At 56.8% G+C, this 121,896-nt stretch overlaps 2 protein-coding genes and 1 long non-coding RNA gene across 4 annotated transcripts; 2 read left to right on the top strand and 1 right to left on the bottom strand.

The window, feature by feature from the left end:
• Positions 1-15,200: 15,200 nt before the first annotated feature.
• PHOX2A (paired like homeobox 2A) lies at positions 15,201-25,181 on the top strand. The gene is made up of 3 exons (XM_073333669.1): positions 15,201-15,423; positions 18,598-18,785; positions 24,750-25,181. The coding sequence occupies exons 1-3, from the start codon at positions 15,201-15,203 to the stop codon at positions 25,179-25,181; spliced, it is 843 nt and encodes a 280-aa protein (XP_073189770.1).
• A 9,026-nt stretch (positions 25,182-34,207) lies between these two features.
• INPPL1 (inositol polyphosphate phosphatase like 1) lies at positions 34,208-108,705 on the bottom strand. Of its 2 annotated transcripts, XR_012157509.2 has the most exons (29): positions 108,519-108,705; positions 81,364-81,427; positions 71,245-71,395; positions 69,944-70,043; positions 69,033-69,173; positions 68,579-68,669; positions 67,401-67,490; positions 66,718-66,816; positions 64,179-64,329; positions 63,652-63,758; positions 62,727-62,829; positions 59,513-59,709; positions 57,249-57,366; positions 54,681-54,777; positions 53,399-53,537; positions 53,106-53,205; positions 52,654-52,742; positions 52,365-52,446; positions 51,188-51,277; positions 48,938-49,051; positions 48,465-48,553; positions 47,966-48,053; positions 43,855-44,010; positions 43,220-43,304; positions 42,561-42,710; positions 41,384-42,143; positions 40,659-40,792; positions 38,723-38,911; positions 34,208-34,942 (listed from the first exon to the last, which is right to left on the bottom strand). XR_012157509.2 is itself a non-coding variant. In XM_073333644.2 (28 exons), exons 1-28 carry the CDS (start codon positions 108,695-108,697, stop codon positions 38,818-38,820), a joined length of 3,858 nt encoding a protein of 1,285 aa, XP_073189745.1. In that variant the 5' UTR covers positions 108,698-108,705; the 3' UTR covers positions 34,208-38,817. The 2 variants fall into 2 exon arrangements, 1 of the variants encoding a protein (XP_073189745.1); XM_073333644.2 differs by having other exon boundaries at positions 34,208-38,911.
• An 8,720-nt stretch (positions 108,706-117,425) lies between these two features.
• Positions 117,426-118,498, top strand: LOC140907516 (uncharacterized). The gene is made up of 3 exons (XR_012157513.1): positions 117,426-117,740; positions 117,910-117,959; positions 118,388-118,498. It is a non-coding gene; the product is annotated as an uncharacterized LOC140907516 (long non-coding RNA).
• Positions 118,499-121,896: the final 3,398 nt, after the last annotated feature.

Raw genomic sequence — 121,896 nt, 5'->3', positions numbered from 1 at the left:
GAAGACCAATTGAGGGAAGTGATCACTCCCCTCTATTCGGCACTGGTGAGGCCACACCTGGAGTATTGCGTCCAGTTTTGGTCCCCCCATGACAGAAGGGATGCGGACAAATTGGAGAGAGTCCAGTGGAGGGCAATGAAAATGATCAGGGGCTGGGGCACATGACTTACAAGGAGAGGCTGAGGGAACTGGGCTTATTTAGTCTGCAGAAGAGAAGAGTGAGGGGGGATTTGATAGCAGCCTTCAGCTACTTGAAGGGGGGTTCCAGAAAGGATGGAGCTCGGCTGGTCTCAATGGTAGCAGATGACAGAACAAGGAGAAATGGTCTCAAGTTGCAGTGGGGGAGGTCTAGGTTGGATATTAGGAAACACTATTTCACTAGGAGGGTGGTGAAGCACAGGAATGGGTTACCTAGGGAGGTGGTGGAATCTCCTTCCTGAGAGGTTTTTAAGGTCAGGCTTGACAAAGCCCTGGCTGGGATGATTTAGCTGGGGATTGATCCTGCTTTGAGCAGGGGGTTGGACTAGGTGACCTCCTGAGGTCCCTTCCGACCCTAATTTTCTGTGATTCTATGATTCTAGTGTTCACCGTGGTTTCCTTCTCTCACTCTTGCTCGCAGAAATCTTGGGTCTGATTTTTTAAAATACCCCATTTTACACTGGTGGAAATAACACGAGAATCAGGCCCATTATTTCATTCAAAAAGCCTGCTTGGCTCAAGCTGGAGCTCTGGGAATGCTGCATTACAGGTTGCAGTTTTAGGTGCTTGCAATGACATGCCAACTGTGTGAGGTATGGTGTTCCAGGCATGGGTGGCCCTTGGTAAACAGGTCAGACAAAGCTGGGACATGAGCTGTGTGGGAGCCTGTCTATGTCTAGTACATTGATGTTTTGTTTCTTAAATGCCTCCAGTTTAAGAGGGTCCCATGAATTCCCATAGCATGACTCATGTGAAGGTTGGGGCCAGCTGCTTCAGGGTGTCTCTGGAAAATTGTCCTTACAACCCGAGGTTGGGCAGACTTTGGGCCCCTGTTATAAGAAATTGATGGCTTATGTAATGGAGCTGGCTGTTATGCAGAGAGAGACACTTGGTCTGCGTTCTCCTGTCTTTGTCTAGGAGGGGTAAGGATTTGGGGAGGGGAGAGGTAACGTTCCCCACAGCAGATGAGGGGAGGGGAGCTGTGCCCCTGCACACAGACGTGTGCCACGCTGAAAGCTGCAGCGACAATTGTTTAAGAGCAAGACACACGTTCCTAACAGGAGAGGCCTGCGGGCCCCTTGCCATTCTGCCTGTGGCCAGCACAGTCTGTGCATGCAGCTCCTAAAACATTGTCTCTCGGCAGGCAGAGTCCGCTGTCATTTATGGGCTAGATCAGTGCATTCAGTTCAGTTTTACTGGCATTGAACTTGAGGTGCCGGGGTCAGCACACGCGCACACACGCTGAATAGCTGCAACACCATTAGGCCAGGTGCGGTTACGAGGCTTCTGCGCCTCAGTTTCCCCAACCAACCGTTTGGCTCATCTGTGCAGCGTGTAAGCTCTGTAGGGCAGAGGCTGTCTCTGTGCAGCACTGTAACCACCCCTCCCACATCCTTCTAGGCAGTACAGTAATACCAGTCAAGAACCAGAGAAACTTGTGTCATGGCTAGGAAGCTTGAGGGAGCTCCCTCTGCCAGGAAAACAACAGGACACTGAGCAGCGGCTCCACACTAACGGCATCTGACCTTAGTAGATCTCTGATGCGGGATGGCAAAGGGCGGGCACAAGACACACCCCAGCGTTTATGGAGAGGCAGGATAGAGGAGTCACTTCCAGGTACTTAAATCGCAACAGGGGTAATTAAAACAATTCTGAGCATAAGCTTTTGTGAGCTACAGCTCACTTCCTCAGATGCATATCGTGGAAGGAAGTGAGCTGTAGCTCACGAAAGCTTATGCTCTAATAAATTGGTTAGTCTCTAAGGTGCCACAAGTCCTCCTTTTCTTTTTGCGAATACAGACTAACACGGCTGTTACTCTAAAACAATTCTGTGGCTTTATCTAAAGGACAAAGAGCAGAAGCGAAGGGAAGCGGGGAGAGAGATTCCAGGAGGTGGGAGAGGACGGGTGGGAGCAAGGATGGTGTGTGACTAATTTCTCTGCTAAACGAGTGCTAAGCTGGGGCACTGGCCATTCGTGGAGATTTCAGCCATCCGTGGCCAGCAGTCGGTGTGGCTGCATTGCCAGAAGCTGGGAATGGGTGACAGGGGACGGATCATTTGGGGATGTCCTGTTCTGTTCATTCCCTCTGGGGCACCTGGCATCGGCCACTGTCGGAAGACAGGACCCTGGATTGGATGGACCGTGGGTCTGACCCAGGGTGGCCGTTCTAATGTTCTGTTCTTCTTATGCTACCACAGCTGCTCTGAGCTGTGATGCGGACCAGCACAGCTCGTCGTACCAGGGCCAGCCCCGCATCCGTGTTTGAACCAGGGGCAGCCGCGGCCGATGGCTGACAAGGCCTGAGAATCCCTGGGAAAAACCCAGCCGCCTCTGGCATCCGGCGGTGTCCAGCTGTGGCCCGTCAGGGATGGCCGGGCAGGGCTGAAAGCCCGGCCCCACACGATAGGGAAGTGTTGGGGGGGCACTAGTGGAACCGGGCGGCCGGGCTCACGGAGCAGAGCCTCACAGTGCAAGAGAGGGGTCCTGCTGCGTGGGGCTGCGGGAGCTGGGACGAGCCAGCCCGGAGCGTGGCGATCACCATCAGGGTTTGCACGGCACCAGAACCATGCCTGGTACCTCCCGAGGCAGGCCCGGCCCTGCAGACCTCACACTCGGGCCTATCCCCAAACAGCGGAGATCCCAGTCGCAGCCATGAGCAAACCCTGGCACCATAGTTCCTTGGCCAGTGCACACTTAGGGCCTGATGCCCCATTGCCTGGCACCTTGTGCCACCAGGGCAAAGTGGGGGCAGCACCAGTCCCATGCTGAGTCAAGATTCCCCCAATCCCCGACCAGCTGCCTGATATGTTAGCGGCCTGCAGCTGTACCCCAGCGTCCTTTCCGCTCACTTGTTTTAGCTGCCTTGTTCCTGTCATTTGAGTAGCCCTGACACAAGGCCTTTCATCACAGGCAAGCAGGGCCTCGGCTAGGTACAGATTTGCCTCTGTAGAGCAATAAAGCAGAGGGGTGCTCCCTCCATCCCCCGATGGTGGGGGGTAACAGCATGCCCCCACAGCGCCCTCGCCTTAGTGCCCCCGGGAGTTTCAATGTATTTTAACCCCTTGTGGTAGATGACCTGGATCCTCATAATGTGACTTTCCTTCTCTGGTCTTGTGTGCTTTGATCAGCAGTGAAATAGTTGAAAATATTGAGATTTGACACATTTCATTAGGTTTCAGAGTTAACGAGTCGTTGAGATGACTACAAGCAGTTCACACCTCTCTTAGTGCAGTTGTTGTGGGCTGGCTGCAGACTCAGACAGGCATCACTGTGTCGGTCACGCTCCATTTTGCTTTGCAGCCATGTGGGCTAGAGCCTTGATGCCTTTTTTAAACGGAAGCTGAGACTCTCATGCCCATGCTGGCACCGTTGCCACAAGTTGGCCCATATGGCCCCCGGCGGGGATTGATGGCCCAAACCACATTAGCCAATCGGGTTGCAGCACTAGATGGTGCACAGCTGGAGGGGAAACTGAGGTACATGCGAGCGATATGGCCACAAGTTTCAAACCTGGCTGCCTAAAGTTAGGCACTTAAATGCACCTAAAAAAATGGGCTGATTTCAGAGGTGCCAAGTGCCGACAATGTCCATTCACTTCAGGAGTGAGTGACTCCAGTGAGTCAGTGGCAGAGTCAGGTATAGACCCCAGGGCTCCAGTTCTCCCCCCTCACCCAATGCAATGGGCGTTACCTCCTGCCCAGGTGTGTCTATTTCTCTGGGTATTTCTCGAGTGCGCATTTCTGGGAGTGCCCACTCCAGGGAGCACGCGAGAAAGGCCTGACCACAGGAACAAGCTCCCCCACCCCGCAGCTCGTCCTCTACCAAGCTGAGGTTTCCCACCCCTTGCTCTCTGGCTGCCGCTACATAGCCCATCTCCACTGCACACTAAGCCCAGACTCTGACTCAGGTTTGAGCCCAAGCCCCTCTTCTGTCCACACACAAATCGGTCCGGCTCAGGTCAGCGGGCCCTGAGATCCTGTTAGGAGGGTGGGGCAGAGCCCGAGTCCCGCTGAGACTCAGGTCCGAGCCCTGCCATTGTGCAGTGTGGACGCAGCTCAAGCCGAGACAGAGGCTGGGTAGCGCAGTTCTGAGACCTCGGCCCAGCCGCCGTAAGCCCGGGTTTGCACTGCAGCCTGGATGTTCACATGCAGGCTTGGAAACTCCGAGTCCACAAGGCCGGATCCCGCAGATCCAGCTTTACAAGGCAGTGTAGACAGACCCTGTGTGTCCGATTTCTGCCTGGCTATTGCCTAGATAGTGCTTCAGCTAGTCTCTAACTGCTACTGTGAGGTTCTTACTCCTTCCTCAGCAGCATCTGGTGCTGGCCCTGGTCAGAGACAGCACCTGGGCTAGCCGGACTGTGTAGCTGAGCCAGGGTGCCTCTTCCCAGGGTCTGGGCACTCACTGATCTGCCTATGCCCCTGGCTTTCTCTCTGGCCTGGGTGGGTGTCTCTTGCCATCATTTTTCTCCCCTCCCCCCCGCCTCCCGCCCTTTGTCCTTCCATTTTTCTCTCCGTCCATCTTTTGCTTTGTCCATTTTTCTTTCTTCCAGCCCCCCACCCCCTTCGTCCTCCCTCCTTTCCCCCGCCTCTATTCTGCCCCTGGCTCTGGGTAGCAGTAGCCGCAGCTCCTCGCGTGGCAGATTGCTGCCTAATTAGTTTAGCGGGAAAACTTAATTGAATTAACTTTTTCACAACTCCGCCAGCCTGACAGTTGGGGCTCTCTTTCACCAGCCAGCTTCCATCTCCTTGATCTAATTAACTTGTTTAGCAACCTGCCTGGGTCCAGAGACAGCAGTTCCAGGCCAGCACCCAGCCACAGCAGCTGGGGGTGGGGTGGGGAGGGGAAGGGGAGAAGGTTACTTAAAAAAAAAAACCAATCTGTGCGCTGCCCTGATGGGTCACACAGGTCTTTAGCAGCCAGCTCAGCCCCCAGATGCACAAAGGAGCTTGTTGGGCTTTGCACAGCTCCCTTCTCTGAGCCTGGGCCTACGAGCCAGCTTCAGCCACAGATGCGCTGGTGTCCTTGGCAAAGGGTAGCTGAGGATGGGATCCCCTGGCAGAGTAGCTCTGGGATCCAGGAGGGAATCACTCTCCCCTTCTAGGGCAGAGATCCCATGGAGAGTAGCCTGCCCCCCACAGAGTGGATCTAGGGCAGAGATCTAGTGGAGAGTAGCCTGCCCCCAGCAGAGTGGATCTAAGGAAGAGATCCAGTGGAGAATAGCCTGCCCCCTGCAGAGTGGATCTAAGGCAGAGATCCAGTGGAGAATAGCCTCCCCCTGCAGAGTGGATCTAGGGCAGAGATCCCATGGAGAATAGCCTGCCCCCTCTAGAGTGGATCTAGGACAGAGATCCAGTGGAGAGTAACCTGCCCCAGCAGAGTGGATCTATGGCAGAGAGCCAATGGAGAATAGCCTGCCCCCCGCAGAGTGGATCTAGGGCAGAGATCCAGGCGGAGGAGCAGAGGAGATGTAAGGCAAAGCCATGTTTCCTGGCCAAGTGGACTGTGGATCTTCGGGCCAGCAGGTTCCCATCTCCTCCCACCCTGAAGGGGTCCTGTGAGAGAGCAGCTGTCTCCGGACAGGATCCCGAGGTGAGGCAGGGCAGGGCAGGGCAGACTCCCCCCCCCCCCCCGCCCAAGCTGATTCTAGGCAGGGTGGATCCTGAGGCTGATCAAGGATCTTCGCCCATGTGTGACACCAGAGGAGCCTAGTGAGGTCACTGTCTGCGGCCATTCCCCATGTCCCAACACCTTCTAGCCCAGAGCGTCCTGAGGGGTTCGTCCTGCCTCGCAGCCCTGCCTCTGGGCCCAGCGTTCGCTTGCTAGAGCCTCCCGGCAGAGGGTCTCCTCGCTGCCGGAAGCCGGGGCAGATCCCTAGTTCCCCCCCCCCCCGCCCGTGGCTGCATCCCAGGGAGCAATTGGACTATTGAAAGCGCCCAGCCCAGGCGGTGACAAAGCCGTTCGCCCGGCCTGTAATTAGACTTTTAAATCCTCTTTAGTGAAAGTGGTTGTCTTGAAAGTGGCCCTAATCCTCCCTAATGCCTCCTCTGATGTCTCTGAAAGGGGGCCAAGCCTTTAACTTGGACTTTACCATTCATCGGTGCCCAGCAGGGTATTAACGAGCCAACTTTTAACATTCCTGGGGAGCTGGCGAAAGAAAGGTAGGGACAAAAGTCAGATCAGTCTGCAGGGGACAGAGAGAGACCGGTGTGGGGGACGGGGGGGGACGGGGGCTGGAGGGGGGTCTGCACAGTCCCGATGCATAGCTGGTAGGGCCAAGAGGAGCCATTAGGTGGGCCACTTGACGTTCCAGCAGAGCACAGGCTGGAGAATTCCCCCAGCCCTAGGCCTTCCGGCCGCAGATGGGATTATTATTCCCTCCTGTGTAAGGAAAGTGGCCTGTCGCACAGAGGGTTCGCATCCTGCTTTGGTATTACACCAAAGCCCGGTGTGAAAAACTTGGGAAGGCTGCAAAGGCCAGGAGCCAGCGGCGATCAGGCCCCCATTGTGTCACATACACTGAGTGACAGATGCCTAGGGTGACCAGTGTCTGGTTTTCAACCCGGTGAAATGGGATCCTGGCGGCTCCGGTCGGCACTGCTGACCGGGCCGTTGATTGTCCAGTTGGTGGCGCAGCGCGGATCCCGGGAGCAGCGGCATGTCCCCCCTCCGGCTCCTATGCATAGGGGCACTCTGGGGGCTCTGCACGCTGCCCCCGCCCCAAGTGCCACCCCCGCAGCTCCCATGATGGAGCAGCACTCAGAGCCACCTGGCTGCCCTTACACATAGCAGCCGGAGGGGGGCGACATGCCGCTGCTTCTGGGAGATGCTTGAGGTAGGTGCCGCCCAGATCCTGCACCCCTGACCCCCTCCCAGGCTCCAACCCCCTGACCCAGCCTCAGCCCTGACCTCCCTCCCATCCTCCAAACCTCTCATCCTCAGCCCCACCCCAGAGCCCACACCCCCAGCTGGAACCCTCACCCCCACCCCGCATGCCCCAACCCCCAGCCCCAGCTGATCCCCCTTCCGCCCTCCGAACCCCTCAGTCCCACCCTGGAGCCCCCTCCTGCACCCCAAACCCCTCATCCCCAGCCCCCCCCTGAGCCCACATGTCCAGCCAGAGCCCTCCCCCTCCCCTCCCCTGCACCTCAACCCTCTGCCCCAGCCCAGAGCCCCCTCCTGCCCTCCAAACCCCTTGATCCCAGCTTGGAGCACCCTCCTAAACCCCTCAACCCCAGCCCTACCCCAGAGCCCGCACCCCCAGCCCAGAGACCTCTCCCCATCCCTCCGCACTTCTGCCCTGATCCCCCTCCCACCCTCCAAACCCCTTAGTCCCAGCCCGGAGCCCCCTCCCACACCCTGAGCCATTCATTTCTGGCCCCACCCCAGAGCCTGTACCCCCCAGCCCAGAGCCCTCACCCACTCCCGCACCGGTGTGAATGCCAGCCCAGTGAAAATGCACAAGTGAGTGAGGGTGGGGAGAGCAAGTGACAGAGGGATGGGGGGTGGAGCAAGCAGGGGCGTGGCCTCAAAGAAGGGGCGGGGCATGGCCAGGGCCTCAGAGGAGGGGCGGGTCAGGGGGCGGGGCAAGGGTGTTCGGTTTTGTGCCAGTCACCCCGACAGCCACCCCTGCAAAGAGCTCAGAGTCTGACAGCTGGAGACCCAGGTTCTGACAGGTCAGGCCAGACAGAAAGTGCTTCGTTCTCCTTTTCATGTGTTACTTAGTCGAAGGCTGGTCTTGGCATTATAGTGCTGGGCTGCCCTGGCGAGGGGCTGGGTCCGTTCCCAGCTCTTCCATCAATGCCTTTTGCCTCAATTCCCCATGGCTACACTGGGGCTAACCCTCCCTTCTTTTGCACTGAGTGTGTCCGGTCTTTGGGCAGGGTCTGGCCTTTGCTATGTACATACCGTGCCTCGCAGGAGAGGACCCTGAGCTCAGCTAGGGGCCACCGTAATACAGTGGGACACAACAGTAACGGCACCAGAAGGCCTGACACATCCCAGAGACAGTGACAGCAATCCCACCTCCGTACGGCAGCCTCTGAAGCCACCGCACAGTTAGCAAGTGGGTGTTTCCCGTATAGGCCAAGAGAGTATAAGAGAGAAGGGGACATCGCTCCAAATCTCTTTAACCCTCATGCTCCAGGGCATGAGCCAACCTCTAACTTAATGGGGGTCAGGCCAGAACTTTCCCTGGTGGATGATTATCGAACTTCCCGCTGCAGGGTTTTGTCTGCCATCCTCCGATGCCTTGCGTTGCTGGCCACCGTCAGAGCCGGGGCACTGCCTAGATGGGCCGGCGGGCTGAGCCAGTCTGGCAGTCCCTATGTTCCTGCCAAGCCTCAGGGAACATAATAATGGTTCTGATCAACTCCTTGTGCTGTTCTGCCGTTGATCAGCAAAGCTGAGGCAAGCTGGAGCAAGGGGGCAGGGACACTGAAGGGAGGGGAGACACGGCCAAGAGGGAGACTGAGATGCAGATGTCTTTGCTGACATGAACCAAGACAGATTTGCCATGGATGCAAGAGAGGCCGTGAATAGACATGGGGCCGCTGGAAGATGGATTGATGGATGGATGGATGGGGGGATGGGAGGGGGACGAGTGATTGGAAAAGGAGGCTGAATGAAACAATCTGCTCCCTGCCTGGAGTTTTGTGCCTGGACCAGGGAACACTTTGTTCATTTGCTTCTAGGAGACAATTAAGACGTTGGGGAGGAGCCGAGTTTGTGGTTTATTCACTTAAACTCTCCAATCTGCCCTTCCCTCCCACCCAAAAGTGCCTTCATGGATGGAAGTGGCCCCCAGGTGTGTCCCAGTATTAAAGAGGAAGCAGAAGACGAGGCTGGTAAACAGCCTCGTCCCCAGACTGCAGGGCACTGATTGCAAAGGAAGCGAAAAGGTCTGGTGAACGTGCACGAGCTCATCCATCCACACTGCATGTGCCCAGACAGCCGTACCCCAGAGCCCGCACCCCCAGCTGGAGCCATGACTACGTGCACTGACTACACGCAGCCCATGTGCGCCCTGTGTGTTCTCTCTCACATGCACACACATCCAGCCCAGACAGCCACAGATCTTCCCCCCTGGATTTTCCTGCTCTGTGTTGATTAATCAGAGGAAGCCCCCAGAATTTACCATTCTGTCAGTTGCACGTTGTTTGTTTCTTTCCAGACACTGGAGTTTCAAGCCCACCCTGCACTGCCTGACCCCCCCCCCCCCCAGCAATCTGCTCCAGGCTGTGGGCCTGTGCCTGACTGACAGGGATGACAGAGAAATTTCCCCCATGGTCAGCCCATAGCTGTTTAGTGCAGGGCTTCTTGTCCCAACCTCCAAAGCAGCTGGGACTGGCCAATGGGGAGCAGATACTGGATTAGCTTGACGCCGCCTCTGATCCGATCTGTACTGCCTATGTTCCCAAAAGAGAACCCAGGCCGGCTTTGTCAAAGGGGGAGAGTGGGTGCGTCAGGTCCTCGTCATTTTCTTTATTTCTAACAATTTGAGGGGACGTGGGCCCTGCCAGGCTGGCTCAGCCAGGAGCTCCAGCTAGCCCGGGGCCCTGTGTCTGACAGCAGTCAGCATCAGCCAGCTCTGAGGAAGGAAGGAGAACCTGGCAGTAGCAGCTGGGGCATAATCTAGTTTCATCCTCGCCTCTAAGGGCACGTCTACACTGCAATGAAACCCCCACGACTGGCCCGTGGTGGCTGACTTGGGACCTCAGTGTAGACATACCTTAACAGTGAAAGATTGGCTTAAATCCTGAAGTCTGAGGTTTAATCTCCCTTTCACAGTTTCTGTTGTCTCTTCTTATAACTCTGGATGTTCTTGTTACCCATAGAAATGTCCAGCACGTTTTTGGATCTTGCTGAGTTCTTGGCCTCAACAACCTCATGTGGCCATGAGTTCCACAGTCTAACTGTGCTATGCATGAAAAAGCATTTCCTTTTATGACTTTGAATTTGCCACCCTTTAACGTCATTGACTGGCCCCTGGTTCACAAGACAGGGAACATGGAAGCTCCGGATCTGCCCAAAGCGCTCTTGACAGGACACTAAACTCATGTTTGCTACCTCCTCTCTGCAGCTGAGCTGGCCCCCAGAGAGCTGAAGTCAGTGATGCAGCAGCTGACCGAGTGAGGGGGTGTGTGTGATTGTTATGGTGATGGAGTGTCCATAATCCTGGGTCAGAAATGTGCACATCTGGTGGTTTGGTCTGATGGCATTGTGGGCTGGGCGCGGTGGGCACAATGAGTCGTTTGAAGGGGGTGGTGGCCACACTGGGTCTGCCAGATGGGCACAGGGGTAGGGGGGCCATGCTGGGTGCAATGGGCGTGGGGCGGTCAGGCTGGGTACAGTGGGCAGAGGGTGGTCATGCTGGGTGTGATGGGCATGGGGTGGCATCTCTGGGTGCAGAGGGCGCAGGGCGGCCAGATTGGTTGCAGTGGGCACAGGGTGGTCATTCTGGTTCAATGGGCATGGGGTGGCCATGCTGGGTGCAATGAGCATGGGGTTCCCAGGCTGGGTGCAATGGGCACAGGGTGGCCAGGCTGGGTGCAGTGGGTGCCCAATGGCCGGGCTGGGTGCAGGGGGCACGGTGTGGCCAGATTGGTTGCAGTGGGTGTGGGGTGGCCAGGCAGGGTGCAGCGGGTGCAGAGTGGCAATGCTGGGTGCAGGGCGCATGGGGTGGCCAGGGTGGTTACAGTGGGTGCCTAATGGCCAGGTTGGGTGCAGGGGGTGCAGGGTGGCCAGGTTGGTTGCAGTGGGTGCCCAATGACCGGCTGGGTGCCGGGTGCATGGGGTGGCCGGGCTGGGTGCAGGGGGGTGCGGGGTGGCCAGGCTGGGTGCAGTGGGTGCCCGGTGGCCGGGCTGGGTGCAGGGGGGTGCGGGGTGGCCAGGCTGGGTGCAGTGGGTGCCCGGTGGCCGGGCTGGGTGCAGGGGGGTGCGGGGTGGCCAGGCTGGGTGCAGTGGGTGCCCGGTGGCCGGGCTGGGTGCAGGGGGGTGCGGGGTGGCCAGGCTGGGTGCAGTGGGTGCCCGGTGGCCGGGCTGGGTGCAGGGGGGTGCGGGGTGGCCAGGCTGGGTGCAGTGGGTGCCCGGTGGCCGGGCTGGGTGCAGGGGGGTGCGGGGTGGCCAGGCTGGGTGCAGTGGGTGCCCGGTGGCCGGGCTGGGTGCAGGGGGGTGCGGGGTGGCCAGGCTGGGTGCAGTGGGTGCCCGGTGGCCGGGCTGGGTGCAGGGGGGTGCGGGGTGGCCAGGCTGGGTGCAGTGGGTGCCCGGTGGCCGGGCTGGGTGCAGGGGGGTGCGGGGTGGCCAGGCTGGGTGCAGTGGGTGCCCGGTGGCCGGGCTGGGTGCAGGGGGGTGCGGGGTGGCCAGGCTGGGTGCAGTGGTTGCCCGGTGGCCGGGCTGGGTGCAGGGGGGTGCGGGGTGGCCAGGCTGGGTGCAGTGGTTGCCCGGTGGCCGGGCTGGGTGCAGGGGGGTGCGGGGTGGCCAGGCTGGGTGCAGTGGTTGCCCGGTGGCCGGGCTGGGTGCAGGGGGTGCGCGGTGGCCAGGCTGGGTGCAGGGGGTGTGCGGTGGCCAGGCTGGGTGCAGTGGGTGCCCGGTGGCCGGGCTGGGTGCAGGGGGGTGCGGGGTGGCCAGGTTGGGTGCAGTGGGTGCCCGGTGGCCGGGCTGGGTGCAGGGGGTGAGGGTGGCCAGGCTGGGTGCAGTGGGTGCCCGGTGGCCGGGCTGGGTGCAGGGGGTGAGGGTGGCCAGGCTGGGTGCAGTGGGTGCCCGGTGGTCGGGCTGGGTGCAGGGTTGAGGGTGGCCAGGCTGGGTGCAGTGGGTGCCCAGTGGCCGGGCTGGGTGCAGGGGGTGGCTTTGCGGTATCTGTCAAGTCCTCTCCTGCAGCAGAGCCGCCAGCCGGCTCCGCCTTGGTCCCGGGTCAGGTGCCGACTCCTGGCCGCGTCTCCTCTCGCTCCAGCTCGGCTCGTTCCCTGGCGCTGGAGCCAGACCGACCCCGCCTCCCGCAGGGCGCCCGGGGCACCGCAGCCTGGGCGCGGGGCTGCGGGGCGGGGGGTTCTCGGCCTTCTGCGGCGCCAGGCCCCCGGTCGCCCCTCGCCCCGCCCGGCGCCACCGCCACGCGTGACATGGGACCCGCGGGGAGACGGGGGCTGCTGAAACGGACAAGAGGGCAAGGCGCCGCCTCCGCCCTCTGCACTGGGGGTGGGGTGGGGGCCCTTCCTTCAGCTCCCCGGGCCTTCACCCCCCACCCCGTCCGGGGCCAGGCCTGGAGGCGCCCCCGACCCCCCCCCCGGGAGGTGGACCTCCCTCCCTCCCCCCACCCGCACGTGGTCCCCTCTCCCTTCGATAGGGGGGTGTAAATGGAGACCGGGAAGGCGCTCACGGTAACCAAACAGCCCCACTGATGGGGAAGAGGGGGCTGCTCGCACTGGGGCAGGGCTGTTTGGCAGGGCAGGGCAGGGCTGCTTAGCGGGAAGACTGAGTGACGGGAGAGATTTGTCTCTGAAAGGGATTCATGGCCACAGGAACCGGCTCATGGCCGCAGGGGCAAAATAGCCACCCCCGCGCTACCCCCGGAATAACCAAAGATACCCCCCCACCTCGATATCAGCCAGCCAGACCCCTCCCCCACGGATCTATCCCCCTCCCCCAATGCTCCATGTAAACAGCCTCTAGTCCAGTTCCCAGCGCCCCCCAGGGCCCCCACCCAAGCCCCAAAGGCCCTTTCCTGCCGCCGGGATCCGAATTGCGCCCCCGCTCCAGGCCCGTGTGTCTGCAGCGAGATCCGAACCCCCCTGAGTCCGCTCCCCCCCGTACTCCGCTGGTCCAGTGCCCAAACTCTAACCCCCGGCCAGGACGGGTCCCCCCCTGCCCAGCCCGCCCGCCCGAGTTTGTACAACAGCCCCTCGGGGCTCCCCCGACAGCCCCGCTTCTCGCTTTCACTCCCCCAAAGGAAAGCGCGAGGGTCTCTCCCAGCGCGGGTGGGGAGGGGGGACGCTCCCTGCCAGGCCGGCTGGTAGATTTGCCGCCCCCGGGGCAGGGGTTCGTTGGGGGAACGTGTCTAGGACGGGTCCGCCCCCAAACCCGCTCCCTCGGCTACTGGGCTGGCCAGATTTTGTTTTCATCGCAATTTCCCTGCCCCGTTTAGCCCCTGATCTCCGCCCGGCGGGAACAGCTCCGGTGTCTCCCGAGTCAGACCCGCTCGGTTCGATCCAGGGAATAAAACACAAGCATAAGGGCCCCCGCTTCCCCCCCCCGCAATAATCAGGAGTCTTGAGGGGGCGGGATTGGGGGGAAAGAGTCTGAATATCGGGAACAGCACAAACGAAACCAAGCGCTGGGAAGCCAGAGAAGGGAAATAAACCAAACATGGGGTGAGGGGTGGGGGCTCTCCTTTTCTAGACATCTCGGATTGGGGGGAGGGAGCCGAGGGGCCAGGTGGGAAGAGACGCCTGAGAAAGAAAGAAAGAAAGAAAGAAAGAAAGAAAGAAAAGTGCTATAAAGGAAGGAAGGAAGAAAAGAAAAGAAAAGAAAAGAAAAGAAAAGGAAAGGAAAGGAAAGGAAAGGAAAGGAAAGGACTGAAGCGCTAGCCAGCATCTTTCCCCGCCGCGCCCGGCAGGAGCCCCCAGCCCCAGGGATCACACCTGGGACGGGTGCATTTTGCTTCTAATACTGCCTGGGGTGCGAGGGGCCCCGCGGGTGGCTTCGCCCAGCAGAGGGGCGGGAGGGGGCTCCGGGGCTCCCCACCCGGCTGGAGCAGCGGAGAGTGGGGTTAACTTCGAGCTGGCCGGGGGAGAAGGGCTTCCAGCGGAAGGCCCCGATCCTGAATGCCCGAGGTCCTCCAGTCCGAAATCTCCCATTGCCCTGGGAGGATCGGGCCTTGAGCTCTCTGCGTGGGGTGGGTGGGGGGATAACAGGCTTGTCCCAGGCCTGGGTGCGGCTGGAGGGGGACGATCCGCGGGGGCCTCACTCTCTCTCTCCCTCACACTCTCCAACCCCGCCACGTCTCTCCTGGGTTTTCATGGGTTGGACCCGGGTTCGGGGCAGCGGTTGGGTCCAAGAGGGGAGAGAGACCCCCGGGACTGGCCTTTGGTACCCGCAAGGGGAGTCCCGCGGGTGCTATCTCCGGGGCTTGGGCAGGAAATAACGGGCTGTAGATTGTGTTAAACCCGACGGGTGGGGGGGTGACCCCTCTGTGGCATTTGAAAGCCTCCGTGTGAGCCCTTGGCTCAGCTCTCAGAGGGATCTGGGCAAGTCGGGGCTCTCCCCGATCCTTCCGCCTGTCCCCCAAGACCCGTGCCCTGGGCGAGCCATGGAAACCCCAGTCCGAGCGGCTCTGTGGCTCTAAAAACCCGGGCTCATGCGGCCCGAGCCCCACACCGCTGGCCCGGCTCGCTTAGCCAGGTCCTTTCGCTGGGTCCATCCCCGCAGCCAGGGCGCAGTGGGGTGGGGGCTGCGGGGTGGGGAGGGGTTTTTGTAAAAATCCGATCTGCTGCTTGGGCCGGAGACGTCCCAACTCAAGCTGGGGTTTCTGGGCTCCAGCAGCAGGACACCTCCCCCTCTCCCGCCCCCCCCCCCCGCCACCCACAAAGGGTTAAGGGCTGAATCAATGATGCACCGGGGTGGGAGGCGCTTCCCCCCGTTCCTACTGCCCCCGATAGACTCCGGAGATATTGTCATGCAAAAGCAACCGACGCCTTGCCCATTGTCTCCCCGGCCCAGCCAAGTATATCACAGGGCGGCGAGTCGGCAGGAGCGAGCTCCGAGCCAAGGGGGGCAGGCAGCCGGGGGTGCACGGAGAGGCACCGTCTCAAGGCATCCAGGAAAGGCCGAGGGAAAACTTTCCGAGCCAGGAGGACCAAGCGCTGGGAAGAGGGGTGCAGCGGCTCGAGTGGCAGCCGGAGCCCGGGGCGCTGAGGCTGGAGCCCCGGCTCGGACTCCAGAGACCAACCCCTCCCTCGCTTCTCTCCCTCCTCCGAGCTCCCCGGCCATCCACCTGTGCCCTCCTCTATGTACAAAATGGATTACTCCTACCTCAACTCCTACGACTCCTGCATGGCCGCGATGGAAGCCTCCGCCTACGCCGACTTCAGCTCCTGCAGCCAGCCGAACGCTTTCCAGTACAGCCCCATCCGGACCAGCTTTGGGACCAACCCTGGGTGCCCGCCGCTCAGCACGGCCAACTGCACCCTGGGGGCCCTGAGGGACCACCAGCCTTCGCCTTACTCCACAGGTAAAGACCCGAGCCCGGTGACACTGAAGCCAGAGAGGGACAGGGTGTGACTGGAGCTGGACACGGTGCAGTGGAAGTTCTCGAGATGTCCAGGTGCTAGCAAGCCAGAGAAGGGTCTACAGGGGACCCGGAGGATCTTGAGATGCGAGGCAAATTTGAGCCGATAGAAGTGTGGCGAGGGTCTGAGGGCTTTTTGCGCAGCAATCTGCCGCGAGATCTCTTTATATCGGGTTGGCTCTTCCCCCCCCACCCCACCCCCGGTTTTTTGTTTGTGTTTTTTTTTTTAAACAAAAAGGTATAAACCAATTTTGCAAAATGCAGTTATAAAGATATAAGATTTGGCGACTAATCGAGTTAAGGAGCCGTATCCCTGTGTTCACAGCCAAACAAATTAATGGGTGATCAGGTTACAGCAACTGGAGGATTAGATCAAGAAATCTAATTTAATATTTGCAGAAATGGCTTCTAGAAATTTTTTTATGAAATTATTAATTTTGAGACTTGAGGGGTTGGGTTTGGTTTGGGGAAGGGATCGCACCCGCCTGAGACCAGCTGTAACAAACCGGCGCTCACTGCAAAGCCAACGCTGTTCCAGTCCACGCCTTACAACTCTTTCTCTCAGTTTCCTGACAGTTTGTCACTGATCGGACCGTGTTAGTAATTCACAAAAGTATTGAAATCTCCTGACAGCGGCAGGGTCTCTCGCCACCCGATTTTCTCATGCTACGTCCGTCCGAGAGACAAACCCACCCCTCGGCGCCCTCCTGTAGAAATAGGTCCGACCCTCGTTTTAGGTACAATTCCTAATACACATGGTCACAGAATCCGCCCGGGGTTCGAAGCGAGCTGGCTGTGCAGACTTAGAGATTAGGGAGACACGTATCTACATCGATAGCGAGAGTAACATGTCAATATCCAGCTATACAGTGACCTATATTTAGATATAGCTACGTATATATTTTATCAGTAGAAACAAAGATATTTATCGTTATAAATATAGATAAATCTCTCTCCCCATACAATCGAATCGAATCGAATCTATTCATCCCCATCCACCTCATCTATCTATCTATCTATCCCCAAACACCTCATCTATATCTATCTATCTCCAAACACCTCATCTATCTATCTATCTATCTATCTATCTATCCCCATACACCTCATCTATCTATCTATCTATCTATCTATCCCCATACACCTCATCTATCTATCTATCTATCTATCTATCCCCATACACCTCATCTATCTATCTATCTATCTATCTATCCCCATACACCTCATCTATCTATCTATCTATCTATCTATCCCCATACACCTCATCTATCTATCTATCTATCTATCCCCATACACCTCATCTATATCTATCTATCTATCTATCTATCTATCCCCATACACCTCATCTATATCTATCTATCTATCTATCTATCTATCCCCATACACCTCATCTATATCTATCTATCTATCTATCTATCTATCCCCATACACCTCATCTATCTATCTATCTATCTATCCCCATACACCTCATCTATATCTATCTATCTATCTATCTATCTATCTATCTATCCCCATACACCTCATCTATCTATCTATCTATCTATCTATCTATCCCCATACACCTCATCTATCTATCTATCTATCTATCTATCTATCTATCCCCAAACACCTCATCTATCTATCTATCTATCTATCTATCCCCAAACACCTCATCTATCTATCTATCTATCTATCTATCTATCCCCATACACCTCATCTATCTATCTATCTATCTATCTATCTATCCCCATACACCTCATCTATCTATCTATCTATCTATCTATCCCCATACACCTCATCTATCTATCTATCTATCTATCTATCTATCCCCAAACACCTCATCTATCTATCTATCTATCTATCTATCCCCATACACCTCATCTATATCTATCTATCTATCTATCTATCTATCTATCTACCTAATCATCTCTTTATTTAACAAGCTATTTGCCTAGTAAGCGAACTTGTATTAAACATTTTTTCTCTCTCTGGGCCAAGTTGCTGGTGATTGTAATTAGTTTCCCACCTTTCCCCCCCTATTTCATTGTATTTCTCTGTGCTCCCTCTTTTGCCCCGTGACTAGCAGTGACTTGGCAGGGCCGGTCCCGGGGCACGCTCCCCGGGTTCCCACAAGGTGGACACAGGTCGCAGCTGTCACTGGTGTCGCTTTCGCGAGGCGGACACTCAACCAGACTATTTTGACATTTAAACCATTCGCCCCTGTCTCAGTCTGGTGCGGGGCTTTCGGAGTATTTCCGAGAGACGCAGGCGAATTGAACGCCGACGGCTCCTTCTGAGTCTTTCCCAAGGGCGACAAAGCAAAGACATTTGTCTTCCCTTATGCAAATGCTGCAGTCATGATCCAAACTATCACGGGAGTATGTTTCCCATACAGAGAAAGCCTCTGGGATAGTTATGCAGCATCAGACGGTGTAGCGACAGGGAAATCTTTGGAAAGGCAAAAATACAATAGACTAGTAATGAACGAAGAATAAACCAAATAACTGTTCCATACGCCCCTAGAGAGCAATCAAACAAGAATAATAACGGAATATTTAGGTCTTAAAGTAATTCACAAATTAAAAATGGATCCACCATAAAAATCGTAGCGAGGTAACCATTAATCGCATATTTACTATTTATAAACCAATAGTTGGCAAAGCAATCACTGATCAAACCCAAATAGTACTTATCCGCGCCATAATCAAACAATAGTCGACAGTAAAATACTTCTTAGTCCAACAGTAACACTTGAACAGAAACCCCTAACTGCAATATTATTAAAATAGAAAGCACAGCATCATAGACAATATGAAGTAGATTAATAGTCAAATGCATAATAACTAAACAATAGTCAACAGTGTAAGAGTTGTTAGCTAATGCACTATTGATAGGGTTACAATTAGCAAGGCTGGGTGTGTCCTAATAGCCTAAGTGAGTTAGGAACCCAAGCCAGTGGGAGTTGGATACAGTCCTTTGTAAATGCCCTTGTGACTTGCTATTCCTGTCCCATAGCTATAACCTAGAGATAGCTCTAGACATATTCCCCCTTTAACTGCACTCTCTGCTCTCAGACCCGCTAATGTTTTTCTGCTAAGTAAAGCTCCCCCCCCCCACTGTCTTCCCCTCTCTCCCCTTCAGTTCCCTACAAGTTCTTCTCGGACCCCTCCGGCATCAATGAGAAGAGAAAGCAGAGAAGGATCAGGACCACGTTCACCAGCTCCCAGCTGAAGGAGCTGGAGAGGGTCTTTGCTGAGACTCACTATCCAGACATCTACACCCGGGAGGAGCTGGCCCTGAAGATCGACCTCACTGAAGCCAGGGTCCAGGTAAGCCCAGCCCAGCCCAGTTAGACACGATGTGGCTTGATATTCATTACACAGCTCTTCCCTGAAATGCACTAACCCTTTTATCTAGCACCTTCCATGCAAGGATCTCAAAGTGCCTTACAGACATTAGTGAGTCAAGCTTCACACCATCCCTGGGAGGTAGGACAGTGTCATCACCCCATTGTGCAAATGGGGAAACCGAGGCAAGGAGCAAGACTGTGACTTGTCCGGCTCACACAGTGAGTTAGTGGCAATGCCAGGAATAGAATCGAGGAGGCCTAGCGCTCAGTTGCGTGTGCTAACCATTGTTTCACCCTTCCCTTGTTTCGGGCCCCTATTCAACAAAGCTCTTAAGCAGCTTCTTAATTTTAAGCCGGTACCTCTGTCCTATTCACTTTGTTGGGACTTAAAATCTACTTGAAGTTAAGCACCTGCCGCATTGCTTTCCTCAACTGGGGGGTCTCTGTGCCCCAGTTCCCCACCTGTAAAATGATAATATTTCCCTACCTCCCAAGGTGGGTTTATAATCATAGAACCACAGACGTGTCAGGTTGGAAGGGATCCTGAGAAGTCATCTAATCTATCCCCCTGCGCTGAGGCAGGGCCAAGTAAACCTAGACCGGCCCTAACGGAGTTTGTCCAGCCTGGTCTTACCAACCTCCAGTGACGGGGATTCCACAGCCTCCCGTGGAAGCCTATTGCAGAGCTTCACTCCTCTCAAGAGTTACAAAGTTATTCCTAATATCTGACCTAAATCTCCCTGGTTGAAGATTAAAGTCCATTATTTCTTGTCTGACCTTCAGTGGACATGTGTCTTACGTACGACACTTCTGTTAACACGCCCCAAAATGGTATCCGCCTTTTTGTACCTGCATCACATCGTTGGCTCATATTCAGTTTGTGATCTCCAATAACCCTCCGCTCTTTTTCTGCACTAGTACTGTCTAGCGAGTCATTTCCCATTTTGCAGTCGTGCATTTGATTTTTCCTTCCTAAGTGTAGTACTTTGCACTTGTCTTTATAGAATTTCATCTGGTTGCTTGCAGATCAATGTGTTGAGGTCAGTTTGAATTCTAACCCGGTCCTCCAAAGCACTTACAACCCCTCCCAGCTTGGTGTCATCCACAGATCTCATAAGCATCCTCTCCACTCCATTATCCAAGTCATTAATGAAAATATTGAATAGCCCCTGACCCAGGACAGACCCCCTAGTAGATACGTCCTCCCAGTTTGACAGGAAACCATTGATAACTACGCCTTGGATATGGTTTTTAACCATGTGTGCACCCACCGAATAATTCCATCTAAACCACATTTCCCTACTTTGCTCACCAGACTGCCTCGTGGGACTGTGTCAAAAGCCTTGCTAAAATCAAACTCTGTTCCATCTATTGCTTGCCCCCATTCAGGAGGCCAGTAACCCCGTCAAAATAATGACGCCAAATACAAGGATATGAGAATAAATACTAAGCAGCTGCTCGGATTGAGGCTGTATGTGTCACTAGATGGAGCATTATGCAGCACAGGGACTGGTGATCAGGACGCCTGGGTTTAGCTCTGCCAGATAGCTGGCCAGATCTGGGCCCCATTGGGTCGGGCGCTGCATAAGCACATGTGAAGACCCGGTCCCAGATTCCAGAAGAGAATCATCCCTAGTTAGTAGCCTGCAGGTCAAGGCCCCAGTTCAGGAGCATATCCCTGTTTAGGAGAGCACGTTTAACCTTAAGCAAGTGCTTTCCTGAGCAACATGCAATAGGTGCACCGTTTTTCCACTGGGAGGGTAATTAACCGTTAGAGCAACTTGCCTAGTGATGTGATGGATTCGCCATCCCCTGACGTCTTTAAATCAAGACTGGCTGTTTGTCTAAAAGCGACGCTCTGACTCCATCAGAAGTTGTGGGCCTGGTGCCAGAATCCCTGGGTTGGTTCTCTGGTCTGGGACCTATGCGGGAGCAGACAACAGGATCACAGGGGTCCCATCCGGCCTTAGACGCCATGAATTTCTGAAGGCGGAGCCTTTCCTGAATCAGGCCCAAAGTCACGGCTCAGCTCCTGCCCCGTGAACACTCGGGGTATCAATCCAATGTGACCTCAGCCCACGTACGAATTATCCCGTACTGAGCCATCCCAGGGCAGCAGACATTCGTCAGAGCCTGGCGCAGACGAGGGCTCTGCGTTTTGATACAACAGCAGGTCCCTGCCCTGTTCAGACCCGTTCAGCAGGTGGCCTCCTCCCTCATAGGTGAGCAGGGCTTGAAAGAACTGCTTGTCACCGGCTGGAAGGCAGGGACCGTGGGGACTGGGTCTGTCTCGCTTGGTGCTTCTGACAGGCAGGCAGGATAATCTGGAGCTCGTCTCTGGAAGTGGTCGCTCCTGGGGCAAAGGAGCTGCCTTTTATGTTTTCTGGGAACGAAGCACTGGGGAAAGGAGCTGGCCCAACAGTGCAGGGGCCTGGTGTCTGGGCAGCAGCCCCTGGCTTTGTGCCGAAGGGGCCACCCCCACTACGTGCCCTCGAAGTACTAGCCAGAAGACACCCAGACTAGGGTTAGCACTCCTCGTCCACTGAACTCAAAGCCCTTTACCCAGGTGACAAGGCCCATTATCCATGTTGGACAGATGGGGAAACTGAGGCAGTAGCCGGGCAAGGGACATAGCCAGGGTCAGCTGGGAAAAGACCCCATGACTCCTGACTCTCATGCTTATTCCCTAAGGATCCTCATTTAGCGTTACCTTTAATTAGGCGTCAGGAGCTGGTTACACAGTCCCAGCAGGTCCCTGTGCCCATCCAGTCCTTGTCCTAGCTCTCTCCGCTGAGTGATGCCAATTAGGACCAGAAGGGCGGGTGTGTGTGTGTATGTGAGGGGGTTAAACCCTCCCCCTTGCAAATTCCCTCTCATAAAACACCCAGCATCGATGGCTGTCCTGGCACAATGGCATCACAGTGGGTCTCAGCAGCAGGCCTGGCCTGGCCTGGCTGATCACTGCCTGCCCTCGTCTCCCATCCTAGGGCCAGCAGACCCGCAGATGCCATGCGGCTGATCCGCCTGGAGGAGCAATGCCGGCTTAGCGCCATTCAGCCCCACCCAGCCCATTTCCCCGGGGGTTAGCTGCCGAGAAAAGGCCATGCCAGCTGTGGGCCCCGTGAGCTCTGACTGGGCTGCTCACTAGCGGCTCCGCTTCGCCTCGTGTGGCGGGGAACCTCTGCACCAAGCACCAGCTCCTCTTAGAAAACAGGCTCTTCTCACTCGGCCCAAACCAGTCTGGCTCCAGAGCTGGGGGCTGGCTCAGCCACAGCCCTCTCTAGTCCCTACCCAAAGCCATCGCAGGCTGCGTGCGAGCTCGTAACTCCGCTGTGAGATGGCTGCACCATTACCGAGCCCGGCGGCTGCAGTGTAAGCAGCAGGAGCAGACAAACGGCTGAGGAAGCAAAGCTTCTGTCTCTGTGCAAACATCCCTGTGTCACAAACTACGGCCAGGTGGGCTGCAGCGCTCAGACCCAGGGCCTTTAGCACCAGCCTTTGCACTTGATCTGGAGGGGCCGCTGGTTGTGTGTAGCAGCCCCTGGGTCGATCTCCTATCTGCCCCTGGGTCGACCACGAGAGGGAGCCACAGCCACACAGAGGCAGCTAAGCCCAGCCACGGAAAAAAGCCACGGCGAAATATAGGAAGTAGGAGCAGATGCTAGTAAATTGAGATTTTGTTTTTCAGTGGTGGGCATCAAAATGGGCCTTGGGAAGAGAGACAGGCAGGGACAGAGACAGGAGACAAAGGGCTTGATTCTCCCCTCACACTCAGGGTTACTCCAGATTTACACAGGGTGAGAGTGAGTGGAACTAGGTGCTTCAGAACACGGACTCGGCGTGGGGCTGTACACAAGGGAGCCTGACCTCGGCTGAGCCCTCCAGGTGCTACTGGAACGTACTAATACATAAGAATAAAGGCAGGGGAAGGAAAGGCCTTTTCGTTGATGTAACCGTAACAATCATTTCTCGGAGCCCAGTTCTGCTCTCAGCAACGCCGGCAAAAATCCAGGAAATTCCATGGAGAATCCGGTGCTCATGCTGAAAGGGCCAATAACTACATTCCAGTACAATCCGTCAGTGCGTGGGCGGGCACAGCGAAAACTCACCAGCCCCCTGTGCCACAAGAGTGCACAGAGCATACGCTTTTCGGGCCAGAGACCGTCCGTTTGTTATCGGTGCACCCAGCACCTGGCTCATGCTGGGGGGCGGGGGGTGTCTCCTGGCACTATTGCAATACAAATGTTCACAAATCAGACCTCAGGCCCCCAAATCATTAGATTTTTTTTTTTTAAATTGGGATCTTATTTGCCTTGGAGCTTTCCAAGCCTTTATTTATTTATTTATTTACTTATTACAAAGAAAGTTGAGATTCACAATCTCTTGACTCCAGGAACTGGAGCTTTAAGAAAAAACAACAGCAATTGTGAGACTGGGACAAGTCATTTCCCCTCCCAGGAGAAAATACGTTACCGGCTGTTATGAAGAAGACGATGGTCAATTGTTCTTTATGCCCACTGACTGTACAATCAGACGCAACCAGCTTAACCTGCAGCCAGGGAGATTTAGGTTAGCTAATAACAACCGTTAGAGCCAGACAGGTTGTCCTATCTCTGGAGCAGGCTTCCAAGGGAGGTTGCGGAATCCCCGTCATTGGAGGTTTGTAAGACCAGGTTGGGCAAACCCCTGTCAGGGATAGTCTAGACCAGTGGTTCTCAATCTACGTGCCATTGTGGGCCACATATGCAGCTCGCTCTGAGTTACGTGGGCCCACAATATATATACTACCTATATGGCCCTGAGGATGTCACATGGCCGCAGCTGTGGGCTGACTGGGCTGCAGGTTGAGAACCAGTGGTCTAGATTTACTTGGCGCAGGGGGCTGGACTTGATGACCTCGCCAGGTCCCTTCCTGTCTGACATTTCTGTGATTCTGTGAACATCATGAGAGTTGGCAACACTGCCAATAATAATAATAAAAGAAACAACAGCCTGTCCATGAAATGAACGGCTGGTAAATTTCCAACACTAAAGAAAAAGGACTAGAATTTTACAGTGACTACAATCACCTGGTGTAGCCAACAACCACCCAATCTCCACTCAAACCCCTCCTTTAAACTCAACCCGCAATGCATAGCCCACCCCAGAGAAGACAGCATTGAATGAAATGCCCATCAGCACCATCAATGACCATCTATCCCTATTGTGTCACATGGTGCTTTCGAGACCAAAAGTGGCCGGTCCCTTCCTGAGATGCACTGAACACCTCCGTTAACCTAGCCCCCAGATCCTGAAAGGCATTTGTTGTGTTCACGGCACGCACACAGAGCAGTTAGAGAAAAACCTAAATCCTTGGCTGGAAGGTTGCAACGTAACACTGCTTTATGGATTAGAATTCACAAGGATAACACACAAGAACCAAAGAGAAAGAGAGAGAGAGAAAGCAGGCTGCTTACTGAGGCAGAGGTGCAACTCACCCCACCTTATTCTGGATGGATTGCTGCTAGCTAGGCCTGCTTGAACACTTCCCTGCAGAGCCCCCTAGCCTGCAAGCAGGATCAGGAAAACTTCCTGAGCATTTAAAATACCAGCTTACAATTTTAATACAGTTTTCAATATACTGCAGTATTTGGTCACCTAACTCCAAGTGATGTTAATGGGAGTTAGGTGCTTAAATACCTTTGAGGATCCGGGCCCTGCTGTCTTTGGGAAATCTGATCAAGAAGCGGGGATTTGTATAGGCGGTTGGATGGAGATCCTCAGATGGAAGGTGCCATAGAGGTGCAAGTGAAATCATTATTAAGCCTTCCATTCCATTAAGCATTCCATCGTTCAAGAGACAGCCGACTAGGTTGTGGGTGGATCCCTCTTTCCTTGCTTGACTTGGTTTTTCTCTCCCCACCCTCCCACTTCTGGTCACCATCCCACCCCTCACCCCATCCAGGTTTGGTTCCAGAACCGACGTGCCAAGTTCCGCAAGCAAGAACGGGCGGCAAACGCCAAGGGGGTGAATGGCGGCTCCTCGGCCAACAAGAAATCTGACCCGCGCTCCTCTTCGGAAGATGACGAGTCCAAGGAGTCCAACTGCAGCCCCACCCCGGACAGCACCGCTTCGCTGCCCACCACGGGCAGCCTCAACAGCCCCGGGAGCAGCCTGAGCCCCAGCCCCGGCACGGGGCAGGGCCTCGGACCCAGCCACGCCGCCCAGTCCTTAAAGGCTCCCATCTGGCCAGGGGTCAGCACCAGCAACGGTGCCACCAACACGGCGGAGCTCCTGAAGGCGTGGCAGCCGGCCGAGGCCATGCCAGGACCTTTCTCCGGCGTCCTCTCCTCCTTCCACAGGAAGCCCAACGCCCTCAAGACAAACCTGTTCTAATGACCGGGAACGGACCGCGCCAAACAAACATTGCCAACTCCTTCGTGTGCCATTGTGTGCGACATCAAATATCTCCCCCCCTCCGCCCCCTTCCCTAGCTAGTAGTCTCCAAGGTTCCTCTCTCTGTCCGCAGCGCCGGGTAGACCCCCCCCCAGGCCTCCAGGAAGGCCCCGATTCTCCCAGGCTGGAGGGAAGCACTGAAACAGACACCCAGCTGAGCCACGCCTGCAGCCCACCATTGCTTCTAGCACCACCCAAGAGGACAAATGATGCACCCGCCGCAGCAAACTGCCCCTCACCCCACACATCCCTAGGGAGGTCGACCTCACCCAGCCATGAGGTTGGCTTAGCAAGTACCGAGCAGCTTCCCACGGAGCGGGGACCAGTGCGGCTGGCCAGGCACTCACCTCCGGTAGAACAGCTGTCCGGTGGATCAGTTACGGGGGGAGCTGCCCCCCCCCATACCCCCACAACGTGCACTGGCCTCTGTCTAAGAAACATCACCTTTTGCTGCCACCGCGGTTCTCCTGGGGTGCTTAGATCGCACTGGAAGAGTGGTCTCCTTTTTAAGCTCCTGGGATGCCAGGGTCCCCTAGGTGTGCAGTGGTCTCCGGACCAGGCCAGGCTTTACCTCCTTTTAAATGTCTGTACGTAGGTCGCTATACCTAGGGACGGGGGGTACCCCAACGGCCAGCAGCCCAGGGAAGTGGGGGCGTGGAGGGCAGTTAATCCTTCTGCTGAGAAGCGGGGAGCCTTCCCTAGTGTGCCACTGAGCCGTTAGCCACGGGTGGGGCAGGCGTGGGAGGGCGTTTCGTGGCCCTGTTTGGCTGGAGGCCGACGCTAGCCATCTCTTGGGTCAGATGCAGTCAGGGACAAAGCAGAGAGAGCGTTTCTCCAGCTTCCCATGAGCCCTTAAGGAACCAAGGAAGGGGTGTAACAGCCCTGCGTAGTCCTAGGGATGCAGGTGGGTGTAGTGGAAAGCTGTGATCGGACAGTCCCTGGTCAGAAACAGCCAGCTTCTCTCCCCCACGTCGTCCATTCACCTTGATCCCCATCCTGAGAGGTAGCAGGGCTCCTCTGTCCGCTCCAGCTGGAAACCTGGTGTAAGTTCAGCACCAACTCCGCCTCACCATGGGGAGATGTGGATGGGCACCATGTGTAGCCCCTTCTGAACCCAGCCGACTGTTTTTGGGGACCCCCAGGCCTGGCTCTTTGGGGCCCACTAGTGGAAGGCCCTAGCACCCTCGCGCTTAGCCCCAGACTGGAGGGGGCGGCCATTTTGAAAAACTATCCGAGGCGATGCTCTTCCCCACTGACTCCTAGGACGTAACACTGTGATTGAAAATACCGCAGCGGGCAGCCAGCGCCCCATGGCACTGGACTGCTTTCTCCGTCAAGCCAAACGAACACGCATTAGCTGGATCCTTGCGACTCCTTCTCCATCCAGTAGAGGGCAGGTTTGAGGCCACGAGGCACTTTCTTTCGGCTGTGGCCAACGCTCATCGTTTCTTTTATTGCTCAGTGTTGAATTTCAGTCGAGACATTGCCCAGCAGTGGAAGGAGGGAAGAAAGCACTTTATGGTGGGGCTGGGCAGGCCGGCCGACCCTGTGTCGGCATGTAGCTCGCTGGGTGAGCGAGGAGCAGAACGACACAGGCATGGCGGGGGGCTGACTTCAGACCGTTGCTAGCAGTGCCTGGATCCACTGTCCTGGACTCTGCTGCCACAAGGACCCCAGAGAGCCAGCAGGGACAGCTGGACCGTGCTCCCCAGGTGCAGAAAGGAAACCAGGCCAATATGTTTGTTTAGGACCCCTCATCCCACCGGATCGCAAAGCATTTCACAGACTGTGCACAGAGGCACCCTGGCGCCCGCCACTCAGACACCGTCCCCCTGTTGTCACTGCTCCTGGACGTGGAGACGAATGCGGCGTGGAAGTGGAGCCGCGGGGGCATTTGAGGGAGGTGGGATGATGTCACGCTCGAGGTGGGCAAGGACCCCAGGATTGGTGACTTTCTGGCAGAGATAAGGGCCATGGGCCATGCATGGTTTTGCCTCTTCCCTGGATGACGACAGCTCCAGCTGCCAGCACTGCTCACTAGCATGCAGGGTCACGGGGAGCCCCTTGCCTCGGACACCGTGTCGGGGCGTTGACTGACCCCCCCAACCCCGCAGCACAGCATCTCGCCCAGCCACCAGGCTGAGGCATGGTTTGGCCCTGACTCCACCAGAAGGACTCCCCCAGCCCACGCACCTGCACCACCGGGGTGTCTCTTGAAGGTCTCTGACCGGGCCCAGCCCTGTTGACCTGGGACGATCGAAAGAGGAATGGCTGCAAAGCGCAGACACCTCAGACACTGACGTTAACGCCCAGACGGCTTCTGTGCTGCCGGGCTCGGGCCTCTGGTTTTCAAAGACGCCTGTAGAGAGAGACGTGACTCGTGCCCCTCGTTCGTTGGGTGAGGGCAGAGGGAGCCGCGTGGTCTTGCCAGCTGCAGACTGTTCCGGAAGCAGACCATGGGCAATATTAACAAGATTGAACATCTAGGAGCTTGGGAAGGCCTAAGAGCTGCCGAGGGAGGCGCAGAGTTGGGGTCTAACCAGAGCTCAAAAGGGACCAATCCCTGAATGTCTATTGCAGGCCCAGAACTCACAGTCGCAGCACGCCCAGCCACCGTAGCTGGGAGTTCCAAAGATGCCTCATGCAGTGAGGTGCCCAACCCCCACTGGAATACTGTAGGACTCGGTGCCCGTGCTGGGCATCCCAGCCCATGCTGTAGTCGGCACCCGTTGTCACAGAGCAGACGCCTGCGGAGGGAGGAAATGGGTCAGAGGGGACGCTAGAGACTGCCCAGGTCTTGTCACAAAGCCTCTGGCTTCAGGCAGGTGTTGGCAGAGGATTGGTCCGGTGTGGCCCTGCTGAGGTTAGAATAGCTGCGTGAGCTAGGGGGTGTGTCTGTGTGTTTGTGTGTGCTCTTCACAGAGATGGCGGGTGCCGGATCAGTTCCATTTGTGGTTACAGCCGGAGCCTGTCCCCATGGACACCCCCACAAATCTACCTTCCATTGCCCGGCAAACTCCTGAGCATCACGCACGGCCCGTGGCCATTGGCACCGATGCCCACCGCAGGGGTTCCTAGCACCGGGGGGGGGGGGGGAGTAATGCCAGTTGTGGGTTCGGCAGCAGGGCACGTCCCTGCCTCGGGTGCAGGAGCGGCAGACCAAGACGAGGTATTCAGCCACTCTCCAGTTACGTGCTGTTGCTGTGCGTTCTGCCGGCACTAGGGGTGAAGGAGCTATGGGATTCCCTCCCCGCAGAATGTATCTCAGAGAGGAACCTACCCGTAATGAACCTCATCGCCAGGGAGGTGCCTGCGTATGGGGAAAGTAAAAGGGTCGTTAATGTGGAAGAAGCAAAGTCATTAAGGTCCCCTGCAGATCTTCGCAAAGGTCTCTGCTGACTTCGGGCACCTCCTCTGCTGGGAGGAACCAATCACTTTCTGTCCTTAATGACCAGAACATCCCAAAGCGCAGCTGGTAGGGTCAAGATCATGAATTCAATGAGCCATCTAATCGGGGTGGTGAAGGGTCACCGGCCAACCCCCTGCTATTGAGCACTAGCTACACAGACATTGCTCACTCACGCTTTTGTGCCTCTCGTGGGTTCTTCCATTGTCCTCTGCTGGGTTTGGAAGTTCTGCCACATCGGTGAGGCCAGGCAAACAGGATGCAGCAGGGGCCAGGGGAGAAGGCATAGCCCTAATGCCACAGGGGCCAGGATCATGCCCTTTATTCAGAGGAGGGGGATGCTTGAGACCTTAAAAGTGGCATGGGGTATCTTGCTGGCTGAGCCATCCCCATCAGGATCAGCTCCGCAGCCCCTTTGGGCGCTGAGGTCCCCTCTCATTGGATGCTGTACGACTGTTTTTTTTTTTTTTAAACTGTTCTGTAATTTATTGAACCCATTTGCAAATTATACTAATCCAAATAAAACTTAATTTATTGAAGAAGCCATTGGCTGTCTCTGCTCTTGAGGAAGGGGGCCGTGGGAGGCAGTAATGTGGAGGGGAAACCCCAGCTTGGCCTCGAGAGCTGCGGGAATGCGGGATGGGGAATGTTAATTGCCACAACTCATAACCCCAGGGATAGCAAGGACAGTTGGTGCCCTGCCCAAGGATCTCTGCAGACACCCTTCCCTGCAAATGGCGACAGAAGAAGGTTAAGCCATTCTTTTATTTTGGGATTCAGACTATATCTAGCATCAAGTCCTGGCTCTGGCACAGGGCTAGTCCAGGCCTAGGCATGTGAAGCAGGCTGTTCTGAGTTCCAATCCCAGCTCTGACGTGGTCTCCCTCTGTGGAGCTGGGCAAGTCCTGGCCCCGGTCTGTGCCTCAGTTTCCCCAATAGTACAATGGGGATAAGTGCCCTGACCTGCCTTCCAGGAGTGGGACGGTCCCTAAATGCCTGGAGCCCATTGTGCTGAGTGCTGTGTGTGGGCGGTCTCTGTCCATACTCAGCCTTCACGCAGCCATGATAAAGAAGGGTTCTTCCTCTCGAGGGGAGAAATCAGTTCCCAATCTGGGGCGCAGACACCAAGAGAGCACTCCAAAAATGGGCAGAGGTGGGCTTGAAAGATCGAGGGGTTTTTTGCAGCTTTTTAGCGCTGATCACTTCACTCACCACTGAAATAGATAATGGAGTGGCTGAAACAGGACTCCATTACCAAAGAATGAAAGGAGGGTAATGTCATTAATGCCAATCAGCAGGGGGTTATGGTAAATAGAGCCCCTCAGACTAACTGGATATGTCTTTTTGATCCAAGTTTGGCTGATAAAGGTAATAGTGTTGCCATAATATACTTAGACGGCTGTTGGACTTGGTCCCCCACAACACTGGCTGTTTTAGATTCATAGATACTAAGGTCAGAAGGGACCATTATGATCATCTAGTCTGACCTCCTTGCTAAACGATCTGCTCTAGGGATTATTTGGGGGAAGTTCTCCGGCCTGTTTTATACAGGAGGTCAGGTTAGATGACCACAGTGGGCCCTATGAAATGCAGCCACCTCTGGGGAGGAACGGGGCAGCTATTTACCAGCCACGCAGCAACACAACACAGTGGTTTCGGACAAGAAGTGGTGAAGAATACTGAACTGAAGGGAGAATTTTAGGGAGGCCACATGGAATTTTACACATTGGAATTTTGCCAGGAAGGTGGGACACCTCTACTCACCTCCTGAGAAAATGCCCTTGGCTCTGTAGCACAGGGTGGCTGTTTAAGGCCCAGCTCCCAGCTCAGCCCAGAACCAAGGCATTCTGGGGCTGGTAGTTCCCAGGACTGATGGGAGTTGTATTAGACAGCAATGCATGCTGGGAAAAGGGGTCATATATAAAAGAGCTCCTTTTGCCCTCATCAGAGATGGACTGGGGAGGAGACATGGCTTGTTGGGAGCTGATCTCAGTCTCCTGTCCCCCTCCTGGTTGTGGGAGGAGCTGCATGAGGAATGGGAGGATGGAGACGAAAAGCCTGGACCCAAGTTTGTTTCTAATCTGGAACTAGTGGAGGGGTCACTAGAGAGGGTGAACCCTGGGAACAAATGGGGCCTGAGGGGGAGATGTGACTTGGAGAACTGGGCCAGGCACTTGCTTCTCTTTCTTCGGGGCCCAGGGCAGGAGCTGCTGACAGAGGGTGGTGGGAGACCTGCCCCCAGAGTGTTGGCTTGACCCCGTTGAGAGGGGAGATGTGGACTCTCCTCCAATTGGAAGGGGTGGAGGTTGGTTTGGTTTAGTCAGAGAGTTCAACGGCCCAGGCAGTGAGGGGGAAACTGAGGCAGTGGCCTACCCCATGGGCTGGGTGGAAACCCCTCGCTTGCATGATGCCGGCCCCCAGAAGCATTTGCTTGAGCGGCTCCTTTCGGCAGAGCAGCCCCATCCGGGTTAAAGGAAGAGCGGCAGAGCCTGGGGCGGGCAGAGCCGTTACAAAGCTGGGTCCGTCTGTGCCCTGACTGCTCTGGAGAGCGACTAAGCGGGGCTTGTCCCTGAGCGGCCTGGCCGGGTGAGCCTGAGGTGCTTGGCCTGGGGATGAATGAGGCTGTTTCCAGCTCCTCGGGGTTGGGGGTCAGGATGTCCTTGTCTCCAATAGGCTGTGGAGCCTTTGGCTATGGGGGAGCAGCCTGGGGAGACTCCAGCACTGGGGCCTATCACACATTCACGCCCAACCGTCCCTGGGTAACGTGAACCTTGGGCTGACCCTCCCACTGGCCTATCCCTACCCAGCACCCCCCATAGATCCCTGTGCTCTAGTGACCCCCTAGGACTTTCTTCACTGACTTGGGTTGGGTGCTTTCCAGCCATCATGTTCTGAGACGTGGGCCCTGCTCAACTCAGGCCAAGTCAAGGCCATCTTGACCTATTCCAAGAAGCAAGCAAAGGCCCCTCTCTGGGGGGGGCTCCCCGGCCTGTACGCCAGATCTCTAAGGGATGTGGAACCCTCCACGCTGGGATCCTTCAGCACCTCCAAACTGAAGCTAGGAAGGGCTGAAGTTCCTCTGTTTACATGGCCCACAGTCTGGCAAGAAATAGATGGGGGTGCCCCAGGGACCTCCTCTCCGCACTCCACAGGAAGGCGACTCAGGCCAAGGCCCTGCCAGTACCCTAGTCTCGTGGGAAATTGCTCTGACTCCAAAGGGGCTCTTCAAGTCAGCCCTGCGTACATGAGTGCGAGATTAGGGCATTTAATGGCGACTGGACCTCCCGGCTACTGCTGGCTCCGAGTACAGTGAGTAAATAACCCAGGCAGAGCTGACCAGGGAGGAGATCGAGGAGAAGAAAGTCTGATGTTTCCACCGCACCTTCTGTGCTCTAGGGTCCCAAATGCTTGATAAACCCTCTATTAACAGATCGCTTTTGTCTGGGATTAGGTGGAGGAAAAGGTCGATCCAGGTGTGATCAGTGGGACTCCTTGCAGAAGGATCTCTTGTGACTAAGGGCTGCAGAGTCAGGCTTTACATCAGCCAGCAGAGATGGGAAAGATCCATTCGGTCAGCTAGCTCCCAGCCCCAGCGCACGGTGGCTTCTGACTGCACAGTTACCAGCACCTTGTCAAATCTAGTCTTCGATGCCCCAAAGCATGGGGCTTCCATCTCTCCTGGGAGAGATTCCCCAGCCTCGAGCAGCTTTCCTCTTCCTAGGCCTTGTCTACTCTGGGGATTTCTGACCATGGGTGGGCCAGCCAGGGGTGCAACTCCACCAGTGCAAACCCCCCAGGTCAACCTTCACTCAGGGTACGTCTACATGGCAATTACCCACGGCTGGCTCGGGTCAGCTGACATGGGCCAGCCACGGGTGTTTAATCACCGTATAGACGTACCTAAGACAGTGGGTTTCAAACTTCTTTTCTGGCGACCCAGATGAAGAAAATTCTTGATGCCCGTGACCTAATGGAGCTGGAGATGAGGGGTGTGGGAGGGCCTCAGGGCTGGGGCAGAGGGATGGAGTGTGGGGGTGAGGGCTGCGGGGTGGGGCCAGGAATGAGGGGTTCAAGGTGGGGGGGAGCTCTGGGCTGGGGTAGGGGGTTGGGGTGTGGGAGGGGGCTTCAGGCTGGGGGTTGGCATCCAGGATGGGGTCAGGGCTCTGGGCTGGGGGTGCAGGCTGTGGGGTCGGGCCAGGGATGAGGGGTTTGGGGTGCAGGAAGGGGCTCCAGGTTTGGGGGGGGCTCAGGGCTGGGGTAGGGGGTTGGGGCACGGGCTTACCTCAGGTGGCTTCCAGTCAGCAGTGCAGCAGAGGTGCTAAGGCAGGTCCAGCTCCTAGGTGGAGGTGCGCAAGCGGCTCTGCACGGCTCTTGCTTGCGGGCACTGCCTCACCAGCTCCGATTGGCTGGGAACTGGCCAATGGGAGTGCAGAGCTGGTGCTCAGGGTGGGGGCAATGCGTGGAGCCCCGTGGCCTCCTCGCCCAGGAGCCGGACCCTCTGCTGGCCGCTTCTGGGGCGCAGCGTGGTGTCGTAACAAGTAGGGACTAGCCTGCCTTAGCCAGGCAGCACTGCTGATGGGACTTCTAATGTCTCGGTCGGCGGTGCTGGCCAGAGCCGCTGCGACCCAGTGCCTTACATTCTGTACTGGGTCGCGACCCGCAGTTTGAAAACCACTGGTCTAAGAAACTATTTGCTTTGACCTGGTACAGATGGCCTCTGCATGAAACCAGGTAAGAAGAACTAATGCAAATCCTGGCTCAACCTGTCTACATCAGGCCTGGCCACGATGGCTGAAACCGGAGCAAATGGTGAGTGTAGACAAGGCCTTGCCTGTCACCCCTTCTCCTATCTATCCCCCCTTGTCCCTGTCTGTGTGCAGAGGTGTGAATTTAAAACCATGTGGTTGGAATACGGCCATTCTAGAGCATCCCTGGATCCCAGGACACGGGGCATTAAAAGCTCCAAGCCCAACCTGACCCAACGGCCCCTATTCCCTGACCAGCTGGTGGACGTAGTCGCAGCAGGTGTTAACATCTCCTTTTGAGGAAGTTAGAGAGGGCAGGGTTCAAAACTGGGCTTATAAAAAGCCGACTTGCCGAGTCACTACCTTGGCACTGATAGATCCCAAACTGCAATGCAGCCGTCTCTGGGGCAGAACACGGCAGCTGTTCAACAGCGCCCAGCGACATGGCTTGCCGGTTTAGGGCAGGAAACGAAGGCGAATAGGGTATCCACTTGAGGCTGCAGGGGGAGCTAAGGGAGGCGGGATCGATGTTACCGAGATGGAATTTGAGCAGGACGTGAGCACTATCGTGTTGTGGGAGCTTTAGAGAGCAGAAGTAGTGAGGCCTTTGGTTTTGCCCACCACCTGCATGCTGGCACTCCCCTCCTACACAGCGCCACGGAAGGGAATTGGGTCAGTACAGCATCAAAGGGAAGAGCACCACGTACTGACTCACCAGCGTGACTTCTGCTGCAGCTGGGTGGGTCTGACATGGGTCTCCCATCCCAGCAGAGACCCAGCCTGAGACTGAGGCAGGGAGAAAACGCAGGTAGCCGTTTCTAAGCAAACAAGCCCTTTTATTGCTTCAGAACATGAGGCTCCTGGACATAAAAAGTGAACATCTCGCAAAGTCTTCAGATCCTAACACGTAAAATTCTCGTCTCCCGCCTCCCCCGAGAAATAATACTAAGCATGAGAAGAGAGTTTCAAATAACAATTAAATTAAACATTTTTTAAAAAAAAAGCTCGTGATTTCAACCACAACAAAAAACACAACACGACGGTAGTTTAGTAGGATTAAAGTCACACCAAATGCCTCGCAAACTAACAAAGAGACAAGGTGGGGCGCAGAGAGCATGCCAGGCCACGCGGGCACCGGCTCCTCCCCGCACCTGATAGCTAAACCGCACTGGAAACCAAACACGTCCTTCATTTCTGTGTGAGAGCCACTTCATCAGCATCGGAGATTCTCCTTGGGATGGGCAAAGGCCCCAGTGATCTAGCAGAGTCCTCCAAGGGTTGGATACGCTGCCCAGTCTCCTGGGGCATGCGTGCTCGCCTGTGTACGGCTCCGGAAAAGCGGATGAGCATCACTGCCTCCATTTTACAGATGGGGAAACTGAGGCACAAAGCAGTGAAATGAGTGGGCCAAAGCGCCGAGGAAGCAAGTCAGCATCAGAGCTGGGAACAGAAACCAGGGCTCCCGACTCCTAGCCCCACGTCCACAAACCAGTCACTCAGAACAGCCTCCGAACAAGGTTCCAGTCCATCCTAGCCCAGAGACAGATGTGCTAACACAGGGACAGAAGCAAGCCATGTTTCACTGACACCGAAAGGGGGGTCTACACTGGACCAAATCACAGTGACAATCCCTTTGGTCGGAAAGGGAAATCGGTGAGCAGGGACCTGCCCTCAGCACCAGCCTAAGGGGCTGGCACAGCCAGGGCTGCTCCCCTTGGCAGCTGGTGTCTTTAAATGAGAACTGTGCTTAAAACTGAACTGTGAACCCAGTCACGCTAGCCCTGGATGTGCTCTGGCCTTTCGCCCATCCTTGAGGCTTGATCTCTCCCTGTTCCACTTAGCACATCCCCTGGAATATTCCTGATGGCTAACAGGGAAAGGGGCCTAGAGAAAGTCAAGGAGGGAGGCCACGGCTTTCCCTCATCTAGCGACTTAACCTCATCTAGCAACAGCTCCTGGCTGCCACCGCTGCCTCAAGCGGGATTCAAACTCGCCACAAAGAGGGGGGGGTTGTATCGATCCCCTGCGCCACCCCTGGGCAGCGGGCCTTAGACTGCAGGATCGACCCCATGAGCAGCTGGCTCCAGGGGGGTTAGAGGAGACAGGTGTTAATGTCACATGCTTGCTCAATGCCTTTGGGTCCCCGCTGGGTGGCTGGTCCTGAGATTAGCAGCTTGCCATTGCTACGAGCTAACGGAGACGGGGTTAGCTCCAGTGAGCGAGGGTGGGGCTGGAGGGGCATAGGTTCTCGCCTCACGTGGCCCACGCTGGGGGGTCAATAGAGTTGCCCAGGCCTGACAAAGAGCAGGGGCGAGTGCCCCACTGACTGCATTCCTGCTTGGAACAAGTTAGCCAAGCAGCCGCTGATGCGCTGCGTGTCCAGCAACCAGGCTGACGTGCCCAGCCGCGCGGCGGGCTCCAGTGGCCGGTGAAGGAGGGGAGAAGAATGATGCTCCTCTTCGGGTCCTCGGTAGCAAAGGGATCAGGGTAGGGTCTGCCCTAACTCCATCCACCCCAGGGCCTTGCAGACCAACCTCTTCACGGCCACAAGGGGCAGCCCAAGAGCCCAGGTTACTTCTAAAGCAGCAGGCGACGCATAGCAGGGAGGAGGCTGCTGAGAAATGTGGTTACGTCCCAGCAGCCTGTGTGGGCGGTGGTGGGGGTGAGCTAAGCTAACAAGGGAACAATTTCTACCCATGGCGGTGGAAAGACCCACCCTGGCTCTCTGGTTAACGGGGGCCTATAAACGCTCGGGTGCTGGCCGGGTGCCGGAGCTCCACTGCCCCAAAGGAAACTGGCAGAGCTGGGTTTGGCAAAGGAGCCGCTTATGGTACCGGGAGAGCTACGGCGTCCTTCGCAGTTACAATCTCGAGGCATTTGTGAAATAGCCTCAGTTTCCCTCTCCCCCTAGCCCACAGAGGAGCTGCCGAATAGGGCCTTGGGCACCTTGGCCTCTGAAGGGGGAAAAGAACCCAGGTGTCCGGAGGCCCAGTCCCTGGCGTTAGAACTTTGGTCCTGCCTGGCTTGAAGGGAAGCGGCTGGGGTCACTGACTCGCTTTGGATTTGCTCAGCAGCAGGCGAGGATGCTGCAGACACAGGCCAGCGCTGCACCCAGGTTGTGATTTCAAACCAATCCCATTGAACTGGAGCAAAACCCCGTGCATGTGCTCTTAAGCCGATGGCAGCCCCGTTTCTATTCATTTCGCTTAATTCAGGAAGGAGTCAAAGCTAACCTACATGGATATAAACCAAGTTTAATTTGGATTAAGGGCGCGGACACTGGGTTTCGCTCTAGTTCAACTAAACCGGTTTGAAATCAGACTTTCAGTTAAACGGGTGCAACTTTGGTGTAGCCAGTCTCAGCTGCCGCTTTCTCCTGCTCTCTGCTGGCAGCTCAGACTGGTGGGTGAAGACTCGAGGGCAGTGGAAGGACTTGCTCTGCAGACAGCAGCACGTGGGGCAAGGCTGTAGCTCTCTGCCCCAATGTCCCACCACGAACGCGGTGCAGGCAGGCAGCGAGAACGCAAACTCGGGGCTTGTCCTCGCTGCAGAGGGACCTCCCGTTGTAACTCGGGTGCTGCCCCTCGCTTGAGTCCCACCCCCACACCAAGCCCCTTGGCTGGCACATGGGCTGGCCTGCCAGGGCTACAAGCTACAGCGCGACTCAGCTGACCCCTCCGTAGGGTGGACGCAGCCACGCGCCACCCTCCGGAGTGGGGCAGTCCTCCGACAGTTCCCCCTGTGGGCCCAGAAAGGACAGGCGGGTTCTCCCACGCTTCCCTGGGAAAGAACCCCTAGCTCACTGCAGCGCTAAGGCCCTGCCCCCCTAGATGTCTCCGACCCAAGGGGGGAATAAGGTGCTGGGTACAAACACTGCCCCCTGCTCTCATGACCAGCGGGCACAGATGAAGGCAGGATCCTTGGGTCCCCATGCCCAGGGAGGAGCAGCTAGAAGATAAGGCAGCAGAAGGCAGTGCATGGAGCCTGGCTGGACGTCTGCTGGGCAGGGCTGAGCCGGCAGGAAGGATACCAGGGAAAATTGGCCAGCGGGGGGTGCACTAGCCTGGGCCGGGGGTGACCTGGGTTCAATTCCTGCTCCGCCAGACTTCCCCTGTGACCTTGGGCGCGGCCCGTAGGCCCTGTCTACACTGGGCGTGCTTTTGTGGGATACTAAAGGCAACTACGTCACAGCCGGAGAGGAGATGAGATAATGGGGCCCAGAGGAGGACGGAGGACTCAGGAGTGGGTGGAGGGACCATTGCCCCCCCCCATGGGCTCCCACAGTCAATGAGAAGGGCTGAGATGGTCTTTACTCCCCAGCTGACCCTAGGGACCCCCCTCCTCACTCCAATTCTTCGCTGGGGCAGAGGCACTTAGTGGAGAGACCGTTTCAGACGTAGACAGCCCTCCCTGGCCAACCAGGAAGGGGGGGGGGGTGGCTGTTTTATCAGGAGCCCAATGGGGAAAGAAGCAACATCTAGATCCAGCGCACTGGCAGGGAATTCCTCCTTGGCTCTGGGCCAAGCTTCCCAGGTTAATTCCAGCCTCTGACCCTAGTCAACGCCCATCACCAATTTCCCACCCTCCGGGCGGTTGCAACCTCGCCCCCCCAGTAGATTGCTCCAGTCCCTTGCTCAGCCTGGTTGCTCGTCTCCGCTCCCTGGTGACCTGAGCGCTGTAACCCAGCGGCACCTGTGCCCGGGGAAGGGGGAGAGGCCCTGCCCGGCGTTGCCCACTGCATTGCCCCCACCATGGGATGCAGGGGTGCAGGAAAGGGCCTGGCTCGGCTGAAGGGGAACGTCCGTGCAAAGGAGGAGGAGAGGCATAAACCAGAGCAAGCCCAGGCTGCCTGGCATTGAAACAAGACAAACCTTCTTCCCTTAGTTCAATAAATACGCAATAACTTAGGCAGCAGAGCGCCCTGCTCCCAGGGCTTCTGCCGTGAGGCCTAGCCCACTTCCATCCCCCAGCTATGGGATGGCCCCCGCTCAGCCCACGTGCGGCTCTCCGCCTTCCTCCCACCCATCGCCCCCTTGCTCTGGGTTGGCTCAGCCCCGCTTCCTCCAGGAAGCCATGGGAGGCGAGGACAGGTAGGATCTGGGTCGCCGTGAGGCAGCTCCTCTGCACTCCACGCCCACAGCTCCATCTCTGGGGTGCCCCCCCTGCAGACGCAGCATCAAGCCAGTGTCCCCCGGAGCTGCTGCGGCAGGGAGGCTGGAGCGCTGCCCCGGCCCCCCATGGGGATGCAGCCCGTGGCTGCCTCGAGTCCCCTCCCTCCCCGCCAGGGGGAAGGGGGGTGCAGGCATAGTGAAAGCCCCCGAGATCCCTACGTGGGAGGAGGCAGGAGTGGGCCGGGGGACGTGAACAGGAGCCAGCGCAGAGCGGCACGCCCAGGGCACGGTGGTGTGGGAGGCGCAGATTCCCGCTACTTCCTGAGCTTCTGCAGGTTCTCCAGCAGGAGGCGCTTGTGGTTGGGATCCAGCACCCCAGCCTCCTCCAGGTCCTCGTCCGTGATGTCACTGGAAGGGGGGAGAGGACAGGAGCTCAGCAGCCAGCCCCCACCCTGCGTCCCTGGAGAGCAGGTGACTAAATAGCCCCCCTCTGATTGGAAAAGCACAGACACCAGTTAATCCTCGCAGCACCCCTCCGCCCCCAGCCACAGGCAGGGGATATTATTTACCCACATGAGTCAGTGGCAGAGCCCCAAATGGAACCCAGGCGTCCTGGTGCACGGTCCCCAGCTCTAACCACGAGGAAACACTTCTCTGACTTCTCATCTCACCAAGGAGACTCAGGCATGGGTGAGATCCCCCTCGGTACATGCTTCTCAGGTGCCCGGAGAAAGCAGTGTTTGCCAACAGGGACCCCTGCCTGGGACCAGTGACGCTTCCCTGCCAGGAAGGCTGGCGGCGCCTACCCGGGGCCCTTCCCGGCAGAGACCTGCGCCGTGGGCAGAGATCGCACCGTCATCCCAATACGGCAGCCCAGGAGCGGGCGTCAGGCGGCCGGAGCCATGCACCAACGCTGTGCCACGTGGCAGGTAACCGGGTGTCTCGACAAGAGGCGCCTTGCACTACATGCCTGCTCGAGAGGACAGAGCCCCTGTTGCGGGCCACACAGACTAGTGCCCCTCTCAGCTGATCCCGCTCTGGGAGCAGGGCCCGGGTTCTCCAGGGCAGCGGCGCCCCCTAGCGACACAAAGGCCCAACTTCCACCCCGTGCTCCCCAACCCGCCAGCATGCTGGGATGGAGAGCGAGGGCCCTGGAGAACCAGGATGCTGTGCTGGACTCGGAAAGGATGTTGGCATGCCAGGTCCGTGGAACGGGCCGGGCCCCCAGCAGCTGGCATTTGCTAAGATCCTGGGCAACCGGGAGACATCTCTGCTCATCCGTTCTCCTCCTTGTACGCTCCCCACCCCACCCCGCTCCTCTCCCCATTCATCACACTGCTCCTTACTGCCTCTGCCCCCGCCAACCGGGTAGAGGTAGCTTGTTCAATCCCCCCCGCCCCCAAGCACGGGCGTCGCTCTCCGTGGCAGGACGGGGCGATCTCATCAGCGAGGCAGCAACCTAGGTCACCGCTGGCTGTCCCATCACAGACGCCGATGGCTCCCCACCTCAGTGTCTTGCCCCTTCCTGCTCCTTAAATTTCCCGCTCCCACGGATTATCTCGAGGGCCCAACCAAATTCACAGCTGTGTAAAAAACGTCACGGACCGCGAAATCAGATCTCCCCCATAAAATTGAGCTATTGGAGGGGAGGGAGAGGGGCAGGGGCAGGGCTTCCCGTGAATTGGGCTCCAACTGCTAGTCCCGGGCCGGGACATGGCCGCTCTTGGTGGGAGATCAGACCAACCTCCGGGTACCTCCTCCGGCTGCAGGAAGCTCTGGGGCTGCGCAGAATGAGAGGGCAATCCCGTGACCCCCCTACAACAGCTTTGTGACCCCCCACCCACGACCTCCTTTTGGGTCAGGACTCCCACAGTTACAACACCCTGAAATTTCAGATGTAAACCTCTGAAAACGTGAAATTTAACTTTTTAAAACCCTCTGGCTGTGAAATTAACCAACATGGACCCTGAGTTTGGTAGGGCCCCAGCTATCTCCATCCCCGCCTCCTAGGATGGACCCATCTCGCCAGCCTCTCTAGGCCCCGTTGGATTCATGCCCCTGCCCCCAGCTTGGGCTCACCGCTCCTGCCAAGCCAACGTCCCCCTGAGCAGGGTGGTCACGCGCGCCGGGGCCTGATCCGGCCAGGTCCCCTCACCTGAGGAACTCCAGGTCGTCCCAGCCATTGTGGATCAGCCCCTCCTCGTACCTCTCCAGCCCGAGGGCCAGGAGCCATTCGCCCACGCTGCACTCGCTCAGGCTGGAGCTGCTCCTCCCTCCCTGGCCCAGCGCCTGTGCAGAGCAGATTAGCACAGTACATCAGGCACCCCGGGGGTCCAGCTGCCCCCCCACCCCTCCCCGGGACCCTCCTGCATGCACACGCCGAGCAAGGGGGCTCGTGCAACGGCTTTGGTGCCTCCTCCGTGCACGGGGAAATCCGATTAACCCAGGGCCTGGCTCCAGCACCTCCCATCCCAGGACCCCAGTCACTTTGGACTGATGAATTCATGCCCCCGGGGGGTTGGGCAGTATCCGCAGGCCCATTGTCCAGATGGGAAAACCGAGGCACAGAGCAGGCCAGTGAGCTGCCCGTGGCCGTACAGTGAGTCAGTGGCAGAGCTGGGAGGAGAACTCCATTCCCCTGACTCCAGGTGGCAGGACCAGGTAGGAGGCTGGGGCTCTGCTGGGGGCAGGGGACATCGATTCCAGGGCGGCTGAGAACCCTCAGCCTTCAGCCATTTCAACCTGGGGCCTCTTAGCCAGAGCGGCTTGGCTGAGCCTGCCCCCGTGTGCACGGGGCAGAGGGACATTGCTGAGGGACCCCAGAGGGAGGGCGCTGTGACCCCTGATCTCATAGAGCCTCTGACAAGCTCCTGCAGGTACCTCTTCAGCCAGGTCCTCCTCGATGCTCTCCCTGATGGAACGGGGTGGGAACGTGATAGGCCGGCTGTAGTCGGGGTGCATGCACCTGGGGGGCAGGTCCAGCCGCCCTTTGCTGAGCAGATGTGGGGCCGGCCGGCCCTGCTGCTCCCGCCCCAGGCCGCTGCCCCCTTTGCTGCCCGGATAATCCACCTCACTCAGGGTCTTGGCCATCTGCAGCACCGAGCAGGAGCGATCGTCCAGGAGGCCTCCCTGGGCCTGGGGGGCATTGGGGGGCTCCATCAGGAAGCCAGGTCCAGGGGAGGGGGGAGGCCTGGGGTGTAGCTTGGGTGGGGCCAGCTTGGACTCCAAGGGATCGCTGAAGGCCACAGCAGCCCATGGCTTGGCGGTGCAGGGCTCCTCCCGGCCAGCTGCCCCACCCAGGTCCTTGGCGCTGGCGTAGAGAGGGTTTTCAGCCACCTCGAACTCCATGGCCTTGGGCAGCGGCGGAGGCGGGAAGTCGGGGGGTGGCAGGTTGAGGGTGCCCGTGTCCTCGTCCGAGGAGCTCTCCTCGCCCCGGCCCGGGAGCGGCTGTCGGCGCCACTCCGGCTGCACGGGCACCGTGATCTGTACTTTGTTCTTGGGGGCCGGCCCCTTGGAGGGAGTGGGGGGATCCGCGGCCAGCAGCTGGTGCGGGACCCCCTCCAGCACGTAGTAGGCCGGGTTATTGAAGCTGTTCTTCATGGGGCCGCCGTCGGGCTCCGAGGCCGAGTCCTGCTTGGACCTGAGGGCAGAGAATGGGTCAGTCACCTGGGGGCACACGCCAAGGGGCAGGGAGGAGGAGAGGCTGGCCTGCGGGCGGGCATTGCAGGGGATCGTCTGCCTTGTCTATACAGACCGCAGGCTCTTTGGGGCAGGGACTGTCTCTCGCTATGGGGCACGTACAGTGCTCAGGGCCCCTCTCAGCTGTACTCCTTGCTTTGGAGGACTCCTCTACCCCAGGCATCTCTCCCCAACGGGAAGGTCCCCGGCAGCCGCTTGAGACGTCACCACCAAGGCACGTAGGCCCCCAACACTGGGGGTCCCCGGCCGTTCTCCCTAGGGGGAACGTCCTGCCAGCTCTCCGGTGAGAGGCTCCGTTGTTCTAGCTAGCTCACGGTGGTACCAAGGGGGCTGGGGGCCCAGCTTGCCCCGCACTGACCTGGCCTGAGAGGTCTCCTCCTTGGAGGTGCCGCGGAGTGGGGCTGGCAGACGCCCAGCAGTCAGGGCGCTGGGTTTCTCTGGCTCGTCAGACAGCTTCCCGAGGGGGCAGGCTGCCGTCTCCCCTGGCAGGAGCTTCCGTCCGGCGGATCTAGCAGAGAGGGGGAGACTATTTGCCGATGGAGGCAGGGCCCGTCCATACCCTCCCAGCTGGAAGCTCACCGGTTCTCCGCAGGGCTCCCACTATCATCCCCCTCTCCCCCTCCCGGGGACACCAGGAAAGTGAGGCCGAAGCGCCTGTGTCATTCCCCTGCTGCCCCTTCACCCCAAACCTTCCAGCCCCCGACAACCCTGTCTGCTCCTGGGAAGCTTCTTCAGCCAGGGCCCTGCCCCAAAAGCCACCCGCCACCCCGGCAGGGTGGACCCTGCGCTGCTCGCTGATCTCCCCTGACGCCAGGCCAGGATCCTCCTGCCAGGGGGAGACCAGGCCAGTGCAGAGGGTCACTGACCATCCCCATGAGTGACAGGGCTGACCGGACAGACACGCCCCCGGGGCATCCCTCCCCCCGGGCGGAGAGCGCCCCCTGCCTTCCCCCCCCGGACCCTGCTTCTTCCCAGAGTGTCATTGCCACAGCGTGTCCGCCCCCAGCCCATCCTTACTTGGCGTGCTCCTGGCTGGCCCGGGAGACCGGCGGCAGCTTCCCCTTGGCAGCTCCGGTTTCGTCCTTGTCGATGCTGATCCACTCTGCGGGCGGGAGACACGCACCCGCTCAGCGGCCAAGCACCCCCCCCCGGCTTAGCTCACTCAGCGCCTCGCCCGGGGCTGCTCCCTGGCTGGCTCGATGCAGTCCCAGGCCACGAGGATCCTGCCCCCGCCCCTTGGAGGGCTCCTTCTACCCACCTGGCACCATCTCGCTGGCTCCCCAGCTCTGGGGCTGGGTGGGAAACTCAGCCCCCAGATCCCTTGTCTCTCGGGCACCTCCAGCGGTGGAGAGATGGAGCCACCCCCAGCCACTCACTAGATGGCACCACCTTCCCCCCGGCTGCTAGCCTGGCCTGGCTTCAAACCCTGAGCCACGCAATAGCAGCGGCCCGGCTCTGGCCTGCCTCTCTGCTTAACTGGAGAACATCCAGCTTCTTCTAGGCAAATCCCCCCCGCCTGCTGGCTAATGGCTCCATCGGACCATGCAATCAGCTGCGGCAGCCGGGCCGCGTTCCCACAGGGTGTAACCCCTGGATGCCTGGCAGGCAGCCCCTGAAAGGCAGAATAGTCCCCCCCCGCCCCACCCACTCACCGTAGAGCCGCTCCCGGGTGCCCATCCGCTCAGCCGGGACCCGGACCTTCATGGAACCCCGGATGTTGCCCGTCTCCTCCCCGCGGTGGGACAGGTAGGTGAGGAACTGCTGGGCAGTGCTGCCGATCATGGACTTCAGGGCGATCACGCACTCGCCTGGAGGACGGGCAGGAGAAGAGGCGTCGGCGGGACAGCCAGAAGGCAGGCACCAGTCAAGGTCAACAGGGTGGGGGAGAGAGGTGCCCATGGCAGTGCCCTACCCTCCCCTCCATCCCCAGCAACGTGACCCCAAAGGAGCATGGTGTGGGGGGGAGAAGACACTGCAGAGACAGCACTACGGATCAGAGACGGGGGTGGGACTCCCACAGGCGAGAGCAGCTCCGCGATTGCACTCAGGAGCCGAGCCCCTGGAGCGAGAGGGAGGTAGGTGGAGCCTGGAATGGGACGCTAGAGACCTGGGTTCAATTCCTAGCTCTGGAACACACTCCCTGGCTGACCCTGGGCAAGTCACTTAATAGCTCAGCTTCCACCTGGGAAAGGAACATGACGTTTCCCTACTGCCAAGGGGCCGTGTGAGGCTCCATGGGGAGGGGGGCTCAGATGCCGCAGTGAGGAGAGGGACAGAGACAGGAGGTGTTGCATTATATACCAAGAATATCTACACTTGTTCTGAGGCCCAGAAGGAGGTGGGAGACAGACCAGAGAGTCTCTGGGTAAAAATAAAAGGAGGGAAGGAGAATAGGGGTGACATCATGGCAGACCACCAAAGGAGGAGGTGTTTCTACTACAAATAACAGAGCTATCCAGAACGCAAGCCTTGGTAACAAGGGGGGGACTTTAACTGTGCAGACATCTGATGGAAAAGGCAACACGCAAACCTTTCAGCAAGTTCTCGGACTGTAGTGGGGATGATTCGTTTCAGAAAGAGGAGGAAGTAATCGGGGGGAAGCCATTTTAGACTTCATTCTGAAAGACGTAGGCGTAGGGAGGAGGGTTTTAGGTTTATTAGGAACTGGTGGAGCCTTTTGGGAAAGGAGGAGCTTTCACAGAAAGGACGGGCTGCACAAAATGGAACTAGATTGCTGGGTGTGTAAACTTGAAAAGGTTGTAGAGGAGTTTTTAAGCTAAGTGCTGAGGGAAAGCCAACAGGTGAATCACAAAATCATAGAATATCAGGGTTGGAAGGGACCTCAGGAGGTCATCTAGTCCAACCCCCTGCTCGAAGCAGGACCAATCCCCAATCAAATCATCCCAGCCAGGGCTTTGTCAAGCCTGACCTTAAAAACCTCTAAGGAAGGAGATTCTACCACCTCCCTAGGTAACACATTCCAGTGCTTCACCACCCTCCTAGTGAAATAGTGTTTCCTAATATCCAACCTAAACCTCCCCCACTGCAACTTGAGACCATTGCTCCTTCTTCTGTCAAGACCATTACAGGTGCTGAGCACACGGTTCAGGACAGAGACATCCCTTAGGGGAGGATCTGTTAGCGGGGATTTTCTCTATCCTCATAAAGAGGAGAGGATCGAAGTTGATAAAGTACAGGTAGGACCTGAAGAGAAACAATCAAACAAAAAAGAGTCCCATTCAGTTTCATCACATGAAGGCAGAGAGCTAAACATTGAGAAATGTTGTAAGAGCTTGTCTACAAATGCAAGAAGTCTCAGTACTAAGATGGGTGAACTCGAGTGGGTGGTATTAAATGAGGATGTGGATAAGAACATAAGAATGGCCCTACTGGGTCAGACCTAAGGTCTGTTATGGACCCTGTTAGGGTCTTGGCCTTCACAACATCCTCGGGCAAGGAGTTCCACAGGTTGCCTGTGCATTGTGTAAAGAAATACTTCCTTTTGTTTGTTTTAAACCTGCTGCCTATTAATTTCATTTGGTGACCCCTGGTTCTTGTGTTATGAGAAGTAGTAAACAACACTTCCTTATCTACTTTCTCTGCACCAGTCATGACTTTATAGACCTCAATCATATCCCCCCTTAGCCGTCTCTTTTCCAAGCTGAAAAGTCCCAGTCTTATTAATCTCTCCTCATATGGAAGCCGTTCCATAGTCCTCAGCATTTTTATTGCCCTTTTCTGAACCTTTTCCAATTCCAATTTTGATGTAACAGGCATCACAGAAACTTGGTGGAATGAGGATAAGCAACGGGACACGGCGATACCAGGGTACAAAAGATATCGAAACAACAGAGTAGGTCATGTTGGTGGGGGAGTGGCAATAATACACATATGTTTTCAATAAGTTTTCTTTCCCACATAGCGCCACTCCCCCACCAGCCCTGCTCTTGCCAGATTCTGTGAGCAGGGCCTGCCTCATACCAGGCCTCTGGTACAAGGGCTCATATCTCAAGCTGACTTCCTACTACATTAGCTAATGTGACGCCAATTTTTCAAAAAGCCTCCAGAGGTGACCCTGGCTGGTAAGTCTAACTTCAGTACCAAGCAAACTGGTTGAAATTATAGTAAAGAACAGAATGATCAGATATGTAGATGAACATCATTTGCTGGGGAAGAGTCAATATGGCTTTTGTAAAGGGAAATCACGCCTCACCAATCTACTAGAATTCTTTGAGGGGGTCAACAAGCATGGGGACAAGGGTGATCCAGAGGATACGGTGTACTTGGACTTTCAGAAAGCCTTTAACAAGGTTCTTCAGGAAAGGGTCTTAAGCAAAGTAGGGAGTCACGGGATAAGAGGGAAGGTCCTCTCATGGATCAGTAACTGGTTAAAAGACAGAAACAAAGTGTAGGAATAAATGGTCAGTTTTCAGAAGAGAGAAAGGTAAATAACGGGGTCCCCCAGGAGTCTGCACTGGGACCAGTCCTTTCAACATATTCATAAATTATCTGGAAAAAGGGGTAAGCAGTGAGATGGCAAAATTTGCAGATACAAAACTACTCAAGATAGTTAAGTCCCAGGCAGATTGAGAAGAGCTACAAAAGGATCTCACAAAACTGGGTGACTGGGCAACAAAATGGCAGATGAAATTCCATGTTGACAAATGCAAAGTAATGCACATTGGAAAACACAATCCCAACTATACATACATAACGATGGGGTCTAAATTAGCTGTTACCACTCAAGAAAGAGATCTTGGAATCACTGTTGAGAGTTCTCTGCAAACATCCACTCAATGTGCAGCGGCCACCAAAAAAGCGAACAGAATGCTGGGAATCATTAAGAAAGGGATCGATAATAAGACAGAAAATATCGTGTTCCCTCTAGATAAATCCATGGTACGCCCACACCTTGAATACTGCATGCAGATGTGGTCACCCCATCTCAAAAAAGATATATTGGAATTGGAAAAGGTTCAAAAAAGGACAACACAAATGATGAGGAGTATGGAACGGCTGCCATAGGAGGAGAGATTAATAAAACTGGGACTTTTGAGCTTGGAAAAGAGACGACTAAGGGGGGATATGATAGAGGTCTATAAAACCATGACGGGCATGGAGAAAGTGAATAAGAAAGTGTTATTTACTCCTCACAACACACGAACTAGGGGGTCACCTGATGAAATTAATCAGCAGCAGGTTTAAAACAAACAAAAGGAAGTATTTCTTCACACAACGCACAGTCAACCTTTGGAACTCCTTGCCAGAGGATGTTGTGAAGGCTAAGACTATAACAGGGTTCAAAAAAGAACTAGATAAGTTCATGGAGGATAGATCCATCAATGGCTATTAGCCAGGATGGGCAGGGATGGTGTCCCTAGCCTCTGTTTGCCAGAAGCTGGCAATGAGTGATAGGGAAAGGATCACTTGATGATTACCTGTTCTGTTCATTCCCTCTGGGGCACCGGGCACTGTCGGAAGACAGGATACTGGCCTAGATGCACCTTTGGTCTGACCCAGTTTGGCCGTTTTTATGTTTCTAAGTTATAGCCCACAGGAATCGGCGACAGAGCTGGGAACAGACCTCACCTAGGGCAGCCAGGACTAGAACCCTGGGCCTACAGCACCAAAACCCAGGACTCCTCCCTTTGAGCCAAAGGAGAATGCCAGGCGCTATAGCAGATCCCTCCCTTAGCCACTCTGTGGCTCGGCCACTGGAGGGCGATGTTACTCCCAGGCCACACTCCCCCTCCTGCTCCTTACCGTAGGATTCGTAGCCATCAACGGACTTGACCGTGAGCAGCAGGTGCTGGTCCTGGAGATACTCGATCTCGGACAGAATCGGTTTCAGCTGCAGCCAGGGAGAATCCATGGAGAATGGACATTTACTCAGCACAAGGAGGCCAACACGCTGCATGTAGCAGCTACAGGGCACAGCGGAGCAAGGTGCAGTAATACAGGGATCCCGCTCCCCCTGCCAATCGAACCGACCACCCGCATTCTCCCACCCGGACAGAGAGCCGGTGTGCTCTAATGCATAGAGCACTGGCTTGAGAGAGCTGTGTCCTATTCCCGGCCCCGCCACTGGTCTGCTGGGTGACCCTGGGCAAGTCACACCCCGATCTGTGCCTCGGTTTCCCCATAATGATACTGACCCGCTTTGTAAAGATTATGGGATTGTTACTACCAATAACAAGGTGGTGTCTCCTCTGCACAGAGGGGGTGGCAGGGTGATTGGCTGGGGGAGGGGAGGAGTTCTCACCGTGGGCAGCTGCCTCGAGGACCACTGAACCTTCAGGAAGTTGATGTTGTCACTGCTCTGCATGTCATTCTCGAAGCTCTTCTTGAACTCTGGGGGAGAGGAAGTGGCAGGCTCGGGTTAGGCACACACTCCCCCGGCCTTCAGACACAGTGGAGCAGTCCCATGGTACGCCTCTCACCCTGCCCCCATCTAGCCAGAATGGAACTGTCCTAGGACTAAATTGACCCCATGTGGGGACAGACACACCCCCAACCCCAGCACTCCGCAGGCCTCTGTTGCTTGAGCTAAAGGAGAATCTCCACTAGCACAAGGAGAATTAGGGCTTTTACATCCTCTGCTGGTTGCAGCCGCTGGCGGGCCATGGGCTCACACACAGCAGATGGTGGAGAGGCTTCCGTCTACACTAGCCAGTGGGCTACACGGTATGTGTGAACCAGGCGAGTGGGGGGAGGGAGGGGGTGTCAGGCATGCACCTTCCAGGCAGGTGGAGTAGAACTCGATAAAGAACTTGGTCCTGCTGGCCGTCTTCACGATAGCTTCAATGTTCTCAAACTCAATGTAGGCCTGGTCTGAGGCCTTGGAGAGCCCTGGGAGCAGAGAATAATCAGAGTAGAACACCTCACCCGGCTAGCTCTTACCTAGCACCTCTCATCCCTAGATCTCCAAGCGCTGTACAAAGTAGGTCAGGGTCATTATTCCCATTTTACACAGGGGGAAACTGAGGCACGGGGAGGGAAAGTGACTTGCCCAAGGTCACCCAGCAAGCCAGTGGCAGAGCTGGGGACAAATCCAAGGTCTGCTGAGTCCCGATCCAGTGTTCCAGCCACGAGGCCAGACTGTGGAGAGGGTTATGGCTGCCCCAAGAAGACAGGACCCACAGGTTCATATGAGGGACAAGGAAGACACCCCCAGCTCAGTTTTTATCACAGCTGGTATCAAGCCTGGAGAGCTACCAGGTCTGCTGGGCCCCAAGCAAGTTCATCTCCCTTCTGGGTTGGGTGATGGAGCCAAGTGTGCCCCAGAACTGACACAGGGCACAGCCGAGGGGACGACAGGAGAGCAGGGCTAACAGGAGGCACGGACCTAGGGTGGCATTGCCTTCTCCTGGGGCAGTGAGACGGGATCATGCGGGGGTCCAGCAATCCTGAGGTGGTGACGTCTGGGGCTGGTGAGGTATGCAGTGTGGTGGGGAAGGAGATTAAAGATCATCTAGGTATGGCCCCAAAATAACAGCCATACTTTGCCTCGGTTTTCAGTAACAAGGATCAGAGCGTGTGGACGAAAGCAGGATGGCTGATGGAAATGAGTGTCTAGAAATGGTAATTACCACGGCCGAGGCGGAAGAAAAACTTAACAAGCTTCATGCACTCGAATCAGGCCGGGGGGACCGTATTGTTTCCATCCCAGGATCCTGAAAGCACTGGCATATGAGGTTGCTAGGCCGCTGGAAGGGGTTTTTAATGCATCTAGCTATTTGGCGTAGCGCCGTATGAATGGAGAATAGCTAACGTCCCTGGATGTGAGAAAGGGGAAAAAAGTGACCCGGGCAGTTACAGACCTTGTTAGTCAGACCGCAGCAGACGTTAGAACGAATTGTGAAGGAAAGAATAATGAAATTCAGAGAGGTAATTGGCAAAGGAGACGTAATGCAATGTGAGTTTACCAACGGTAGATCGTGCCAGACATGGTGTCTCTAGGAAATGGTTAGGGATCAGTTCAAGACTCATCAGGTGGGTAAGGAACTGGCTAAAGGGAGGAGACAGCGGGTTGCGCTGAAAGGTGATTACTGGACAGGAGGGAGGTTCCTAGCGGAGTTCCCCAAGGATCAGCCTTGGGACCAATCTCATTCACTGTGTTTCTTAATGACCTGGACACAAAAAGCAGGAGCGGGCTAACGAAATGTGCTGACGACCCAAAGTTAGAAGGAAGCTTCAGTCCAGAGGCGAACTGGAACACAGGAGGACCTGATGACCCTGAAGGCTGGAGGGACAGAACGGGGATGAAATTCAGCAGTCCAAAGTTCACGGTCAGGCACTTGGGGTTGAGTAAGAAGGGGAATCAGATTGCTCTGTGAACACACCAGGGGGTGAGCACCAAGCAGGGAAATGAGCTTTGGAAGCTACAGGACAGTGCTGGCACAAGAACAAATGGAAACTAGCCATGAACAAATTCAGGCAGGAAATTAACCATCAATAGGAGTTGTGGGGGCAAACAACTGAGTTAATTTTAAGAGAGAGCTGGACAAATGGGCGAGTGGGAACTGCATGACGGGATTGCTTGTGGCGGCAGGGCAGGGCTCGGCAGCCCTGGGGCTCGCTTCCGGTCTATGGCTTACCTTCCCAAAGCTCATGCTTCAGGGTTTCAGGATTTCCCCCTCCCCCAGTGTGTTCTGGGAGGGGTTTTTATCTCCTTCCTCTGAGGCAGGAGGGATGGTCACGGCTGGAGAGGGGACACAGGATGGGGCTCTGAGGTGGCCCCGAGCGCTGTCTCTCTCGGCTGCGGGGTTAGCGTGCAGGTCGGTGGCCTGCAGTAGACAGGCAGTCACACCGGATGCTCTAGCAGTCCCTTCCGGATTTAAATGCTACAACTCTGCGACATCCGTGTCCCCACGGAGGCTCAGTGACAAGTCAGGGCCAGGGGCAGGCGGAGAGCAGCTTGGCCATTGCTAGCCGGTGGCCACCCAGCCCAGCGCAGGGCAGGCACACGCCTGCCTTCCCCCGTACCTTTCTTGGAGACAAACTGGGATGTCACTCCGACTTCGAAGGCTCCGAAGACAGGGGAGTGGTCGCTGGTCGTGATGTCGTCGGTGCATCCTACCAACAAGCAGGCTCCACTGGTGAGCTAGCCAAGGCGCCCGGGGCCGGGAGCGGGCTCAGCAGGGGCAGGGAGCCCGACTGGCAGCTGATCAGGCCCGAGGGGAAGGCATGGCCCTCTCTAGGGGTGGAGTGCCCCAGACCCAGGGGTGGAGTGCCCCAGTGCTCACTGGCGGGGCAGCTGAGAAGCTGGGCACCGCTGGAGCCCCCTTGCCCGGCCCTTTGCTGGGCGTCCGTACGCACCTCGGAAACATCGCCGGGGAGAGAACTACGTTTCCCTCATGCCAGAATTCAGTGGGGAATTCTGATAGCCCAGGGGGCCAGCCCTCTCTGCCCACCTGCCGTCCCAGTTCCCCTCGCTGCCCTGCCAACGTGCCCACCCCAGGCTCCCCACCGCCTCTTCAGCCCTTGGCCCCCCCGCTGCCGCTGCTTACAAGGGAGGGGGGGCGCTCGGCTAACAGTGATGAGACCCTTGTCCTGGGAACAGAGCCCGCCTCCCCCTTGAGAACCGGACTGAGACCCGCAACTCGCAGGCCTCCGTGACTAGACCCGTTTGGGCTAGATTTGAACCTGGGACCTAGCTGGGAGAGACTGTCTACCCCCACCCTGTCTACCCCACGCCCCCGTGAGGGCTTTCCTCTCGAGCCCCCCAGGGCGAGCCCCAGCCCCGCACAGCCTGGCCCCCCTGCACTGAGGGAGGCAGTGCCCGCAAGGTCTGGGCGAGCAGGGCCCTGGCAGGAAGCCTGGGCTGTCACTCTGCCCCACTCACCATCCCCCCAGGGGCGTCGTGTGGCTCGAGGGGGCGTGAGGGGAAGGGGCTTCTGGGGTTGAGCGGAGAGAGGGTGTCCCAGGCCCGGGGCAGGACTAGCCCCAAGGAACAGCCAGATCTGCAGGCACAGCCAGGGGAGCGCCTGGCACTGGATCCCTGGTCACCTCCATGCAAATGCACCGGCCACAGGCTCCTCCGCACGCCCATGGGAGATGCGCCACCCGGGCTGCCAGGGCGTGGACCACCCCGGCCAGCTGCCCAAGGGCGAGCAGGTGTGATCCCAGCCAGCAGCGGGTGCTGCTGACGCCCCCCACTCACCGTAGGAGTTGCAGTTGATGTGGGTCTCGGGGTACGACTTCCACAGGATGCGGTCACACCAGGAGGGGACGTTGGTGCGGACCTGGGCGGGGGGCACAGGACGCTGGGGTGAGGCATTGCCAGGCAGCACCCTCCCCCCGCCCATCAGCCTGGCAGGGCCCCTGGCGCTGGCCCCTCACTGGCCCACAGGGTCCGGAGAGCCAACCACGGGAACTGGCTATCCCTCCCCAGCCCCCCAAACGCCCCCCCCCACATACCTTTGCTTCCCCACCCCACCCCCAGCACCTACCCCGGTGGGCTTCTGCTTGTGCCACACGTAGGTGTCACGGGAGCCCCGCTCGTAGCGGTAGGTCGGGGGGAAGGTGATCTCCTCCTCGCCTGCAGAGACACAGCCCGGGGCGTGAGGAGAAATAGCCTTGGCCCGGCCACCCGCAGCATCCCCCAGCAGCCACAATCCACACCCCGGACCCCAGGCCCAGCAATGCCGACCCCTGAAGGGGAGACACCCCCCCAGCAACACCCCAGCAGGGAAGAGGAGAGCCCCCAAAGCTCCCCCACCCCAGCAGGGAAGGGGAGACCCCCCACAGTTTCTCCCACCCCAGCAGGGAAGGGGAGACCCCCCCCCAGCAACACCCCAGGAGGGAAGGGAGAGCCCCCAAAGCTCCCCCACCCCAGCAGGGAAGGGGCAGAGCCGGTGGGGGAAGCAGACACCCGCCCCGCCCGCAGCAGAGCCGCCCTCACCGAATCGCAGGAAGACCTTGTGCTTCTCCTTCTCCAGGTTGAGCTGATCCACCTTGAGCAGCGGCTCGAACTCCTTGCGGTTGATGTAGTTGAGGATCTCCTGGAGGAGGCAGGACCAAGCGGGCAGGTCAGAGCGGGGAGGACAGGCCACCCCCACCCCCCGCAGGCCTGCCCTCCCTCCTTTCCCCCCAAGGGCCTGTGCCCCTCACCTCTCACTTGGCTGCCCTCCCCACGGTGCAGCCCTCTCCAGCCCGGCCCATGCCCCCATCCCCACGGGCCCGCGCCCCCCTCACCTGGATGTCCATGTCCAGGCGGTAGTTGAGGTCCCCGAACCAGAAGAGATGGGTGAAGCGGAGCGAGATGTCGAAGGAGCTGAGCTGCTTGTCGCCCAGGGACAGCAAGCGCAGGATGTCCAGATAGTTCTGGTTCCGCCTGCCGGAGAAGGGAGGGGTGGGCAGGCCGAGAGAGATGCACCCGGCACAGAGGGGGCAGGGTTGGGGACACAGATCAGAGTCTCCGGGGGCACAGGCTTGGGAACAGAAACCCAAGGGCTAGACTGCTCCGAGTTACTAAAGATCCCCAGGTGCTTCCCGCAAGAGCAGCGGGTTTGCTTGGGTGCCCTAATTTGAGTGCTGTCAACCGCCGCCGTGCTCCTCCCCAGAGGCAGATGCGCTGACCCGCTGCGTGGGGCTTGTTACGTGTGTAAGCACCCCCTGGGATCCATCGGGACGGTACAGATGACAGATAGGGTGGTTGTTTAATATTCTCAGGGCTTCTACCAAAGAGAAGGCGTGTGGAGAATGAATGCTTTTCCCAGGCTAAGAGCTCCAGGCCTGACAGAGAGACCGGGGGAAGGAAATGGGGGCTTTCCTCATTTGGCGGTAGACCCACCATGATGCTTAGCCTGGGAACGTCTGTGCTTCCAGAGTTCATCCAGCGGGACCAGAGCGTGCATGCTAACAGCGACAATCGCTGCGTGCTGACCGCCGGGCCCAGGGCGATGTGGCCCCAAGGAGCAGGGTGTGGGATGGTGCATGGAAATACGCCGGGACAGAGTGAGCGCAAGTGTGTCTGAGTGTACGCAAGTGTGCAAGGCTGAGCCCACCTGTATCTAAGAAAGCAAGAAGGAGCATGCAAAGGCCAGGGTGAGCGAGTGTGCCCCAGGGTGGGTGTGCGAAAGGATGAACCTGTTCAAACTGGTGCATGCATGCGTGGCAAGTGTGCCCCAAACCGAGTCCGGGAGTGCAAGTGGCTGTGTGCAAACACTAGCGTGCCAGAGCGAGCAGGAGTGTGTCAGAGCGAGCAGGAGTGTGGCCAGGGGTAGGTGCGAGCGTCCCCAGCGCCACGTCTGTAAGCGAGCAGGAGTGCGCGAGGGTGGTGCCTCTCCATGGAGACCAAAGAGTCTCCTGTCCAGAGCCAGTGGCCATGTTCGCGTGCTGCCCACGGCCAGCGACAGGAGCTATCAGCAGCTCCCCGCTCAGGTGGGGGGACCAGTGGGCCCGTCCCCCCAGCTCAGAGCTAGGTGACGGGCTCCCGCTCTGCAAGGGGCTGCCCTGCCCTGCACCCCGCACTCACCTGGCCGTCTTCTCGTTGCCTGAGGTCAGGTGGCAATTCACGAAGCCGAAAGAGGTGCCATTGAACATGAAGGAAACTCCCACAGCCCCTTTATTGCCTGCAAAACAAAGAAGGGGAGGGGGTGAGCCCCACTCAGGCCGGGCCGGGGCTCAGTTCCCAGGCCCACTCTGGGCACTGATGGCCCATGGCACAGCAGCCGAAGCCGGCACCGGCAGCTTGGAGTGAGCAGAAAAAACACAAAGCCATTAGGATGGGTAGGGGGAGGAGAGAGTCCCCGCTGGCTAAGAGCTGCACCAGATCCCTGGATCCTAGCCTTCCCTGGCCTTGGGGATCATAGAATCATAGAATATCAGGGTTGGAAGGGACCCCAGAAGGTCATCTAGTCCAACCCCCTGCTCAAAGCAGGACCAATTCCCAGTTAAATAATCCCAGCCAGGGCTTTGTCAAGCCTGACCTTAAAAACCTCTAAGGAAGGAGATTCTACCACCTCCCTAGGCAACGCATTCCAGTGTTTCACCACCCTCTTAGTGAAAAAGTTTTTCCTAATATCCAATCTAAACCTCCCCCATATCCAATCTAAACCTCCCCCTGGGATAGTCAGACCCAGCCTCTTTCCAGCTGTAACTGACCCCGCGAACCCCTTCCGCCAGGATCCAGGTGCTGCCCGCATTACCGTTCAGCTGCCCTGGGGCACCATCTACACTGCCTTAGGTGGCAGAGCCAGCCCTGAACCCAGCCAAGGGAGGAGAAGCAGATGCAGAGAGGCAGGCCCTGGGGTCATTTTAAAGCAGGGCAAATACCTAGGGCCTTCCGAGCGAAAGGATTGTGGCATCACAGAACAGTCTGTGCCCTTGTGCTGGAGGGTGGTGCCAGGCCAGGGCTCCTCTCAAGCCAGAGCAGAGGGAACGTCTGAGCCAACCAGGGTGGATAAAAAAACATCTTTGATTTAAAAATAAATTAATAAAAAACCTGGCATTTAAAATTTAAATTAAATACAGGTATACTTTTAAAAGAGAAACCAATTTAACATTCAAATGAAAATTAACTACCTATGTTAAGGCCTTAATTTGTTATAATCTATTAAAATCATTTAAATTAACTACAGAAAGTAATATTAAGAAGTACATGTTTGCAAGACAGTCAAAGCACTGAAAATCACCGGCTAAGCACCTGGGCCCAGAGCTTGTTGAAGGGCTAAACCAGCTTTTGACACCGGTAGCCTCTTCTACAGCTGCAACGAGAACATTGTTTTCATTTCAGTTTATTCAACTTGTTCAGTTCAATGACTAGTTCATTCAAAGTTAAGCTATCAACTGGGAGCTGAAAAAGCAGGAAAGCGTGGTTTCCTCCCTCATTCTATGAATAAAAACAAGGCGTGAGAGGATGAAATCTACTAGCTCTAAAATCTTGAAGGACATGGTGACCAGACACAATCAGCTAAATTCACTAACTACAGCTCATACTTCTTGTGGGTAATACGTCACTTAGTTTTAAAGGCAAAACATGTTTTGATGAACTATTTTTCCTGATATCTCCAGCCCATTTATGGTCATTTTATTTAATGTAAAAAGGGGTTTTTGTGCATTTTAAATTGAATTTGGATTTCCATCCAAATAGAGCTTGGCACATATCACAAGTAAAAAATCCATTATTTCAATAAGAAATGTGTCATTTACCATTTTCTAACACAATGAAAAAGGTAAAAATTAAGAATCTGAATAAATGTAAGTCAAGCTCTATAGTGCTTAAATCAATGGGTATAGATGCAGTATATCCTCTTGCCTAGCAAAAAGATGAACCACATTTAGGGTAAAGGCTAGATTTTGCTGCAGTCAACACATTTTAATGTTTGCCAGCCAACGAGACTCAACCTTTCTTTAGGGAAGTAACTAAAAAGTACCAATGCAAAATATGATTAAAATCAGTGATTTAAATTATGGTTTCCGGCTTGCTGATTTAGCTCACCATTACAATTGATGATTTAAATCAACTCATCTTGGTGCTAACTTGCCCCAACCCTGTGCTGGAGGGGAGGAAGAGAAATTCAGTCTCCAGGCCCATTTGGCCATTGACCTCTCCGGAACTGGTGTGAGACCCACCAAGGCGCTTCACAAAGGCCAGTGAAGAGGCACAGACAGTAACGACTAGTGACCCAGACCAGATCAGGATGGCCAACTGCATCTGAAAGGCCCTGCACAGTATCCCAATCCTCTGAGCCATCCAGTCCCCTCTTCCACCACCCAAGCTTCAGTCCCAGTCTCAAACCCCAGCTCTAACCCCCACCCCCAGAATCAGAAAATGCTAATTTTGGATGGCAGCCCCACTGGAGCTTGTGCGGCCAGAACATACAGACACGTTGCAAAGAACTGGGACTAGAACTGCGACCTGCTACTCCAAGACCATAGGAATCTACCACTTGCATAGAAAGGCCCTATCGGGAAAAACGTAGATACCAGGGTGCACCCTCAGTCACTCCTAGCCAGCTATGCTAAAGGTGAGTGCAGAGGGCTGAGTCTGTCTGTCCCAGGTACCTAGTCTAGCCCCCACAGCGCCTAGATCGGCCCCTACCTAGCGTGTTGGCGATCCCGGTCTTCACACTCGAGGTGCTGACGTGGCTGATCCGGTTCTCGTGCTCCGGTCTCACCAGGACGGCAATCTTAATGTTCCACAAAGCCTGCATCGCGATCTGGCAGGGGGCCAACAAGACAACGTTACACCTCCACTCTCCTGGTGGGGGCGCCGGAGCCTGGCTCGGAGGCAGCAGCTGCCCTAAGGTCACCGCCCCTGAAACCCCACCTGCAGCAAGAACCAGGCGTGCAGCAATGAGAACAAACCCACCGAGATGCCCGGGAGTGCCTGCAGAGACTCCCTGTGGCTCAGTGTTTGCAAACCAAGGTTTAAATGAAGTTTGGTGAGGTTGAAAGCCGCCAGGGTGGCTGCCAGGAATTGTAGTCCAATCTGTCCCCGGGGCAGACATGTCCGATAGCTGCTGCTCCTCCCCTTCCCTGTTCCAACAAGGACATTTTTGAACCACCAAGGCACAACCCAGATGTTTACAGGAGGCTTCTCTCCCCGCAGCAGGGGCTCCTGTGCCTCGGGGCTGGGCCCAGCTCCCTGCTCCGAGCGTGGTGACCAGGCGCGTGGGATCACAGCAGCGCTCAGGTTTGGCCTAGCCACCCCTCCATCATGACGGAGGAACAGGGAAAACCGCCGGCTCGGAGCGGAGACAGGCCCGGCCCAGCTGGCGGGACCCAGGAGCCGCCACTGGCCAGGTGAGGGCAGCATGGGCTCACTGCTTCTGCACCAGGCCAGGGTGGGGTTACAGCGCCCGGTGGGCACAGCTGCAGGTGCTCGGGGCCCCTCAGCGGTCAGGACATTTTCACGGAGCAGTCCCTAAACCTGGGACTCTTCCTGAATTGACCATGACTGCAGGAAAGGGATAAAAGCCCTGTTAAATGTAACGCCTTGTGCTTCATGCAGCTCTGCGGGTGCTAAAGGATCCCAAAGCAAGCAAGCGGCACTGAATTCCCCCTCCCACTGAATTCTCACACATGCATGAATAATGCTTCCACCTCTGGGGGGGAGTACAGACGCCAGTGCGCAACGCCCCAAATGCTAGGGCGCGGCTGGGAAACGCTGGCCAAAGACACCGCAGCTGAGACCCCTCACTCCAAAAGCCTGACGTGTCCACCTCAGGAGGTTAAAGGGCTCAGAGACCTGTGGCCGCAGGCATGGGCAGTGCGTGACTCCCCGCGGGAGGCTGGGCCTGAGTGCTGGAAGCTCCCTCGAAGTGTGGGGGGCCCGGACCGTGGCCCTGCCCTGACGCCTGCCCCCACTCGGCGTTGCCCCCCCCCCCGAGGCCACGCTGACGCTCCACCCCCACTCCGCCCCAGGCCCAGTTTCCACTCGGCCCCCCTCCCTCGAGGGCCCCCCTGCCCGTGCCTCTCTCCGCTCCCTCCCCAAAGGAGCCCCCCTGCCTGCACCTCTCTCCACCCCCTCCCCCGAGGGGCTCCCCACCTGCACCTCTCCACCCCCTCCCCCAAGGAGCCACCCCACCGGGCCTCTCCCCACCCCCTCCCCTGAGGGCCCCCCTGCCCACACCTCTCTGCCTCTCAGGGGCGGAGAAGCGCGAGCGGGGCAGGGACGGGCGCACGGGGGAAGGGGCGGAGTGGAGATGGGAAGAGGAGCAGCGGGGCGGGGGGGGCGCACGGGGTAAGAGAGGGACGAGGGAGCAGGGCCTCAGGGCAGAGCGTGGGGTGGGGGCTACTGCCCAGATGCCCTTTCAGCAGCAGGCGGTGCTCCAAAGGGAGGTGCACCACATCCCGTCTGGGGAGCCTTAGCCTCCCCCGGCCTATTATACCTGCCGCCCGTGGCCACAGGCTTTCACACCCGGTCCCGACACCCTCCCCCATCCACTCTTCCAGGTGAAAATGGCAACTCCAGCAATGCTGAGGATTCGGGAGGACGGCCACCCCAGCAACCGTCTGTCTCCCCAAGCCCTTCCGCTATCCCGCGGCCATCCACAGCCTGGGATCCACCTGGATTTGGAGGCTGGAGGCCGGGGAGTCTAACGGCTGACCCTCAACCAGAGGGGGTTGCAGACATCCTGACTCTCAATACGGCGGGTCAGCCCCTGGAGACGACAGCGTCCCAGCAGGCAAGGCTCCCTCTTGAGCCGAGCGGCGCAGCCGGAGCATGGCATGCGGGGAAGCTGTCGTCTCCAGGAGCCTCCCCTCAAGACGCGGGTGGCCCACTGTGCGGCTGTGTAGAACTGCAGAGCCCTGGGTCCCAGGCCGTCTCCTCAGGCCCTGCCCCGGCGCTGGGGCTCTTACCGGGCGGTACTCTATCTCCGTGAACTCCTTCAGCATGCCCCGGAGGAAGTCGACCCACTCCTTGTCCCCCATCGAGTTCTCCTGGGTGCCAAAGACGTAGATGTCATGGGGGATGGTGACCGTCATCTCGTCCAGGGTCTTCCCCAGGCCTTTCGACGTAAACCAGGACGTGATGCTCTTGGGGGAAGGCACGCTGCCTGTGGGAGAGGGCATGACCCAAGAGAGCCGCAGTCACGGATGAGGTCACACGGCTCAGTCCCAGGACGATGGGCCCATGGTTGGGCCACCAGCCTGGGACGTCAGAGACCGGAGTTTAGTTCCCTGCTCTGCAACAGACTCCCTGTGGTTTCCTTGGGCCCGTCGTTTAGCTGCTCCGTGCCTCAGTTTCCCCTCTGTGCAGTCGGGCCCCGCCTCACAGGAGTGCGTGAGGATAAACACATCAAAGCTCGTGAGGTGCTGATACTGCAGTGATGCCCACTGCACACAATGCCCACGCAAGTGCACAGAGTTCTCAGGGGGTTGCGAACAGGTGTCAGGAGGCGGCAGCCATCCTGCCTTGCCCATGTCGCTAAAATAGGAGGGGAACCTGGTACGGAAAAGACTAATTTAGGGTAGCTATACAGTAACTCCTCACTTAAATTCATCCCAGTTAACATTGTTCCTTTATTAGGTTGCTGATCTATTAGAGAACATACTTGCTTAAAGTTACGCAACGTTCCGTTATAAGGTTGTTTGGCTCGTCCCATTCCGCCCGCCCGCCTGGCGCTCCTGCCGGGGAGCGGGGTCGGGGCGTGGGGACTTGCTCCATTCCGCCCCCTGGCGCTCCTGCCGGGGAGTGGGGTTGGGGTGCGGGGGCTTGCCCTGTTCTACCCACCTGGTGCTCCTGCCGGGGAGTGGGGTCTGGGCGTGGGAGCTTGCTCCATTCTGCCCACCTGGCGCTCCTGCCGGGGAGCGGGGTCGGGTGTGGGGGCTTGCCCTGTTCCACCCACCTGGCGCTCCTGCCGGGGAGCGGGGTCGGGTGTGGGGGCTTGCCCTGTTCCACCCACCTGGTGCTCCTGCCGGGGAGCGGGGTCTGGGCGTGGGAGCTTGCTCCATTCTGCCCACCTGGTGCTCCTGCTGGGAGCGGGGTCGGGGTGCGGGGGCTTGCCCTGTTCCACCCATCTGGTGCTCCTGCCGGGGAGTGGGGTCGGGGCGCGGGGGCTTGCTCCATTCCGCCCGCCTGGGCTCCTGCCAGGGAGTGGGGTTGGGGCGTTGGGGCTTATCCCACTCCACCCGCCCAGCATTCCAGCCGGGGAGCGGGCAAGCCCCCGACCCCACTCCCTGGCAGGAGTGCCAGGCGGGCGGAATGGAGCAAGCCCCTGCACCCTGACCCCACTACACCCCACCTCAGCCAAGCTTCACAATCATCATTGGTGAATACAGTATTAAACAGTTTGTTTAAAATTATTTAAAACTTATACTGTATATGTATATCATGTCTTTTGTCTGGCGAAAAAAATTTCCCTGGAACCTAACCCCCCCATTTACATTCATTCTTATGGGGAAATGGGATTCGCTTAACATCGTTTCACTTAAAGTAGCATTTTTCAGGAACATAACGACAACGTTAAGCGAGGAGTTTCTGTACAGGAACTTCTCATTTAACGTTGTAGTTATATTCCTGAAAAATGCGACTTTAAGCAAAACGATGTTAAGAGAATCCAATTTCCCCATAAGAATTAATGTAAATGGGGAGGGGGGGGTTAGGTTCTAGGGAAATTTTTTTCACCAGACAAAAGACTATATTATATTATATTATATATATACACACACAGAGAGAGTATAAGTTTTAAACAAACAATTTAATACTGGTACACAGCGATGATGATGGTGAAGCTTGGTAGAGGTGGTGGAGTCAGAGGGTGGGATATTTCCCAGGGAATGCCTTGCTGCTAAATGATGAACTAGCCCTCAAGGGTTAACTCATTGTTGTTAATGGAGCCTCACACTTTGCAAGGCAGAAGGAATGGAGGGAGGGGAGACAGCACAGCAGACAGAGACAGACACACACACTCTGTGTCTGTGTGTGTGTGTGTGTGTGTGTGAGAGAGAGAGAGATGTGCATTTCCTCTTTAAGTATGCTGATCCCTGTCTTAAGTATGCTGTCTTGTTAATTAGATCAGCAAGCTGAGACCCACCTCAGCTGCTGCCTCCAGGACTGTCCTGTGTCCCCCCTGCTCTATGGGAGGTGGGGTAAGCGGGGTGCAGGAGCAGGGTGGAGGGAGACACCCTGACATTAGCCCCTCTCTTCCCCCCCACACAGCAAGCAGGAGGCTCGGGGAGCAGCTCCAAGGCAGAGGGCAGGAGCAGCACATGGCAGTGGGGGGAGGGACAGCTGAACTGCCAGCAATTGCTACCTGCTGGGAGGCTGCTGCACAGGGAAATTAGGGGAGCTGATAGGGGGAGTGGATGGGGGGCTGCCGGCCCACCCTAGTGCCAAGCCCCCACCAGCTCGCTCCACCGGGCTGCTCTTCCTGCAAGCAGGGGACAAAGCAGGTGGCTGCCGAACCACCTTAGAAGGGAGCATTGCACAACTTTAAACGAGCATGTTCCCGAATTGATCCGCAACGTAACAACCTTAACCGGGACGACCTTAAGCGAGGAGTTACTGTATTAATAATGACAGGTTTCAGAGTAGCAGCCGGGTTAGTCTGTATCCGCAAAAAAAACCAGGAGTCCTTGTGGCACCTTAGAGACCAACAAATGTATCTGAGCATAAGAGACTAATAATATGTCACTTGCTGCAAGTTATTCAGCCACTAGATGGCACTGTGTATTGCATGGCGTTCCAGACAGGTGTGGGCCCTGGTGAACAAGGCAGACAAAAGTGGAATGCGAGGTGGGTGGAAGCCTGTTTGTTAGTGCTTGAGCTGGCAGCTGTTTTGTTTAAACAACTGCTTCCTATTTAAGACAGACTGTGATCCCTTATGTCCTGTCAGCAGGGGGGCTGGAGGAGAGGTGGGTAGGGTATGTGGCTCGGAGGTGGGATCACAGACTTCAAGGCATCCAGGTGGGAGGTGTTTAGTGGGGCTGGATATGTTCTGTGACCCTGGGCCATGCTCCCTGGGCTGAGGGGGACTCCCGCAGGGCATTGTGTGAGTGCGCCACATCACCCTTGCCCATGTTCCCTACTCCGTCCCGAAAAGCCCTGCCCCAGGTGCCCCGTGGCACTGACCCATGTTCCACGTGCCAATGAAGACGGAGATCATGTCGGGCTCGTCCTGCTTGGAATGTTTGTTTTTCATCAGCTGCAGCAGCTGGCAGAATGCCTCCCGCTTCTGGAGGAAAGGCAGGCAAAGGAGGCAGGTTAGGCAGCAGGAAGAGATGGGCTGTGGACAGGAGACCCAGGTACAATCCCTGGTCCTGGCCACCCACTCGTCAGCCAGCTCGGACAGGTAAGGACTATACAATAGTTCACCCACCACTGAAATGCAGCCACCTCTGGAGTGGAATGTGGTTGCTGTTTAACGGGGCACAGCAACACTATGCAGCTGTTTAGGGGACAGGAAGTGAAAAATTCCATAACCAGTTACAGGGGGGAATCTGGTGCCAGGGCATGATTAACAGTCATGTGTGGTTGTGGCCTCGGTTTTAAAGGCAGCAGCTTCGTACTCCTATTCACTTGCTGGGCCTCTGTTCAGTCCACAGACCCATCTTGGAATTTGAATTAAGCTGGGTCCTTTACTTCTCCTATATCATCACTAGAAGTTAAGATTTTCTAGGAAATCATGCCCTGGAAGACACCCATGCAACCCCTTTTAATCATGCCCTCAGTGACCCTCGGGGTGGCCAGGCCCCTGGGGTCTCTGCAATTGCCATTCTGCAAACAGCCTTGTTGATGATGCATGAGGAAGAGAAGCCCCATCCCCCTCCCAGGGCCGGGCTAGCTTTGCAGGAATGAAGACCTCCGGTTGTCACTGCAGTCAGCTGTCCTGGGAAGATCTCCCAAGACAGGGCTTTTTTTTTTTAAATGTCCTTTCTTTCCGGAATGGAACCGGGCTCGAATGCTTTAATTTAGCCACACTGCCTTCCATCCTGCGGCCTCAGAGCTGCGTGGGCAGGACCTCACCAGACACAGTAATAATAGACCCATGACTCACCCTGGCACTGACGAAGACGAAATCTTTCCGCTGAGTTTTATCCTTCTCCTTCTCGAAGACGATCCCCAGCTTATTTTGCACCCGCTGGGACTTGATCAGCTGTCGGACTGGAAAGCGGCATGGAAAATCAGAGCAGGCGTGACCTGTGAAGGGTCAGCCCCGTTCCTCTCCCACCGCCCGAGGAGAGAGCCCGAGCTCTGCAGAGGCAGTAGGAGATGGAAGACCCCAGGGTCTGACTACGGGGATCCCAAGGCTGTAGGGATGGGCGTGGTGTGATTGGCACACATGGTATCATGCAGCTAGGAGGCATCGCGGGTGAGCAATCAGTTCCTGAGTGACGCAGTTTTGGGGCCAGCTCTAATCATTTTAGATCTCCGCATGCTACAGGGCAGCCCCAGCCCACTGAACACCCCACAGAAACCATGAGGTGTGGGGTAACAGCAGCGCCCAGAGGGCTGCAGTTGGTCCCTGAGTGCACGGGGAATACGGGCCGGGCGCAGCACCCCGCGGGGGCTCTTGGCTCTTACTCTTGTCATGGGTGAACGTGTTCCAGTCCTCCTGGGAGTCCTTCTGCTTCTTGAGCACCACCAGCTTCCCGCCCTCCACGTCCACGCTCAGCGTGAACTTCTGCGACTTCCCGATCTTGGTGAGGTCCCCCAAGGTGATGTCCAGCTTCACCTGGGGCAGAGAGACGGCCGCACGTGGATGACACGCTTGGCACTGCTCGGGCCAGCCCTAACACCACTGAGGTCAATGGAGCTACGCTGGGGAGGAATTTGGCCCCGTGACTAGTCTTCTACCTGCTATCCCTGGCAAGAGAGACTGCCCGAGATGACAGGCGGGGAGCCAGGCTGGGGAGAAGCGGCTCCAGGGTTTGCCACTTTCTAACTCCCCAGCCCTGTGTATATCCAGCAGCTCCCGGCTCTCCTAAACACAGCACTCCCCCCATTCGAAGGGCAGCATCTTCTGGGTGGTGTAAGGGGGTGTCCGTACCCTGCACGGGGCCTGGAGGGGTTACAGGCCAAAGCGCGTTCCGGCTGGTGGAGCGGGTTAAAGGGAGCTCTGAAGCCCAGGGGTGTGTGTGGGGGGGGCAAAGGCGAACCGGCTGTAGGGAAGACAAGGCCTTCTCCTGGAAGTCAGATGAAAGGTGGAGCCTCAGACAGGACCCCAGCACTGGCCAGGCCCCCAGAGAGCGCCTTCTGCAGCCCCCTTCGAGAGCCGACAGCCCTGAGGAGCTCTGCCCATTCTGAACTCTGCTAGCTTCCTGACTTTTGGGACCACAGGGCCATGCCCCACACTGAAGGAGAGGAGACGTAGGAAGCGGCCCAGGGTGGCACATGAGGAACCTCTACCTGGAGTTTTCCACCGGGGTTGCTCCCCAAGAGGGCCCTGGGCCAGGACCTTGTGGAGTGGGAGGGCCCAGGTCCCCCTTCCCTCCCCAATGGAGAGCAAGGCCCCAATGCCGACCAAGACTGTGATGCCTCCATCTTAGGGATAGGAGCCAGACATCTCTACCCCCCTTGCCTGGGAGGCGCAAGATAGCAAACCAGGTGCACTAACCACTAGACCCCCTGGTGACTCTTCCGCAGCTGGAGTTCAGCTCAGAGACTCATATGGCAAAGATTGGCCAACCCTCAGTTCCAGTCACCGAGGGCCTTGTCAGGACTGGGCCAATACAATTTGAAACATCTCAACCAATGGGTGTTGACTAACAGACGCTGGCTAGTATCTATGCCTATCAGATTAATAATATGTATTATCTACACCATATATATATGTTAGAATGCAGTAAGTACAAATACTATGGCAATTACATAGCCTGAATTGGTCTATGAGTTGTACACAACCCCATTCACTTATGCTAAGTATCCCATAAGCCCTTGCAGTCACTGAAGTTCATTTTGGCTTGAGCAAGTAGGAAAGCTGTCAGACTCAGGACGTAAAAGGATTTTACCATCGCACCCGCTAGGGAGTTATTCTCCCAGGCCTGCACTGGAATGTCCCGAAGGAAGGGAACAAGCTCGGGGGTTGTTCTCCCCTAGTACAGACCTCAGAGGTGCCTTCACGCCCCTTGGCACCTGGGATGCAGTACAAAGAGGTTAGGGGTGCACACCAAGGTCCTGAAAACCAAGGCAGAAAGCCCAGTGGTTTCGAATGACGCACCTGGTAGCTTTTCCTTGTAAATGGGAAGGGTACAAAGAGAGGCTTTAAGGGGGTGACTTTGGGAGCTCACCTCCTGCGTGTGGTGAATGTGAGACGAGGGTCATAGAAAACCTTTTCCCTGCACTATGTTATTCTGGAGTCAGAGCAATAAACCTGACTGACGCTGGTTATTTGGTATCCTGAGTATATTTCATAATGAACCCAAGTGGGGTCGAGCAGCTGACTACACGATTTATCACCATTTTCCTTGGTCGAACAGCTGCTTGGTTTGCTCCTCGGCCCTACGGACCAGGAGAAGCTCTGTAAATGTGTCGTTCCTGATCACCCAGGAGCCGGCATGTGCTTCGGATCGACTCTGGAAAAAACACCGGCTCTGCTTTGCTTCTCGAGGGCCAGAGGCCAGGGCTCTGCATCTGAACCCCTTTGGCTAGTCGTGGGGAGAGGGAGCGCTCAGACTGAAACCCCCAGATGCAAATCCACCCCACGGCTTTGGCTCTGGGTTGGGAGGGGAGAAGCGTCTGGTTTAGACACCATCAAAACCCTTCTTATGAGATTTTGGTGCTGTCAAAGTTGAACCCAAACCCTGGCTCCGATTCCCCCACAACAATCCCAAACCCGGCCCCGATTCACCTCAGAATCCCAAACGTTGGCCCCAATTCGTCCCCGAACACTGCCTCCATTTCACAGCAGACCCCCGAACCCCAGACCTTAGCTGTGATCTCTCCAAGAAACACAGCCCCCAGCTGTAATTTGGCCGGGAGCCCTCGGCTAACCCTAACCCCACGCTCTCTTCAGTCTGTTTCGGGGGCAAAGTGGCACCTGCTGAGTACCGTTCCACGGCCGGGGTGTGGGAGCTTTGGCGGCCCAGGCCACGGGGCGGGGGCCACGGGGTGAAGGCTTTACCTCGAACGTTTGCACGGGGATGCTCTTGGCTTTGCGGGAGGAGGGCTGGGCCAGGGCAGACTGTGCTGTGGAGCTCATGTCCTGGAGAGCTTTTAGAGCCTGGCGGGGAGAGAGAATCGACACGGCCTGGTCACACGCGGCCCAGACAGAGCATTCAACGAGCAGGGGGAGACCCCGCTGCCACGCAAAAGCTGGCTGGCTCTGGCGGGGGCTGCGAATCACTACAATGGCTGGGAGGGCCCGGGCAGGACTGAGAAGGTGGGGGTCAGACCCACGGCACCATCAGTCCCCCGGGAAGTCGATGGGAGTGGCAGGTGCTCCGCACAGCTGACAGGCAGCTGTGGAGGTAGGTGGCTATGTGACTTGCCCATGGCCCCCAAGGGAATCAGTGGCAGAGCCGAGAGCCCCTTGGTCCCAGCCCTGTGCTCGGACCATGGGATCCCAGCTCCGTCCAGCTGCACGGCTCCGTCCCTCGCCCCTCCACAGCCGAATCCAGCAGCAGCAGGAGGAAGCTAAGCTCAGCCTGGGGGAAGCACAGGGCAGGGTGACACCACCACGCACCCACAGAGCCCAGGCCCACCCCACTGTGCCGATACAGCCCCACGCGGACCGGATGGGTTTGCGTCCCCAGCCCCGTTCTGACACGGGCTGCGGGTGTCTGGGGACCGGGCCAGTTCACCCACCTTCTTCTCGATGCTGGACAGGAAGTCCTTCAGGACAGATAGCTTCAGCACCAGGCTCTCCAGCTCCTGCTCTCCTGTCTGGCCGGCAGTCTGCAGCCGCAAAAGGGATCAAAGCAGAGAACGCTCAGACGGCACAGCGGCCTCGCGGCCCCAGCAAGACCCACCGCGCGCAGCGGGAGCGTGGGATTGGGGTGCGTAGGCCGGAGGGGCTCCCCTGTCCCCACAAAGAGGGCTCAGTTTGTTCTCCCGACTTAATGCCGCTGCATCCCCCTACATGTGAACGGGTCCCAAATGGGGGATCAGGGTCCGGGTCCCCTTTTTGGAGAGGGGGAAACTGAGGCACAGAGCCTCAAGCCACGTCGCTGATCAGCAGCAGAGCGAGGACAGAACTCAGGTGCCCAGACCCCCAGCCCAGCTCCTTTCCCTCAGGCTCTGGGAACCAACGTGTTTGGGGCATCTCGGCTTGTCGGGAGGCTAGTGGGGAACAGGAAGCTGCAGAGCGAGCTGGTGCCAGCCAGGCCGGCAGCGAAGGGGCAAGACGCTCTGGGTTGTCCACCCACACTGATGGTCCCCGGGGACACACGCAGCGTCCTCCGAGCCAGGTCCTCCCCGGGGGCAGGTCTCCAGCTGCCGGAACAGAGCATGCTGGGGGGAGATGGTCAAGCCCAGCCAATGTATCCAGGACTACAGGGCACCCTCCTGTAGGGGACGCCAGTCCCCGAGCTGGTATCATAAGGGGCGAAGGGTGACTGAGTCTAGACCCAGAGTGTGGGGGATGACGGGCGGGCTGCGCCCCCCACCCTCAGGGCATGCCAGAGAGGGGATGCCGTCTCCCGCTGCAGCAGCTGCTCTGATGGCCACAGGGTGGCGCCCCACAGCCCCGCCCCACCCAGCTCAGCCTGCTATCACGTGCGGGTCCCCAGCTCATGGGTCATCTCAGCTGCTACGGGGGAGAAAGACACCCAGCCTGGGTCACGTCCAGCCCGCAGATCGGGGAGGGGGAGGGGTGGGCCCTCACCTGGCGGGTCCCCCACAGCAAGGCCCAAGGGGAGGGGCTGCAGGCGTCGAGAAGACGCAGGGCAGCCATAAGGCTGGGGGAGGGATCCTAAGTCCCGGTGGGGTGGGGGATTGGCCCCCTGCGGCACCCCGCAGCCATTACGCCCCACTCTCGACCTTACCTGCTGGAGGATCCGGGAGACCACAGGCGAACTCTGCTGGTCAAACACCTTAGAGAGGATCTCCAGCCCGGACAGGACCTTGTCCACCTCGCTGCAAGGCAGAGGTGCAGATGGACATCAGCCAGCCAGCCAGCCCTGGGGCAGGGAACCTCCCTGGCGCCCCTGCCCCAGCCTATGGGCAAAGCTGGCCAGTCACAGCCAGCCACACCCGGGGCCAGCGCGGGTTTTACAGGGGGCTGTCCCATGCTATCCAGGGGCCCACAGATGCAGCAGGGAACAGGCGCCATGGGGCCAGCCCCTGTTGGGCAGTGAGATACCCATAGCGCCCTGCCTCCTAGTGGTAGCTCCCACCCCCAGCACCCCGTGGCAGAGGCAGCCCCGGAGAGGTGGGGATCAGCAGCTAAGATGCAGCCTGAGCCACCGGGGGGCGCCAGGCTCCAGGCCAGGCTCTTACCTGTGTAGCCTTTTGCAGGAGGTGACCAGGGTCTTGTTGAGATGGGGCAGGCTGCTGGCCCCGGCTTTGACAGCCTCCAGGTCCAGGGTGTAGCTGCCTTTCAGGTACTCGTGGGAGACTGTGCTGAGGCCGTTGGTGGCACTGCAGGGGGAGCACAAAGGTTAGCAAACGGGGGCCAAGCACCGGACACGCCGGCTGCATCCCGGGCTGAGCGAATGCCCGTGGGAGGGCACAGCGGGAGGGCTGAGTTCTGGTGACAGCAGGTCCCGGGAGAGAGCACTTCCATGGGACCCCCCCGTCTGGAGGGGAGCATCACTCCAGAGGTGGGGGCGCCCGGGAGAGAGTGGGAATGGACGGGGGGCAAAGGCTCCCGGGTGTGATTGAGGGTGATCGTACATGTGTAAGCCCAAGTGTGCAAAGGTGTATGTGCATTAGCAAGCGTGTGCGCGGGGGAAAAGACAGCCCAAGCGTGTGAGTGCAGCAAAGCGGGAGCGGGTGTGCAAAGGGGAGAGGCAGTGGGGTGGATCTGGGGAGCGTCAGAGGGGACAGATTCTTACCATTCCAGCCTGCTCCTCCCGGAGCCACCTCCCCAGCCAGGGGGTCGGACTAGCCCAACTGTCCGAGAGCCCCCCCAGGAAACCCAGCCTGGCTCAGGACATGACTCAGGGAGTGGGCCGGATGGGTCTCAGGCTAGTTTGTGGAGGACAAAATCACCAAATCATTGCCCTCACGGGCTCCCTGCTCTGGGGAGATCAAGGAGCAGAGCGGGGGGAAGGGGGTTTGTGGATCAGGAGTGAGGAGCATGGGCAGAGATGGGGGGCTGCAGGTCAGGAGTGAGGGGCACCAGCAGCCCCTGCCGTGGCGGGATCTCTGGGCCCCGCCTGGTGATTCTGTAGACTGAGGCTCTTTACCTCTCGATGGCCCCGTCCTGCGTGGCTGGCCCGAGGCAGGCGGGGGAGAAGCTGGTGGAGCCGGAGCGTGGCGGCAGTGGGGGCTTTTCGTCCTCCCCATCTGGAAGGAAGGAGCAAAGCCAGGTCACAGGCAGAGCTGGGGTTGGGGCCTCGTACGTCGCCTGCAATAACTGGGATCCCCAGCTCACCCCGCCCTGGAGGGGCTGGGAGCCCGATCACCTTCCTGACGGGGGGTCTTGATTTGATATCCACGGTGACCCTGGCAAACCAGGGGCTAGCTCTTGCCAAGGCTTTGGGCCTCCGCTGAGCACGGACACATTCATTGCTTGGCACCCGTCTGTTTCCCTGGCATGTGAGTACGGGTCAGAGGGGTATTGACCCTGGAACGACGTGTCCAGGGTTCAGGAAATGCTTGTGAATTGCTGCTGGCATGAATCTCCCTGATCATTTCTGTATCCCCTGCTGCAAGGGAATAGCTAAGGGTTTGCTTTATCCACGTTTGCTCTGGAACTAGCCAGTCAGGTGGGATCGTCTCCTGCCCACGGAGAAAGGCCACAGGACTAGCCACCAGCGTTGTGTTTGGTGAGAGATCGGAGGGACCGACTGCCTCGGGGGACGCAATTCGTCTCTTGGGATGGGAGCAACCTGAATATTTTGTCATCGTTGGTGTACGGGAACCAGCTCTCCCTGAGGCCAGCGTGCCTGGGGGCCAGACAGCCAGGAGCGTCCCAGGGCTCTAGCTGTGACCGCGATCCAGGAGTTCACATTTGGTGCTGGCTCGGCAAAACTGAATTATAGACCACACGGCCGGTTCGGGGGCTCTGCCCCGCGGTCGGCACTCATGGCCATGAGCCGCTCCAGACGGCAAGACAACCATGTCCCGAGCTGGTCAACTGCTGGGGTCCAGACCCACCAGGAGCCCAGAGCGACAGGCCCTACATGGTGTGGCTGGAGGCAGTAGCAGGCAGCCCTGGCTCTAATCTCTGCATGGTGTGAAGGGGAGGAGTGAGATGGGCTGTGAGTGTGAGGGAGGCAGCAGGACCACCCGATATCACCCTGCCCCAGCCCCCTGTATTGGACCAACAGGCCCATCTACCCTGGTATCCCGCCTCCCGAGACCCTGGATCAAAGCAATGGGCTCATCTACCCTGGTATCCTGCCTCCTGAGTCCCTGGATGACATCAATGGGCCCATCTTCCCTGGTATCCCGCCTCCTACCACCCCAGATCACCTCCTGAGCCTGGCTTCCGGGGCAGGCCAGCCCAGCCAGGGAGGCCGGGGGCCGAGCTCCCAGGACATACCTGAATAGTCCCTGTCCTCGGCATTCTCCTTCTCCTTCTCCCGCTCGACAGCGAAGAGCAGGGTGCAGACCAGGCCCTGGTTGGGCTGCAGGTAGAGAGCGATCAGCTCGTTCAGGGTCTTGAAGCGCCTCACCTGGACTCCCTGAGACGTCTGGGGGCACAAGGGGACAGGAGGGACGCCATCAGCGTGAGCTCAGCTCCAAGGGCCCTAGTACAACCTGCCCAGGTCCGGCGAGCACCAGCCCCCAGGGGCATCGGCCTGACCGAGGCCTGGCACCCCGTGCCCAGCTGGGGTCGCAGCAGTGAGATCCCGTGCAAGGCACTGGGCCAGTGGCCAGTGTTTTGTCCTGGCCCCAGGGCTTCCAGTGCGAGGGAACAAGCTCGACCCACCCGTGCCAGGGCTGGACTGTCGGCAGAGCGTCCACACACAGACCCGCCGGGTTAACATTGCTCCCCTCGTTACATCAGCACAACCGCTCGGGGCAGCCGACGTGCGTCTTTGTTTCAACCCAGAGATCCTAGCGGCAGCCTCTGACTCCCATCCTCTCTCCTGCCCTCCTTCTCCTCCTGGACCTTCACCTCCCTCCTTCTCCTGGCCTGAACCCCAGTCAGGGCTTCTCATCCTTCCCCACGCTCACTCCCTGCAGCCCTTCTTTTTCTTCAGTTATGGCAGCACCTAGAAACCTGGACTTAGAGCAGGGCCCCGTCATGCCAGGCGCTGCCCAGATCCCTCCCGAGATCAGGGTCCTGTCATGCCAGGCGCTGCCCAGACCCCACCCAAGATCAGGGCCCCGTGGTGCCTGGTGCCACCCAGGCTCCAACTGAAACCAGGTGCCGCCCAGACAGAGACTGAAACTGTCTCTAGAACCTGGGCACACCTGCCCCCACAAGGAGGGTGAAGGGGCAGGGTTCGGGGGGCCTGCCCGTGCCTAGGAGGAGACGAGGTGGCAGGCGTGGGGGAAGCGAGTGGGGCAAGGTGGTTTTCTCCCTTCCCATGCTGGAGACAAGAGGCTGGGCTAGCTCGAGTGAGCGTCAGCTCCACCCAGGCAAGACCCGTGCGAGGGAACGGGGGCACCCCCCTGCCCTCCCCCCCCCAGTATCCAGCAGCACTGGGGGTGAGGCAGCAACACTGGCCCTGCCATACGCACGGCCGGTGGGCAGCACCCGTCTCCCGACTGCCAGCACCTTCGTCCCCAGCCCAGCCTCGGCGCCCCGGGGCCCTGCTGTATGTAAGGCAAACTTGGTGTGAGCCGCTGAGCAGATCTCCAGGGGGAGGGGACCTGGGGATTTGAGGAGGGACTCTCTGGGGAGAAGGGACCAGGTGGGGGTAGGAGGAGTTGTCCTGTGCGAGGGGTTTGGTGGGGATTGTGCTTTCTCCTGTCCCCTCTTTCCATTGAGATCCCTCCCCTCTGCCAAGCAGCCTGTCAGCACTAATGCCCCACGGCAATTAACATTGTACACAGAGCAGGGATTGAACCGGGGACCTTCAGCAACCCGGGCGCAGGCCTCTGCCCCTTGAGCTAAAGCCAGAGCTCCTCCAGCCATGGGCCGCGGTCGTTTCAGGAGTGGGCTGCGAGAGGATGACCTGCTCTATGGCTTCATTTAGCCACCCCGCAGCTTTTGACGCCTATCCGGTGCTGCCGGCCGACCCCGGCTCCACAGTGCGCTGGCTGACGCTGATTTGTCTGGCTAGCGTTCACGGCTAGCGGCTGGCCTCCGGATTAACCCTGCTGCCCGTCCTTTCCCCTGCACTAGTGCTCACCCCACTGCTGATCAGCCTGTGCCCGGCTGGGAGGTATTTTAACAGGAGCTTCTCCAATATCCCCATGTCCCGGCCAGGGGCCGAGGGCAGGTCTTGGTGCCGTCCTGCCCAGTGCATCTGTTCCTCCAGCTGTCCCGTGCAGGCTGGGCTAAGCCTTCTCCCAGCCAGAAATCCCATCTCAGGAGCAGCTGGAGAAAGCCCTGAGCCCCTGCACCTGGAGAGGACAGTGGGGCTGTGCCCCTGAGAACACTGAGCCCACAGGACAGACCGTCATGATCAAACATGGCTGCGTCCGAGTGCCTTCCGTGCCGGGCCCTCAACGCGCTTTGCTACTAGCAAACGGGTCCCGGCTTTGGCTTGCCAATCTCACTGCAAATCCGGGGCCTGGGCACCCCGTGCTCTAACCACTCGACTACACTCCCTTTTAGCTGCCCCAGAACGGCCTTCATGCATCTTGCAGGGCCTGTTTGTAAGACGAGGGCTAGCCACAGGAACTGGCGACCCAGGAGCTGCAGGCGGCCGCAAAAGCCACTTTTGGTGCTGTGAATAAGTCCCAGGGCCTGTCTTCCCCACGCCAGGGGCAGGGCTGGGCTGACTCCCACCAAAGGGGACAGCTTGCAGCCAGTGAACCGTGTACAGCTGAGACGGGGGAGTTCAATGGGATTCAGAGGCAGCACTGGGAGCCAAGAACTCCTGGAGCGTAACCCGGGCTCTGACACTGCTCCCCGACCAAGTCACTCTGCTGCGCCGTGCCTCAATTTCCCCAGAGCTAACAGTCCCGAGCACCTTGTGAGGATTCCCTAGTTAAAGGCTGAGCTACACCATGGGGTCTTGGGAAGGTAGGAGACGACACCACCGCAGGACCTCGTTAATGCCTGTCCGGCTTTCATCCGCTGAGGAAGGGCGTGCAGCAGGCAAACGCAGCCAGCCCGCCCTGCGAGGAGCGGCATCACTGCTCCAGCCGCGTCGCCAACAGCTGGGTCACGGCAGCGGCAAGTTTGAAAAACTGAAAACCAAAGTTAGTTTCGGGTCTGAACAAAACTGGAAGTTTTGGTGATGTGAAAGGCGGAACCAAGGCCGGTTTCTCGGCAACCGAAACGTCCTGGGACAACCAAAGCCAGCCGCTTCCCTTTGACTGCGACCCTTCTGGAACGTCGGTGACGTTGGAAATAATGACATCCACGGAGACTGGGAAAGGAAAAGTCGTTCCAAACCAAAACAGCAACCTGTTTAGAGTGGGGGTTGGAAGGATGCGGTGGGGGGGCATCTTCCACACGAAGATATCTGCAAAACCGGCCTGAATTCGTGCCACGTCCTGCCGTAAGCACAGCGGGCCGAGACCAGGTGTCCCTGCTCCACGCGACGAGCGTTCCTCTCCCGTACCCGCGTGGTAGCCCGTGCGAAGGTGAATCGGTGCCATCGTGCAGGCAGCACCAATTGGCCTGCGGCTGGCAAGTTCCCATCCCCCGGTAGAGATCTGCCCCGCTGAGCCAGGGCAGCAGAGCACGCTGGGGGAAGCGTGTCCGGTGCTCCCATCCGGTACCTGCTCTGAGGCCCTGCCAGGCACCCAGGAGCTGGCCCAGTGCCCCAGGGTGCTGCCGAGGCCGGGGCCGTCACTCTAGGGCAGGCAGACGGGGCGGGGGGGGGGGTGTGCTGACTCGGCAATGCGGCGGGCAAGGCTGGCATGGGAGCTGGAGCACACAACACCCTCCTTTCTGTGGCCGTCCCTCCCCGGGGGCCGCGTTTTCCTGTCTGCCGGACAGCACAAAGGGGTTACTGTCGGGCTATAAATACCTCGGCGCATGGACCAGCCTGACTTCCTGCCAAGATCAGCACCGTCTGCCCCGGCCGGCCCCGCTGCATGGCCCTGGAAAGCCCAGGCTCCGCGGCCTGCATTTCCACTGCCCCCGGACAGAGCCCGGGGAGACAGGCGCCTGGACGTGGAAACCCCCGTAGTGCCGGGGTCCCCCCCACGAAGGCGGGGAGCCCTCCGGTGCTGAGCTCCAGCCGTGTTGGCGGGGGAACCCCAGAGCAGACAGAGCCCCCGAGTCCATCAAAGCAGAAGAAAGGGGGAGCAGTACGCGAGAAAAGGGAGAGGAAACGGAGACAAAGGGGACCTAAGAGCCCCGGTGGCCATGAACTCGACGCTCCAGCTAGCTCTGCGGCCCAGCTGTGCATATCTGGAGGAGGTCCCATGGGCGGGGCTCTTTCACCAAGGTAGGGAGGCTGGTCCAAGGGCGTGCCAGGCACACTGCGGGCGGCGTCTCTCCGTTCTCCCCTTCCCACGCCGCTTGGGCTCAGTTACACCCCTGTGCCCTGCGAGCCCCCTCGCAGGCTGCTCCTTCACTGCCCCGTGCCGTGCCTCAGTTTCCCCAGCAGCCTGCCTAGGGCTCATCCACCTAGGGAATTTCACCAGAATCGTTATACAGCTGTAAGCCCCCGCGTAGATAGTCCTACTGCCGGGCTAACAGAGCCTTCTCCGTGGGTCAGCTTCTGTCGCATCGAAAGCCAGAACAAGGCCCTGTAACTCCAGGACATGTGTCCCCCAGGCAGAACCCGAGTAGTGTAACTTTGCCGGTAAAATTCTCCCTGGAGACCAGCCCTTAGACGGTGAGCTCTGGGGGGCAGGGACTGTCTCCCACTGTGTGTGGGCAGTGCCTGGCAGGATGGGGCCTGAGCTCAGCCATGGGCTTCCAGGCCCTCTATCTAATACACCTTGGTCTTCACCCAGGCTTCCCAGTCACCCTCTCCCCTGGCTGCGACTGGATTTTCCACACCGTCTTCTTGGCCCCAGGTAAGTGTCTTGGGAAGATGCTACACAAAGTAAACTTGTATTATGGGGCATGGGGGGAAGCTGTCCTGGTGTGTACCTTGTGATGTATGTATTGTGTATGGATGTGCCCTGGTGTGTACTGTGTCTACTCTGCCTGTGTGACGTGTAGAGTTCTGCAGGCAGGGGTGTCCTGTTGTGTACATAAAAACGGCCAGATGGGGTCAGACCAGTGGTGCATCGAGCTCAGGGTCCTGTCTTCGGACAGCACCGGAGCTACAGAGCGAATGAAGAGAACAGAGCAATTATCAAGTGATTCCCTGTTGTCTGGTCCCAGCTTCTGGCAGTTGGCGATTTAAGGACACCCAGGGCATAGGGCTGCGTCCCTGCCCATACTGGCTAGTAGCCATTGATGGACCTATTCTCCAGGAACTGATCTAGTTCTTTTTTGAACATAGTTGTACATTTGACTTCAGGACATCCCCTAGCAACGAGTTCCACAGGTTGACTGTGAGCGGTGTGAAGAAACACTTCCTTTTCTTTGTTTAAATCTGCTGCCTCTTAATTTCACTGGGTGACCTCTGGTTCTTGTGTTATGAGTAGGAGTAAATAACACTTCCTTAGTCACTGTCTCCACACCAGTCATGATCTTATAGTCCTCGATCAGATCCCCCCTTAGCCGTCTCTTTTCCAAGCTGAAAAGTCCCAGTCTTATTAATCTCTCCTCCTATGGCAGCCGTTCCATTACCCTCATCATTTGTGTTGCCCTTTTCTGAACCTTTTCCAAGTCCAATATATGTTTTTTTGAGATGGGGCGGCCACATCTGCACACAGTATTCAACGTGTAGGCTGGATGGATTTATAGAGAGACAACTTGATATTTTCGGTCTTCTTATCGATCCCTTTCTTAATGATTCCCAGCATTCTGTTCGCTTTTTTGGCTGCCGCTGCACATTGAGTGGATGTTTTCAGAGAACTACCCACAATGACTCCAAGATCTCTTTCCGGGGTGGAAAGAGCTAATTTAGACCCCATCAGGTTATAAGTAGAGTTGGGATGATGTTTTCCAATGTGCATTACTTTCCATTTATCAACACTGAATTTAATCTGCCATTTTGTTGCCCAGTTTTGTGAGATTCCTTTGTAACACTTCTCAGTCAGCTTTCAATTTAACTGTCTGAGCAGTTCTGTATCATCTGCAAATTTTGCCACCACACTGTTTACCCCCTTTTCCAGATCATTTATGAATATGTTGAACAGCACTGGGCCCAGTACAGACCCCTGAGCCCCGCAAACCCAGAGCCCCCTCCTACACCCCAATCCCTTCAACCCCAGACCCTCCCCAGAGCCTGCACCTGCAGCCCAGAGCCCTGACAACCTCCTGAGGTAATTTATTCCAGTGCTTAACCACCTTGACAGTTAGGAAGTTTTTCCTAATGTCCAACCTAAACCTCCCTTGTTGCAATTTAAGCCCATTGCTTCTTGTCTTAGCCTCAGACGTTAAGGAGAACAAATTTTGTCCTTCCTTCTTATAACAACCTTTTATGTACTTGAAAACTGTTATCATGTCCCCCCTCAGTCTTCTCTTCTCCAGACTAAACAACCCCAATTTTTTCAATCTTCCCTCATGGGTCATGTTTTCTAGATCTTTAATAATTTTTGTTGCTCTTCTCTAGACTTCCTCCAATTTGTCCACATCTTTCCTGAAATGTGGTGCCCAGAACTGGACACAATGCTCCAGCTGAGGCCTTATCAGTGCGGAGTAGAGCGGAAGAATTACTTCAGTACCAGGCAAATTGGTTGAAACTACAGTAAAGAACAGAATTACCTGAAACATAGATTCATACGATTTGTTGCGGAAGAGTCAACATGGTTTTTGTAAAGGGAAATCATGCCTCACCAATCTATTAGAATTCTTTAAGGGGGTCAACAAGCATGTGGAGGGGGATCAAATTGATATAGTGCATTTGGACTTTCAGGAAGTCTTTGACAAGGTTCCTCACCAAAGAGTCTTAAGTAAAGTAAGCAGTCATGGGATAAGAGGGGCTCCGGGTTTGGGGGGCTCAGGGCTGGGGCAGGGGGTTGGGATGCAGGAGGGGGTCAGGGCTCTGGGTTGGGGGTGCAGGCTCTGGGGTGAGGCCAGGGATGAGGGGTTTGGGATGCAGGCAGGGGCTCTGGGCTGGGGCAGAGGATTGGGGCGCAGGGTTCGGGCAGCTCCCCATCAGCGGTGAAGTGGTGGTGCTAAGGCAGGCTTCCCTCTAGTCCTGGCACCACGGACCGCGCTGCGCCCTGGAAGCAGCCAGTAGCAGGTCTGGCTCCTAGGTGGAGGCATGAAAGCGGCTCCGCATGGCTCTTGCCCCCAGGCACTGCTCCCCCCGCCCAGCTCCCGTTGGCTGGGAACCGGTCAATGGGAGTGTGGAGATGGGGCTTGGGCAGCACACGGAGCCCCATGTCCCCCCCGCCTAGCAGCCAGACCTGCTGCTGGCCGCTTCTGGGGCACACCGTGGTGTCAGAACAGGTAGGGACTAGCCCCAGAGCCGCCGCGACCCAGTGCCTTCCAATCCACCACCCAGTACTGGGTCCCGACCCGCAGTTTGAAAACTACTGGTCTAGATAACACTTAGTCCTGCCGTGAGTGCACGGGACTGGACTAGATGATCTCTTGAGGTCCCTTCCAGTCCTACGATTCTATGAAGTTCAGCTTACAGGCCTGTAACTGCCAGGATCACCTCTGGAGCCTTTTTAAAAATTGGCATCGCCTTAGCTACCCTCCTGCCATCTGGTGCAGAGGCGGATTATTACACTTAGTACCACAGTTAGAAGTTCTGCGGTTTCATACTGGAGTTCCTTCACAGCTCTTGGGTGATGCCCTCTGGTCCTGGTGACGTATTACTGTTTAATTGATCAACTGGTTCCAAAGCCTCCTCTATTGACACCTCAACTGGGGACAGTTCCCAGATTTGTCATCTACAAAGAATGGCTCAGAGGTGGGAACCCCCCTCACATCCTCAGCCGTGAAAACCGACGCATAGAATTCATTTCGTTTCTCCACAACAGCCTTGTCTGCTCCTTTAGCACCTCGATCATCCAGGGGCAGCTTCCTGCTTCCGATGTATTTTTAAAAAAGATTTTCTTCAGGTTTTGTGTATTTAGCGAGCTGCTCTTCGAATTCTGCCTGGCTGCCTAATTAAACTCTCACACTTGAGTAGCCAGCGTTTATGCTCCCTTCTGTTTTCCTCAAAAGGATTTGACTTCCAACGCCTTTTTGCCTCTAACTGCCTCTTTTACTCTGTTGTTTAGCCAGGGTGGCACTTTTCGGGCTATTGGGGCTTTTCCTGTATTTGGGGGATACATTTCGTTTGAGCCTCCATGATGGTGTTTTTACACAGTCTCCACGCAGCTTGCAGGCTTTCACTCTTGGGACTGTTCCTTTTAATTTCCAGCTAATTACCTTCCTCGTTTTGGTGTAGTTCCCCTTTCTGAAGTGAAACACTGCTGCACTGGGCTCCTCTGGCATTTCCCCCGAACACTGATGTTAAATTTAATTACACTGTCGTCACTATCACTTGGGGGGGGGGGAGGGGAGGAGCTGTGACTAACATGGCGGTGGCAGGGGGTTCTGACTGGCATGGCAGTGCCCGGTGGGTATGGGGGGGCTGTGGCTGGCATGGCAGTGCCTGGTGGGCATGAGGAGCTGTGGCTGGCATGGCAGTGCCCGGTGGGTCTGGGGGGCTGTGGCTGGCATGGCAGTGCCCGGTGGGCATGGAGGGCTGGGGCTGGCATGGCAGGCATGGCTGGCATAGCAGTGCCCAGTGGGCAAGGGGGGTTGTGACTGGCATAGCAGTGTCTGGGGGGTTGGGGGGGCTGGGGCTGGCATGGCAGTGCCAAGTGGGCATGGGGGGCTGGGGCTGGCATGGCAGTGCCTGGGAGGTAAGGGGGGCTGGGGCTGGCATGGCAGTGCCCAGTTGGTTGGGGGGCTGGGGCTGGCATGGCAGTGCCTGGGTGGTTGGGGGGGCTGGGGCTGGCATGGCAGTGTACGGTGGGCATGGGGGGGCTGGGGCTGGCATGGCAGAGCCTGGTGGGTCGGGGAGGCTGGGGTTGGCATGGCAGAGCCTGGTGGGCATGGGGGGGCTGGGGCTAGCATGGCAGTGCCCAGTGAGCCGGGGGAGCTGGGGCTGGCATGGCAGTGCCCAGTGGGTATGGGGGCCTGGGGCTGGCATGGCAGTGCCCGGGTGGTTGGGGGGCTGGGGCTGGCATGGCAGAGCCTGGTGGGTCGGGGAGGCTGGCATGGCAGTGCCTGGTGGGCATGGGGGAGCTGGGGCTGGCATGGCAGTGCCTGGTGGGCATGGGGGTGCTGGTGCTAGCATGGCAGTGCCCAGTGGGTATGGGGGGCTGGGGCTGGCGGGTCGGGGTGGCTGGGGCTGGCATGGCAGTGCCTGGCGGGTCGGGGTGGCTGGGGCTGGCATGGCAGTGCCCAGTGGGTATGGGGGGCTGGGGCTGGCGGGTCGGGGTGGCTGGGGCTGGCATGGCAGTGCCCAGTGAGTATGGGGGGCTGTGCCTGGCGGGTCGGGGTGGCAGGGGCTGGCATGGCAGTGCCCAGTGGGTATGGGGGCCTGGGGCTGGCATGGCTGTGCCTGGTGGGTCGGGGTGGCTGGGGCTAGCATGGCTGTGCCTGGCGGGTCGGGGTGCCTGGGGCTGTTATGGCAGTGCCCAGTGGGTATGGGGGGCTGGGGCTGGCAGGTCGGGGTGGCTAGGGCTGGCATGGCAGTGCCCGGTGGGTATGGGGGGCTGTGCCTGGCGGTTCGGGGTGGCTGGGGCTGGCATGGCAGTGCCTGGTGGGTCGGGGTGGCGGGCCAGAGGCCAAGGCCCCAGGAGACCGTTAGAGGGGGAGGCCTTGCTCTGAGACTGCTGAGCAGAACTGCTAACCACACCCATGGCCCGGAGAGAGCCCCTCGCCCACGGCGCTGCACAACAGCTACCCAGAAATGCAGCCACCTCTGGGGAGCAGGGCAAAAACCTGCTCTTCAGAAGAGCCTCATAGGACCTGCAATGCCCACGCCGAGCAGACGCCCCTCCGGTGCGCGAGGTCTCAGCTACCAGACACCACCGCATTGGCTGACTGGCCCCAGGACTTTCACTGGCGGGGGCCTGGCCTCCTCGGAGCCACTGCACATCTCAGCGCCTCCTCCGTCCCCTCAGCCAGGGAAGGCGGGAGCCAGCCCTTATGGACGGTGCCCAAGCTAAGCCCCCCTCTCGGTAGCCAGCCCCCAACAGCCACCACACGGCACGGCAGGCATTGAACTCGGACCCTTGAGGTTCAGAAGCAGAAGCCTCTATGGCTTGAGCCAAAGGACACTCTCAGCCGGCACCACTAGTACGGCTTTTATCCTTCGTAGTAGAACCAGTGAACACCGGCACAGCTTACGGCATACGCCTGCGTGGACAGGGTAAGCAGGGGCAACCCCCTGTCCCCAGGACCCTGCCCCATTGCTTGGGCTCGAGATCCGGGTCCCAGCAGCGAGGACAGGGCTGCGCCCGCGGCAAGAGCTATGCCAGTCTTGGCACACGGCAGCGTGGCGGTCCCTACCTGCACCGCTAGGAAGTCATCCTCATCTGGCAGGATCCGGTAGGTGTGGACGTGCTTCTGGAACCTGCGGCAAGCCGGAAGGAAGAGGGGTTAGAGAGACGGTCGCGGAGCCCCGCGAGGCCAGGGCGCCGCAGAGCGGAAGGATGGGCTTGCGGTTAACGCACTAGGCTGGGACTCAAGTGATCGGGGTCCAATTCCCTGCTCTGTCGCTGACTCCCTGTGCGACCCTGGCCAGCCCCTGATCCTCAAAGGTATTCAGGTGCCTAACCCCCATGGGTTTCAATACCTAAATACCGTTGCACCTTAATCTCTCTCTGCCTCTCTCCCCCATCTTGGACATGGGGTTCAGACGTCCTCTGTCCAGCCCTTGTTTACAGGGGCTCTAAGCTACCCAGGATGGGGGCAGTCTCTCACTGTGTGTCCGTACAGCACCCGACGCACTGGTGCCCCAACCTCGGTACAGCCTCTGAGAGCTATTGCAGTACGTCTCGTAGCGCTCAGGAAGAGCAGCACTCTCACGGATCTCAAAGCCACTGAGAAACGTTCATGAATTAACTGTGGGGAAACAAGGCCCAGACAGGGGACTTGCCCAAGTCCATGTACCAAATCGGGCAGAAGCCAGGAGTCCTGGCTCCTACCCCCAGACTGTAGCTTTCCGGTGCAATGGCGCGCCGGCTTACAATGGGTCTGGCCCGTGGACTGAACCACGCAGCACAATTCCCGCCACGCTATGCAACAGGAAGCCAGCTGCAGCCCCCGAGCGCCCTGCCCCCATGCTGAGCTCTAGTCCCCTGCCCCATGGGAATGGCCAGCACAACCCCCGAGTGGCTGGAGAGGGAAAGACACCAGGGGAATCTTTTCACCCTTGTACAATTAAAAAAGCAGCTCAGTGCGATGGGCTGCAGTGCTGTAAATGCCGTGTGCGGGCCCCGAATGCAGCTATCACTGGAATGCCGCCGGCGGAGTTTTCCAGTGAGCAAAGAGCAGGACAAGGAGGTTACAACTGAAACCGCTTAGCAACCTTACCGAGCTGCATTGGAGCAAACTGGCTAATGTGTATGTGTAGCACTGCGCTCTGCTAGCTGTTGCAATTGCTCAGCCATGTGTCATCAGCCCTATAATGCCAGCAACCAAAGGAGAGTCTCTCTTGGCTTGGGTGCGAGGCAACTGCCCTTTTGGAGCAGGAAGATCTGGGTTCTGCCCTTACGGCTGCCATGACATTTTGGATGGCCACAGTGTGCAATTGTTGTATGCAGTAACACTTACACACACACACACACACACAGAGTCCCTGTCCCAAACAGCTCCCAGGCTACAGAGATAAGACAAAGGACAGGAAGGGAAACTGAGTCACCGAGCGGGGACAGGACTTGCTCAGCGTCACCCAGCCGGTCAGCAGCAGAGCTATGGGAAGAGCCCAGGTCTCCTGACGCCCAGCCCGGTGCTACACCCACTAGACCGTACTGCCTCCCACAAACGAATAAAGGAAATTGATGCCTGTGAAGTGCTGTGAGATCTGCTACTGCAAGGGGTTAGAGGCAGGCCAACGGGGCTGTCAAAGCACTGGCAACAAGGATGCCTTTTAAAGACAAATATTTTGGCTTTATTGCTCAGCCCCTCTCTCCCCCCAGGCTCCCCTTCGTGTTGCCAAACAAGCAGGGGAAATGCACTGGGTCTGACACTGCACCAGGCAGCCCTGTTTATTTCACCAGGAACGACCGACGCGCCAGGGAAGCTGCCGAAACAGCAGCCGGCAGGTAAGGGGCAGAGCGGGGCCGATGTTGCAGCCGGCCAGCCAGAGCCAGCCACTCACAGCTCAGCCTGGTAAGGGTGGGGCTCTGAACCATGCTGCGCTCCCTCCCCGCCCCCCAATCTGAGCCCGCAGGTGGACGGGGCAGGAGCGGGGGAGGCTGGAAGGATTTGCCCCTCTTGTCCGTCTGCCAGAGGAAGAACGCTCAGGAAGCTGGATTCGTGATGGCTAAGCAGCTTTCCCCCTGCAGGGCGAGAGGATGGGGGCTGTGTATAGACTGGGTCAGACCATCTCTGACAGTGGCCCCGTACCACAGCGTCAGGGAGAGTGCCCAGAACAGGGCAATCATGGCTTGATCCACCCCTGTCGTCCACTTCTGGCTCCTGGCACTCAGCAGTTTAGGGACACCCAGAGCATGGGGTTGCATCCCTGACCATCCTGGCCAATAGCTATGGATGGACCTATCCTCCATCAACTTCTCTGATGATTTTTTGAACCCCATTATAGTTTTGGCCTTCACAGCATCCCCTGGCAACGAGTTCCACAGGTTAACTATGCATTGTGTGAAGAAGTATTTCCTCTTGTTTGTACTAAACCTGCTGACTGTTAATGTCACTGGGTGACCCCTGGCTTTTGTACTGTGCGGAAGGATAAATGACTCTTCCCTATTCATTTTCTCTGCACCAGTCATGATTTTATAGACCTCTAGCAGATCCCCCCCTCCCCCCCAGCATCTCTTCTCTACGCCAAACAGCCCTAATCTTTTTAGTCTGTCCCCGGAAGCCGTTCTGAACCCTTCATCGTCTTTGTTGCCCTTCTCAGAACCTTTTCCAGCTTTATCCTTTTTGAGATGGGGTGATCCGTGGCATTATGACCTGATGCGTGTGTGTGTGTGAGACCAATGCTCTCTACAGGATAGAATCAAAACTGTTCTGTGTGTCATATGCCCTATACTGTTAACAACTAGCGTGAAGCACTGACTGGGTCAGTGCATTACTCTCTGGCCCTAGACAGACTGCTAGGTCTGGGGTGAGGCACACTGGCAGGGGGGGCGGAGGGGGAAAGCGAGTGCAGACCTTAATGACCTGGGTGGCACAGTGCGGTGCAATGCAGCCTCAGGCTGCCAAGGGACCACGCATCCCCACTCATTGCATTCCCCACTGCAGCCTCACTCTTCCCTCCTCTGCTGCCCCTTTCCTCCCCCCGCTGCATCTGGGGAAACAGCTGCCTTCTCCTATTAGCTGCCCGCTGCCTTCTGTCATCACCCAGCCAGCGGGAGGCCGGTCAGACACACACATTCATGCCACCGCTGCATCCAGGAATCCTGTTCTCCTAAGATTCCCCTGCCCACGGGGAAAGGCCTCTTTGCTTGTGCTACCCACTCCCCTTAACCACACCCGTGCCCACCTGGCCCCTTTACAGAAGGCCGATCTTCCTGCTCCACGGCTCTGGGCCAAGAGACTGAAGTTGGTTCCTTGTTTCTTGTTCCTTATTCATGGTTTTCAGGTCCTTACTTAAAGGTCAACGTTATTTTAAAAGAGATCAATGTAAAATTATGTTGATTTTAGGTTAATGTGTTAACAGTGGAAATGGCCAATGACTGATGTACTCATTAAATAAAGAAGCAGCTGGGTTTTGATAGCCCTTACATGATGAAATAAGTCTCCCGTCACTGCGAGTGTCACATCTCCATCGCCATCAGCTGGTTCTGAAGGAGCTGGGGCATGCCCCTTGCCAACCCGAAGCTTCGTACGGGTGGCCACTTCTCATGTCCCCATCACGGTTCCTTTTCCTTCAGCCCTCCAGTCACCCCCTCTGGGGCACCTGGCATTGGCCACTGTGGGAAGGCAGGATACTGGGTTGGATGGACCTTTGGTATGACCCAGTCTGGCCGTTCTTATGTAATGGGAGGGTCTTCTATAAAGCCAGGAGGTTGGAAATAGTGTGTGAAGCTGCAGGAGGAAGCCTGCAGTGCCTCTCCCTGAGATAAGGGAGAAGGACCCTGGTAGAAGGAGTCCAGCGGTGAGATCAGTAAGGCGGTGGAGATGCAGATCTGAACGGTTCACTACAGGGCCCTAGACTGGAACCCAGAGCGGAGGGTGGGCCTGGGTTCCCCTCCCATCCACGGCAGGGTGTGTTTTAAGGGGAGTGGATACGAAGGCTGCCGGAGTCGCTGATGGGGTGACACCGTCAGGGCAGCGGGCGTGAGGATGGCCTGATGCTGCGCGGGGAGAGAGACCTTGAAAGACCACCCTGGCAGGGGAACCGCTGAGCCACCTGGCTGGAGTCATGAGGAAGGGGCTGCAGACTGAGAGAGAGAGAGACAGAGAGACAGAGGGCAACCGCAGGAAGGGGCATCGGCCTGGTGGAGCTAATCCCCAGAACAGCCAGGAGGCAGCGTCACCCAGCTGTGAGCAGAGCGCCCCGTCACAACATCCAAAGAGCACATCCGCCCGTTTTGCCCCGGCATCACTCTGGGAGCTTTTGTTCAGCTGCTTGTCCACTTCCTTATGACTTGGAAAATGGAGCAGAGGGTATTCTTATCACGCTGTGGATGACAGCAAGCTGGGAGGGGTTGCAAGCACTTTGGAGGGCAGGATTAGAATTCAAAAGGGCCTGGATTGGAGAACTGGTCTGAAATCAACCAGATGAAATCCAGTAAAGACAAGAGCAAAGTACGTCACTTCGGAAGGAAAAATCAACCACACAATGGGGAATAACTGGCCAGGCTGTAGAACTGCTGAAAAGGATCTGGGAGTTACAGTAGATCACAAGCTGAACGTGAGCCAACAATGTGATGCAGTGGTGAAAAGGGCTAATATCACTCCAGGGTGTAGTAACAGGAGTGTCATATGTAAGATGCGGGAGGTAACTGTCCCACTCCACTCCGCACTGGTGAGGACTCAGCTGGGGAACTGTGTCCAGTTCTGGGGGCCGCACTTTAGGAAAGATGGGGACAAATTTGAAGAGTCCAGAGAAGAGGAATAAAAATGATCAAAGGTTGAGAGAACCTGAGCTGCGAGGAAAGGTTAAAAACCTGGGTGTGATTAGTGATTGAGAAAAGAAGACCAAGGAGGACATGGGAACAGTCTTCAGATCTGCGAAGGGCCGTTCTAAAGAGGACAGGGATCCACTATTCTCCAGGTCCACTGAAGGTCGGACAAGAAGTGATGGGCTTAATCTGCAGCCAGGGAGATCTAGGTCAGATATTAGGAAAAATGTTCTAACTAGAAGGATAACTAAGTACGGGACGAGGTTCCCAAAGGAGGATGTGGAATGCCCGTCATTTCGGGGTCTCCGTCACTGGAAGTTTTTACGAGCAGGTTAGATGTATTACAATGTATTTTGTTTGACTCCAGATCACTCCACAGGACTCCTCCGGCCTCATCGTTAGTTACCATACCACCAAGCTTTGTGTCGCCCACCAGCTTTATCAGCATTGGGTTTATATTTACTTCCCGATCGCTGACGAAATGTTGACTAGCATCGGGGCTAGTCCAGACGCCTGCTACCCCATACAATGGACACCCACGTGCAATGATGACTCTCCACTAAGGACTACTTTTTGAGACCTATCCATTAGCCACTTCTTAATCCATTTCTATTGTGCTTTATCAATGCCGTACAGATCTCACTTCCGAATCCGAATGCCATGCAGCACTGAGCCAAATATCTTATGAACCTCTCCGTGCATCACATCGACTCTAGGGGCTCTTACAGCTCACCACATTCATCGCCGCTCCATGCGAGCCTCCGGATTAAGCACTGTGAGTCCACACCCGTCATACGGCATTTGTTTGTTCCTCCTCTCCCCAGGGCCAGATGCATGGGCAGTGGAGTGTCCTGTTTTGTCAGGGTTTCAAGTTTGGTTCTTAGTTGTTAAATATAGGTTTGATTGAAATATACCTGTTGCTATGTGTTTATGTTAGAGAAGGCCAGGTCAAAGACATGAGTCTGGTGACTGGAGGTGAGGAGGTCTGTGATGGTTCTTAGTTCCAGGGGGAGTTCATTCTGGAGTCTGGGACCAACCCACCCGAAAGTTCAGTCTGCTGCATAGACGAGCTTTATTCTTACTGTAGAGTTCCCTTGGGCCTGCGGAGAGAAGGTGTTGACCACGGCCTTTGTTCTGCAGCTTAGGAAATCTTTTAGCTATCCTGGGCCCCGGTTACTGAGCACCTTGAATATAAGGGCTGAGACCTTGAACTCAAGCTGAAATTCTCCGGGAAGCCAGGTCGGGAGCGGAGGACAGGTGGAAATGCTGCGGAGGTGCCTGGCAGCGTTCCGTACTAGATGGAGTTTCCTGGATGCAGAAGGTTTCGTGCTCAGGTATGTCGTGTGGCTGCAGTCCGGCTGAGCGGTGACAAAGGCATGAATAACTCCGTGCACGGGGATGGGATGGAATCTCAGGAAATGGCAGAAAGCGTTACTCGCGGCAGCTGAGGAATCCAGGAGTGCTCCTAAACTATGCGTCTAATTGAGGAACCGTGAGTGTGAACCTTCTGCTACACGATGCTGCACTGTGGCTGCAAACTCTTCACCTGCATCAGTCAAACGTGTGATGTCGTCAAGGAATGCACTCAGCTTTGTTTACAAGACTTATTTTCTAGAAAACCATATTGACTGGAATTAATGATATTCCTTCCCTTTAATTCTGCATGAGACCTGCAGCGTGTCTCTCCCAAATTACCCTCCCCCTTAACAACACCACTTCTGTCAACACCTAAGCACCTGCCTATACAGTGTAACTCTTCCTGGTCTCTGGTTTGACTCTGCAGCCTGTAACAGACCGCACCAGCCCTCTCCTGGGCTTTGTTAGCGAGCACACTGAGCCGCACGCCTTGTGGCTCCGAGTCATCAGTAACTCTCAAATGAGTAATCATGTCTTTTGCCATCCTCTTCCCCCACCACCTCTTGTACCCACTCCGTCCTTCCCAAGCAGATTATAACCAACCATGGGAACTGTCCCACCAGGTTTCCCTAATGCCAATTCTAGTGGGTTTTTTTTTTCTCATCAATGAGAAATTCTAACTCCTCTGGCTTGCTACCCGGACTCGTAGCGTGGGTAGACAAGCAACTGAAAACGTCGTCTCCTCAAGCTCTTTGCCACGGCAGTTCAGTTTGTTCCAGACATCCTGAGTTTGAGTTTTGTGCTGCATTTGCTTCCTTAGCACCCTCCCCTTGCGCTGGCAGTTTAATGCCTGACTGTCTAGCCAAGTCCCCTACTTGTGATACACAGGCTGTTCCATTCATACTGCCCCCCTCCCAATGTGGAATGTGGCCCAGTATTCCATAAAACCAAAAAACCTTTGGCCTCTCATCCGTTGCACAACTAAGAGATCACCTCCAGTATTTTCTGTCTTCTGCCTTCTCGAGCTCACTGAACTGGCAGGATCACCGAGAAGATCACTCAGACTTGCCTTTTCTTCCATGTGGTTCCAAGATGCTTCTTCTATGTTCTGTGTAGCTCCATGCGGAGTCGTGTCTTTGGTTCCAATGAGTATCATCATCATCATCAGTGGACACTCGACAGACAACTTCATAACCCCGTCTAATCCTGCCATCACATCTTGTATCTTCACTCCAGGGAGACGGCACGCCATCCGCTTGTCCCAGTGCGCCTTTCTGTGTTCTCGGTCCGCTCTTCTAAATATGGAGTCGTCAAGGATGATTGTTTGCATTAACAGTTGAAGAACCGATCTTGGTTGCTGCTTGTTTCATACTGCAAGGACACCCATTGCATGTGTTCCCTGAAACTTCCTGTTCCATTCCTCCAGAGCCAGGTTCTTCGATAGTTGACTTGCCGGATGCCTGAAAACGTTTTGCTACGTCTAGCCGGGTTGAATGCCCCGGTTCTCTTTCCCTTCTTGGTCACAAATCGCCTGAACCCTTCTTTGGTTTCTACTCTGTCCAATTCCTGTATCGCCCAATTCCTGGCATCTGTGACAATGATTTCCAAACCTGGTGGTCCAGGGAAGTCTTCGTTTCCTCAGATGCTGCACAATGGTGCAACTTTTGCTTCCAGACTGCGTGTTTTCTAAGGCCAACAGATTCCTATTCTATTCCATCTTCCAGCAGAAAGGAAACCGTAGCACATCCAAGGCAGGTCCCAGCAGTTGTCCTGTCATCATCCATGCCTGCTAACTGGTGGAGAGCCATTCCTAAACCATGATTCACGCTCCCGCTCTCAATTCCTACCGAAATTCATCCAGTTTGCTGCTCCTCCTCACCTGGGAACTGACCGATCTACTAAGCCTCACTGCTCAGCTCTCTCCCTTGCAAACAGAGACCTCAAACACCGTTCTGTTTGAAGGCCCAAGGGTCCCAGTGACAAGGCCCTCTCTGAAACACAAACAGACCTGTCTCACTGGGCCAGGTGAGGGGCCCGCAGCCCAAGCACACAACACTCATCAAGAACAACCAACCAACAGCTGAAACAAAGACGACACTCACCAAGTCCGTCCACCCACCAGATCCACAGCTTTACCTGCTAGCCCCTCCTGTGGCCCCACAAAAGGGTGTGTACATGTTTGAGGCGGGGAGGATGGCTGGGGGCAGGGGCCACAAATTTTTGCAAAGAAAAATTTTCAAGTAAGGGTGTTTCACATTTCAGTTACATCAGGACATCTTCACGGCTGTGGGGACACGTCACCCAGGGTGACCCAAGACTTATTCTGCCGCATCCAGCCAGACAAAGCCCAGCTTCCTCGTCAACCTTCACTTGCAAATCAGACACGGGACGAGGGCAGAACAAAGCTGCAGGTCGGCAGGGGACTTGTCCCGGCTCGTTCAGAACGGTCTGAGGTCACAGAGACATGTCACCTCGGGGTGACCCATGACTGACTTTCTCTGATGCATCCCATCAAATCCCAGCTCCTTATTTCATTAGAGCTCGATGAGATTTCTAAAAATGTAATCTTAGACGGATAGATTTGTAAATGATTTTGGCTTTGGACAATACAAAACTACTCAAGACAGGTAAGTCCAAAGCTGACTGAGGAGAGTTACAAAAAGGATCTCACAAAACTGGGTGACTGGGCAACAAAACGGCAGATGAAATTCCATGTTGATAAATGCAAAGTAATGCCCATTGGAAAACATAATCCCAACTGTACACATAAAATGATGGGGTCTAAATTAGCTGTTACCGCTCAAGAGAGAGATCTTGGCGTCACTGTGGAGAGTTCTCTGAAAACATCCACGCAAAGTGCAGCGGCAGCCAAAAAAGTGAACAGAACGTTGGGAGTCATTAGGAAAGGGATCAATAATAAGACAGAAAATATCGTGTTGCCTCTATATAAATCCATGGTATACCCACACCTTGAATACCGCGTGCAGTTCTGGTCGCCCCATCTCAAAAAAGATATATTGGAATTGGAAAAAGTGCAGAGAAGGGCAACGAAAAATGATGAGGGGTATGGAACGGCTTCCGTCTGAGGAGAGATTAATAAAACGGAGACTTTTCAGCTTGGAAAAAGGATGGGGGGGGGATATGGTAGAGATCTATAAAATCATGACTGGTGTGGAGAAAGTGAAAGTGTTATTTACCCCTTCACATAACACAAGAACCAGGGGTTAGCTGATGAAATTAACAGGCAGCAGGTTTAAAACAAACAGGAAGGTTCTTCACACAACACAGTCAACCTGTGGAACTCATTGCCAGGAGATGCCAGGAAGACCAAAAGTCTAACTGGGTTCAAAAAAGAACTAGATAAGTTGATGGAGGACAGGTCTATCGACGGCTATTAGCCAAGGTGGTCAGGATGCAACCTCATGCTCTGGGGGTCCTCTGAGTACCAGAAGTTGGAACTGGATGATCAGGGCTGGATCACTCAATAATTGCCCTGTTCTGTTCATTCCCTGTGCAGCACCTGGCACCAGTCTCTGTCGGAAGACAGGACACTAGGCTCCATGAACCATTGGCTGACCCATTAGGGATGTTTGTATGTTCTCATGTAATAAGGAACTGGGAACCCCTGATAACGAGCTGGTACCATGAATAATGAGCTGGGAATAAGTCACAGGCCTCTGCCACATGAGCTCAGGAGACACTACTGGCTGGTCCTTTGTTCTCTCGACGGACCAGCCCTAGAGGACGACGTCTCACCCACTCCCAAAGCCAGAGCCCCAAGCGGGCGCGGTGATGTGCTGCCGGGGGCTCCCCCCGAATCTCCTGCTTCAGCTGGTGATGTGTGCCACAGGTGCCCAGGACCCTCTACCCCCAGCCTCAGTCGCAACTTGGCACTGACCGCACCTGGTGTTTAACCTTCAGTATGAACCGGCCTCTCCCCACTGGCCCCGGGGTCAGCAACCCGCTTGGGGGAGCAAGGTTGGGGGGTGGTTGTGGGTCGGGGGGGAGGGCAGAGCTCCCAGCATGACGAGATGGAGCTAATTAGGATAAAATCCCCAACTCTGCCCCACCTCCTAGTGGCCGGAAACTTCCCCCTTCTCCAGCCGGACTTCCCGTAGCATGCCCCCTGCATGCATCCTCCGACCCACCCCGAGGGGAGACTGGCTTCCTAGGAGTTAAGTGCAGGAGATCGCCAGGCCCCATGCGCCGTGCCCTGGGAGCAAGGCACAGACCACATCAAAGCCAGGGCGGTGCCGTTACTCTCCTCCACGCAGCGGAGCTGCCTGGGGCCCGACGAACATCACCAGGGCGATGGCGGGTCCCCCAAGAATGGCGGGGGGGAGGGGGGCGGCAGCCAGCGTGTGCCACTGAGTCAGCGGTTCTGCTGGCCTCCAACCAGCCATCACGTGGGCAGGGTTTTGTGAGACAGCGGCCAGGCCCCCCCAGAGGAGGGAAGGAGCCGTAAGAACCTGCGTAGAACAGGATCAGAGAAACGGCTAGGCCCTGTCCTATGGATGGGGAAAAACAGGTTCCCACTTGCAGTTTGGCAGAAGCTACAGCTGCCCCCGGGGCTGCGTGTGCAGATAACCCCACGGTATCAGAGCGGGGACAGACTGGGGAAAGAGTCACAGCCCCTCTCCTGGCCCCTTTCATATCCGGCCCTGACGATCAGCTTGAGCTTCGACCGTACATTCTCCCAGGCTGGGGCTGGGTTTGAGTCTGTGAGCCAGGTAACCCCCCCGCCAGGTTTTAACACCCCCCCTCCCCAGTTTTAACCCCGCCCCCGAATTTAGCCCTTCATGACATTTGCAAAGTTCCAGGCAAACTCCTGGCGCTGGTAAACGGATTGATGATGATGGTTCTCTGGACCCAGCTGGGTCGGAGCAGCGTAAACCCTGCTGCCCTGGCATTGTCCCGGAGCCTGCTGGACGGAGGGCTCCGGGCAGCCAGGAAGTTATTTATTTTTCAGTGGAAGCTTGCAGAAACCAGGGGCCGTGAGCCAAGCTGGTGGGGTGACGAGGAGATGTTGAGAGACGGGCCGCAGGATGCCACCGTGACCCGCGGAAGAACGGGCTCGACCCCAGAACGCACCAGGCTTCCTGTGCCAGCCGATTCCAGCCAGCCCTGGCTACTAGCCCCAGAGGCCCCTCTGCTTTGCGGGTGATGGGAGATTGCTAGGCGAACAGAGGGAGGCAGGCGGGTAGAAACGTGTCACAGATGCACAGTTCCCAGCACAGGTCTAAGGCACAGTCAGATTCAATGCCATGGCCCGTGCTCGCGTGCCGCTGATGGCAAGACGCCCACCCACACCTACAGGGACCACGGCGGGAGGGCTAAGCGCTCACCCACACATGCTGCCAGCCCCACCACCCCCTGCTAATGGGATTTCTCCGGGCTTCAGAGAGGGAACCCCTTGCCGTCAGCCCAGGAGGCAACGATGCCCCGGGGGCAAGGAGAAGACAGCTAAGGGGGTTGCACGCACAGAGTCCATCAGGATCCCACGCCCCACTGCGAGCGGCTGGCTGGAGGTCCCGAAAGGTGACTCGACCTGAAAGCGTGGGAGGAGCCAGGATGAGAGGCATCGAAGAGACTTGGCCACAGGACGTTAGACCATACTTTCTCTCACTGTGACCGCACGCCCGCCTCTTTCACCCTCGAGGAAGGAAATCTAAAAATACCAACTGTATTTAAATGCACATGAAAAAAAAAAAAAAAGATAAAAGGGCAGGGAAATTTCAGTGGGTAAGGCAGGGTTTGCGGACAGCGGATCCCAGACTCAAGCCAAGTTATTCTGCTTTGTTCTAACTCAACGGGACACTCACGACTTACCCCTGCGGGGACGGGTCAATGCACGTAACAGCCCAGTTTGCTTACTTCCCATTTGAGACGGGTCCGACCCAGAACACCAGATCCAGCTGCCTGGGCCGCAAGGAAGTTTTGATTTGGTTCTGGATCCAGATGCCATGACTCTGGAGCTGCTCCGCTCTTCACAGCGGTCCCCATTCAAACTAAACAGCCATGGTAACAAACAAACCCACCTGTCCCCATGCTGCGCAGAGTGGCCACCCCCACCAACAGCAGGGACTGACTGCTGAGCTGGCTGTTCCAGAATAACCAGCCTCTGCTACTGAGCTAAGAGAGAATCTTCATCAGCTGTTCGCAGTCCTGGGGCTATGACACCCAGTTGAGCAATTCTGATTCCATCCACTAGAGGGCAGTGATTCAGACACATGAGCCCACCCCTCCCCGTCTCCAAGCAAATACTTTGCTAACATCAACCAAGCGTGCAGCATGGGAGGTCAACACAGCTAGACTTTGGTTGTGCAAAGCATCAGCTCCACCGACAGACCGAGCCACAAGCTTCAAACCCTGCTGGGATCTTCCCCGAGAATGGGGAGAGCGCCTCTGACTCAGCGCAGGAGCCGTGCACACAGGTGGATGTTTCACAAAACCGCCAAAGGAGACAGAGGCTCCCGCTAATTGCGCATCTGATGGACACAGCCGCCACGCAGGAAAGGATTATTTTAGCCTGATCGGGAACGCGCACCTCGTGTCTCCTCACAAGGGCGGGAGAGCAGACCAATCAGCGTGGTGTTACGGGGAAGGCACTTTGGCTGGATCAGGTGGTAGGACGGTCTGATTTTCTCAGAGCACCACGGCAGGGGCAGAGTTAAGGGTATTTGGATCCTTGACTGTGCAGTTCCATCCCTCACTGGGTATGTCTGGGAAAGCAAGGGGAGAGAAGCAGGTGGGGAGGGGAAGCACCGCTCTGTGGGCGCATCGCTGGCATAGGGTCCCCTAGGCTGATCTGCCCCATGGACTGCAGAGCCTGACTGCACAGCGAGCCCCAGCTGAGGGGAAGCAGGCAGCTCCCCAGGAAGGGCAGAAGGTGGGTGCAGGAATGGGAGGGAGAACCAGGAGTAAGTGGGGATCAAGCCCAGCTGGGGAAAGCCAGGCCGGAAACTCAGGGAGTGAGGATAGAGAGCCCCGGGAAAGACCCTGCCTAAAGCAGGGAGAAGATTGGGAGACCCAGAGGGTGGGGTTAGGAAGCGGCCCAGGGAAAACCTCTGGTAGAGGAGCAGCCCTGGTCGTGCAGTACAGGGCCCTGGGCCGGAGGGTGCGACTGGGTTCTCCTACCCGCCCCCAGGAAGGGGGGCTGCAGGCTGAGCCCAGGAGAGGCTGAGGAAGGGCCCCAGAGAAGGCGGAAGGATTCTGTTTGTGTAAAAGACATTTTTGGACGTTTAGTTCAGCCAGCCGTGACTCTGGCCGGGGTGGGGTTACGATGGCGACCCGGCCGGAGTGCCGAGTCACTGGCAGAGAAACCAGCACGGCTCTGGAGGGACGGCCGGCGGGGGTGGGAGAGCGGCTACGCCACGCCTGGCCACAAGGGGGCACCGAGCGACGAGCGGACTTGTTGGCCCAGTCGCCGAGGTTAGGGCAGCCCCGAGACTATTCGAATTTACACCGGACTAGTGCAGACGGATCACCAGGGCCAGGAGCTGCAGGAAGGTCCCTGACATCTCCCCACGCCCTTGCAAAGAGCTGAGCTCAGCCAGAGATGAGAATCTAGCCCTTAATCTCTCTGTGACTCAGCTCCTCTTCTGTCAAATGGGAATAATAATCCCGGAGAGCGTTCCCATGCTGGCTCAGCCCCGGGCTCCGTCCAGCCCAGGCTCCTGGCTCTGGCAGGGGCTAGCCCCAGCCGCTTCCGAGGAAGGTGTGGGAACCCCAGCAGACAGGTATGGGGGAATCTGCCTGTATGTTAAGGGCACGTCTACGCTGGACACTTCAGTCAACCTATGATAGGTTCACGTCTACAGAACCTCCTTCTGCTCGTGGTGCGCGTCCTCACCCGAAGTGCTTCCACTGACTTCAGAGGGGCAGTGGGGAGGGCTGAAAGCCTGGGCTCCCCCCTCCCGGGAGCCTGGCTGCCTCCCCGGGCTCTTGGCTCCCTGCTCCTCGCTGCTGGGAGCCCAGCTTCCCCCCTGGGTTCTCAGCTCCACACTTCCCACCACTGGGAGCCTGGCTGCCCCCAGGAAGGTCCTGAGAAGAGGGTTTTCTCAGGGCAAAGGGCTAGGGGGAACTTCCCAGCAGGAAGCTCTGTGGCTGGAGTCCAGGCAGCTCCTGGCCACCCAGTAGGGAGCCTCAGTGCAGCCTGACTCCCTGCAGGGAGCAGGGAGCCCGGGCAGCAGCTAGGCTGGGAGCAGGGACCTGGTGGGCAGCCCAGCCAGGAGTGGGGAACCCAGAGGGCAGCCAGGCTCCTGCTGGAGCCCCCCACCCACTGTGGGATGCTGGCCCGGCTTTCTTGTCAATTTCACGGCAAACTGACACTGACAGCCAACAGCCGATATAAGTAACCTGCAGTGTCTACTGCATGGCCCTAACTACACCCACAGAAGCCCTACGCCCCTCATGGAGGTGGAGTTATGTCGTCGGCGTAGTAGGGCGCTTACGCCAGCTGGAGCACGGCTGGAGAGCGCACGCTGACTTAATGAGGTCGATGTACGCTGCCTCACCTCGACCTAACTCTGCAGTGTAGACCAGGCCTGGATTCTGATTGTTACAGATCAGCTCGAGCCCTGCAGACTGAGGTTTAATATCGCTGCCAAACTGTCTGTTGGCATTAATTATAACTCTGGTTATTCTTGTTCTCCATGTGACCGTCCACGCCCTTTTTCAGACTTGTTAAGATTTTGCTCTTGATGACTTCCTGTGGCAGGGAGTTCCACAGTCTGCATGCACATGAGGTGAGAAAACGTTTCCTTTCATCAGCTTCTTGTAACACCTAGTTTGTTTGTTTTCTCACAGCTGCACCTGGAGCAGAGGACTGCTGGCTGCAGTGACATCTAGGTCCCATCCCAGAGTTGATACAGTTAATTTAGACTCCTGGAAGGTGCATGACCAGTTTAATTCTTCACCTCCAAGATGCATTACTTTGCCTTTATCGAAAGTGAACTTCATTTGCCATTTCTCCCCTAGCTTGGTCTGGTCTCTCTGAAATTCCTCACTGTTCTCTCAAGCCCTAACTAACCTACATAATTTTGTGTCATCTGAACATTTTGCCTCTTTACTGCTCACCCCCTGTTAAAGTGGGAATTTCACCCTTAGATCTCCCCTTTGAGTCAAGACTGACATGTCTCTCCCCACACACCCTGGTGGCCCGGTACAGAGCCATGGGGGGGCTGGGGGGTATATGCCTGCCTCAGTTTCCCCTAATGGGTTTGCAGTGAGTTCAATGAGGCTTTTCTGCTGGGAACAGTGCCCCTTCAGAGGTCTGGTTTATTTAACCCAAGATTAAACAATCCTTCCCTCCAGCCTCCTAACCAGGAGGGGCCAAGTTAACCTTGGTCTGTCTGTTCCCCTGCAGCCAATCCATTGCCTCTGTCCAGCCTCCTTACCAGTAAAACCCTCTTGGCCCAGGACCCCCTTCTAAAGTCTGGCCTCTTGCCATCATCTGGGGAAGGGTGCCCTCTGGGCTCGGGCCCTGCAAAGGTCTAGCCGCACAGCTCTCCTCTGCAGTGGTGGGTAGTTCCTCTGGAGCACCTCTCCCAGGTTCCCCCTAGCCAGTTCCCCTGAGAAAACCCTCTTCTCAGGACCTTCCCAACTGAGCCCTCGTTACCCTTCATTAGACCTAGACGTCCAGTGGCCAGGGTGGCCCAGAGCCGTAGCCACATGTGTGTGGGTGACGGGGAGGGTGATGGGGAACAAAGGCAATCCCGGACAACGGTCAGAGTTCTTGCAGGGGAGCGCAGCTGGAGGATCCAACACGAGGGGCTGGCTCAGGGGGTGGAGAGGCAGGATCCGGCATGGCAAGGCCAGGCAGCAACCGGCAAACAACAGCTTCCTCTTCCTCCTGGGGCCTCTCTCGCAAGCTGGCAACCTCTGAGCACACTGCCTGGGCACACGGCCGTTAGCAGGAAGGCTGCTGGGCAGGGGCAGTGGTTTGGCGCACCGTGGTGGCAGAGCGGCGAAAGATTTCCGGGTTCGAAACCTGACAGCTCCTTAGCGAACGGCCTCCTTCACACCTGTGACTCAGAGATGGCTTGGGATGGACTGGCTCTCCTTAGCGGAGCCTGTCCCAGGAAAGCTGGGTCTCCACCCCCTCAGGGTCGGCAACTCTGCCCTGTCCAGATCATTAATACATACAGTAAATGACCCGGGGCCTACTACATGCATATGGCTACCATTGAAGTCAGTATATATGAAGACATCGGGAGACTTGTGCACACACTAGTAAAATTCATCACTGTGTAAGTGGCAAAGTCTTGAATTTCATGGAGTTTGCACTGAAAGAATTTTTCAGAGCCTTGAGCCCTCCACGGGGCGCTTGCTGCCACGATGGAAACAGAGCGGGGAGGGAGAGCTCGGTGGTTTGAGCACTGGCCTGCTAAACCCAGGGTTGTGAGTTCAATCCCTGAGGGGGCCATTTCGTGAGCTGGGGCAGAAACTGGGGATTGGTCCTGCTTTGAGCAGGGGGTGGAACTAGATACCTCCTGAGGTCCCTTCCAACCCTGCTAGTCTATGATTCTAGACCGTTTCAGCCTATTTTTCATTCCCATCTCTGGCCAGTTGTCCGTCCATGACCATACTTTGGCTCTCACCTGCCGATACTTAGGCCAGTTCCGCCCTTAAAACTACAACGCACAGGGTGTGAAAAATCGATATGCCTGAGCACTGTAGCCAAGCCAACCTAACCCGCAGTGTCTATGATCTCGGTCAGGGTCCCTGCAGCACCCGGCACATACAAGGGGCCCCTGATCTCAGTCAGGGTCCCTGCAGCACCCGGCACATACAAGGGGCCATAACACACAGAATGGTTTGTTCTATGATGAATATCTTAGAAATACCCTTCAAACTCACTCCCCACAACTAAATCCAAAGCACGCGCAGGGGGCTGAAGACCGCAAGATACGAGAACATCTTCTGCTTTGAGATCCCTCAGGCAACCCCCCTGCACTTAGTAACGACCCTAGGGGCATCTGAGCTCCCCTCACAAGCATATTGGTGGTCCCGCTGGCACAGGACTGAGGCACATTGACAGGGCAATGGGTCGTGCTGTTACTGCCAAGGCCTGGGAATCAGTAAGGTCTAGTGGCCAGAGCACTGCAGAGGGCTTTAGGAGCCCCAGGTTCTATTCCTCGCTTGGTCAATGCCAGGGATGAGTCACTCTTCTGCGCCGTACCTCAGTTTCCCCCCGTGGGGATGATGATACTGGCCTCGGTAAAGTCCTTTGAGATCCAGAGATGCAGAGAGTTGCTATTATGAAAGGGGAAGTTTCAGGGCTGGTGCCTTTCACTTTGATCCCTGAAGTATGCAAATCAAGGGTGATTTGAAAGTCAGTTTCTAGTTTAATGACCTGTTTGCTGGTAAGAACCTGCCAGGGAACAGGGGACGCCCCCTTCCAGTAAAGATCTGCATGAAATCTGACAGTCCTTCTGCTTTCTATTTCCTGTCTCTCTCCTTCCCAGCACCTGCCCCAGCTTCCCTTTGCGTCCAGTTAACACAATACTAGCTGTATGCAGGCAGCCCCAAGCTGCTTTCTCATGAGCTCTCCCCAGCTCAGGGTCAGGCCAGGCCTTGGAGGGAAGATTTCCAAGGGCAAGCAAGGGTGATGCAGGAAGCAGGGCGGGTGACTCGGCACCCGGCGCTCTGACTCAGCACTGAGCCAACGGCAGTCACCGCTCGGCCCCTTCCTTTCAGTCTCTACAGATGAATTTCTGACTTGTGGGGCTGTGTATGGAATGCAAAGGCAGGGGGAGCGCGGAGGGCGGCACGGGATTCTGCTCGTGTAGCCTCGGGGGCGCCGTTCTTGGAGAAGAGGGCCCGATCCCTTGAGTTTATTCGATCCCCTGGACCGGCCACAATATCCTGGTCAGCATGGTTAATTCCATCTTGCCTCCGTCAATTTCCCCTGCAGTTTTCAAATGGATCCATTATAATCTTCTTCCCTTCCTGTCCTGAACGGCTGCAGTGTGTCGCTGTGTGCTGGGAAACAACCGTTATGCTTCACCCCAGAGGTGGCTGCACGTCAGCGAGAGAGGGTGGAAATTCTCTCACACCCTTCCATGAATTAGAAACAAGGGCTGCACACAGAGCGAGAGACCCACTCTGCCCTGGAGAGCCTGATGGCTAAACAGATGGAGGGGAGAGGAGCACAGAGAGGGGAAATGTCCAAGGTCACCCAGCAAGTCAGAGGCAGAGCCATGGATAAACCCAGGTGTCCCAAATCTCCGTCCAGGGACCCTACCCACCAGGACACGCTGCTGGAATGAACAGCATGGGGCCAGGATCCATTGCAAAGATGTATTTGGCGGTACCCTGAGCTGTGAAAACAAGACGCCTGGCTAGATGCCAGCTCAGCCTGTACAAACTTCCTTCTACCAGCTCCAACTCCCACGGGCATCCCATCTGCTTGCCACGCCAGAACTCCCTGCTCTATGCCACCACTAGCCCCCGCCCAGAGCCCTGCAGGGGCATGGGCACCTCACAGGATGAGGGGAGCAAGCACAGCAGAGCACGTCCCTGCAGAGAGACCCCACCCCTGCAGAGACGCAAGGGCAGGGGGCAGTGGGAACGAGGGGGTGAGCGCAGCGTCGGAGCGGGTGCCCCCAACCCATTTCCTAGCTCCATGCTGTCGAGGAACCTCCGCTATCCGCTGTTCCCAGGATGATGATGATGAAAACTATTCCATAGGCCTTCCATGCACAGGGCTTACCCCTCTACCCGCGTGAACCCTCCCAGCCCGAGTGGCAGCCGGGGGAGGGGTGGCAATTCCCCATTTGCAGAAGGGGAAACTGAGGAACGGAGCCGAGAAAGTCGGTGAAAGAGCCAAGAATGGAACCCAGACGCCTCAATTCCCACACCCCACGTCTTCAGCTTTGAGAGCCGACACGGGCAGCAAGCTCACCAGTCTGGGGCAGCCCAGAGGTGTACCCTGTTCCCCACCCCCATGCCCACACTGAAAAACCCATGCCAATGCCCCCTGTGGGGAGCCCTGGCCAGATGCTGGGAGAGCCACGCCGTATTCTGCAGGCTCCAGCTTCTCCCCTGACTCAAGGGCCTGTGGAAGTCACATGCTGCTCGGGGCTCCCGGAGGGCTGGGTTACTGATTTCTTCCTGACTAATCCCACCCTGACAGCCAGCGACTCAGCTCCAGCGGGCAGCTGAGCAACACAAAGAGCCATTGTGTGAAGTGGCCAGCTATTTACTACACCCCGATCTCCCTGGGCTGCAGTGGGGCTGTGGCAAGGCCCCGATGCGGGCTGATGCGTCTGGGCTATTTTAGATGCTCAGAGGAAAGTAACGAGGAATAAGACACCGCTGGGGGCTGCGGGGCTACACAATGGAGCCCTGGGTTCAGAGGGTGCCGCTGTCATACAAATTACCATTAGTCAGAGGGAAAGGGAGTGAACCAACTCAGTCACACCAGGGCCGCGGCAGTGAGAGAAAAGACAGAGCTGCCACCTGGAACCAGTTATCTTGGCAAGGCACTAGAATGTACGACTGAGCGAAGAAAACGTGCTGTGTGGTTAACTCATGGAACTCATTGCCACAAGAACTCTGCTAGAGTAAAGACAGGTAGAGAGATAAGAAGAATCTCTGCAGTTATGGTAGCCAGGATTAAAATGCATAAGGGATATAAATCCTCAGGCTTCAGGGCTTAAACCAGCCCCTGCCTGAGGGGGTCAGGAAGGCTCTCTCCCCTATAACTGCCTGTCTCTGCGGGGGTGTCTTCCTCTAAAGCAGCTGGTCCTGGCTGCTGTCAGGACATCAGCTCTGGTCTGATGCCGCATGGCCATTCCTGCCTCTGAAGTTGGAGGCGGGGGGGGGGGGGGGGGGGAGGAGGGAGATGTACCAGGCTGGGGACGTGGCAGGGGTTGGGAATGGATCCTGGGGATGGGGCTGGCAGCAGTCAGCACTGGCCAGGCCCTCCCTGACATCAGGAGCTCGTCAAAGCCGGACGGGTTGGATAATCCGTGCAGTTTCCCTGAGGCTCCATGCGGTGGGTGCTGACGATGATTCAACCAGGCGGGGGAGGGGAGGGACGCCCTGCTGCTCTGGGGCCTGGGCACCAGCTGACGACAGAGGAATGCCATGGCTCGGCAACCTGGCTCCAAGCCTCCCAGCTGTGGGGCTCAGGCCATCTCCGCTCCAGCAGCCCGGCGCGGCCGGCCGAGCTGCCAGCGCTGGTGGCCTTTGCTCTGTAAATCAATACGGCAGAACCCTCTGCGAGAGGAATGTCTCCCCCTCTGCCGAGCAAACATCCCCTCCTGGGCAAACATCCCCTCCCCCAACAGGGCCCCCTCCCCCCCATGCTAATGCCCTCTCCGACTGCTGCACTGCACGGGGGATCAGCACCCCAAGTCAGGAGCGCCCCTCAAAGGCCCAGGGTGCATGCCCCTGGATTCAGCTGTGATCCTCTCATTTGTCCGCCTGGCAGCTCTCTGCCCTGGGGCCAGGGGGCAGAAAAATAAAGATTCTCCTCTCCTGCTGATTTCAGGGTCTGGCTGCACCCCTCACCCCCAGCGCTCGGCCCAGCAGCAAGCGGCAGAGCTGAGCCAGTCGGACGAGATCCCCAGCCCACAGCGGGCAGGCTCTGAAGGCTGGTCTGACCCCACTGACCCCGAGAGGGGCCAGTCGGCAGGTCAGCAGCTTCCCTCCTCTCGGGATTTCGGCAAGTGCCAGCAGACACTGCGGCATTGCTCCCTGGCGCCTGCCCCAGCAGCAGGCCCGCGGGTCAATACCTGCTCTGTTAGCCAGATCAATGGGGAGGACGAGTCAGAGCCGGACAATGGGGGGGAGGGAGGGGAGCGGCCAGGGGCTTTGCCTGGGGAGAAGGGGGCGGATGGGGCTCCTACAGGCTTTTCCAGTGCTGGGGGAACAGGAGCGGCTGCAGGGAAAAGGTCACGAATCAGCAAGGTAGAGCAATGGGAATGCGCCCTGCACCCCTCTCCCGGCAGAGGTAGGTAGATCTAAAGCGCTGGTAAGACTTTTACCCTAACAGCTGAGTGCTCTGCTTTCTAGACTGTATCCCTCCTCACTCCGCCCGGGGAAGCAGGGCAGTGCTGGGCCAGGCAGCTCTTTGGGGCAGGGAGTGTCTGGGTTTGTACAGCGCCCAGCGCAACAGGGCCCTGCTCTGTGCAGGGAGAGCCCGGGGCCCCCATGCTGCAGCTAAAGGATAATACCGGCATTACTCCCAGCTGGGAAACTGACGCACTGGGACATGAAGTGACTTGCCCATGGTCACACGGAGTCCGGGGCAGAGCTGAGAACTGCCTGGCGGCCTCCCAACATGGCACCAGAACCCCTTAGGCCGTCCTTCCTTCAGGGCCAAGCCAGTGCTGCAGCCTCAACTGGCTCAGATCAGCCAAAACCCGGAGCCTTCAGAGCTCACCGCTGATTTCTCCATCACGCTTTCTACCGTGGATAAAGGGTTAAAGAGCCGTTTGCAGATTAATCAGTTCCTGAAACCCTCCAGCGCACCCTCCCCTGAGGCGCCTGTAACCACCCACCCGAACGAGCGGCTCGCGTCCGTTAATCATTAGTCAACCTTTCCCGAACCAGAGCCATCAGGCCGGATTTTCACACCGACCCACGGGGGCGCCGGCTCCTCCCGGGACAGGGGGCGAGGCGTGACAGCAGGAGACGGCCACATTTAAAGATTTCCCCAGGGGCCGCCAGCGCATCTGTGAAGGTGGAACCCTGCGAAGGGTTAAGGAACCCGCTTGCCTTCCTGTAACCCAGGAACACTCCCTGTCCAACTTCCACGCAGTTATTTTTAGGTCCCAGCAGTGGTTTATTTTGCCCTCCGCGACTCAGGCACACACGGCGCCAGGCGACCTCCGTGCCCTCTCTCTCGGTGAAAAGCCCACACAGAGCTGCCGGGATCCAGGACGGGCAACAGACCCAGGCCCGGGGAGCCCAGTCATCAGCTGGGTCAGAGCAGGGCAGCTTGCCCAGGTCTCTGCCGGCCATTTGCCTGGATGGAGAAATGGCGGTGGGCAAGGCAGAGGCAGCCCATGAAAGATCCAGCCTCCGTCCCCTCTCAGCCGCTGGTTTGAATCCAGCCCAGGGCTGCTGTCATTTACAGACAACACCAGCCCCTGACTGTTCGGGGGCCTAGCTGAAGCGAGTTTGAGCCATCTCAGCCCAGCGGACAAGCGCCCCCACCACATCTCGCGGTGGGGAGGGGGAGGATGAGTCTCAGCCAAGAGGCCAAACAGTGACAGAGCCATGGAAACTCGCGTGCCCCCTCCCCCAGCAGGGAGCCCAGGGGAGAAGATCCAGTCCAGCACCTACAGTGCAATTGCCGGGGCTCTCCTTAGGCCCCAAGGAGACACAAAGCTGCCATTGAGGCAGCAGCCCGGTGGTAACAAGCAAGGAGAGGGTGGAAAGCCCATGGGGGCGGGGGGAGGAGGGAAGCGCTCTCCGTGGGGAAGCAGGGGGGTGGGGGGCTGTGTAATTAAAGCTGGCCCTTCTCTGTGCGGCGCGAAGGAACAGAGCGTTCTCACCACAGCACAAAGGCACCATGCATGAGGGGAGGGAGCGGGCATACTCGGCACTGTGCCCAGGGCAGCAGCTGGAGCTGGAGCGTGTTTGCGAAGAGAGGAAATTGCTTTTCCAGGGCCAGCCCTTCGGGGGCTCCAAGGCCAGGAGGAGCTCACAGCAGGAGGCGGGCAAACAGTCAGGGTGCCCAGAGCACCCAGCCCGGCGCAGCCCAGCCCCCCGGCACTGTGGGCTGAGAGGCAGCGTGTGCTAGTGGCTAGAGCACAGGGCTGGGGGCAGGATTCACAAAGATGGGCTCCTAAATGGTGAATCCCGCAGCGCTGAGCTCCCAGCCCAGCTTTGCCCTGTGGCTTTCGGCAAGGCGCAAGCTCCCTCCAGTGTGGTATTTCTCAAATACTTTCTGTTCCAGGACCCTCTCCCCTACAGCCGTCCCCACCGGAACTCGTGGGGCCCTGCTCCGGGCTGGGATTTCCCGATGTTGCTGCTACCCAAGCTGGAATACTTCCACTGACTGGCACGCGGGCGAGCGGTTTCTCCGCTCGCGACAGGGCAGATGCAGAGTCACTCGAGTGCCCGCTACTCGCGGGGATTTTCCTATGGCGCAGGCAGGAGGGGCAGCGTTCCGGCCGTGCCGTTGCCCACGCCGCGCGGCATCCCCGCCGCCACCCAAACCCCCGCGTGTCCCCCACGCCAGCGGCCAAGTTAGCACAGCGCCTCGGCAACGCCTCGCCCCCGAGCAGCGCTGACTAGACAAGACTGAGAGAATCGCGGAACTGGTCCACGAGGCGACAGAAAATCGCCAGGTCATTTCCTCCAGGGCTACCATGTGAGCGGACCTCAGCCCTGCCCACGCAACCCAACCCAGCCCAGGTCACCCGCAGAACCAGCGCCTCTAAAGAAACACCAGCCAGCACAGCCCTGCTCGGGCGCCGAGGGGCCGGACTAGAGGATAGTTTCCTCTCTCTGAGAGGAAGGGATCCGTACAGATCCCCAGACCTTTGCGACGAGGGCGGTCGCAGGCAGCTGACTGGCTTGGCTTGGGGCAGATGGATTTTGTAATAAAAGCACAAAGCAGGGACACTTGCTGCCTGGCTCATGAAGGGAGGCCCAAATTCATTGCTCAGGGGTTCCAGTGTGAGCCCAGACTGCTCCCAGGCGGGTCTGCGGAAGCTGCCGTACCAAAAAAAACTCTTCATTCCCTAACCTCTGGCTGCACCCCTCTCCCGGAGTCCGGACATCACATTCCACCTGTTTACTTGGAATCAGGGGCCCGAATGGCTGATTGGCAGAGTGCCCAGAGATCCCTAGGCTTCAAGAGGGCCCCAGTCCCACAGCCACACACCGCAATGTGTTGGCAGAATATCCCCAGCTACCTGCGGCTTCCCGGTGGTCATCACCTGTCCACAGCAGAGACAGACCCCCCTCATCTGTCCGCTCCAAGAAGCCCAGGCCATGCCACTTGAGCTAAAGGAGAATCCCCATTAGCCGGTAGCAGTAGAGGACCTATGACACAGTTACTATGCTGCACACAGCCCTGCCGGGACGTTGCAACATAACTGTCCCCTTGGCAGGGCCGTATCAGAGAAGGGAGGTGGGCACCCATAGGGAACCTGGCAACGGCCTCACTGGGCATCTCCCCATTGAATGTCTCATTCCCTCTGCCAGTGGCAATCGGCTGTGCCAGGGAGTTTGGACAGGCTGCCCGAGCCCTGCAGGCTCACGGATTCACTTGGCCCACTAAGGACACACACCTCAAAGGGATAGACTGATGGCCCCCGGCGTGGGCCGACTGGACTGCAGCCACGGTTAATGAGAGCTGGTACTTCTAGTTCCCCCTCCCTGCCCTAGCCATGGGTTACCAGTGGCTGCTGCCCAAGACGGGCCTGCTACAAACACCCAGCGCAGGCAGGTTCTTACCACCACCTACCACCCACTAGGTGCAGAGACAGGAAGCGACTTGCTCAAGGTCACGGAGCAGCTCAGGCCTCTCGGCTGCCCTCCTGTAGCCGGCTGACCTAGTATGTTGGGAAGCACCAAGTTCTAGCCCCGTGGCAGGGTTCGTGTCAGTGGGGCGACCATGCACCCTTTCCCAGGCACCAAGACAAGGAGCCGGGACGGGTGAGATTTGCAGCCGGGACGGGTGAGATTTGCAGAGAAAGGAAAGTCAGGGCACAACAATGGGACCTTTCTAGAGTGAAACAGGACAAACCACCCCCAGCAGATGCTGCACGGAGCCCAGCGTTGAGACCTGCACAGTGAAAGGATGCAACATGAGGCAGCATGAGGCCTGGATCCAAACAAGTCTGAGGAAGTCCGGATGCCGCTCTGAGTTTTGTGACTGGCCCCCGTTGCTACTGTAATGAGCTGCCAAGTGTGGACATGGAACACTGACCTCTATTGGATGGAATTCAAACTCCTCCACTGTGTGGCATAGGCCCAAGACTGCTAATTCATGGGGATTCTCCTTCAGCAAAAGTGGCAGGACTCTGGGCTTTAGAAGCAGGTGGATTTGAGTTGCAGCCAGACGGTTGTGAAATTCTGTGCAAGGAGGGGTCCCAGTTGGCCAGAGATTTGTTAGAGAGTAATGGGCTGGACCTACAACACCCTTGTAAACTCGGCCGAAGCTCCGATCTGAACGTCGCAGCCTGGAACCCGGCTCCTCCAGCACTGGAAGGTGCCTGGCATCGGCGCTGACCCTACACGGGCTCCAGCACATCCTTGAGCCCCAGCTGCTGCGAGTTAAGTCGAGTGTCCAACAGTTGGAAAGGGGACTGGCTGGGGGGGTTAACGATGGAAAAACGCCTCCCTGTCACACTCCCCAAGAGCAGGAGCAGGATTTTGATTTCAAAATCAAAGCCTCAAAGGTCATCTCATGCCCCGGCCCACCTAAGCTGGCTCTTACAGTCCCACCCATCACTTGAGCTTCCAATCCCCCACCCCAGAACCCCTTGCCCATGTCTGGGGGGTTTCAATCATGGGTTCTGTTTTTTCTCCCCCATCCTAATGTGGGACAGGCCCACACGCCATGTCGGGGAGGGGGAATGGCTGACTCTGCAGGGGACCAGACCCACAGTGCAGTGGGATTCACGCCATGAGCAAAGAGGGAACTGCCTTCTCATCTCTTTCAGCTGCAGACACCTTGCATCCTACCTTGCAAGGCCAGTCAAGGAAGGGGACCTGTAGCTAGCACTTTACCCAACAACCCAGCCCTGCCCCACTGGGAGGCAGGATCACCCCCTCACTTTACACTGCAGTGGCCCAGCTCTGACCTGGAGCATAGACGCATCCTACATCAACAGAAGGGTTTTTCCATCCATGTAGCTACCCCACCCCGCTGGTAAATGGCTCAATGGAATAATTCTTCCCTCGTCCCAGCCGCGTCTACACAGGGCCTTAGGTTGACCTAATTCCATTGCACAGAACCATAGCTAGGTTATCTCACTTTTAAGTGTAGACCTGGCCTGAGACACACAGAAGTTATCAGTTTTAAGTGTAGACCTGGCCTGAGACACACAGAAGTTAAGGGACATGCCTAACAGTCACAGCAAATCAGTAGCAGAGTCAGGAGTAGAACCCTAGGCCCCCAGCCCTGGGTTTATTTCACCTCATTTTGGGGTTTTCTGTCACTCCCATCACTGGAGCCAGAGAACCCGCCAAGCAAAACCTTCATGGACTGGGGAAGGTCTGGATTCAAATCCCAGGCCCGCAACAGCCTCCCGGCCTGACCTGGGGCGAATCACATGGCTGGTCCGTGCCTCAGGTGCCCCCTCCCACCCTAGCCCGATCTTGCTGCCACCCACTGTCCCTAGTAAATCCTTCAAGGCGGTCTCCGGTAGCACCTTGGGGCCCTTACCTTGGTTGGGGCTGGCGCTAGGCACTACAGTCCCAATTATACCGACTCCCGCTGCCCAAGAGAGATGTGCAGCTGGACCACCCGATTCACAGGTCTGAGGTCCAACCGCCATACCTGGATGCTGGTGTCCATTATACAAACAGCTCTGCGTAGGGGAGCTTGTCCCTACACACACACACACAGAGTGTTATGGCCTCTAACTTTCTCAGCTCTCTGGGGCTGTCTGTTCTGTACAGCCCCTAGCCCACGGGGGGCCTTGATCCATGGCTGGGGCGGAGTACGGGACACTGGCAGAGCACGCTGCAGGATCTGGTGACAGCAGATCTAACCGCCCGCCCCCGGGGTGGGGGGCTTACTCCTGCCCCCCCTCCTCCCTGAGCTTACCCGCCCCCGAAGCGCCGGCCGGAAGGAAAGCCAGTCCCCGGGGGCAAGCCCTGTCCCTGGGGCACCCCAGCGCCCTGGGCTCGGCCGGGCCGGGGAGGGAAGTCAGGGTCCGCCGCCGGTCCCTACACTGCACATACAGCCCCGGGGCAGGGGTACCCGCAGCCGGGACAAGCCCGCTCGCGCCAGCCCATTGCACCGACCCCTGCCCTGCTGGTCTCCTGCACAGGCCAGGGGGTTTTGTGCCTGATCCTCCCCCCCCCCTCCTCCACGTCCCGCCCGCGCCCATCCCCGTGGCGCCCGGGCGGAGGACTCACAGCACGCAGAGGGCGTAGGCGCCCGAGACGCTCTCGCTGTCCCGCACCAAGAAGCTGCCGTCTCGCCCGGCTCTGGCCAGCAGCTCCTCCGCCGCCGCTCGGCTCAGGTCCCGGTGGTACCAGAGCGGTGCCGGGCTGGCGGGCCCCGGGCTGGCGCCGCTCCCCGCGCCGCACGCCATGCCCCTCCCGGGGGCCGGCTCAGGCCGGGGGGGGCCCGCGCTCAGGTCGCCAAGGGCGGCGGCAACCCCCGCCACAAAAACCAAAACCGAAAACAAACCAACCAACCAAGTTCAGCTCGCTCCAGGCCGCCCCAGAGCGCCCCCGAGCCCGAGCGCCCGGGGCAATGGGCAGCGAAGCGCCCGCAGCCCAGCCCGGCTCGGGGCTAACATCCCCCCGGGCAGGGCGCAGCCGCCTCCCTCCGGGCGCGCCGCGGGGCCGGGGCCGGGGCCGGGGCCGGGCGCGCCGCGGGCGTTGTCCGGGGCCCCCGGGACCCAGCCGGGGCCGCCGCGGTTCGGGGGCGGGGAGCCCAGGCCGAGGGGTCCCGCCCCGCCGCCTCCTTGGCCGGAGCCCGCCCCGGCTCTGCCCCGGGCCGGGGAGAAAGTTTCCTCCTGCAGAACAAAAGGAGGAGAAGTTGCGAGGAGCCGGAGCGGGGGCTGCGCACGGGCTCCCTCCTCCTCCAGGAAGCCCCCTCCGCCCCCGCGCCAGCGCCGATGCGGAGCAAAGGGCGAGGGTTTTCCAACATCCCCGGGGGGGCGGGGGCCAAGCTCCCGGGACAATGGGACATTCAGGGCTGCGGGCAGGAGCCGCGGGGGGGGGGGGGGAGTTGCTCCTGAGCAAACAGCCGCGTGGTTTCTCTCCCTTCCCAAAAAAGGAGAAGGGAGGGGAGCACCAGCAAGCGCCGCCGCTCGCGCCTGGGCTTTTCCCCCGGGCGCGGCTGCAAAAGTTTCGCCGGGGCCGCTCGCGCGCCCCCTCGCTGCCGAGCGTCTGGCCAGCCGCTCTCCTCCCGCTTCGCCGCCTGGGGCCGGCCCGGCGCGGCGCGGCGCGGCGCGGCTCCGCTCCCCTCCCCGGGACCGCTCCCGCAGGCGGGGCCGCTTCCCCGCAGCGCGCCCTCTTCCTGCTAGATGCGGTCCCGCTCCGCCCGTCGGAGCATGTCTTGCTCAGCCCGTGGAGGGAGAGGGCGAACGCAGCCCCCCGGGCCGAAAAAGGTAGCTAGTGGCATCATAAGTGATGAATAAACTTCCTCCTGCAGCCTTGCGTGACAACGGGTGGCTGCCCTTAAAGGGACGGGTTTCAGAGGAGCAGCCGTTGTTGGTCTGTATCCACAAAAAGAACAGGAGGCCTCCTGGCGCCTTAGAGACTTAAGAAATTTATTTGAGCGTAAGCTTTCCTGAGCTACCGCCCACTTCATCAGTTGCATGCAGGGACAGTGCCTGGGTCTTAAAGACTGGGAGTGGATGGGTCATTACACAAAGTAAAACTAGTTCCCCATGTTTGTCCCCCCGCTGTTGCTCAGACGTTCTTGTCAAGGGCTGGAAATGGCCCACCTTGATGAGCACTACAAAAGGTTCCCGCCCCCTCCTGCTGGTAATAGCTCACCTTACCTGATCGCTCTGGTTACAGTGTGTACGGTCACACCCATTGTTTCATGGTCTGTGTGTATATAAATCTCCCCACTGTATTTTCCACTGCATGCATCGGATGAAGCGAGCTGTAGCTCACGAAAGCTCATGCTCAAATAAATGGGTTAGTCTCTAAGGTGCCACAAGTCCTCCTTTTCTTTTTGCGAATACAGACTAACACGGCTGTTACTCTGAAACAATTTATTTGCAAACTCAGCACCATTAATTTGGGCTTGAGTAGGGCCTGGGTGTGGCTGGCTCACTACAAAAGCAATTTTCCTTCTCTTGGTATTGAGACCTCCTCATCAATTACTTAAAAACAAGGAGGAGTCCGGTGGCACCTTTAGAACTAACAAGTTTATTTGGGCATAAGCTTTTGTGGGTAAAAAACCCACTTCTTCAGATGCATCAATTATTGGGAGTGGACCACATCCACCCTGACTGAATTGGCCTTGTCCACACTGGTTCTCCAAGTGTAAGGTAATGCCCTTCTCTTCATGTGCCAGTATATTTATATCTGTATCTGTAATTTTCACTCCATGCATCTGAAGAAGTGAGTTTTTTACCCACAAAAGCTAATGCCCAAATAAATCTGTTAGTCTTTAAGGTGCCACCGGACTCCTCATTATTTTTGTGGAGACAGGCTACCCCTCTGATACTTTATAGATCTGTGTTTTAGCACAGATCTAGGAGCTCTGTGTAAGCCCCAAAGCTGGTCTCTCTCACCAACAGAAGTTGGCCCAATAACAGATATTACCTCCCATGCCTTGTCTCCCTTGTAGCACTAGTCACCTTCCATTGGGAAGGATCCCATTTAAAAGGTTCTTTATGTGGCTGCCACCTCTGGGGTGGATTGCAGCTGCAGCTTATCACCAGGGATCCTAGTTTTCTGCGATAAAAAAAACCCCAACATTCTCTGATAAAAAAAAACATAAAAATCCGTGTTTTTCCACCATTAAAATGAAACGCTGAACTTAGTAGAATCCCATTTCTCAGAGCCTCCATTATCCAGCTCTCTGTATTAACAGAACCACCAGCCGCCTGGGGCTGACAGCACCAGGACTGGGGCAATCAGCCCCCAGGTGGCTGGGGCAATCAGCCCCCAGGTGGCTGGGGCAATCAGCCCCCAGGTGGCTGGGGCTTGGACTGTCTCAGCTGGTGGTTCTGTTAATACAGAGAGCTGGATACTGGAGGCTCGGATAAATGCGGTTCTACTCAATATATTTTTATTTGTTCACAAAATGTAAAAACTAAAGATTCTCTGTAAAAACGCAAATGCTGGGTTTTTCTGTAGCAAACAGATTTCTAGGATCCCTGCTTGTCACCCCCCCAGCCACTGCTTGCAGGACCTTGGGCAGATCACTTAAGCGCTGTGCTTTGATATTTCTCCTCTATAAAAGGAAGATAATAATTCTGGCTTGTCTAGTTAGATTGCAAACTCTTCATAATAGGAACTGTCTTGTACCAGGGCTTTGGAGCGAAGCCCAGATCTGGAGCGCGGAGCAGCTCCGGAGCAGTGGAGCTGCAGGTTTTTTCCTGGAGCTGGAGTCCAAAGCCCTGTCTTGTACTACATGTTTGTATAGTAGACAGCTAGCACAATGGGGCTTTGATCTTGGTTAGAGGCACAAGATGCTACTAAATAAATAATCTTACTTCATATTTGTTTAGGGCTGACAACGTGCTCACCACTGTGTAACAGAACATGGTAGGAAATGGTTTATTTCCTCCCATGAAAAATGTTGATGACATTTTAGAAACTGTGTTCCCTGAAATTCTTCTTTCCAGATTCCTCAGGATTTTGTTGAAAAGCCAAAAAAACAGCAAACGAAAATTAAAAAAAAAAAAAAAAAGTGGCTAGTAGGGTGAACACTTGTGGGCTTCCTGAAAATTTTTGCTCCAGTGGTTGAAATCTTTCAGTTTTACCAAAACTGAACAAACAAAAAAGAAATGGGGGGGTTCAACAAAAAACACCCCCCCACACACAAAAAAATTGTCAAAACCAAACATTTCATGGCGAAGTGTCCATGTGGAGTAAAGAATGATTCTTCTTGGAAAATACCGGTTTGAGTAAACAAGTGTGATCAGTTTGACTGGTCAGTACACACAACGCCAGTCATGGCTCACAGGAGCTTAGGAGAGAGAGAAGACAGAGCAGCCTGGGGGTCGGGTTGCCAGTTTTGGTTGGACATATTCCAAGATTATTGTTTGATTCCTGGAGGAATCCAGGACTCCCGTGGGATCCAGGGGTGGGGAAGTGTGCATGGGATCCTGCTGTTTGTTTAAAAGATACAGGATCATCGCACAACCATTTGAGTCAGGAAGTGAAGAAGAACACCGGTTGAAACCAGAAGAAGAATTTAGGGCAACAGAATGTAATTGCCTGAGTTGGAATTTAGTGAGGCTAACCATTAATGTGCTAACTCTTCTGCAAATCAGGAGGGGAACTCAGGCTCGGTATGGAAAGAGTTCCTCAGCCTTTCAGAAGGGCGGGTGATAATAACAAAATCCACAAGTGGGCAAGGCCCTTGGCCTGGCCTCTCACCCAAATGGCCGTACTTTGCCAGCAGCACAGCGCCCCCAAGCACCGCATTGGGGTATTGCTTCGGGACTGGCTGCGGGGGGAGGGTGCCACCGACTGGCATGCCACTTCCTGCGAGGGGATCGCCTGGGAATCAGGATTCAAACTCAGTACCCTGCGGAGATCAGCCAGGGTGTGAGCAAACCACTGACCTGTCACTGCTCTATAGCTACAAATAGACCCTCCCCTTTAATCCTGTTTCAGTACAAACCGGGGGGGCGGGAGGGGGGCTGCATTTTGTCCCACAATAAGGATGTGACTGGCACGTGAGGCACAAAACCTTCCCCTCCCCCCGCTGCAAACATCTTCACCCCGAGGAAGGAGAGGGGAAGCCACAGCTCAGCAGGGTGCCTGGAAGCGGGACTCAGCTCTCCCTTGTCGGGCCGCAGGGGTTGTGGACCTCTTGGATCGCTGATGATCCCCCTCCACAACTGAAGAGCCCTGGAGGGGCCTCCCCCACCCATGCTGCCTCCCAATCAGAAGGGGGAATGTCACAGCTGATTGATGAGTCACCGCCCCTCGACCCCACCCCTCCTCCAGGCATGGGGAGAAGGGGCTGGAACCCCAGCGGAGTCAATGCAATGACACCCAATGACAGTAGCAGTGAATGAGGCCAGGTCTACACTGTACACGTAGCTGTGTGGGGCAGGGGTTTGATCCCTGACCTGATCCCAAGTGTAGACACAGTTATACTGACAAAGCTGCACTTTTGCCTGTATAGATTGTTTTGTATGGGGGGGTTTAGGGAGGGCTGGACTAAGCGAGATCCTCATTAGCTTTGCCAGTATAAGCCGCGTCCACACTAGGGGTACGTCTACACTGCCGTCAGGAGGTGTGACTGCGTGTACACGTACCCGAGCTAGCGTGGATCTGGCTTAGCATGTGCCCAGGCCACTCGAGCCGGTACCCAGGTCCTGGGCGGGCAGGGCTAGCTCATGCTATGGCAGCTTCACTGTTACGGTTACTGCTGTGGGGTGAGCTAGCGAGGTCGAAGCTGGCTGGGGTGAGTCTCCACGTGCTGCAGTCACATCTCTGAGTGCCGGGTAGCCCCACCCTTGGAGTGCAGCGGGCCAGTACGCCCACGCCAGCAATGCACGCCCACGCATGCCAGGCGCTGACCAAGGGCTTAGTGCAGGTCTCCTGCCCAGCCGTGCAGGGCACCACCCTGGCCTCCTGGAGACAGTGTCCGAGGGGGGCTCAGTGTCGAAGGGATCTGAGGCCGCCTAAGGGACCTGGCTTGTATCTCTTCCTGTCCTCTAGCCACGTCCCCAGGGACAGCAGCCTGTGCCCAGCCTTGCAGCATGTAAATGAAGGCCTGGGAGAAAGAGGAAGGCAGAATTTCACAAGCCGCAGCTGCAGGGAGCACTCGAGCGAATCCCTGCTCGGATGGGTGAGCTGCACGGAGTATTTTAGACACCAGCTCTAGCCTAAGACCAAGCTAGGCAGCTGCAACCCTGTAGATCTCCTCGTGGGAAAAGGAAGTAGGATCACTGCGACTTCCTCCGGGCTTGCCTCCCGTGGGCCACGCGGGGTAGGGGCCTGGTGGGCATGAGCCATTACTTGGGGAACACGCTCGAGAGCTTGCCAGAGAGAGGCGGTCCCAGGAGGCAGAGGGAGGAATGGAAGCTATAATAACAAACCAGCGTGGGCCTCCCCAGAGAGACCCTGCAATAATGAACCGGTGCATAGAGCCAGGACAGTTCTTGGGACACCCAGGACTGAGGGTCCCCTGGCTACCCCCTACCCCTAGCGAGAGGGTGCTTGCCTATGGTGGCTGGTGTCAGCTCCCGAATATCACTGGCCTGTCAGCCACTCAAGCACTCTCCTCTGGGCTAGGCCAGCCCTGGCTTCGCCTTGCAGGTTAACACTGGGTGCACCCCAGGCCCCGAGTCCCTTTGGATCATTCCCCTGTGATAGCCAGTCCCTGGCACTGGCTCCTCACAGAAATCCCACCTCTCCTGCCCCCCAAGGAGCAGTGTACCCCACAGTTAATCAGTGTTACCTTCTATCACCGCTCCTGTAAACCACACAGCACCTGTTAGTAAACAAAGGAAGGTTTGTTTAAGAAAATACAAAGATTCTACTGGAAACGAGCGAGAGCCCTGGAAACAAATGGTTCCCAGACTAAACAAAATCCTGAAACGCGAACCTGGGCCTACACTTACCGATAGTTCCCCTGCCCAGCTGATACAGTAGGTTTCCCCCTCACCGCTCAGTCTGTTGCGGAGCCGACTGGCTTCGCAGGACCCAGGATCCAGTTTTTTATGAGAACACCCCTGTCCCTCAAGAGGTCTCCATCCTTAGTGAAAGGATCGGGATCACCCATCATGGTATAGTGGAACAGCCTTTGGTCTCTGTTCATAGGCAGGGCGATCCCCTGTGTGTTGTAATGTCCCATTTTCACCTCCAACTGGTCTCGAAGGTTTGCAGTTTTCTTTCAGGGTTTCCATTGATAATCTTGGGATGGAGCAAGGCTGGACAACTGAATCCTGGCATTACATCCCTGGCTAACCGGGGCGGGGCCATGACTCCCTGCAGCTGGAATGGACCATCATAGAGACACACTATCCCCTGGTGATTAACTTCTACTCCACATCCATAAAGCACACTGTCAATATCAACACATTCTTCCTTCAATATTCCCCACACATACATCTCGCATTGATCATGAGTCTTGATAAGTCAGGAGCTTTCTCTAGATACGTTACATAAGGGGTAGGCAACCTATGGCACGCATGGCATACAAGCTGATTTTCAGTGGCACTCACACTGCCCGGGTCCTGGCCACCAGTCCGGGGGGCTCTGCATTTTAATTTAATTTTAAATGAAGCTTCTTAAACATTTTGAAACCCTTATTTACTTTACATACAATAATAGTTTAGTTATATATTAGAGACTTATAGAAAGAGACCTTCTAAAAACGTTAAAACGTGACTGGCATGCAAAACCTTAAATTAGAGTGAATAAATGAAGACTCGGCACACCACTTCTGAAAGGTTGCCGACCCCTGCCTTACATGTTACTCTTTCTGGGTAAATTTCCTGCAAGATGTGTGTTTGGTGCACTGAGTTTGTCAGGTCTGAGGCGGGAGTTGTTTGCAAAGAACAAGGGGCCTCTGTGTCACCACAGCCCAGTGCTCATGCCAGGAAACCCTACAATATTTGGCCCAGAGTGACCCTACAATAACACACCAGTATGTGCAGCCCAGTGCTTATCAAGAGCAACCCTACAAAAACAAACTAGTGTGCACAGGACCAGACTGACTGTACAATAACAACCAGTGTGCTCAGCCCTAGCGTGACTCTACGATAACAAACCAGTCCCCTGCCAGGAGTACAGGGGCCTGGACCAGATGATCTCTCGAGATCCCCTCGGGTCCTATGATTCTATGCAACCCCAGGCCAGCCGTACAAAAACAAACTAGTGCACACAGGCCGCAACCAACCCTACCATAACAAACCACTGAGGTGAAGCCCCCAAACTTCCACAAGACCCTACAATAACAAACTAGTGTGTACATTTCCAGAGTGACCCTACACACCAGCGAGCTCAGAAGGAGGAGAAATGTTTCCGTGAAGACTTTGATTTTGGAATCACTGTGACATTCTATGCCCTGGGGGAGCATACTGTAACCCCCCATATTCCTCATTTTCATATCATCGGGATCTTACATATACAGCATGCTGTCAAGGCTGAATCCCCACTCTGGCACTCCGAGTGCAGAAGGTGGGGGCCCGCAAAGATTTTAAAAATTAATACTGGCCACTCCAGGCTTGTATTACACTCCCAAGGTTACAGCTTTTCTCTGACCTTGGCTTAGTAAACGCATCCAAATCCAAAAAAACCCTTTGCACCTAGGAAGGAGCACTTGGGAATTCCTCCCTGTGGGGTACCCTCAAGTCCTTTCACCCCCCTCTCCCCCTCCCCCCGAGGAAGAGCTGAGAAAGAAAACAAAGGAAATTAGCTGTCTCCACCAGCTAATTAAACAGCATTTGCACAAACCTCTTAGGACACCAAAAATCCAATCCTGTTTTTAAAAAAGGTAAATTTTATTAAGAACAAAAAGGAAGAAAAAACATCTGGAACTTAGGCTTTTGATAGATTTTAAAAGAGCAATTCCAAAAATTAAGTACCAAGAATAGCTTTCTTGGGGACCAGCTTAAAAATTACAAGCAAACAAAAGCACCTGGGGGTTACCTCCCTGTCCCAGTGATTCCTTCAAGGTATGGAAAGTGAATTTTCATACCTGGTTCAAACTTTACACAGCATTCCTGCTTATAGCATTGCTGCTCTGTGTCTCCTTCTCCGGAGAACAACAGACAAAGGGAAAGTTTCTTTCCCAATTTTAAAACGTTCTAGCCTTCCCATTGGCTCTTTTGGTCAGGTGTCCACTTCCTTTTCTTCACCTGGGGGACTTTTTAATCCTTTACAGGCAAAGCAAGCAGAGAACAGCTACCAAGAGGGATTTTACAGCTAACTGGCTGGCTGTCCATAAAAGGGAACTACCCCTCCCCCCCCTTCATTTATCACACATGCCTTGTAAGGTATCAGAGGAAAGTCTAAGATCTGCTGAAAGTCATTTCTCTATCCATATATGTATATCACTAATGCATATGAAGTTATGAGAATTGTGTTGTATGGTGGTCACTAAAACATCCTGTAACTTGGGGAATCAACCAGATATTAGCTCCCCAGAGGCAACAGCAAGGAAAGTAACCAATTCCACAGCGGGATGTCAAATAACCCATCAACCCCATTGTCCAGCAAGGAGCTACAATACAATGACTCACCTGCATGAGGCCACACCAGGGGAATTGCTTAATCTTGCCTGGAGAGACTAATGCTCACCTGACACTCAAGTGGGGGAGGGAGCAAAGCCAAGGGGGTGGAAAGGACATGATAAAAGGAGGAGATGTTTGCCATGCTCTCTCTTTCTTCCACCTCCATCTACAGACACCACCACCAAGCCACTGAAGCGCTGATCAAAGGGGAGAGCCTGGCTGAAGAGCAACCAGCCAGCCTGTGGTGAGAAGCATCTAAGTTCGTAAGGACATTGAAAGTGTTAAGATCAGCTTAGAATGCGTTTTGCTTTTATTTCATTTGATCAAATCTGACTTGTTGTGTTTTGACTTATAATCACTTAAAATTCATCTTCATAGTTAATAAATCTGTTTGTTTCTTCTACCTGAAGCAGTGCGCTTGGTTTGAAACGTGTCAGAGGCTCCCCTTGGGATAACAAGCCTGGTATGTATCAATTTCTTTGTTAAACTGATAAACTCATATAAGCTTGCCGCGTCCAATGGGCATAACTGGACACTGCAAGACGGAGGTTCCTAGGGTTGTGTCTGGGACTGGAGACATTGGCTAGTGTCATTCGGTTGCAGGTAGCTGGGAGCAGCTTACATGCCAGAGGCTGTGTGAGAACAGCCCAGGAGTGGGGGTTCTCACAGCAGAGCAGGGCAAGGCTGGCTCCCAGAGTCGAGGATTGGAGTGACCTAGCAGATCACCGGTCCAGATAAGACCAGAGGGGAATGTCACAATCACCGCACTGTACGGTGGTGTCTCATTGTTCCCTTGTGCTCCCTATTATCTGTCTGGGGCACTTCTTGTCTTATCCTTAGACTGTCACCTCTTTGGCCAGAGACCACCTTTGTTTTTCTGTGTCTCTACAGCACCTGGCAGAGTGGTCTGGTCTGTGGCTGGGGTTTGGAGGTGCTGCAGGAATACAACTAGAATTAAAATAGCTGCAAAAGGGTGGAAGAGACTCTGTGCCTCATAAACCATGGAGAAGCTCATAAATTTAAGTCCGTTTGTTGACAAATTGGAGGCAGTCTTAATCTTATAGATTCATGGGTTTTACAGTCACCAGGGACCATTGTGATTATCCACTCTGATCTCCTGCATCACGCAGGCCAGAGAACCTCACCCAGTGATTTCTGCCTCATGCCCTGTAACTTGTGGTTGAGACACTGTTCTATCCGGGCCATTCACGCCCTGCCCATCAGCACGGCCTCTGGGAGTTGTACAGCACCTAACAAGCTCCATTGCCAGGCTCTCTTGCTTGCCTTACCCGGGGGTGCTGCATTGCTTTTATACAGCACTCAATGTCAAAATCTAGGCTCTCCTGTAGTGTTAAGTCAAATGCCCCCCGGCAGTCTAAGGCCTGGTCTCCACTTTACGGTTAGGCTGATAGCAGTAAGTTCCTCCCCTGGCCAGTGGAACTAGGCCAACCTCACTCCCGGGCAAGGCACAGCTGGGGCGATGGAGGAACGCACTGTCGAGGGAGGGAGTGTTCCCACAGTGCTGGGAAAACCCTTCCGTGGGGGTGGGCTGCAGTGATACTGCAGGGTTCTCCCGGCACAGATATGGTGATCTAGCTACGCCCCGTAGTGCAGACACTCCCTCCGTCTGTCACATGAGCCCAGTTCCCTTCCTCGCCCCGATCTGCGATCTCGTCAAAGAATGTCGTCGGGCCGTTCAACGAAGCCATAAAAGCTTGTGTCCTGCTGTTATCGACGCTCCTGGGGCAGCCCCAGGGAAGCCCCGGCAGCTCAGAGAGGAGCAACACACGGAAACAGGGGGGCTGGAGAGCGTGACTGAGGGGAACTCAGAAGCGCCAACCAGTGACCCGTGGGTGCCCAGGAAGGCTGAAGAGCACCGGGCGGACGGCCTGAATCTCGCCGTCTTTGGCAGCTTCTCCATGTCAGGTGGCCGGACAAGACCAGAAATGAGTCTATTCGACGCAAACTCTGCAACCGCCTCCCTTGGCGGTTTCGGCAGCTCTCTTGCTAGGGACACCTTGTCAGGCTGGAAGACCAGCGGATCCTAAGGCCACTACATGGCTGGCGAGCACGTGGTCACCAAACGCTTTGGTGGAACAACCAGATTGCCGCTGATGGACATAAACTGACCTGCCAGCAAGATCAGCTTTCGGACCCAGCCAGAGATCGGTCCAGGATGGCTCTGCAAGGAGCCCACGCGCCTTTGGGAGTTTGCCACGGTGACGGTGAAGTGAGCCACCCATGCCTCGCTGGGCTGTGAGGTGGTGAAGGCAGTGGTTTCAATCGGTGGCCAGCAGGAGACCCCTGGGGGTCTGCAGCCTAGAGCTAAGATTTCTGAAGGGGTCTGCACCCCCATTCAAAATTTTGCAGGGGTCCGCAATGAAAAAAGGTTGATAACGGCTGGGCGAAGAGCCAGGAGAACCCAGCCCATGCGACACACCAAGAGGAGGAATTAGTTAGGGAGGTGCAGGATGTGTATGTGGGGGGGCGGGGTGATGAGGAGCTTTGGGATGGAGTGAAGACGTGGAACAGAGGCTTGGACTAGCTGGGGAAACTTCCTGGCAGTCAGATGGGTGCAGCTGTAGAAGGGTCTCTCAAGGGAGGGGACAAAGGCCCCGTTGCTTGGGCCACGGACTGGTGACAGCCCTGGCCAATTACAACAGGGACCTTGGCTGTCTGCACGGGGTATGCCCGGTGACACCCACTGCTGCTCACTGCAGACGTTGACGGGGTGGCATGACCCGGATTAGGAGTGGAGACTCACTGATGCAGCCAGCTCCGCGGAGTGGACGGGGGCGGATCTTTGCTCCCCGCTGCACAGGGCACCCCTGACCCAGACCCTCCTCCTGGTGCCTGGGGCGTCCGCCCACCCTCCCTCAGCCGGCTGGAGAATTAGCTGAGCGAGCAAAGAGATTAAGCCTGCAGGCCCCACTGCACGGATGGCGCAGGCTGTTCCCTGGCCCTGCTTGGCGCACCCTCGGCCCTTCTCGCTGGGCCCATCCTCTTGGGCCTGATCCAAGCTCCTCCCGCTGCATGGCATAAGGAGCCTGAGAAGGGCACAGCCCAGGATCTGGGGCACGCTCACCCCCACGCCACTGAGGGCACCATTCCTCTGGGATGACTTGCCCAGCCTGCAAGTCTCTTGCATGCCTCACTTGGGCTGGTGCCTTCGGGATGCTCTGGGTCCATGGCCGAGGGGACGCACGTGGACACAGCGCCACCTCTTGGCCCTCAGGAGAATCTGGGCAGCACCAGATGGTCTGCTCAGGGGAGGTGGGGTGGGGCTGAGCTCTCCTGCAGGGTGGGGACAGGTCAGGGGCCTCAGCAGCATGGTGGGACCTGCTCCATTTACCCAGCACAGCCAGGGCTGGGGACAAGGCAGGAAAGGAGCCTCGCAATGAAGAGAGCCAGAGCTGGAGCAAGGGATGCCCGCCCCACACCCATCTCCACCTGGCCCTGCTCACTGTGGAAGCCAGGCAGCTCTGGTAGCTGGTGACGAGTCCCCATGGAAGTTGCACGGGGCAGGGTGGTCGATTTGAACAATATACCAAGGCCCCCGGGGGTGAGTGAGGGCAGCTGGGCCAGAAGCAGGATGCCAGGCCCAGAGTGATGGGGTGAGGGCTGTGGAACATACAGGGAGAGCCTAGCACATGGCTTGTGCTGAGCAAAGGGGTCAGTACGCAGGAGCCGACCTCTCTGGGGGATCGATAGACGCCCACTGTGACCAGCTTGTCTAATCCCCTGCCTAACGCCAGCCAGGGCACGTCCTGGAGTAATTCCTGTCTGAGCGAAACCAGAGCTCGTAGGAAACCAGCCCGTCAGGATTTAAAACAGCATCGAGGAGGGAGAATCCCCCGTTCACATTGGAGAGTGGTTCTAAGAGTTAATTACTCTCATAGTTAAACACTGACACCTTATTTCCAGTCAGACTTTGTCCGGCAGCGCGAACACGCAGGAGTCTTGATCCAGCCTGAGCCCAGACGCAGCTCAAACACAAGCCAGAGAGCGAGCGCGGGGGGGACACCAGGGCTACACACTTGCATTCCAGTGTCTGTTTTCTCATAGATCTGTAACCCTCCTGTGCTCAGCTACCCAGGGAGCTGTTGGGCAGGGCTGCTCCTGAACAACTGTGTGGACAAGGCCTGAGAGCAAAGGCCCCTTGCAGAGCCCACGGGCTGCTTGTTGTAACTGGCACATGGGCAGATTTGGAAGAAGGGGCACGAAGGACAGAGTAGGGTCTAGGGAGTGGGACCTCCTAGGCCTGCTGCCCAAGAAGGGGCATTAGATGGGGAACCTGCAGCCCGAGCACATGCCAGAGCAGCCAGAACTCAGAGCAACCCCTGGAGCCAGGGGGCTTGGAAGCACCCAGGCCCCCAGGGTTGGGTCCAGTGTCAGAGCCT

This window comes from Lepidochelys kempii, chromosome 1 (assembly GCF_965140285.1).
Source record: "Lepidochelys kempii isolate rLepKem1 chromosome 1, rLepKem1.hap1, whole genome shotgun sequence".
Taxonomy (NCBI): Eukaryota; Metazoa; Chordata; order Testudines; family Cheloniidae; genus Lepidochelys; species Lepidochelys kempii.
Note: the sequence above shows the minus strand (reverse complement) of the source record. Positions and strands in the feature narration are given on the sequence as shown.

What these genes read in the sequence shown, in the direction of transcription:
- PHOX2A (XM_073333669.1), top strand. Translation starts at nt 15,201, where the DNA reads ATGTACAAAATGGATTACTCCTACCTCAACTCCTACGACTCCTGCATG. An exon ending in GCCTTCGCCTTACTCCACAG is followed by an intron (nt 15,424 to 18,597) that starts GTAAAGACCCGA and finishes TCTCCCCTTCAG; the next exon opens with TTCCCTACAAGTTCTTCTCG. An exon ending in TCACTGAAGCCAGGGTCCAG is followed by an intron (nt 18,786 to 24,749) that starts GTAAGCCCAGCC and finishes CACCCCATCCAG; the next exon opens with GTTTGGTTCCAGAACCGACG.
- INPPL1 (XM_073333644.2), bottom strand. Translation starts at nt 108,697, where the DNA reads ATGGCGTGCGGCGCGGGGAGCGGCGCCAGCCCGGGGCCCGCCAGCCCG. An exon ending in CACGTTCACCCATGACAAGA is followed by an intron (nt 63,759 to 64,178) that starts GTAAGAGCCAAG and finishes GCCGCTTTCCAG; the next exon opens with TCCGACAGCTGATCAAGTCC. An exon ending in CGGAGATAGAGTACCGCCCG is followed by an intron (nt 57,367 to 59,512) that starts GTAAGAGCCCCA and finishes GCCCCCTGCCAG; the next exon opens with ATCGCGATGCAGGCTTTGTG.